The following is a 144179-nucleotide window of genomic DNA, read 5'->3' as shown; positions in this document are numbered from 1 at the left end:
ATGTTCCTTTATTTGAGCTATTTCTGCCTCATCTGACATTTAAAGCTCATAAAATATGGCTTTCTTTCATACATGAAACACATAAGGAGATGTTTTAAAGAATGTTAACACACACACACACACACACACTAGGAATGTCATAAAATGTCTATACATTGATCATTTATCAGCTTATCAGTTATTTTCTCATTACGTTTTTGAGGTATTAATATACTAAGACTAGCTGGCATTTAAATTAGAAGCCTAATTTGTGTGCTTTCCCATTCACTGTCAGTTGGCCTTCTGTAGTCTGGCGTAATAACATTGGAAGACCACAAAGGGGGTGATATAACATTTACTGTACATACAAAGTTATTATCACCTCTGTCACCCCTACATTTGTGCAGCTGGTGTTTCTCATAGTGTTTTGTTGTGTATAATGTTATGTTATGTTATGGTGGATAAACATATTTGAGAGTTTTGGGTAAAGGGCAAAAGAAGCAAAGTTTGGTGTCATTTCAGATTCAAGTTGTTAGAGCTTGCCAATATCCCATATGAAAAGATCTCATGGCGAAGGGCAGGTCTGTGCTGTGAAAGGCAACAAACAGGTACAACTTACAGTTGTGGAAGCTTTGAACCTTAGGAAAAATTATCAATTGATTCGTCACAGGCCAAGAAGCTAACAAATGATGTAGCTAAGTTTATATTCAGAAATATGCAGCCACTTAACATGCAAAAATTCCTTTTTTCTAAAACATGTTAAAGGAAATTAAATCCGAGCCTGCCGCTCACACTTTACTAAAGTTGTGTTGAGAAATATGTATGAAGAGACAAAGACTATTGTGCAATGAGTAGCCCCGTTACATATACAGTATGTGAAAAAAATGCAAATCAAAATCATTGGAAACATTTCCTGATTATCGATGCATGAAAAAGGCATTGATCTCGAACCTAACACACTCATACACACACGTAAATCTGATGTGCAAAAACGTGTTGACATCAGTGGTGCCAAAAGCTATTGGTATGTAATATGACTGATCTTGTTGCGCCATGTTTGAATATGTGAAAGTGCAAATATGATTAGAGAGCTGCGGAGGGGAACATTTTCTGCAAATTATAGCTTACATTTTGGTCTTTTCATCAAATAAAAACCATTTTTGATTGTACTGTTTCTTTGAATAAGCATGGACATGGGTCCATTGAGAGGGACTGGCCTTGTTTCCAGTCCATTTGGGTCTTCCTTGTCAGGTGAGACCTGTTTTCATTGCTTTATTTTGTATTTTTTTCCCATACAGAAAGTGTGTTCACTAGCAGAACAAGAGGTGATAAATGTGTGTATGTGGTCACACCAAGAACAGCACTGAGGAGGTGCCTCTGTTCTGTTATCAAGTCCATCACCCTGCCCTGCATTTAGTGTCTCAAAGCTGTGGAGATAGCCATCATTTTCTGTCACCCAATCCTTCTAGAAACAACATTTCCAGTTTAGACTTGCAAATTCTTACTCCTAATGTCACAACATTTTTATTAGCCGTGGTGTGAGGGAGGGTTATGGCTCCAGCACCTTTTAAAGACCTCTAAGGTCTCTACTAACACAGTCTGGAAGAGCATTTTAATCCCAGTAGTCATTTTTGAAGGCATGTGCCCTGCACAGACAGGCTGCTAATAATAGTGCCCTTGGCCTCTAACATTAGCAACTTTAGAAGTCGGTCTGTGAAACAACACACTGATAATGAAATTCTTAATTGGTGGTAAGAGACACAGCTTCAAACATGACACCCTCTCAATAGAATGTAAAATGACACTCTTTGTGAATAAGTAAACCTGCCCTGCAGATGGGGGAGTGTCCAACTGCAGGTCACGACCTGGACTTGATACCTTCAATTTAGCTTTGTTCTTTACTAATACGAACATAAACTTAAAGGGTATCAGTATCAGACAACATCTGCATCACAAAAAGCTACATCATGCAGTGAAGAGGTAATTGATTTTGTAAGTACACAAGGTTTCAGAAAAATTAAAAGGCCTTGCAGAGCAGCTTTGTTTGAGGAACAAGGAGAAAAGTAACTGTTTATGAAACAATAATTTTACGTTTTACTCGTGATTTGTGTGAAAGAAAATTAAATTAATAGTTGTTGTAGCACCTCTAGAGTTCATTTCACCGGGAAACTGCTGTGATACATACAACGAGGCACTTAAACTAATTACTTTAAAAAATTTATTTATTTACTTTTCTCAACTGCTTCATCAGACAACATTTTTATTTCAACCAACCATCGAAATGTGCTCACACAGGATTGTGTGTAATCTTACACAGTAAGACGTGAAAATGTGCTGTTGTAAAAGTGATATTTCACCAAAAAATGAAAATTCTCTCAATTTACTCACCCTCATGCCATCCCAGATGTGTTTGACTTTCTCCTGCAGAGCACAAATGAAGATTTTTAGAAGAATATTTCAGCTCTGTTGGTCCTCACAATGCAAGTGAATGGTGACCAGAACTTTGAAGCTCCAAAAAGCACACTATGGCAGCATAAAAGTAATCCATAAGACTCTAGTGGTTAGATTAATGTGTTCAGAAGTGATATGATATATGTGGGTGAGAAACAGATCAATATTTAAGTCCTTTTTTCTTTAAATCTACTTTACCATCTCCAGGTCCCACTGCTCAGGTGTGGCTGTGACGTGGCATGGAGCAGGCTGAGGCGTTTTTGTGACGTGGCATGGAGCAGGCTGAGGCGTTGCTGTGACGTGGCATGGAGCAGGCTGAGGCGTTGCTGTGACGTGGCATGGAGCAAAAGATGGTGCTAGCTCAGCAACCATGACTAGAAACTCTGGCTTGGCGGCCATGTCGTGGACCTCTGGCTCGGCGGCGGCCATGGCGTGGAACTCTGGCTCGGCGGCGGCCATGGCGTGGAACTCTGGCTCGGCGGCGGCCATGGCGTGGAACTCTGGCTCGGCATCTGCCTCCCCCACAGTGAACGGGGAACCAATGAACCATAGGTATATAATCGTCGATATATTGAGCCAGGCTGAGGGAACTGCGACCGCCAGGCATCAAAAAAGAAATGGACTCATTCATTCCAAATCGGAAACAGTCCTTGAGTGCAACCTCATTAAAGTCCACCTGGAAGGCCAGATCGCAAAAGTCCTCCACATAGTCCTCCAGGGGACGATTCCCCTGACGTAGGCGCAGAAGCCGAACTGCTGGGTTCATGGTTGGGTCAAGTATTCTGTAACGATGTTGGCTGCTGACAATGATGGCAATGACAAAGATGACGTGAAGATGAAGAACCCAAGTGCAGTTTATTTACAAAAGTGAATGCCCTAACTATACATGTGAACTAAACTAAACATAAACATGAACATGACTTGACTTGACTTGACATAAACATGGCTTGACATAAACATGGCTTGACATAAACATGGCTTGACATAAACATGGCTTGACATAAACATCTACGATCACATTCAATACTTGACAACCAGACAATGAAAACATGAGGGCTTAAATACAAGACATGGGAGAACATAAACCAATGAACAAACAGAACTGATAACAAGATAATTAAAGAATAAACCAATGAAACATGACACATGAACATGGAGGGAAAACAAGACATCACATGACTAGGGAACAGGAACTAAACTTTTCAAAATAAAAGACATGAATCAACAAAATACACCTGACAGATTGTGACACATGACTTTGTCAGAACAATTTTGTCCAAAATAATCATCCCTACGAGATGTTTTAATATGTAAATCTCTTCCTGGGAAGTCATTGGCTGACTGGACACTGAGGCACAAAGCTGCCTTCACTTTCAGATGTAGCCACTGAATTAAGACATGCTTTGATGCCTTCCAACCTCCATAGTGCCTGAGAAGCCAGGAATTTTCAAATTTCAGACACAGCCACTGTCAAAGTCCTGCTTTCACAGGATTAATATTAGCAACAGCAAAGGTAAGGGACCAAATGCCATGAACTTTGAGGAAATGGCTTTATTAGCTGAATAACAGTTCTCCTTTAAGACAATTACTCACCATCTGGCTGCAGTCTCAACAATAACTTTAATGATTAAGTAAGTATTTTTGTGATATTTGCAAGCTATAAAGGAAACTGAAACTGGATCTGAATCGCAATACTTTCACAGCATGACTCGATGAAGAACTTACTGGTACTTCTCAGTCTTTGATGACGTTTGTTCTATTGGAATGCAGGTCTGTAGTGTAAATACATTCCTGAATGTACTACAACCTCCATATTGCCTGTGTATGTGTGTGTGTGTGTGTGTGTGTGTGTGTGTGTGTGTACGTGTGTGTACGTGTGTGTTTCTTTTTTTACATGTATAGACAACAACAACAAAAATGTTTACTCAGGTGTAGTTAAACAAGTACTGTACAATTTAACCATGAGGAACAACTTTCTCACTCAGTAGGTCATCTGGGTATTGTTCGCCTACAGTATAATGAATAGGCTACTGAGTTTACAAACATCCTACTCATTTGACATACGCTGTTTTCATACTGTACGGCAGGGAAGTACACATATTCGGATGCATCAGGGTACGACTGAACTCATGAGATGAGCATCATGCTTTGCACTGTAGTAGATATGCTGTATGCTCTTTCCCTTTTGACCTGTTCCCCTCTTACATTCCTGTCTCTTCTCGGAATGACACAAGCATGATGAAGTGGTTTTTGGGAGGAAATTCAGAGGCAGGCGTCTTTTGGGGAAATTCAGATGCTTGGGATCCACATATTGATTTAAAGTAGTCAGGAGAGCCTATGAAATGGCTTGTTTGCAGGTGCACCGTTCCTGCACAGGTCTGACAACACTAAAAGATCCATTGATGCTGGAACGTGATTAACATTTGACTCCAGACTAATAAAAAGAAATGACAGCACTGGGGTTAGAAGGTCAAGATCAAGGCTCAGAGGATCTCCTCTCAATTCCCAGCCATCGAGATTAATGGGGCCCCTGTGATAAGAGCAAAGAGTGGCTATTTTTCAGTATCACTTACTCAGTGAGGCCTCTGAACCCTTAGGCATTTCTGCACTGCCCACCTGTTGCCCCATTAACTACTAATGGACAGCAAAACAGAGAGTTGAACAGAGAGCACTTTTTGGAGGCAGTTTTTTAGTTTGAATCTATTGGGGGTTTAAAAAGCTTTGTATGGCAAGTTTATTTGAATAGCATATTTCATACCCAGTGATCATGTAAGTGCTTTACAAAGTTATAATATTGAAAAACAGAAATAATAACATATAAAAGTCAATTTTTAAATAATTTAAGGAGATAAAATGTATAAGGAGAGTCCTATGTATCAACCGATATTGTTTTTTAATGACTGATACGATACTGATTATTTTTGTGTTCAAGTGTCTGATAACTGGCATGCTTAACCGATTTGTATTTTTAGTTTTATTTCTGCTGTTATGCACATTAACAATGTAATCATTTAGTACTAACCTCTGGTGAACTGCTTTACAAAGCTAATATTGTGCACAGTTTACAAATAATTAATTTTCCTAGTTTGAGTTTCAATATACTCTTATTTAAAGCCCCTCACTTAATTAATAGTTAAAGTGGAAAGACTTTTGTGTCCAACTTTATTGGTAAACTCGAATTTAAAGAACTGATAACTGAAAAGTGTCAATTAAAAATATTGGTCAAACCGATTATAGTCAGTCTCAAGATGATATATCTATGGACTCATATTCAAAATCAAAATTAACATGTAAATTAATGTATAAGAAAAAGTGTATATTTTAGGTAATGAAACTGGTCACAGTTTCTTTTGATTTTTTTCACCATTTTAATTCACCTTTTAGCTTTTTGCAGTTCACTTAAATGGGCCTGCAGTGTGACTTTTTTTTTACAGTACGGATATGCCATGTAGTATCACAGTAATATAAAATCAAGAAGCTGTATGTAAAATAATTACACAAGAATAAGAAAGAAAAAAAAAGTTATAGAATGTATAAACTATAAAAGGTCACACTGCTGGTACTGCATTGTTTTTCATGTCAATAACCCATATACATTTTTGGGGCTTTTTTATGCTTTTGCATGTTAGGTCAGTTGAAGGGATAGTGCACCCAAGAAAAAAAAAATTACTCCCCCTCGTGCCATCAGATGTGTATGACTTTCTTTCTTCTGCAGAACACAAATTAAGATTTTTAGAAGAATATCTCAGTTCAGTAGGTACATGGATGGATTTGATCCCCTGAAAATTCTTATGTTCACGGCAAATGAAAAGCATACGTATGAATGCTTTTGCTTATGCTTCAATGTGCCAGTGTGCACTGACTTGTTTTTTTGATGACTTTTAGTGATGCAACTACAAATTAGTTAGTGACTGACTGAGTGAATGAATCAATAGAGTGACAACGTTCACATGTGCAAGATTTTAAGATGATTTGTTTTTTATAAAGTGTGGTGCTTTTAGGAAAATATTTGTGTGCGCATGAATCGTTCATAGGAACATTTAGGAAATAATTGTTCACTCACATTTGCGATCATTCATTGTATGTCTTTATAAATGAGGCTTCTGGTACAATAACCACAACATTTTAGTAGTTCCTTTTTTAATAAAGCATGTGCACATGATTCTGGGTGGTATTAGTGCTGTAGTTAAAGTTCAGGTATGGTTCGAACCCACTGGTGTGCCCCATGAACTGAAGAGTTACTGGGAAACCCATATCATCATTGTGCCCTTGAGCAAGTCACTTAAAGGTACCATGAAATCAAAAAGTGGTGTCTTGGGGCCTTTAATCCATTATCTTTGAGATTACCAACATTACAGGCTAGTATACCCATAAAATGTAACAAATAAACTTTTAACAGACATACACATTTACTACAGTCTTTCTCTTCTGTGTAAACTGACCCCAAATGTTTAAGACGCATCTTCATGCATAGTGGCCTACATAGAGCCGGTCCTAGCCTTTTGGGGGCCCTAAGTACAAACTTGTGTGGGGGCCCCCGTCAGTATGTTCGTAACACTACTTATAATGCCTATGACAGTGTGGGGGTAGGGGTGTGCAGCAAAGCCATTATCTGTATTTGTATCTGTATCTGTTCATATGACAAAATAATAATAAATAATATTAATAATATTAATAATAATAATAATAATAAGTCTTGTTGCACTCTGTCTTGGATGGTATTTTTCTTATGCAACTGAAACTTTGTAATGCAGCACTTTTCGTACTACTCTCTCCTTTAGATGACTCACTTTGAGTCGCTTATGTTGTATTATTCCTCTTGTGTAAGTTGCTTTGGATAAAAGCATCTGCCAAATTAATAAATGTAAGTGATGAGAGAATTTTCATTTTTGTACATTATGAATATTGACAACATAGCAACAATCAAGCTGTTAACAGTACTGTTGGAATGACAAATACAATTTGATGACACAATTTATCCCTGATAGCACACATGTACTGCACATCACCCAGATGTCTATTTGATTTGTGTGTTTATATCTGAAGTTATTTTTTATTTTATTTTTTTCAGGTTGTGTGCTTATCTGCAATGTCTATACATCTGTAATAATATAATATAATATAATAATGTCGTCTACGTCTATAAGTGTTTCCTCGTGGATGTCAATTGAAAAAATAGCATCCTGAGAGCGTTCCAAAGACCCACTGAATGAACCTTCTTAAAGCTACGTGGTTAAGCATGGGGAAAATTGACGGCAAGGAGGCCCTGCCCACTCGTGGGGGAAAGCAAAGCGCTGTTACCATAGTTACTCATACTATGAGGAAAATGGGGAGAAATATCCGATAGATTTGGCTATTTAAACAACGAAAAACACGACGAAAAGTTGTTGTGTAGTTTTGTTTTTTTTTTGCACTTTTAACAATGCCAAAAAACCCGAAACTGTTTTATTTTTTTTTATTTCTTTTTTATTGTCTGCCAACTGACAGAAATATAAGCCCAAAGAAGAGCACTGTGGATGCAAGCTGTTGAGCCATAACGTAGTTAATATTTTGTCAATCGACTGGTATATTAAAACATTTTTATTTATACCTTTTAATGTGATTGATGATTAATGAAATGACTGTACACATAAAATAGCTCAAATTTCACATTTCACAGCAACTTTTCCAGAAACCCCATTTACTAAACACTTTGCCAAACCAAACTTATAGAGAAATACATCCCCTTAGAAATGTTTGACTAAAGTATGAAAAACAATAAGCAGAGCTCCACTCCGATCATGTCAAGTTTTTTCATATATCCTGTCTTGTTTTCTGGTGTTAACTCATCTTTATGCCTCTGCTGGAACCGCTGTTGTGATGATATGATAATCGATTTAGTCTTGAATCCACTCGGTTGTTTCCCAAATACATTAAAGCACATATCCCGCCATATGGTCTACTGCAGCCACAGTGCTCTTTTTAAAGCTTCTATTTCTGTCATATGGTGGCAAAAAAAATAATTTTTTGGCATTGTTTGGAGTGCAAAAAAACTACACAACAGCTTTTCGTCATATTGTTTGTTGTTAAAATAGCCAGATTTGTCAGATATTTCTCCCTTTTTTCCTCATAGGAATGTATGTGTAACTATGGTTCCCTATTGATTCAGTTCACTCGACATTCCCGTCTTCGTCTTGGAACCCTTTCTGCTTCGACATCGATATACACTTACAGCGGACGGAACTCCTCAGCGAGATGCGGACAGGACTCGTCGCCTGTGCTCAGCACCTGCACAGATAGGCTTTCCGCTCCCCTGTGTGTTCCGGTCAAGACTTCTCCACATCGCCGTCGAAAACGCTCTCGGTGAACAGGTTCTTTGCTTCAGACACTCGACATTTATCAATGCAGCGCTTCAGCGGAGACTTCTACCTGATTCCCACAGTACTCTGGCTGGAGTTACTGTATCCTTGTATATATATATATATATATATATATATATATATATATATATATATATATATATATACAATATTGACTAAAAGAGCCGCTTGCGTAATACGTGTCTTTCTAAAGATGTCATTCAGCAAGTGATTTTTATGCGAACCGCACATCCCACCACCTGATGAGCACGAGAGCTGTGTTCGCTGTCTGGGCCATACCCACACTGCCCTCACTGCAAGGACATGAATCTCCGGACGTTGAGCTCTAGGATCGACCTCATTCTGAGGGAAAGTCCAGCCTCCCGTGCCCTCCCACCCTCCTCTTCTGTGTTAAGTCCAGAGGGACCACACGAGGAGGCACGTGGTTGAGCTGGAAGTCTTAGAGGAGGATCTCGTGCCGGCACAAGCCCTGCGAGCCTCCCAAAGTTCAGATCTAACGTGCTTGCCTGTGCAATATGCGTGTAATGACCTCCGACCCTCTATTATAGCGTACGGCCTCATTATGGTTGCCGGCTCTGATGATGGGGATGATGCTGTGTCACTCGCAGCTTCGGGCGAGTGGTTCACGAAGGATGTTGCCGCCTCTTTCCCCATCGAGGGTGAAGAGCATGCACACACTACAGAAAAGGAGCTTCTTCGCGTCCTCGTGAGAGCAGTTGAAGAGCTCGGTCTTGAGTGATCCCCTCCAGAAGAGCCAGAAAAGTCTCGCCTGGATGAATGGTTTTTGAAAATCGGCCATTGTCAACAGACCACGGTCCGGAGGAGCACACCATTTTTCCCTGAGGTTCATGCAGAGCTAAAAAAAAACCTGGCATGTGCCTTACTCTTCACGCATTCAGGTAAGAGGTGCTGCCGTCCTCACTAATGTGGACCACGCCGATGAAAAAGGCTATTCCAAACTTCCCCCTGTAGAACAGGCGGTTGCAGCTCACCTCTGCCATAATACTGCCATAGGATGGAAACACACCCACCCTTCCAAGCCATGCTGACTGACATCCACACTGGCTGGAAGAGCTTGTACAGCATGGTGATGAAAAAAACTCTGGCCGGGCAACAGAAATGCTACTGACATGCCCAGCCCTGTGAAGAGGAGCCCAAAGCTCGCTGTTATTCACAGCCCAGAGCCAAAGAAGGCACGATTAGAGGCACACAGTGTTTCTCCCCTCTTCCACATTACTGTTCATCGGGAACAGGACATTGTTCAAAATGTTGCTTCTGTGTGTATTACTCAAACAGAGATTGTTCTCGCAAAAGAGAAAAAGTGCCCATTGTACAAATACAGGACATTCACCCATTCTCAGAAAAAGGGCCATTTTCTCTTCACATATGTTATGTCCTCCAGGCATGTCTTGTGGTATTTTCTTGTGTGTGTGTGTGTTCTCTGCTACAGGTGCCACCATCCCATTGGTTCAACTGAGTGTACCGGCTTCAGCCAATCACAGGCAGGCTCTTGACCACTGAGATCTTCCAACCCTTTATAAAGACCCAAGATGGCAGAAGATAGTAGCTTGTTTGGCTGGCTGGATTGTTTGTGCATGTGTTTTTGAATTGGGAACAGGTAAGTGGCCCAGCACATTTTGCACCACGTAGTGCTTCATGTTAGAAACATCAGGTAAGGAGTGTTTGCCACCTATTGTAGTTTTTGTTTTAGTCAGAGTAGGTAGACTTTATTTTGTTGTGTTTTTGTTTAATAGGGTAGACTTCCCTGATTTCAGCTAGTTGGCTTATGGTTTTTGTTTGGTTCTTTGCTTTGGCAACACTCTTGTACCCTTCCGTCTTTGCTATGTTTTTTTTTTTTTCGTCTTTTTTGTAATGATTGTTTTGTTGGATCATGTTTGATCCCATTGTAAATATGTACATAATCTTCAAGCACTAGTAACACTTTGGTGATTGCTCTTCAAGCCTTTGTTTCGTGGTCTTCCTGAGTTTATTTAGTAGGAGGTTGCTCTAGCTAATCTGCTCTTGTTTATGTTTATGCCTCTTCACCCCTAGACTAATGGGGGCATAACAACATATCGCGTACCCCACACGTTATGCTCAACCACCTCCCTATGGTTAGCGGCATTTTATCACCTATAGCAAGTGAATCAATAGGCCCACTGTCCCACTGCATGGACACGTGGCGAGCCCTCACAGGCGTGTCAGACTGGGTGCTAAAAACAATCAAGCACGGTTATAGGATTCAGTTAGTATGCCAGCCACCTCACTTCACCGGTGTTCTGCAATCTGTGGTCCGACCACAGGTGTTGCATACAGAGATTCACAGTCTCCTCGCAAAAAACATGATAATGACTGTCCCACACTGTGACACACAAAGCAGGGTTTACAGCCGTTATTTTCTCGTTCAGAAGAAAGACGCGGGCTTTGGCCCATTCTAGGTCTGAGTCGCTTGAATTGCATGCTCGCGAAGCGCCCATTCAAAATGTTAACTCAGAAACAGATCTTATCACACACACACGTCCTCAGAACTGGTTTGCATTAATAGATCTGAAGGACATGTATTTTCATGTACCAATTGCACCGCATAATTTGAGATCCGCGTTCGAGGGAACTGCATATCAATTCAAAGTCCTTCCTTTTGGTCTGTCTTTGGCTCCCCGCACGTTCATGAAATGTATCGATGTGGTGCTCGCCCCACTGAAAATGAATGGTCTGTGTGTGTTTTGAATTACCTTGACGATTGGTTATTACTAGCCCAATCAGAGGCAATACTGAGTGAACACAGAGATTGCTGCTTTGCCATCTGAAAAATCTGGGTCTGAATGTCAACTGGGCGAAAAACACACTTTCCCCCAGCCAGCAAATCTCCTTTTTAGGGGGTCGACTCCGTGACAATGCATGCGCACCTCACGAATGAGCGCATACAGACCATTCTTCGGTGTCTGTCTCAGTTCAAACTGGGGAATTCATTGCCTCTGAAGTCATTTCAGAGAATGCTGAGTTTTATGGCAGCAGCATCCGCTCTCATACCGTTAGGTCTGTTACACATTAGACTTCTCCAGTAATGGCTCAAGCGGCACATGCGCATCGTGGTGTCTTGCCGCTGTCTGGCTGCGCTAGCACCATGGACAGTGCCGGCCTTCTACCAACAGGATGTTATGCTAGGTCAAATTTTTAGAAGAAAAGTGGTGACCACAGATGCATCCAACACAGGTTGGGGTGCGGTGTGCGATGGACGCCCAACTTTCGTCACCTGGAAAGGTGTGAAACGGGCATGGCACCTCAATCGCCTAGAACTACTGGCCTAGTCTTTCTAGCTTTGAGAGCTTTTCATTCCGCCACTCTGAATCACCACGTGCTGATTCATTCGAATAACACAACAGTAGTGGCATACATAAATCGCCAGGGTGGTCTCCGATTGCCACAATTAATGAGCATGACACAACATCTCCTCCAATGGAGCGGTTGTCATCTCTTCTCATTGCATAAAACACATGTCCCGGGCCGTCTGAATTTCAGAGCGGATCTGTGGTCATGCCAGGGAGCATTACCAGGGGAATGGAGACTTCATCCTCAGACAGTGATGAGAATTTTGGAAATATTCGGCAAAGCGGAAGTCGACCTATTCGCCTCCGTGGAGAACGGCCACATGTCCCAAGCCCTGCTGGGCGTGGATGCGCTGGCTCAGAATAATACCAATTGACATTTTAAAAACACATCCATGCACGAAAGCCAGAACTTGAAACAACACTTAATGCTCAAGCAAGCCTAATTTTAACTGCAGCATGACTGTTTTGTGAAATTAACATCTCCCGAACAGACATTCAAAAATCATAATTTTTCATATTAATCTACCAAGGAGGTCTATAATACCTGGAAAAATCTATCTAATAATATTTGCGATTTAAATGTTGCTTGCAATAAATTTCGTTTCATCAGGGTATTCGGTTATGCTGCGCTCCATTCAAGTTGGACGAGGGATATTCCTATTTGATATCTCCGACCATAAATGCATTCCATTCCTGATATTCGGAACTGCAACGCTCCCGTTAGCTTAACAGGGGTTTGACTCTCATTAGAGCTGTCTCCTAGCAACCCAACTGATAAACAATGTTGCTGGGTTAGCATTTGTGCTTCAGGAGTACGATTATCAAAAGAGATTATAACGTTTTATACACCTGTTTCTGCAGGCATTTGTTAAACAAGCTTTAATATCATGTAATGTGGAAACAAACTCATTTATCGATATTACTTAATAAAGTGAATGTTTATCACTTACTTTGTATATCTCCTTGAGTGTCGACATGTTTGTGTGACATCATGCCCCTGCATCTCGGTGAAATCGGAGTTGAGAATTTCTGCACAAGCCTACAAGTTGTAATTCTGACTTCAAGATGCATTCCATTGCACTTTTCCATTGCACTTTCCGAGTTGAATACTTTTCAAAACTTGATCCAACACTGAATGCTCAAGCAGCCTAATTTACACTTAGAAACCTCCTGATGCTGCTATAACAATGCAAAAAGCACTTACCAATTTACTTGAAGTGAAAATCAGTCCTCCTTTCCTGTTTAATTAATCAGTCACACAATCATGCAGAACATCTCATTTTTTAAATCCATAAGGATCTCTTTCTCAATGGTGATGACAGCCGACTCATCAGCAAGATCTTGCGCTCTTTACTTTCAAATTACGTACATCACTTAAAGCGTGATTGCGTCACTCAAGGCCAGCTAGAAGGCCTCGACCGGGACATATCCTAAAAATCACACCCACCAAGGACAAATAATCAATCTGATTGACTGATGAATCTGACAATCTGACTTTATTTACTCATTAATTTGCACTGTTGAGGGATTCTGTGGAAATTCTGAAGGCCTGACGGGGTGGAGCTCAGACTCACGTGCTGCTTCGGCTAAGGAGCTCGGCTTCCGGCATGCGATTTGTGGAACAGCTGTCACACTTTGCTTGTAAGCATAAAGGAATAAATTCTGACTGGATAAACTTTTCGTTTTTCTCTATTTGTTTGTAGATTAATTAAGAGTGGAAAGCGATTAAAAATACATAGGCAAAAAGGTGATTGAGAATGAAAGGATGAAAAATATTTATTTATTTGGCATGTTACGCCAGCAGAGAAGGCTTTGCTGGCCTTGAGAATTCACCACTGGTTTCAACAAGGTTGTGTATGGACAATCCCCATAGTGCTTACAGCAATATCTCGTTCCTTTCATCTCAGGGAACCAAGATTACATGTGTAACCGGAGACGTAACAAGGCTTCGTTTTCCCACACGCTAAACCACACCCCCGGGTATGACGTGCTGCCAACTGTTTCTACTCACCGTTACCATAGTTACTCATGCATTGCTATGAGAAAAATGGGGAGAAATATCCGAAAAGCTGTTGTATAATTTTTTGCACTTTAAACAAAGCCAAAAACCCAGAACTGATTTTTTTTTATCAATGACGTGCTTCCTGACTCTTCCTCTACGTGACGCGTGACCTTACCAACGAGCTTACGTCGTCCCTCTCATGAGTGCAGGTCACAGAGATGTATTGAAGTGAATATTTGTAGTTAAAAAGTATTGTTTTGTTTCTAAAAATAATCAATCGTTTGGGTTCAGAAGACCTTTATTTGTCAACTGGAGTCGTGTGGATTATTTTGATGCACCCTAAATATGCATTTTGGGCCGTCAAAAAATGGAGGATATTCTCTTGCATTGTTTAGAGGAGGAGGCCTGAAATGAAATCCTAAAAGTCTTAAATTCTTGGATGGCCTGAGGGTGAGTAAATTATCAGCAAATTTACATTTTTGGGTGAACTATTCCTTTAAATGTATAACTGTAACAATGACACCTTAAAATAAAGAGTAACCAAACTTAATATGCAAATATTTTTCATTTCAAAAGTTGAACTGCAGAATGGAAGCTTTTTTCAATGTAAAATCCATTCTCAGTGTTTGTGAGGCTTTGGAGGCTTTTAATGTGGAGGCTTTAAGTTTCACGCTTGTGTACTGTAGGTGTTATGTGCTCAGAGCCTTCTGGCAGCACTGAACATACGTCATTACATCAGCTTAAACATCTATATGAAGAAACAATAAGCAAAACAAACTGGAGTGGAGGGGGACTATAAGCTGAATTTTGAAAATATGTCAAGTTTACAAGGATTGAGGGTTTGGCCCTTTCACCCTCTCTTTTTTTTATGGCATCCTCACCTACTACCCCATGTATTACCCCATGCCTACCCCATAACATCCATATGTGCTACTTTTCCCCAAGTAAAAATGACACCATGAAAATGAGAAATATGAGAATTTATTTGAACCCTAACATTAACATACAGCTTTATATGAACTAGCAAAAACTGGCATGAACAAATGCAAAACAAAAAAACTAGAAAACTTCAGGACCCTCCTCAAGTAAGTGTACCCCAAAAGAGAGACAAATTGACAGAGAGAGATAAGAGGGGACACAGACAATGACACATATGGTTAGTTAGTCAGATAGACCTCAGAAATCTCAGACTGAAGACATGAATGGTAACTCTGGTAAATGGTAACAACATTTGGAACATACCTTAGAAAGAATTTGCTTGCTTTAGGGCCCGCTCTCTTCTTCCCCCATCTCTGTCAGATGAAAGCTGCAGCCATCTTTTTTTGAACTTTTCAATGTCTCCGTCCAACACACTGGCAGTACTTGCATTTCTTCGCACAGATTCTTAAAAAAAAAAAAGAAAAAGAATTTATCAATCAGGTGAATATGGCACAAGTTTGCCTGTTCAAACATGAAGCTGGTTATCCTAACTTAGCATAAAGACTGGAAAACATGGGAAAAAACTAGCACTTTACAGGGTTATATAGTCATTTGAGAAAGTATTCAGACCCCTTCACTTTTTGCAGACTTTATTGTGTTGTAGATTTAATTTTAAATGAATAAAATTGACATATTTTATAGTTTCAAAATGACAAAAAAGAAAAAGGCCCATAACAAAAGTTTGCGCACCCTGCATGGTCAGTACTTTGGTAAGAATCACAGCCTGTAAATGGGTACAGCTTACAGCTATTTTAATAATCAAGTACTCTACCGATTATTATATTGATTAACCAAGTAATCTGATAAGAAATACTTTTACTTTATTAAAGAGCTGTGTATATTGTTAGAATTTTATCTTTATTTAATTGATATGCCTTATACGGTTCTTTATTGATACTCTTATTGATTCTTTTTCATTATTAATTGTTTTTATTATTATTATTTAAAAATGTATTCTTATTTTACGCTGCACTAAGTTCTATCTCCTGGTTTCAGCTTCATATCTAGCATATAGACATAACAGTGTTATCAATCTTCTCATCTAACTCTTGGCAAGAAAGCGTAAATGTGTTTCCTATAACGATGAAAATGAATTAACACTATGATACACCAATAAAACTTACTGAGGACAACATCTTTAATGGCAAGTGGTTCAAAGCCATACTTCCCATTCACTCCACGCCAGTTAATTTGCTTCGCCAGTTGGTTTGTCATTAGTTTTGACACTATTCTCCAGACAGTCATTCAGTCAGTCAGACCCAATGCCTATAAATGATAAAGTATTCATCTTCCTAAGAAGTTTTCATGTTTTACAGCACAGAATCAAAGTAGATTAAATGTGTTTTTTATGACAATAATTAACAGAAAAATCCCTTAATATCAAAGTGAAAACAGATGTCTACAAAGTTATCTAAATTAATTACATATATAAAATACTAAATCAGAGCTCCAGACTGACTTGGATCTTTGAATCTCGTTAAGCAGAATGAAGGAATGTTTATTTAAGTCATTTCATTCATTTGAGCAGAGTTAAATTGGAATGTTAAATTTTGAATAGCCGAATTCCCCCAATACGTCTAGATAGGAGATTCCAACCGGCTCTACCTTTAGAGAAAGCGTAACGGTCAAGCTGGATGACGTCATGTAAACCAAAACCGTCAGTGGACGTCCTTCAGAGTTTTAATTTGATCAAAAACATTAATTTTTACATTTTCTTTACACAATATACAAAATGTATTATTAAATTGTAATGCTACACATTTGTTGATATAGGCTGGTGGTAATTTCAAAAATGAGTCCTGTCGCAACATTCTCTACACTGCCTTGTCTTATTAAACAGCATTTTTATCGTAGCAAACTCTACATATAGTTCACTACAAAAGTATACTGTTTAGTGTAAAAAATGTTGATGATTAGCAGACAGGCTGTCGATTCATTAAGTGATAAGCTTTTAAATTGGCTCCCATAATTCTCAAGAGTATATCTAGCGCTATATCAGCCAACACACGATTTTAGCTTCCTTATAAATAAACATTATGTCGGTATTATATGTGTAGAACGGTTTATTAAAACGATGTTATATGTTAGATTATCAAAGATATACAGCGGTAGCAAGCTAGATGTTCTTCTGCTGTTCTGGCGGTTAATCTAGCAGCTCCAAAAGACCGCCAAGTGTCGTCACTAGATGTTGCAGCTAGTGCGCATGTCTTTTTTTTATTCAAAACCACAGTTCCCTTAACCACTTTAAGCTTGTTTGATTATATGAATTAAATCATTAATTACCAAATTTAGTTATAATTAAAGAAACAAACAACCTCCATGATGAAATCACCAAAGAAGAACAAAAGAGAATGTGGGGAAAAAAGCTAAAAAAATAAATGAATAATAGGAATTAAAATAATAATGAAATACAATAAATAACATAAAGTTGACAGGGAAAGGGCTTTACAACTGATCTTCCAAAGTATATTTTTTAAAAAGATAAGGGTTAGGGTTAGGCCTAGTTAATTGTGTGTGTGTGTGTGTGTGTGTGTGTGTGTATGTTAAAAGATATTACATTTAAGTTTAGGGGTCACTGCTACATAATTTTATGACAAAGTCAGACCAGTTTGCAACATTGTTAAAAGGTGAACCACTTGAAAAGGCATCTCTACCCTACCCCGTGCCCCAGTCCCTGATCTGTCCACCCCCAGCACTCAACCTAAACTGGTCCAGGTCTGTATGGCCATATCTCACCCAAAATGAGGCCAGCACTTATGGTCCATAGTCGGGCCGAATGTGGCTAAATGTGCCATGTCTCAGCCCAAATCGGGCCAAATCCGCACATCCAAAGCCTAGCCAAATCTGGCTCACTTTTGGTGAGCCGCTGCCAGAACCGAGTGAGCCAACACTCAGCCGCAATTGGCCCGATTGCGCTGGTTACCTGGGAACTGACTCGATTACGTCATTCACAGTGCGTCATGGGAGCGTGTGGTCCCTCCGAGCCATGTTTTGTGGGTTTTGTTGGATGCAGTTCTCTGGTTAGTCGATCTTTCTCTTCTGTACCATGGGTAGTGTAGTTGTTTACCATGAATTCTGCTATCAAACATAATTTTTAAACAAATAAATCTGGAAGATAAAACAAATAAATTGATGGGAATTTTACTTTCGGAACCAGACTGTTGTGCTCTTTTGCACCACGGTAGGAAAGCTCTGCGAAAGCGCTTGAGGGGTGACATGATGTTCTGGGTACATGCACGAATATGCTGTTGTCAATGCTCTTAGAGCGGTTCACGTTAGAGGACCCCGTTACATAAAAACCCTACAGGAATCCGGCAGGAATTTTCTGCAGTTTTCCTACAGGATTTTTGGCTCATTTTCCTGTAGCAATCCTGCAGGAATATTATGAAGGAATGGAAAGAATTTTCTGCAGGAATTCTATCCTGCAGGAATTGTCTTACAGGTCATTAAAACACCTTTATTCCCTGCAGGAATATTGTGCAGTGTAGATTTCAAACCCTGCAAAACATAGCAAGTGTTAAAACGCACACATTGTGCAGGAGCTTTCTACAGGAACTATTTGGGTGGTATCCTGCAGGATTTGATTTCCTCCTAGAAAATCAAACGCACAACTAGTCAATTTTTACATATGAATCATTTTTATGGTAATGTTGTCATAATGGATTACAATCTGTTAAGTTCCCAAGCAGTCAAGTCAGTCACACCTAGGAAACAGAAAATTAAACAAGCAAAGAAACAGGGCAATATTGCGGACAACTGTGAAAAATAGATCAAAACAATGGTGTGAGATAAGATCCTAACAGTGTAAAATATATGTGTAACAAGTTCAAAGGAATGAGGAAGTGGGAGACGGCGATTCCAACTCAGGAATGTCACTTTTATTGAAACAATTATAAGTTCGCTTCAATGCGCAACGATATAGCTTCATATAAATGAAATCTTCAAAAACGGCATCGGCCAACACACACAAACAGCTTGTCAGCTGGGCTCTCTCTCACACACACTTTGAGAACTGGCCCTTTTATTTCCCCGTCTCTCATTGTGAACACAGAAACAAGCAATTACAAGCAATTCATCTCAGGTGAGAACCTTACCGCTTACTCTCTTTCCAGATGAATGTTCGACCATGCCCTCGCCTCCACAATATGCTTTTAGGTGGTAATAGGTTTCAATGGCCTGCACAGAAATGGTGCGGCAGGGGCGCTTTCGAGAAAATACTTGTTTTCCCACTTTCATTTGGATCATGCTTTCAAGGGGTGTCCCCTTCCCGCAGCAGTGCCCTTCAAGGGAGCAAAAATGCAGTTTGGAATTTTCTCCGGAACATCGAAGTGCTGTTGCCTCAGAAGAGTAACAGGTCAGATAAAAAGTCCATGTATTGTAGTGTACATTCATCAAAAGAATAAAACTCGACTGGTTTTCCGACATTGCATAAAACTCTAATTTACGACATTCCTTAGTATTAATGCCAGAATATTTGTAAAATAACATTATGTTAATATGAAAGGAAATGAAGAGAAGAGAAAGTGTCAGTTGGATAAAGAGGATGATGAGGTCAGAGAGGAAGCAGCAAGATGACAGGACGAAGTGAAAGAGCAGAGATGAAAGTTTAGAGAAGAGTGATGAGACAAGAAAAAGATTTGAAGACTTTGAAGCAATGTGGTGTTACCAGGGTAATACCATGTTACAGAATGATTACTATATTAATATTTCATGATATTGTAATGGTACTCCAAGGTACTTAAAAAAATCAATAAATACCAAGGTTGTCTAAAAAACATTGTAACACCATGGTGCTTTTTTTTTTTTTTTTTTTTTGATAAATATAACAGAATAGGTTTTTATTTTCTGATAAAGGAAACCATGCAAAATTAGGATGTGTACTGTATATAATAAAGCAAAGAAATTAGCATAGTAAATAAGTACTATTCATTAGTGTGTGTATATGTGTGTGTGTGTGTGTGTGTGTGTGATATATATATATATATATAATGTATAAAATCAGTGCCCTTTTTTATCCTTCCACCCCGTCCCTGCTGAGGTCTGTGCACACCACTGATAGGTTTTTATATTCACAAAGGTGTATGCTTTAGATCATTCTAATCAAACATATTATATGTTATCAACTTTATATTGGATAAGTACAATCCTGGGTCTCAATGAAACAGGTTTGCAACTGAAAAGCAAAAGAACAGCACATGCTACTGAGAAAGGTTGTTAAACTAACAGCTTTTATTTACTCTAGCGCCATCCTTGATTTTGAATGGGAATGACAACTAGGCTGTGAGAGAGAGACTTACAGTCTCTTCAGTGGGCTGTACTGCAGTTTAAAGCGTTTTTGGATCGTTCCGTGGACAAAACATTTATAAAATATCTGTCCAAGAACATTCAGTATATAAAGAACTCCAGACAACATGAGTTGTGGAAAATCAGATGTGATCTAGGAGATTTATACCGTTCGTGCCATTGAAGAGACTGAAAGTCTATCCCTCACATCCTCTTGTCATTCCCATTAAAAATCAAAGATGGTGTTAGTGTGAATAAGGTCTAGTTGAACAACTTCTGAGAACGAGCTATGACAGATGCAGGTAATCACATATGCCAATATAATTGTGCAGAGCAGATAATTGACATTTATATACAGTTAGATAACTAGCTAGCTGAAAAAAAAACAAAAAAAAAAACACGTCAATTTGAGGCAGCATCTAAGCCTTTCAAAGGCCTAGAAACTGAAAATAGGCAAATTAAGTATTTTATGCAGTCTGGTAACTTCATTCAGCCAGTAGAGGAGACTTCCCCAGGCATTCCCTATGTTTGCACACAGATTCCAACAGTGGTACAGTTAAGCAAATTTCAGTGCGTGACACATTTCAGCACATTCCACTTAGACCTCTCCTAAAAAAGATACTCGAACTACCTGGCATCATGTCTAAGGTTGTTGCATGGCAGAAGCAAGACAGTGGTGTTCTGCAAGACTTGTGATGGTGAGCTCTGCAAAAACCATGCCCCGTTCTCCCGTGAAGTCTCTATTCTTCTTCTTCTTTACACTGATGATGTAGAGACTGTGAATCCGCTTGGCTTAGAAATATGGTGAAACGTGAGTATAGATACGTTGTATTTGCAAGCATTTTCACCCAAATCAAGACAGAATGAGACTATCTATTTTGAAAAATACAAATAAAAATCAGACTATCAACAGAGACCAAAAAGGCAATGGCCATGTCTCTAGTAGAGACATTTCCCTGTCTCCGTGACCCTGAAGGCAATGGCCTACTATGTGAGCCTACTATTAGTGGTGATTTGTGCACATTGGTGATTTAAGAGTGCAAATGATACTATGTAGATTTTGAAACATTATATAACAACAACAACAACAACAAACAGGAGTGAAAACACAGGCCTTCCACCAGATTTCTTGAGGAGCACCTTCGCGATATAAGAAAGAGAACGTGGGTCAGAGCTGTAGCCTAGTGGGCTGCGCTCATGACATTTGGTGCTAATGCATTGCGGGTGACCCGAGTACGAGTCCTGGCTCGTGAGGTCCTTTCCCAATCCCATTCTTCTCCCCTGTCATTTCCTGTCTCCTCTCCGCTAACTCTGTCATCAAGAGGCCAATAAATAAATAAAATTAAAAGAAGAAAGAGGATGCAGAGATTAAGAACACAGCCTTCTGTAGTGCCTGTCTGTGAGGAGAAGTTGACTTTTATTCCTGGTAAGACCTTTGCTTATAAAGAGCTGCAGCACCCTTGGTAAATATAAGGAAATCAAGCTGTGGAAACATGTCTTTCCTGTCTATATTAATTGGTCTTTCATTTAAATATTTAAAATATAACCTTTAATTAAGGAATAATTGATAATGATCCATTGAATTATTGAAAAATAATATACAACCAGAGGTGGTAGACCACAAAAAAGTTTTTTGTTTTTTTTAATTATTATTAGATTTTTATTTTTTATAATTTTTTGTTATTGTTTCAAGTAAACATTTCTAAACATTCTTATAACAACATAAATTTACTTGACAAGAAAAATGCCATAAGATATTATGTCTTGTTATGAGAGAGAAAATCTAAATTTAGTAAGATTTGTTAAAACAATAAAAAACTATTTGCCAAAAATAGTTTAAATTCATTGGGAAAACAAGTTTATTTTTCATACCACATTGGCAAATTATTTTTCTTATAAGAATAAAGTCAGATTTCTTTGAAAACTAGACTTAAAATCTTATTCATTGACAAGAAAATTAGTTTTGTTTTAAGAATGTTTAGATATTTTTACAGTAAAACAGGGCAAAAATGCATGCCTCCATTTATGCTGCACTAAATGCAGGTATTTTGTATCCATGTATGTATCTATTTTTATTTATTTATTTGGAGTATTGTGAATTGATTTGCTACAATTTAATAATTCATGTACATTTTAAAGCACTGCCTTGTTCAGAAAATGTAAGTAAAAGTTTGAATTATTTTCTGCTGGACTAAATAAATGTTAAATAAAAATATTGATAGTATTTATTTAAATTTGCTATTATTTTGTCATCCAAATACATAATTTTTTACATTTTCTGCCTGGTTCAGGATAAAAATATCATTTTTGATGGCCATTTACTAATTAAATAAAATGCTTTCATGTTGTACTTGTATACTGTTTTGTTTATTTGGAATTTTGTGGATTTTTTTTTAAATAAGAGTAGTAGTAGTAGTAGTAGTAGTAGTAGTAGTAATAGTAGTAGTAGATCTAAAGAACTTTTAAAAAGTAGTCCTTTTAACCCAGCATTGTGTCAAGAAACAACCCAGCACACTGGTTAAATAACCCAGCGTGTGTTCTGTCCACTATTTACCAGCACTGGGTTATCAAATAACCCAGCATTGTTTTATGCTGCCTACGATGCTTACATAAAATACAGCCTTTTGCAACATGGTAAACAATACACTGCAGCGTCAGAATCTAAGCTCCAGGTGAAAGTAAATAAGACAGGAATATATTACAATACAACAAATCATTAAAGTAATAGGCCTAAAAATAATACTGTATCATATTATAATGACAAACTGGGCAACAAAAATGATTGTTGGGTTATAATAATAATACATAACAACTGAATTCCAAAATGTTAGTGAGTGAAGGAGTAGGTTTTGCACACCCTGTTCATAAAAAAAAAAAAGATTTTGTAAAAAAATACATGTAGGTAAATATTGCTTTTTTTTTTATCACTGTATTGTCAAAAAAACCTGGAAAACATGCATTAATTATCTTGATAGCATTAATATTTTATTTCATTAAACATTTTTGAATGTAGCCTATTTTGCTACAACGGCTGATAGGATGAATTTAAAATTAAGATTTAAAATCAATTGTATGTCTTTTTTTTTTTTTTTTTAAGCAAAATTTTCAAAATGGAGCCCTGGGTTGGTCAGTTGCTTGGGGCCTCAGGAATCGTTAAACCCGCTCCTGGGCACGTACTGCAGTTTAATGTGTTTTTGGACCTTTCTGCTGACAAATCATAGAGAAGAAGAAAAAAAAATTATTTCCAAGAACATTCAGTAGACATAAAAACTCTAGACAACATGAGCTGAGTTGTGGAAAATCAGATGGGATACTGGAGCTTTATACAGTTATATACTTTATACTTTGAAGAGATGGAAAGTCTAAGAAAGATTAGACTATATTAATGCAGCCACATGATGGCAGTGTTATCTTTATAAAGATCCAGGGTTCTGCTCACGTGCTGATCCCAAAGCAAATAACATTCCTAGAAATATACAGTTCCGTGTTCATGTTTTGTAAACCGTATTTTAGAAATGTATTTTTGTGATCCATCCATATAAGTTTGAAATAATTATGAGATATCTGCTACATGAAACCAACTGCCATGGCAACCATAATTTCCGTAAAACACCATAGTTAATTAGCCACCATTGTAATTTAGAGTCATAATAAATAAATAAATCTGGAAGGTTTTGGAATCTTCTTACGCTGTTTGGAGATGCCATTATGATTTTACTGTTATAACAATACATTAATGTAGTAGGCTAACTGTGGTGTTCATGGTAATTGTTATTTAGTGATGGTTTCGAATGACTTATTACAGTGAATTGTCTCCCTACAGAGTACTATTATCTGCCCAGTTGCCCTGCAGACCGGGTGAAACGAAATTTCGCAGCTCAAAACACGCTTGGAACACGAGTCGTATAAAACTACATTTCCCATCAAGCACCGCGCTCGTGTCGTTCCGCCGCTGCTGTCACATTGTCGATTGGCGAATCGCCCAGCAGCAGCAGTAGCATCACTTTTACAGAGAGCGGTCGAGCGCAGCGTTGAAGTGGGACATTTCCATCCTTTTTCTGTTTGCCATGAGGGCGTGTGACGGGAATAATGTGGATGTTCGCACCGGAATACAGGCCTTTATTTTGAGAGAAATGTGGATTGTTTTGCGCTTGTGGTGTTAAGCCAGACTAATATACAAAAATGAAGAAGCAATTCAATCGGATGCGACAGCTCGCCAACCAGACTGTTGGCAGGTGAGCGCTATGATCTTGTAATGTAATCATTTGTCGGCGTGACAAAGTTTATTTTGTATTTATGTATTTATATATTAAGAAAACAGTGAACGTTTGAATGGGAAACTATCCCTATCTTTAGTGGGTTCATATTCAGTTACAGAGTTCAAGTTTATTTTTCCCATTCAAAGTTTCACTGGTTTGTATACATATATAAATGCATATGTTTTTACGCGAGTGTTGGTCTGAGCCATCAAAGATCGCGTCATCTGATTGCGCACTGGATCTTAAAATAGCGTTACGCATTATCATATTCATGCAATATTAAGCATGATTATAAATCCATGCATGCATTTCCCATCCGCGTCTAATGCGTAAATGGTTCACTGCAGAGGTAGTTCTTCCAGCGCAATGCCCCTCAGAGGTTCCTCATGGCACTGATATCAGGACTGAAGCTACACCCCCCTGCACAAGCGTCGCACGGGTGTATTTCCATCAAATGCAGCTTTATGCCTCCCTGCTGTATCAGATCACAGGTTTGAATGAGAGGTGTGAGTGTGACATGTGTCAGCCGATGCGGATGAGGCGAAAATGAGAAAGGCGCAATGTTTTTATCACGCACTGATCTCTGGAATAAGGAGGAGTTGGGTGTAGTACATCAGCAAGATCTGTCACTGAAGTGGTAGAAGGTCATCACTGCTTCAGACAGCATTACTTCAGATTTCCATGCATGCAGAATATGAAAAATGCATGCAATATGTTGTGGATTGCAAAGAGTTTTCAAATCAAGAGTTCATTCTAACATGTAAAGCTGTTTCTGAATAATAATAATTTGGTAATACAACATTAATGTTCCCTTTGTTAAAGGTTTATAAAGGAGTTCATTAATGACTAATAGTGAATTTACAAAAGCATTATAAATCACTGATATGTGTTTATAGCAACGTGCATAAAAAGGGTAACTTTCATGCAATATTTGCCAAATAGTGAGCTTTTTTACGTCACGTTATAAATGCTTAATAACACCAATATGTGTAATGGACCCATATGAAGCATTTATAAAGGAGTTCCCAACATTAGAAACCTATGCACTGTACTTAAAGTTCAGTATGGTTTAATGGTTATTGTGCTTCATTATCATGATAATGTTGTGAATCAGCATGAAGACCTGAAAAGTGTTTTTGTAGAGGACTTTACTAGTACAAAGTAAGTTTGGATACCACACGCAGTACCAACATTCTTCACTATCAACGTGACAAGGAAAGTGCCAACACAAGTGTATCAAGACATCACAGTTATCAATATAAACACAAGGTGGACTGACACTATCCCTCCTTTTAATTTTACTGTAATAGTCTATTTTTGCTGCATGGTGACATAAAGCATGAATTAGGGCATTTTACATTTTTGATTAATAAAAGTATGAATAAGTGTATTTATTGAGCATTTATAACATTTGAGATAAAATGGCCCACCATTTGGAAAGTATTACATGAAAGTAGCTCTTACTATTCATGTTTTTATAACAACATATTAATGACACATGTAAATTAATTACTCCTCATTAATAAACCCCTTTATAAACCCTTAACAAAAGGAACATTAATGTGAAATGTTAGTAATAAATTAATTCTTTATTTATGGTCACTCATGCTTTAAATTTCCATAAGTGGAGAATGCATTAAATGAGGATTATGCAAAAAAGTTTTAAAAACAAAAAGTAGCAACATCATTTAGAGATTTAGAGTTGTTTCTGGGAAGAAAAAAAAAAATCTTCATATTTGGTAAGTTGTACATCAAGGTTGCGCCAACATAGTCGCCACATTTATCTTGTTTATGCTGGAGTGGGTGTGCAACACTTGACCTTTCTCATGCTTAGTTTGTTTGTTACATTCTTCGCCCGACCCACCTCTCTCCCCACCTGGCAATGAGAACAGTGTATCATACATGAGGCGTTGCGTAGGGTCAGAAGGTGCGCTTTGCTATCGGGCAGCTCCTGGGAGATTATGCTACAGTGTTGTGGGTCATCATTTCAAATACATGATGTTCAGAAGTCAGGTTTCCTTTTGTTGCCTCTGGCTGGCATTTCCAACCCAGCTACAGCTTTGCTCAGGGCATCACATTTTGTGTGTGTTTGTGTGCGTTGGTACGAAAGCCCAGCATTAGTATTCCCCACCTTTCCTCTGCAATGTCCAGGGAACAGTGGTAGTGGCCCGCTGTGGCATTCTGTTGGTAATGAGAAACAACATGTTTCCTAAACAGCACAGTGTCTTGACTCATTAATAATATGTTCCAGGGCCAGGAAGGGGGCACGCCAGACTGATGTTTGCTTTGGAAAATAGATTTGTATGTTCCTGTCATGTACTATCACAAGTACAGTGTCACATCACCCAATACCAGCTGAGAGTCGCACTGTGTGCACTTATATACTATATGTTCATGACCTTGATTGACTTATGCAGAGGTAATGCAGTGTTAGAGATGGTCAGTGGCTCTTGTTGCGTCACTGACTTTTGTTATCCATTATCACCAGCTTTAAACTGTTTAAGGAGGCTATGTAATGGAGAAAGAAATACCCTCTTAAAATAGTGAAATGATGGTATAAGGGTGAGTAAATGATGATAGATTTAAATTTTTAGGTGAACTATTCCTTTAAGACTGCATGAGATAACAACGCAGTCTAAAAGTCATGTGGTTTACATCACAAAGGTGATTTTAACTCACTTTAAGTGCTAACTGACAAGGCAATATTGGTGTTTACTAGGGGTGGACAGAATGACAAACATCTATTACAGAATGAGTAATTTTATATCACATTAATGTTTTATATCACAATATAGTTATTTTTGCTGTAAACGCATCGAAAAATGGCTTATTCTGGATATTACATAATCACATGGTAATGCCTAATTTAGGATAATACAGTGAATTAAATATTTTTTTCAAATGAAAAGTACTTTATATAATTTGATTATTTTACTTGATGGACACAAACCATAATATAAGGTTATCCATAAAAAAATAAGTTATAAGTTTGATATTGCTAAAACAGTGACACATTTTGTCTAAAACGAACTTTATAAAACAGACAGTTTTGACAGTGACCGCACATGATTTGAATTCTGTGTTAATGTACCAAGTTGTGATGTTGTTCGGCAACCGTAAACTACCGCTTTGTGCTACGCTCCTTAATAGTATATTCTTCCTAATTAGGGCAGTCTCATGAGTCTTTTTGCCTGCATCATCAAATTGTAATGGTTATGTTGTTCTCACCTTAATCCGGACGATTCCGTCTCAGGCTCGGCCCTCTTTGGATTTATCGTGTGTGTTTAATATACTTTTAGTTACATTATAAACCCCCTAATCATAACCACAAATATAACAAGAATACATCCAACCAACAATATACACTCAAAAAATAATTATTTGGCTAAACTTGATTCAGTCATGGACAGTGGTTCCACATGTTTGAAATGAGAATTCTTAAATTGAAATTACCATGTAATTTCAATTTATGTACTTTAAGTAGAGGAAACCTAACTGAATCAGGTTCAGCCCAACAAAATGTATGTCAGATTAACTCAGATGAAACTCTTTGAGTGATATGCTAGCTAGTGTTTAATGTTGTCCCAACACAAATGGATGAAATAAAGCTGACAAGACTTTTTTAGTTTAATTAACTTGGTTAATTTAAGTCCCCTTGGTTTTAGTAACATAAACATGGGATGATTGAGTAAAATGATAGTTTTAATGATAGATTTGACGATAGTGAAAGTACATTTTCCTGAGAGTAACAGATATAACAAGCAGATACATTGACAAACAATAGAAGATGTCACCATAGCAATCAGTTACACGCAAGAGCCAATGACATTTGAGTGATGAGTTGAATATACGGCATGAAAGTGACATTTTAGTAGTGCAGACAAAAAGTCCCCCCAGTGACATTTGGTCATGAGAGTGTGCAGTCCTAGTCTTGACTTGTTTGGAACATGTCCCGCTTTGTATTTTCACAATACTCCATATTTCTTTTTTTGCTCTCTAACGTGAAGCAGTCCTACCCACTGATGGCTACGCAACTATATCGATCGTGGTATAAACTGCAAAGCCATGTCTCTACCAGAATCTTGACACAATTCTGCCATTTAACTATATAAACAATCAGGCTTATTGTAGGTATACATTTGTATTTATGCATTTGACCTTTACCAACAATGGTTTTATAGCTTTGCCACCCAACCTCCCCACTGTTTTAATTACTCATCTGTAACTGAATCACAATTCCTCTTGCCCACTTTGGTGAAAATAACTACACACACACTGTTCCATGTATATGTGTTTGTCTAGCTCACGGGCAGTATTTGTGCCCTTACACACTGTGTTCTCATTGGGACTTTATTTATAGTCCTCTCATTCATGTTTTTGTGGCAGTGAGTGTTTGTGAAGGTTTTTGGTGGGGTTGTGAAATGCCTCTAGTGTTTTCTCTCTCAGGAAGTGTGGCAGCCTCCCCTCCCTTCAGATTTGTTTTTCTTTTTCTTTTTTTACAGGGTGTAGTACATAAGTACTGATAGAGTTGTGTTTTTTTCACCATCAGCAGAGAGATAGGGAACAGGGTATATGTTGATTTATGTCCCAGCGTAATAAACATGCTCACACAACAGGGAGTGCCCACACATTGCAGGGGAATCCTTCCAGAGAGCAGTCGTCCATGAGTGGTTTATATCTGTTATTTATGGAGTCCTTATCATGCCTGTACTGACTGCTGCTTGTTTAAAGATGGGTTAGTGATGTATTTTAAAGGAATAGCTCACCCAAAATTGAAATTGTGTCATCATACACTCATGAGAGTGAATGGGGACTCAGGCTTTGCCTTTTTGGGGTTTGTTGGGGTCTGGGACATATACCTGGGGCACAGTTCATGTGAACTCCAGTAGAGTTAGCAATTATTATTAAAGCAATCCTGTTTAGCTTGTGGAAGTAAATTGCTATTGATTAGGTACAATTTGGAGAAGAAAAATTATATTTTTATTGTTGCTTGTCAAGGAGCTTTCGTTTTTCGTTTCTCATGCAATGCATGTATGGCAGACAGATGCAAGTGCGTGACGCAACCAATGTTTTCCATTTTGTGAGTTGTATCTAGTTAGAGTGGTAAACAGCTGCCGCTACTCACGGAGGTGCTTGCGTTGAAAATGCAAACATACTGTGTTTAGAGCCAAATATTGCTATGGTTGAGGAATCAAACTTAGGTTTGGATCAAGCCAGAGATGGCGACTCGAGTTAGAGACTCAGACTCGAGTCGCATTTTAATAGTCTTCAGACTCGACTCAGATTCGACCTAAAATGATTTCAGACTTGACTGGATCCGAAAAAAAGGACTCGTAAATATTTCAAAAATGACTTGTCTTTTAACCTTAATTATTAATATCTTAAATGAAGAATTAGTGTTTTATTAGGGCTGTTCCGTGGTGGTTAACGGCCAATCACCGCAGGTGAATGGTATTATACGGTATTTGAAGGGCAGGGTAGGGAGTGCACGCAATTTAACTGATTATTGAACATCGAACTTTAAAAAGTATGTCATTGAACACGAAATAAAAGTAAAGCTCTTTATTTTTCAAGAGATGAACGCGCTGATCCCAGGTGAAGAGCTTTTATAATCACCTATTTTCAAATGTATCATATATATATATATATGTGTGTGAGATAAACAAGCCATCAACATAATAAATATAACATCACAACTTGCATCTGCAGTGAAACAAATGCACAACGGAGCTTGAACAGCTGAACTTGTAGAGAGAGTTTTGAAGATTGCCCGTGTGTGAGCCCCGGTAAACTGAAGAGTTTTTTAATAAAGTATTTTCAAACATGTCATAGCCTATATATGAGCTTAACCATCTATATCAACAACAACATTAATATAAAATTATAACTTAAATCTGTGAATCAATGAAGGCAGTGAATTCTAGATCTTGAGTTCTAGATAGCGCGCATAAACGGGCGCGAGCCACTGATTTATAATATAGAACTGGATTGCTCATGACGCCGCCATATTGCTATGCCCAAACATTCCAGTATGCCTATTGATTTAATAGAAAGTCATCTCATTCCAGCGAGTAAATATTAGTAATTCAATCACTGATTGTATATCTGAAATCTGCATGAACATCCCTACAACACAAACGTCCTACACATGTAATTATTTATTTATTTAAAGCCGGGAATTTTTCCTGTTTCTTGAAAGCCAGAGCGAGTTATGTATATATATACTGTATATCAAACAGTATCCACCTCTAACAAACTTCATCGTCGAACAGATCAGCTGAATGTAAACAAGTTCACTGAAACTGAGGTAAGATACAAACAGACAGTATCAGACATATTTATTGCGAACATTCAAGTGTTTGTTCAGAGTTATTTGTTTTATGTTTTCATAAAAAGTGCCTTTTTCTCACGGCCACTTGAATAAGAGCGCGCTCTCTCTCTCTCTCCCTCAATCACACATGCACAGTGGGTGCGCAGAGAGGGACACACACAAAGCAAAGCTGGTTAAAATTAAACTGATACGCAAAGTTTAAATGGCAAATGGACACATAATTTATGACGTGTCCATGTATGACTACAGTGAGTGCTTCAATATGAAAACAGGCAAATCCTGGGCATTTTAGACAAATTAAAAATCCCGGTTTGAATTTTTAAGGATCCTCCGGGGGAAAGGACGTGTTGTCACTCCAAAACAAGCAAATATTACAGCTTTTCCTACTTACATTACAACTTGTGGACAGTTTTTCCGCTTCCTTTGGTGATTGTTGTGCTGCACTGATAGGATGAACACCGGGGCAGGTGGATGCTCTGACATCGCGATCCGCTTATATCCTCTCCCTCGTAATGAATATTATCCATGACACGCAAATTTAACATTAAAAATGATTGTTAATAGTGGCCGAAATGCGACTGTCATATCTGCAGGTCGGAGACAGTGAAACAGACATTGACATAGGACATTGATGCCCTATGAGAGTTTGGGCATACCAAGATGGCCGCTCGAACACTTCCAGTGCTCCTCCTGCTGGCAGTTTACCATTGCGTCAGCGATCCACACACCGCTACAAGAACAATGTGCTCTGTAGCGTAAAATCAAGAAGTCTCTAAAAAACTGAAAATTAACAGTTACAAAAGATCTAATACTTTATTATACTCATTAAATGACATTATTTCAGAAATGTATTTCTAGTTTTCGTAAGGTCTTTTATGTAAGTTGATATATTTACGTCACATGCATAACCGCCGGTGACACTGTCCCACTGCGATGGGGCAGTTGTCACGATGATGCTACCAGCCCTAGTTTTCAGCACGTGTACTGTTTGTTGTGGACTTAAAACAGCTGGCAAGTCTTTGTCAAATTTATATAAAAATGATATCACATTACATTGCATTGCATATGTCATATTGCATTATTGAACTGACCGTGAGAAAAACTGCGGCACTTTTATTACAAAAAAACAGTACAGAATAAGTTAAGTCTGTGAAATCATAAAATAAATAATTTAAAATAAAATACAATTTGACAAGTTCAGGTAGAATTCTATTAGTATCCCAGATTTTTCAAAGATCATATAGATATATATATATATATATATATATATATATATATATATATATATATATATATATATATATATATATATATATTCTTTTAAAAAACAAAAAAACATAAAAGATGTAACATTTAGTGACTTGAGACTTGACTCTGACTCATGACGAAAGACTCATAAACATCTCTGGATCAAGCAATTGAAGCAGTGTCCCCCTGCAGTGCACAGAAACGCAAACCAGGTTGATGTTTATGCTCAGATTGGATGACGTGTCAAATCTCATTCTATCTATACAGTATATTGCCATGTTAAGAGATTGAAACCCATTAGTCATATACTAAAAATGTTGTCTTGTATGATGTGTTTGTTAGCTTACTGATATAAGGTATTGATATTGATATTATTGATATTTCTTCAGCAGTGAAGCTACAAGGAACCAGAGGGTTTTCCAGTGAAGCTAAATACAGTACTTAAGTCATGTTAGCATGCTGTAATTGTACTTCATTTAAAATCTATTATATGAGTCTGAATTTATGTGGTTAAATGGTAATTATTTGTAGGTTATGCCTGATAACTGATATGATGGCAAATATTGTAAATCAATACTGTTTTGTGTATGTTTAAAAAAAAAGTATTTTATTCAAAGTTAAGTTCCAATCGAGAATTTTACAGGCTTTAAGTGAAATCAAGCATCAAAATATTGAAATGTTCATTAGATACAATGGCTAACTGTTTAATATGTTTGTAGTTCGGCATAGAAAATAGCATTTTTTTTTAAATAATCAACATTTTGACGGCATAAAAATTTCATTAAATGTTCAAATTAGAAATTAAAATTTTAATTGCAAAAAATAAACCTTGATATTATAGCACTGCCTACCAAAACGGCATTTCAAGCCACATAAGCTGTTCTAAAATTTGGCAGCATAATTAAGACAGCGTTGCATGTTTTCTTCATGAATATGTTAATGCATAGTGAGAAGCATTGTGAAAAATAAATAAATAAATAATTGAAGATAGTGGCGAGAGTTGAGAAAAATGCTATTTTAAAATACATTACAATTTTTTAAAAAAATTATTAAAAAAAAAAGTAATTCAAATTAATTAAACTGGACTATTTCACCCAATATTTGTTTGTATAAATATGTAAAAAAATAAATAAAAAAAAATGTAACACAAAACAGCCCAATGTGTATAACTGATATCAAGAATAAGAAAAAAACAACTATTTCAATAAATCAAATGTGTTGGGAATGCCCACTAATTGTTATGTCACTGTAATGTCACTGTAATTTTAACAATAGGTTATTATATAATAGGTTAAATAGTATTGTCTTGTTAAACATAATATAGATTTACAGTTAACTATAAGGTAATATATTTTTATATAATATTTTACTGTACAATTACATAAATTGTCTTGTTTAATAAAATATATATTTTTAACATATACATTGTAAGGTGCCATACAGGTGATACCAGTTTTTTACTGTAGCATTTTTACATTTTTTTTTTTTTTTTTTTTTTTTTTTAAATCACACAAAATTCTTACAGTGCACTTTATTCCATTTTGGTTAAGATGCTGTTTAAAAGGTAACTCTCTGTTGGCAGTAGACAGCAAGGCAGCTCACAGGGTTTGAAACAGAGCCATTATCTTCTTCTAAAATTAGCCAATTCAAATAAAAAAAAAAAAAAAAAGAAATCCTAATTTTTGTAGATACTGATATGGTCACCAATCTATTTTGCATCACTGTATAATGTCTGAGTTTCAGGTTGTTGCTCTTTCGTGATCCCCATTCTCCATTCTCAGTAAATACTCTTTAAAGTTTTGCCAGTTCTAAAACTTTTCCGATCACACAGGCAGGGTCAGTGTGTGCCAGCATGGGCACAGAAGCTGCAACTTAGCCCTTCTACTGTATCTCTATCATTAGCCTACCCTATATTTGATTTAAGTCACAGGGACAGTGTCTTTTTTCAGCCATCATAGCGTCTCTTCGTCTCTCTGCAGTGGCCTAGTTTTTAATTAGATGGGAAATGCTTATATAAAGAGGCTCTCCTTCCTTCTCTTCTCTTCTCCTGTTTCCACTCCTGTGTCTCCTGGGGCGTGCAGGTGTGCAGTGTCAGCAGTATGGAGACTGAACTCATGCGAATGCTGCTGGTGTGCTGGTGATCAGTCACTGCAGTGGGTTCACTCAAAGAAAAGGGTTACTGGTCCACCCGTTAGAACAAGGTGTCATTATAATTAGTGGTGAAGACATAAGAAAGCATCTTCACTCCCTACTCTTGTTCCTCAACCCGGCCTTTTGAAATAATACTCATTGCTGTGCAGTAATGGATGTCTGCAAAGCAATTAAGGGCCGCCGGCCTCTCTCTAATGCAGGGTCCAATTACCAGAACGAATACACAGTTTGGAGTGGGCATTGTGGTCTCCTCTCACACTCTTTGTCTCTGTCAATCTGTCTCCCCCTTCCGCTTGGCTCAGAAGACATGCATGCTCCTGCTGGAATACAATACAGATGAGCTGGCACAAGGGCTCCTCATGACGTCCCTCTGACCACAGGCAAGCTTTTGCATCACAAATTTAACCCAATTTGTGTAGGTTTACCAGGCTGAGAGTGGAAATTGGAAGTGTATTTGTTTGCGTGTGTTTTCACATGAGGATGTGTTAAAGAGTATTCACACTTGAGCTTTTGTTGCAGTTCCGAGGCTGTTTGACTTCAGAGTTTGGTTCATTTGATTGATTTGAAAGCATTTTTCCAAACTCTGTGCGCACAAGTGGATCACCCAAGGTTCATGTGAACTCCAGTAGAGTTTGCTATTGTATAAAAGCTATCTGGCATAGCTCACAGGATTCAGCCACTATAGATTATGTATAATTTGGATCTTTACATGCTCCCAGTTGCAGTAAAGCACAACAGTCTCGTTCCGGAAGTGAAAATCCAATTCCTTTTTTCCATAGATGAATTGATTTTTAACGATAATTCATAAACCTTTAAGGACAGACCTACTGTGTGCACAGAGGTTGTTAATAGATGGTACAGAATTCTCCTGTCGTGAGGAGAGTGAGGTCCGAGAACCAAGTCTGGGTGGGGCAGTAGGGTGCTACTAGGACGACCTGCTCCTCGTCCTCCCTGACCTTGCACAGGGTCTGTGCAAGTAGGCCCACTGGGGGAACGCATACTTGCGTAGCCCCGGGGGCAAGATCTGTGCCAGTGCGTCTGTACCGAGGGGAGCCTCGGTCAGGGCGTACCATAGCGAGCAGTGGGAGGATTCCCAGGAAGCAAACAGGTCTACCTTTTCTTGCCCGAATCGACTCCAAATCAGCTGGACCACCTGGGGGTGGAGTCGCCCAGGATGTGAGTGGCTCACAATGACCTGAGACGCTGCTGACTTCAGAGGCGGAAATACAACCGCTCGTCTCCTAAGAGAAAATCTGAATGAGTGGTTGCGAGCCAGCTCCTTGTATACCCGTATGTCTGGGGGAGTGGCATGCAAATTCCACTCGCCAATTCCCATTGGCCTTTTCTCAAAGATCAGAGGTGTTTGGGGCTCCCAAGAATGTCGACACAACGTCGAGTGAGTGACAGATAGGGAACTACACTACCCCAGGATCCTGTAGAAAAAAGATCCATGTATTAGAGAATCGCCTCCAACAAAGTGCGGCATAAGAGCTCTGCAGCGACGTCCTCTCCCAAGAAGCACTGCGAATAGCATAATCAAGTCGATCTCCCTACACTCTCAAACTAATATATTTGCAAATATGGAAATTTCCAGAAGGAAATGTGACATGAAAAGCAAATTTTCTGATGCAACCATGTAATTTCGTGTCGCTTCTATGAAACTTTCATGTCACGTGTCAACTCAAGTGATTGGCTGGGTTTGAGCCTCGATCTCCCAAGTCCAAAGTCCAATACTTTATCAGGTGAGCTACCACAGAAGCTGATCATGTTTAAATAAGTGTGTAAATGTAGGTGGGTTTGTAATACAAGCGGTAAAATGTGTAATTTTTCAAATGATGTGTTATAGTAAGTCTCGATATCATAGCAGTGTGTGAGTAATAGAGTTTAAAAAAAAAAAAAAAAAAAAAAAAAAAAATTATAAAGCCATAATCAACCTTTGTACTCTTGAGTTGTGTGAATGTGACTACAACAACAGTTGTTGTTGCACCTCTATTGTTAATTTCACCAAGAAACTGTGGTGAAAGGTGGAACGGTAACATAAAAGTCAGTTTGCAAACATATAGTAACGTTTATTTAATGAGACTAGGTTGTGTATATATGTCTTTTCATTTTATTTTCAAATAGTTTGCTTTAAATCAAACCATGTAATTTTGAGATTAACCTCGTAGATGGTTATTCTTTAATGAAGAATTTTTTGAAATCCCTATGGAAAATAATTAATGGGAAAAATACTTCCGGAACCAAGATAGCTGAAAAAGTGGTTGGGCACTGTTGCGCTCTGTTAGCAAAGTAATGCATTTGTCTACTATTTGTCCTTCGAGTGAAGTTTGCATTTTTCACATGTCTTGCAGTGCATATGTTGCAGAAAAAAAATGACTGGAAGAATCAAAGAAACACTCAATATGGCGGCTGTAGGAAAGGAAGTTGCGCCTTTCAGTTATGCCTGAAGTATTCCACATCTAAAATACTAAACATATTAAAATGTGCCAGCAGAGATGGCTCTGATGCTGCTTTTGTTAACTGTAAATTAAATGGCACATCAGAGCCATCTAAAACTTTGCTGTCTGTGCACTTGACAAAACTTTTGAGCATGTGATTCATTGTTTCCGGAGTGGAGCTGTCATTCCGAAACAGCATATGTGATATCACCAGGACAGTTCTTGAGACTTAACAAGGCTGCCTCAGTCAGGAGCTTGTGTGATTGGATGTTTGGTGCTCAGTTGAATCAGGTACTCAAGACTCTGCTAGACTTTCCTTACCTACAGTTTTCAGCTGTTATTTTTAATTTGACTCTTTATTATAGACAATTTCCTTCCATTCATTTTGTCCACTTACCGAACATATAATTTGGATAACTGCAAAATTGCATTCCTGGTAGGAACTAACTATTCTTGATGATGGCCTCAGGTTCACTCAGGGCAATCAGAGGGACTTTTGTTGGTGAATGAGCAATGATGTAATAGTTCAGAAGATTCCAGACCTAGAACCTTATGCATACAACAGTGTGTAGTTTCTCAGGGCTGGAAATTACCTTTTTTACTTGGTAGCACTGGTGCTCCCAACATCAAAAAGTTAGGAGCACCAAAACTACAATTTATATAATACTAAATAGGCTATGTATTTAAAAAAAATAACATCCTCATCATCAGCATTGGCGTGTTCCACCTCAACATGTCTGACGAGGATGTTTGTGTTAATGATGGGTCGTTCATGAACGATTCATTCATTTTGAAGGAACCTTTTATGTGACTCAGAAGAACGAGTAGTCTCAGAGAGTGATTCGTTCATTTTGTGTTGACCGCGCATGTGCATTGCGCAACCTTCGTTTGTTTGTTACGTGAAAACCGCAAACGAACGAAGGAAACACAAATAATTAGTCCACCTCTCGAGTCTTCCGGTCCGAGTCGTTTATTCTTTTGTCACGTGACAGAAGAACAAACGACTCGGACAAGAAGATTCTATCCAGAGGTGAACTAATCATTTGTTTCTCGTAATTTGTCCTTGGCTGTATTATAATTTTTTCCTTATTGGGACTATAATCAAAGTTTGCGTAAGTAGACGTGTTGGGGAATTTGGCTATTGAAATTGTAACATATTTAATTCTGCTCAAATGAATGACATGAACTAAATGACTTGATTCGTTCATTTTGCTGAACAAGACTCAAAGATTCAAGTTAGTAAAATGATCCAATCTTCCCATCACTAGTTTGTGGGCTGTCCATCAAGCAGGATGCGGACATACACTATCACACACTCCTTGACAGACAGGTCGGTGTCTCCATCAATGATGAATGAGATGTATTGTGCTGACGATACTTTAACTGCGGTGTTCTCGAAGATGGTATCTGCTATCACGCCGATGATGTTGGCACATTACTTGTCATTTGCATACGTCATGTTGATCTCAACGGCATTCATTTTCATGAGCTGCAACATGGGTTTAAATTTAGTGAAGGCGAGCTCTCCTTTGGCGATGGTGTAGGCGGTGTTAAATTTCATGTTCAGCTCTGCCAATTGAACGCAATGTCCGGCAGCACCCTGACGATTAAAAGCTTCAACAATCGAACCTGATCCTGAATTCTTTGCCACACACTTGTCCCGGCATTTCTTGTGCTTGGCGCGCTCCCCGTGTTTAATCAAGCTCTCGTGTTTAAAATGTGTGGATTCAGTGGCGAATGCAGTGTTACCTGCAACTTCTGTCCCACAGGCTTTACAGTGAAAGCAGTGCATTAAGCCATTTTCATAGCGGAGCCACTTGAAGTCTTTCAGCCACTCTCTCCGAAAACTGTTAGCCTTCTTTTCCGCTGGTGGATCCACATTCACCACATGATCGCCATCACCAACTCCAGGAGTTACATTATCTGTAACTTTAGGCGGCTTACAAAAGAAATCTCTCAGTGTTCTTTTCATCTTCTCTCTTCAGCTCTTTACATTTCGCGCGCTAGTTAGCTCCCTGTCACGTGACAACGGAGCACGGTGAAAGGAAGTGATTGACGGCTAATATTAACCAATCTAAAATCTGCATTAAAGTTAAGAATGTAAAGATGAAGTTTAATTGGTTATGTAACGTTGAATAGAACGGTGGACCGGTCACTTTATCAGCTCACAGCAGGCACATGGTGCAGTAATTAGCGAACGTTTTGTAGAGAAATGAAAACAGGTCACACCACAACAATTATTTGCACTTGCACAAATGCTCCCAAATATATTTTGAGGTCACACAGATTAAATTTCGGGAGTATATGCGACCAAAATGGTTGCAGTTTCAAGCCTTGTTTCTAAACTAAATGTTTGAATACTTACAAATGCAGAAATGCATACAGATTTTTTTCTTGCATTGCACTGAAATAAAAAAAAAAAATAAAAAATAAAAGATTTTAAAAGCAAATGCACATCATGTTCAGTGCACATTATTATTTTTTTATATCTGAACATGCTTTTGGTAACACTTTGGCTCCCTGAAGTGACCATACATTTTTCTTAAAATGCCTTCTTTAAATTATTTAAGTTCTTATATGCATAAAACATGGGCTCAATGAGTTCATTTATAGAAATAATGGAGGAACAAAGAAGAGAGGTGAAAAAAGAGACTGCACATACTGCATAATCGAGGCTTTAGCCTTGTCCTGGAAGGAAAGGTTTGATAAAAGTATACGTTTTGCTGGTGTCTGCAGGAGTTTCTAATAAAAGATAGACTGCTGACTGGTAGAACATGACATCTGTGGTCATTTTAGCTACTTAAGAACACTGTGCAGTTACAAAAAGTTTAATCAAACATTTATTGAACTGTTTTGGGAGTGTCAACTGCTAAATTTCAGCTCAATTATTTAAGTAAATTATTCACTCTCAAATCAAGTCATTGATTAACTCCAGGTTACCACGGCCAAATCAAATATTGCTTCTACGGCTCAGGCTTGAAATCATGACTTCATGACGCACCAGTTCTAAAGCATGAAAAATTTGGCAAAAGAAAAGAAAGAAAAGAAAACTCCCATCAGGCTTGCAATATGCATCTTTACTTCTTAAATTATTGGTCCACATATTACATATTTGACATCAGTATCATCTTATTAAATATTTTAACTTAACTAAAAACAACTAAATAACAGGGAAGCTATTTACTGCATTCAAAAATGTATGTAAAGACATATTTTAAAAGTATCCCATTATTTGTTTTGCATGTTCTTTCACAAACAGTATGTGCTCTAGAGTAGCGTTTCTCAAACTGGGGTACGTGGACCCCCGGGGGTCCTTTTCAAATAGCCAGGGGGTCCGTGGGAAATCCCTGAATTGTGAACATTATGTTGCAATATTGTAAGCAAATAGGCAATAAAAAAACACTTGATAAAAAGCTATTGACTACTGTAAAAATACAACATAACAGAAGTTTTGAACAATATAATCAAACAGCCTATAGGCAATAAGTTTTAGATTCGGGACCACAAATTTAAGTGTGGGGAAATCCGCCTATTTCCATGGTGACAGCAACTTCTCTTATTGGTGAATGAATATTGCTTTACATGCGTTATTTACAAAAGTTTCTGCGGATGACATTGGACAATATCCATCTGACATTGAGACATGGAGCTGGGGTTAGAAGAAGGGGTTTAACAACATGTATTTTAAGTTATCAACCACAATGATGGTGGATATTCACAAGCCATAGACCAGCACTGGCTTAGCAAGGTCCCTATTTCTGACTGCATATACTTATTTTGGTTAATCTTGCTAGATAAAGTATGCTACTGTCATATTGTAAGTTAGTATAATATGACAATTAACGATCCAGCTTCACGTCAAACGTGATCATATACACTATCGGTCAAAAGTTTTGAAACACTTGACCAAAATGTTTCTCATGATCTTAAAAATCTTTTGATCTGAAGGCGTATGCTTAAATGTTTGAAATTAGTTTTGTAGACAAAAATATAATTGTGCCAACATATTAATTTATTTCATTATAAAACTAAAATTTAATTAAAAAACAAAAGTTTTTGAAATGGATGACTTGGGGCGAATAATTAAGAAAAGCAGCCAATAAGTGCCCAACATAGATGGGAACTCCTTCAATACTGTTTAAAAAGCATCCCAGGGTGATACCTCAAGAAGTTGGTTGAGAAAATGTCAAGAGTACATGTCTGAAAATTCTAGGCAAAGGGTGACTACTTTGAAGATGCTAAAATATAACACAGTTTTGATTTATTTTGGATTTTGTTTAGTCACAACATAATTCCCATAGTTCCATTTATGTTATTCCATAGTTTTGATGACTTTACTATTATTCTAAATGTGAAAAAAAATTATAATAAAGAATAAGTGTTTCAAAACTTTTGACTGGTAGTGTATTTCCTCACACAGTGTCCCTTATTTTAACCATACCATCTGTCTAATAGTGGTCAATATTAGGCAATTTCATTGTATTTATGCAGTATAAATATTTTTTTTCACTTCAGTGTAACTGTCATTTATGTGAATATAAATCGCGCCCTGTCCGCTGCCGAAAGATAGAGAACTGTTATAATAATTTAATAGCAATAAGCCTACTTATGAAAACTTTTTATTCTCCCTTCCTTCCTTTTATTTTCAGAAAAGCAAAACATGACAGTTAACAATGACATAATTTGAAACATTAAATAATGATTAAATTGTGTTGTTGTATTATTACTGTTGTTTAATTATCAACAATAATGTGATATTATAGTAACAAATAAAAATGAATTAATCAGTCCTCAACTGTTTATTTTTCTTTATAAGAATATGGTGCTTTACTCATGTTTAAACTCATGCTTTGACTATAGGGGGAAATCATAATAATTTATGACAAAATCAGTAGGCTTCTGTTTGAGCTTTGTGGTGTTCTCCGTTATGTTTTATCCTGCGGACACAAAAGGACAACAGTGCCTGGCTGTTCTTATTGGAACTCACTGAGATCATCTTTATACTTCTAGTAAATAATATAATATTTGTTGTGATGGTGGTGGGGTGGGGGTCCATGAAGAATTTGGGGTTATGAAAGGGGTCCTTGGTTCATAAAAGTTTGAGAAACCCTGCTCTAGAGGATGATAGATCACATATCGATCACAGTGATTAAACTTTGGAAATGAAAACAGCCATTTGCGATCGGAGTTTGTGCGTTTTTTGTTGTTGTTGTTGTTGTTGTTTTGGAAATTTTCCGATCTACCCACGGCAGCAGCGGGGCAAATCAGTCTTCACGGAGCAGACGTGATAATAATGACGTGATTTGTGAAATATAATTTATGTTAAATACTGAGTTTGTCCTGATCCACTGATTCTGATGGAAATTTAAAGAAGCCCAAATATTCATTAAACCTTTGAAACCTTTGATCAACTCCATAGACAGTACTTTTTTGGGTGCTTTTCGTTCAGTTTGAAAGAAGCACCCACTAACAGCAGTTCATTTCGGGACTGCCAAGAGAACCCGGAAGTGCTGCCACCAGCTTGCATGCTCTTCAGGACTTGTACCCCGGTCCTTTGCTTTGCAAGTGAAACGCTTCATCAATTCAGCTATGGCACAAGTTGATTGCACTCAAACAAGCTTGTGAATGTAGTTGATTATGTAAAGCATGCGTTAAAATCTGTAGTAAGTGTTTTGATGTTGTAAGATAGCTTTGTGTGAAGAAAAGGGCAAAAGGTGTATGAACTGATAATGTGATGTTTTGTGATTTGTAAAAATGGGAAATTGCCGCAATACATACAACAAGCCACGTAAAAATCATTTTGCAAAACTGTGGATATAGTCACTTGTTTCTATGAGTTTCTATGAAATGTACTTGTACATTTTTTTGAACATTTAGGCAGCTCTCAAGATATTGAGGTGTGCTGCAACGTTAAATGGCAGAGCTGCATTTTGCCGGAAATAGAGGTTTATCTATTGCATAAATTACCAATAAATTATTCTGCTTTTTCTGCAGCCAAATTTGTTTCCTTCTGGTTTGATAAACGATACAGATCTGGCTGATATTTAAAATGATGCTTTCTTCATGCCTCCATTTTGTTTGTCCCTCAGGCCAAATTTACCCTCTAGATCTGTTTTCATCTCCCTGTCACTGTCCATTTTTTCTGAACTTTGTGTTGGCTGTTAATTATATAGGAATCTCACATTTGGTTGCCTAGTAACCATGCATCTGGCTTTTTCAAGTAATATCCTGCTTATATGTAGCTTGCTGCCTACTTGATATTGATAATTACATCCTGTTATTCCAGGAAGGTGAAAAGACAATTTACAAGCGAAAGCCATTTGGTATTAACTTCAGAGGTCCCGCTGCATCACACAGAAATGTGTTAATTAATTCACCACATTAGGAAAGTTAATATGTAGCGTAGAATATAAAAGGTTTTTTTTGTTTTTTGTTTTTGTTTTGGATAACTCATCAAAGAGAAAACAAATAAGACCTATATGTCAATTGTTTCTGCAATGAGGATATGGACAATGAGGATATGGCGATCAAATGGAGACTTCAGACATTTGCTGTAGTCTCTGTCACTCTATACTCTTACTGTATGCCAGGAATTGTCTTTTGTACCATATCACTGTGCTAAATAAGACTAAGCAGTGTTCATTTGATGTGTTTGACATGTTGCACCTTTAGCTCAAATATCTTGGCATGTGTGCTGTGCTCTAGGGACACTCAGGTTCAATGCTATTTTTGTAAAAACAGATTTTACACTCGCTGCTTGAGTGATGTTTCGGAATCTTTGTGTGTGTGTGTGTGTGTGTGTGTGTGTTCCTTGCAGTTATTCTTGCATTTTTAACAAAGTGGTGACCTAGTTCACTGCATTGCCCCAGTAAGTGGGTTTCTCTGTTTGAGTAGTCTTGTGTCATTCCTTGTCCTTCATTTTTGTCATTTCAGTGCCATGTTTATGTCTCAGGCTGCATTTTGATGCAGAATTTCTGCAAAATATACTCTGTATAGAGCTGTTCTAAAAGCAGGTCTTGCATGAAAATGCCTCTCAGTCCAACGCCAACGCTCCAGGCCTCAATGTTTCTCTCCCTTCTCCTCCCTCTCTCTCACACTCTCTGTGTGTGTGTGTGTGTGTGTGTGAGAGAGAGAGAGAGAGAGAGAGGAGAGGGAGTGGGTGGGTGGGTGGCAGAGTGTGATAGGAGTGTATAGTCTCTCCAGATCAGATATTCTCATAGGTCCAGAGTGAGGAGGAGATGGAGGAAGAGGAGGAGGTGGAAGAGTTTGAGCAGTCAGTTCGCACTGCACAATTATATACTATTGCAATTGCTAGTTTATTCAGTTTTTATTACATAAACTTGAATTATTCATGGCTTCATAACTGCACTATGCTGGAAGGTAAAGTGTCAGGCTGGTCAAATATGAACAAATGGGATATTAAACCTAGAACTGTATAAACTACCAGTTTTCAGCTGGTTTTGCTTTTTTTTATTTAACCCAGATTTTGCATTCGCAAGTGGCGACCCAACACAGTATAAGATTTATTATTGTATAAAATAAAATAGAATTGTCCTTACAATCAAAACATTGAAATCTATTAATAATATTAAATAGAAATAATAATAAAAATAAGTATGCCCCGATACTGATTATTTAGCTATCCTTACTATGCACAATTATATGGTTTGTTGCATTTTGTTATTTGCATTTGCATTTAAAAAAAAGTTCCACTCTCCACAGTCCTATTTGATCAGACCTGTGGCCCATTTAAAGGCCGTAACCCACTAGTTGAGAATCACAGGTATAAAATTAGCATGTAAGAAGTGAACTATATTGTTAATAGAGAATATCTTTGCTTTCAGTAAACCATTGGAATATTCAGCTGGATCTCATAAAATAATATTTTACTGTGGCAACAGTTTTGCAGAATGATATTTGTGGTTCCTTACATGTACCTACCTCATTACCTTAAACCTAAATCTAACTGATAGTGTCATTATAAGTAAAAGGGAAATAAAAAACACATGAGGTTTTTAACCTGTTGAGACACACCCCATTTTGTAGCACATACTATGAAAATTGCTTACCCCAACTAAATGGGTTGCAGTTGCTGAACCCTTTGGGCTACAGGCATAATGTTGGTATCCTCTGAAAGAAGGCACTTGGGGCTTTAATAACCACATTTTTAAAGTAATATAACTAAAAAGGCAAAAAAGCAAAAAATTCTAAATGTATATGAACTGAATTGTTTAGCGCAGAACATTTATTTATCAAATCGATGGCATATTGAATTTTAAATCAACACAACCAACCTACCATAAACTGTCAGGAAATGGAAGTGATGACCCAAACATGGGATGAAAATCAAAGGGCTTTATTTCACAAAAAAACAAAACAGAAACTAAAACACTCACGATGGAGTAAATGACAGAAACAAATATAACTAAAATAAGTAACCGAGGCAATACAGGAACCGACTGAAAAAACCACACTAAACAAATAAAAGGTGACACAAATTAAAATGACAAGGACTCAACAAGGAATAGATGAATGGGTCGATGGCCGCAAACCAATCCTGATGTCGTACTGATGCCAGGATGTGCTTCTGTGTTAACATCCTGAACGGAAGCCTGTGTAAAACCTTGTTCAGGGCACGCAGGTCCAAGATTGGGCGCGACCCTCCCCCTCTCTTGGGCACGATAAAATACGCAACATGGCTATGGGGGACGGGCTCTGTTGCTCCCTTCGCCAGAAGGGTGGCAACTTCCGCCTGAAGAACGGAGGCACCCTCGCCCTGCACCATAGTGGAGAGGACGCTACTGAACTGGGGCGGGCGTCTGGCGAACTGGATCGCATAGCCGAGGCGAATCATCCTGATGAGCCACCCTGAGGGGCTGGAGAGTTTTAACCAGGCCTTCAGTCTCTGTGACAGCAGCACCAGGGGGACGACTGGGCTTACCGTGCCTGGGCAGGGTGGTTCGCGGCAAGGCAGAGCACGCGCCCCACCTGGAAGACAGCCCAGGGGGGACATGCTGCTCCGCAAGCCTGCAACGGTGGCCGGTGACTGGGGCGGGCGATCGGCCCCAGAGACCATCACACTTACCTGTGCTGGCTGTCTTTTGACAGTGAACGAGGGAACGGGAAGTACTCGCGTTCGCCTGATTGACCAGAAAGACTTCCAGCGCCTGGCCGTTGCAAGTGCGCTGGCCCAGGGAATGAGGAAACTGCTTTTTTATTGACCATGTGGGTGCTGAGGCCCAGAGGGCACTCGGCGATGTCATACTCAGTACACACTGGCCCAGGGGCGATGGTGGGGCTGGAGAGATGTCCCGGGCCAGGCCGTGAGTCGTTCTCCGAGCCCAGAAACCAATCATCCAGCCGCAAACGCTCAGGGCAGGGTGGAGGGTTCCACTTCAGCCCGATGTTCGCAGCCGCCCGGGCAAGCACGGCTTTCATCTCAGCATCCGCCTCATCCTGTGCTCTACCATCCGTGAGCGGGACTTCAGAAGATTCGTCCACTTCCGATAGCAGAAGCCCACCCTCCGATGCCGCAACCAAAAGCTCATCCTCGTCGCGAGCCGAGAACGACACATTAAACCCGCCCTGAGGCAGACCGTCTCCATCGCTAGACAGCTCGTCCGGACAGAACGAGCGTGCTGGGGGATGGGAGGTCCGCAGGGGCTGAGCCGGCAGAAACGCTCCCATGTCTACATCCAGATCGCCCGCAGTGCTTGCCGACCCGGCTGGCTGAGCGTCAGCCCAGGACGGACTGGGTTAGGGAGCAGCCGCTGTGGCTCCTTGCTTCATGAAGAAGGAAGTGAGCCGTGACCGCAACGTTCTCATGGGCATGTTCTCGCAATGAGAACATAAACCTTCCACGAAAGCCGCCTCGGTGTACTGGCGCCCCAGACACTCGAGGCAGATTTCATGGGTATCCGGAGGGGAGAGATAACAGCCACATCCAGTAGCGCAAACGCGGAAGGACATCTTTAAAAAGACGCCAAGCATTTGCGCGAGCTCTTTTAGAAGGAAATATACTCTTTCTAATATACTCTTTTAGCACCTGCAGACTCAGGCTGCCGAAGCGCCCAGGGGAAACACAGCACTCAACTGTGTGAGGATGACTGCTGATATGCGCCGTAAGAATCCAGCAGCATAGCAAAGGGTGAGAGGACGAACACACAAGCATTCGGCTCCGAAGAAAAAATCTGAATGAGCGATACACGCCATCTCCTTTTATACCCGTATGTCCGGAGCGGAGAGTGGCATGTAAATTCCACTCACCAGATTTCATTGGCCTTTTCTATTTTAAGAAAAGGTATTTGGGGCTCTCAAGATCGAACCCCTAGTGTCACTACATCGACACAACGTCAAGTGAGTGACAAACAGGGAACAGCTCCTCTGCCCAGTCCACCCAGACCATTAATAGAAAATGAGCTGCAACAATTGTCATAGTATTAACGTGGGCTACAGTGAGTCTGTTTTTCCTGGAGATTTACATTTTAAACCAGTTTCAATCAGTAAACATTTGACCATGACGCAAATGGAAAGGAAGAGATTCAGAAGCAAATGGAGCGCTGCTGATTTGGCAAAGGCTGCTCCTACAGTTTCTTTATACTGCCAAGCTACGACAACTCTGTCATGACAATCAAGCGTATGTCTTCTTTTCTTTCAACATTTGAACATGTTATAGATTGTTTTCTGTTTTCTATGATTTTGATTCCATGCAATTACATTTAGGGCACCTCTGTGTGGAAAGAGCAGTTGAGTGGCAGTTAACATGAAACTTATCTTGTTTCATTGTATTATTACCTATACACCTGGTATTGTTATTAATTTAATGACTATTAAATGTTCTCAGTGCAAGCTTTTGTCATGCAGACCACTGTTGAAGCTAATTTTAATAAGTGCGTGGCCAATATGTACGTTAATTTATCAGTGCTGGCAGGGGTGGACCAATCATAGTTGTTTTTAATTAATGGAAAGGGCATTTTATTTAATAATTTCCTAGAGTTTGAGGGTGGTGGAGGTCCATTTGTATTTCAGGTACTGATCTTTGGAATTAATTGATTTAAACAAGCACAGTTTTCATGTACAAATGTCTCCAGTTTGACAAAAAAACATCCTGAGATTTGAATGCAGCCCAATGGAGGATTCGGCTTTTCGGGCCGATTAATGCCTCCTAGAGGATGACAGATTTGTTTTTCATAAAGAACAGTTGTTATCCAACAGCATTTGCTGCCCAAAGGTGGAAACACACCATATATATTATATACTGCTCAGATGCAGCTTCTATGCAGTGTAAAAAAAACACTATAGATGGGCAAATGTAACCATAATAGAACTGGCTCATAACGTCATGAAGTAGCTTAAGCATACGTCTCATACGCCAGTAATTAAAAGCTCCAAATTTATTTCTGTCGCATTTTAGTATGAATGTTTCAACAAAAACATATGACATTTAATATTATGTAATTACTGATTCAGTTTAGCTACAATGTTTCTCTGACTGCCTTTATGTGACTTCTGCATGCAATTCTTCATGCAACACAATTACTAACACTGACCCCTCTATTTATCCACTTCTAACAAAGTTGATATTAAAGCCAAGTCATATACACAAATCACAAATACTCATTTACATTTATGCATTTGGCAGATGCTTTTATCCAAAGCGACTTACAGTGCACTTATTACAGGGACAATCCCCCTGGAGCAACCTGGAGTTATGTGCCTTGCTCAAGGACACAATGGTGATAACTGCGGGAATTGAACCAGCAACCTTCTGATTACCAGTTATGTGCTTTAGCCCACTACGCAACCACCACTCCTATACTCACACACAATTATACATCCTCTATCTTCACGCCCACATCCTGTCCATGTTTTGTAGTCAATAAGACCACTGTGTTTGTGTTTATTTCCTGATTATTCACAAAGCAAAGTATGCAATTGGCTTTCGGCACTTGACTTGATAGGTAGAAAGAGTGCTTGTCAGATATCAAAGGAGGAAACTCCTCCCCTCTGAAAGTAAACAGTCACAACCCCAGTCTGACTCTTTAAAGATCCATTCTGATACTGACTCTTTGTTTTGATGTTGGTTCTGGGAACAATCCCCTCCTGCCCCGTTTGTTACGCCTTGCCGCAGTAGCATAGCGGCTGTGGGAGACAGTCAAGTGTCCTCTTTATCTAATGCTGCAATCATCTTGCTTTTTCTCTGGGGCTCATCTCCTGTACCGAGGCCTGGCAGCAGGGAATGACTACCTCTCGGTCTCATATGACTTTTTTAAGCAGAGTTGGTGGACAGGTTTAATCGCCCTGCAAGTAGGAGGCCTTCAGTGGAGCAAATGTGACTGCTAGAGGTTTGTTGCTTTGGGGGTGTACAGCAAGTGTGGTTGTCTTCAGTCAGAGATCTGATCTCACTGGAAATTTGGTGACAGTTGTTGGAAAGCTCTTCAGCTGAAATCAGTCTGTGCTTACCAAAATTCAAACCACTGCCCCTAATTTTTTCAGAATACCCAAAGCATATTTACAGTGTCGATCAACACTTTTACTATCCCAGTTACAGCCTAGCTATTGGTGCACTGAGGAAAATTAATCTGACTATTTGACTTTTGTCTTTGACCAAAATTTTTATTGCAGAGGATACTTGTTATCAGTGGTGTAAATTAATTAAGTACAATTACTTTGTTACTACTTGAGTAGATTTTTTTCTGCATTTTTACTTATTTAAATTTGCCAAATAAATACTTTTTGCTCTGTCACACGTTATCTTGATTAAAAAAAGTTTCTTTCATTATTTGCAAAAAGAGGACAGAGAGCAACTTATAAACAGAGCACAGTGTGTTTGACTGACATCAGCACGACTACAGACACTCCTTGCATGTTAATGGAGTCTGCGTCAGTGTAGCACACTTTTATGAAAAACTAGCAAAGGTCTGAATCTAAATAAGCTTTAAATAAGCTTTCAAATGCACAGATAAGATGCAATTTACCCTAGCTGTGTACTGTATGTATTGATCACTGTATATAAGCCACAGAATATGAGGAAAAAGAGGAACACAGGAACCATGGAGGACTCTTCTAAGATGTTGTGGAATAATAACAGTAGCTGTTTTTACCACCTGATTTTGCTTCATTCATGAATGATAAATGATGATGAATAGAAAACTGGGTGCCGCATTCTTGTGGTTCTTTCTACAGGACTGGTAGCACAGAGTATTGACTCAATTTGGTACTCGCGCACTGTTTGACTTACAGTTGGCTTCTTTCAAACTCTTACAAGTATGCCTATGTCTGCGTGTGCTGTAAAGAGCGCTCGTGTCCAGGATTTCCCGGGATCGTCCCAGTTTTTGGACGCCTGTCCCTGAAAAATAAAATTCCATTCGCAAAACGTCTCGGAATTTAAACATTTTCCTGACACATTCACTCATATAAGCACTTGTTTATGTGCACATATTCAAGAATAAGACACTGATCAAACATGATCTCATTAACCACTCTCTCATATGAACCTTTAGAAAGTCTGATTCATTTTAGTGAATCAGTTCATTTGGAAAATTCATGTATATGAAGCTCTCCTAAACCATCCTCTCCCTCTCATATGAGGCAATGGGAAGTTTGATTCACTGTAGTGAATCCGTTTGTTCTGTTGATTCAAAGAACTGATAACTGATTGAATGTAGTTGTAAAAAAAACTTCTGTTTAGTTAGCTGAACTTAAATTGGATGTAGTTATGAAAATGTATTAATATGTACAGTAGTGTTCAGTGAATCTGACTTTGTCAAGTAAACTCTGCAATCTCATTGTATTCAACTTCCATTTTGTCAGACAAACGTTTTTAAAAGTTGTTTGATCAAATGTAGAAAAAGTTTAAATTACTTAAAAAACAAAACAAAAAAACAGTACAGTTTAATCAACTTAAACTTTTAAACAGCAAGAGCATACAATGTAAATTTGGTCTTTACGGTAGAATTTACTGGCTTTTGTGCATGCTCAGTTTGATCACTGAGGAAGCCATTTGTGGCAGTAATAATAGTGTGCAATCACAGCCAGTTTGGCTTAATACTTTGAGAAGGAATATTTTCTTATGTATTTATGAAATGTAATAAGTAATATTTTCATCAGGATGTTGGATTGACAACATAATGCACAATAACTGCACAGGATTGTCCATTCAGTGGATTTTTGTGGAAACATTGTGAACGTCTATGAAGTGCTAACATCAAGTTTACTGTGGAAAGTCTATTAAGGCTAGAGCTCCCACGGACATGGAAATATCAGGAAATTAAACTTTTGATTTTCACTCTTTAAGATATTGTCCATTAGTCATGAACATCCATTAAAGTAATATACAGGTCCTGACATATGTGGGAACCCTGTTAGGCTAAGCACTATGAAGTCAGCCCAACTAATTGTTATTTTGGTAGGGCTGACCCATAATCTTTAGTGGAAATGGAAGTCTGCTTAACAAAGAATATATTGTTCCATTCGCTTTCCAAACACCAGGAAAACACTATATTTATTCTCAGCTAAACTGCAAAATGCATGAACTTGATTATACTTGTAGATATAATCACTGTTATTTCTGAGTTTGTTGGACTTTAACAGAATTTTCTCAACTTCTGATTTTTTTTTTTTTTTTTAACAGTGATTGCTGGGCAGTCTCTTTTTAAAAAGCAAAGTCAAGATGTGTAATAACTTGATTAGGAGGCACATAGATGTCAACACTTGACACTCAAACCTCAGTAATAGTGACACTCAATAAACATCATTAAGTAAAAGATATGCTCTTAACATCACCACACAACCAATAACTAACAGTGATGAAACACTGTGGGCCCTATTTTAAGAGCGCTAGCGTTAAGCACAGCACTTTGCCAGACGTCATAAGCACAAAGACAGTGGGCATGACCATGAAATTTTGGTGCAAGCATGAGCTAAGTCTAGGTGCAAGTAGGTTTGGCGATATTGCGTGCTCAAAGCACAAATGGGCAGGATTAAGTGCAATTTAATTCTGAGGTTTTCTCTGGTTATAATTCAACCATCTGTGTCCTGTTATATACAGTACTTCATTCCCTCAAGCACCAGCAATATAAACAAAGACAGCACATTCATAAGAAGTTGGTAATGTAAATGGACTGTGTGCAGTGAGTTAGAAGAATTGAAAATCACGTTCTTTTGTGCATTAAAATGCATCCTGGATGATTGTCAGGCATATTTTTATGACAGTGACACACTCCTTTTATATGCATGGAAAATGTGATTCTCGTCAGAATTTGGATGTAGACTCTGTTAAATTATAGACGATGTTAGTATTATTAAACATTTTCATCTACAGACACACAAATCATGGCTAGTATTAACAGTGATTGTATCGGCATGCACTTCACTTCTACTGGTAAATTTTGATAAATTAAATGAATTGATTGAAACACGATAAAAATAAACTAAAATATTTCTAAATTGAAATTACTCTTCAAACTAAACGAAAATATAATCAAAATAACAAAGTGGTCAAAAAATCAAACAAAATCCAAACATTTTACTCTCTCCAACTTCTTCCCTCGTCCCATTTTGCAGTGACTTAAAAATCACTCTACGACAACAGGTGGAAAATTACCTTTAGATTTAAAAATTAGACCATAAAAACAATTGTAAATTTAAACATTATAATAATAATAATTGAAAAATAAACCATGACCTATAGATAGTTTAACACAAATCTCATACATTTATTTATTTATTTATTTTTTCATATAAGACTCATGTAAAACTCTGATCATCAGGGACCACAATATTTTCAGAGTTTGGACATGAACTTTATTACCATCTGATGGAAGAATTTCCAAACTGCAAATGCAGAACTGAGTTTCACTTTCACTTCATTACCGCACAATACACTCACAGTTTGCACTCACACACCCACAATAGTGCAAACACTCCCACCTACGCCCACTTGCGTTTTTTGCTGGCACGAAAATTGCGATTAGAATTAGCACTCTAATGAAAATTGGATAAGATGTTGCACACGGTCATTGTGCGTAGCGCTGTGCGATGCTGGTAGCTCTTAAACCACCAGCATTGTTAAAAAAAAAAAAAAACATAAACACCAACAAAATTTTTTTGTTCAGACAACATTGTTTAGATAGTTGGGACAGCACTTGTGATATTGTTGGTATAACGTATTTTTATGTAGAGTTATGTGTGATAAATAAGGCGGAGTAACCTTACACAGAATGCAGTTGATTTGAGATATGTTTTTGAGTTGAGATTGCAGATTCGCTTGTCAGCTTAACTTAAAGTTAATACAATGACAACTTAACATTCGGTCTTTAAAAGTGACACTAAGGAAGACAAATATGTTAGTACAAAGACACTTTAAAATATTTTAAACAACATAACCATTTTCACCACAAATGGCAGGTATTATTTTCCCTATATTTTGTCTAATGCTTGGCTTAATTATTACCAAAACAAAGAACAAGTTCAAGAAAAACCTAAATATCTTATACTGTGCATCAAAGATTTCCATCCGTAATTCATGTCATTTTAACTGTACATCTTCAGTCATTTTTACACATTCATAAATTGGGATCATGTTTTGTGTATACCTACTGTATAAACTTGTCTTAAGTGCATTTCACCCATCTCTCCTTATTGAACACGATTGACTCACATGTCGAACTGAACAACAAACGACAACATGCAGCTCTCGTTCTCTCGTTCAGTCGTTCAGCAGATCTTCGTTCACAAATCATTCACGAACGAGTTTACCATTCAGTTTGTTCACGAACGACGTCTCAAGTCGTTCAGACTCAAATGACCGACTAGTTCAGTGAGGGGGCGTATTCATTCAGCGGGTGAAACCAATGATGTTCTCCTTAACAGCCCGCACTCGAATGATATTGGCTCAAGCCAATAGTCAGTCTTTAAAGGCATGAAAAGCAGTAGAGCTCATTGGCTTTGAAAGGGAGAGACATCAGTGAACAAAAAATATGAGTCAGTGTATGGAGGTGAATGAGAACGATTCGTTCACTTAAAAGATTAGTTCAAAAAGACTGATTCGTTCACAAACGAATCATCACTATTGAGAACAACAACCATTTTAAATGTAGTTTGAGTAAAAATTAGATCAGGCTCAACTTGTGCAGTTGTTGGCTGTCATTACAACTCAAAGTAGTTAATGATATCAACGTATAACTAATCTCAGGCCATTGCTTCATGTCATTGATGCACTGGTGAGGCACTGTCAAAAGACGGTTCCCTATCTGTCACTCACTCGACGTTGGTGTCGATGTAGTGACACTAGGGGTCACTCTTGGGAGCCCGAGACACCTCTGGTCTTTGATAAAAGGCCAATGAAAATTGGCGAGTGGTATTTGCATGCCACTCCCCCGGACATACGGGTATAAAAGGAGCTGGTATGCAACCACTCATTCAGATTTTCTCTTCGGAGCCGAACGGTCATGCTCATTGAGCTGAATACTACTGTTCATTCACCTCTGCTGGATCTGATGGCGCATTTCAGCGGCTTCTCCCCCTTCTGCACTGGTGCACTGCAGAGAACGCCCCATGGCGCTTCGGCAGAAAAACTAGAGAGTATATTTTCTGAAAGAGCATTTTTCCCCTCTAAAAGAGTATATATTTCTCAAAAAGAGCGCACACACGAAACGTCTTTTTAAAGACGTGTCTTTTTAAAGATGCTTTTCCAATTGTGTGTTATTCCTGGTTGTGCTCTTTATCTCTCGCCTTCTAATGGTCACGATCACTGTCTTTCGTGTCTGGGCACTGCTCACGCGGAAACAGCGTTCGTGGATGGTCATGTTCTCATTGCGAGAATATGTCCATTGCAACGTTGCTGTCGCAGCTTGCCTTCGTAAGAAATGCTAGCCGGCATATGCTGCCCCGGCGCGGCTCAAGATCCCGCACCCCGTCTACTCATCGCCAAGGGCGTCCCCCTGCGGTGACTGCACCGGTTCCGCCGCAGCCCGCCCCTTCGGCCCAGCCCCGGCGTGGAGCCCACCGCAGGAAGCAGCCGCCACCCGTCTCGCGGCCGCCCAGAACCCGTGAAAGGCTTCAAAGCGCCCTTGAGACAGGCGACCCAGGGACAACGAAACCCGCTGCTCTGGAGCTGGTGAGCAGATCTTCATCTTTTTGTTACCTTTTGTATTTAATTGCGCTGCATGCCCAAGTGGCTGCAGTACTCATGAGCTCAGCAAGAGCGGTTTCCTTATTCCCTGGGTCACGTATCCGGTGTGTACGGCCGTCATCATGACCACCGTCCACCACTCCATTTGGCGGCGGTCTCCTGCCCCTGAGCGCCCAGCTGTGGCACAAATCCACCCCCGATGTGACAGTCTCCACGAGTCATGAGGACAGGCCTCTTCCTCCCTCGTCCCAGGCTGTTCAGGGGGTGGTCACAAGGAGCCAGGTAAGTGCTTCGATGTCCTTAGACCCGCGAGGCCCCACCTGCCGGTACATCCGATGACGTTGTCCCTGTGGTCCCCCTTGCACGGAACTTGGACGCATGGCTTGCGCTTTCCAATCCATCTCGAGGGCTGGTCCGGACCGTCCGACTCGGCTGCACGATTCACTTCGCCGGGCATCCACCCAGGTTCAGCGGTGTCCACTTCACCTTGGTGAAAGACGAAAACGCTGCTACCTTGCGCGGAGATTGCTACCCTCCTACGGAAGGGCGCGATAGAACCTGTCCCTCCAGCTGAGATGAAGAAGCGTTTTTTTTTTCAGCCCCTACTTAATCGTACCGAAAAAAGGCGGTGGGTTGAGGCCAATCTTGGACCTGTGAGTCCTGAACTAGGCTTTACACAGACTCCCGTTCAAGATGCTGACGCGAAAACGCATTCTAGTGAGCGCCCGGCATCAAGATTGGTTTGCGGCGGTATACCTGAAGGATGCGTACTTCCATGCCTCGATCCTTCCTCGACACAGACCCTTCCTGCGGTTCGCATTCGAGGGTCAGGCGTATCAGAACAAAGTCCTCCCTTTCAGCCTGTCCCTGTCTCCTCACGTTTTTACGAAGGTCGCCGAGGCTGCCCTTGCCCCGTTAAGGTAGTTGGGCATTCGCGTTCTCAACTATCTCGATGACTGGCTAATCCTAGCTCACTCTCGAGACGTGTTGTGCGCACACAGGGACCTGGTGCTCTCACACCTCAGCCGACTAGGGCTTCGGGTCAACTGGGAAAAGAGCAAGCTCCTCCCGGTTCAGAGCATCCCTTTTCTTGGTTTGGAGTTGGACTCGGTCTCCTTGACGGCGCGCCTTACGAACGAGTGTGCCCAGTCGGTGCTGGCCTGTTTGAAGGCATTCAAACAGGGAACAGTGGTTCCACTGAAACTCCCTCAGAGGCTCCTGGGGCATATGGCATCCTCGGGTTGATGCATATGAGGCCGCTTCAGCACTGGCTCCAGACTCGAGTCCCGAGATGGCCATGGCGCCACGGGACACACCGTGTGGCCATCACATTGGTCTGTCACCATCTTTTCAGCCCTTGGACCGACCTCTCGTTCCTACAGGCAGGTGTTCCTCTAGAACTGGTCCCCAGGCACGTCGTGGTCACGACAGACGCCTCCAAAATGGGCTGGGGCGCCGTTTGCAATGGGCACGCAGCCGCCGGCCTCTGGACGGGTCCGCGACTGCATTGGCACATCAACTGCCTCGAGTTGTTGGCAATTCTGCTTTCCCTGCGGAGGTTTCGGCCATTGATCCAGGGTAAGCACGTGTTAGTTCAGACAGACAACACGACAACGGTAGCATATGTCAACCGCCAAGGTGGTTTGCGCTCTCGTTGTATGTCACAACTCACCCACTGTCTCCTCCTCTGGAGTCAGCTGCACCTCAAGTCGCTGCAAGCCACTCACATCCCAGGCAACCTCAACACTACGGCGGACGCGCCGTCACAACAGGTTACCCTCAGAGGAGAGTGGAGACTCCACCTTCAGGTGGTCCAGCTGATTTGGAGTCGATTCGACAGGCACAGGTGCACCTGTTCACCTCCCAAGAATCCTCCCCACTGCCCGCTCTGGTACGCCCTGACCGAGGCCTCCCTCGGCATAGACGCGCTGGCACACAACTGGCCCCCTGGCATTCGCAAATATGCGTTTCCCCCAGTGAGCCTGCTTGCACAGACCCTGTGCAAGGTCAGGGAGGACGAGGAGCAGGTCATCCTGGTAGAACCCTACTGGCCCGCCCAGACGTGGTGCTCGGACCTCACGCTTCTTGCGACAGCTCCCCCCTGGCAAATTCCCCTGAGGAAGGACCTTCTTTCTCAGGGAAGGGGCACCATCCGGCACCCGCGCCCAGACCTCTGGAATCTCCATGTCTGGCCCCTGGACGGGATGCGGAGGACCTAAGCTGTCTCCCACCTGCGATGGTAGACACATTCACTCAGGCTAGGGCTCCCTCTACGAGACGCCTGTATGCCTTTAAGTGGCGTCTGTTCACTAAGAGGTGTTCTTCCTGACGCGAAGACCCCCAGAGATGCGCAGTCAGATCAGTGCTTTCCTTCCTGCAAGAGAGGTTTGAAGGGCAGCTGTCCCCTTCCACCATGAAGGTGTACGTTGCTGCCATAGCAGCACACCATGACGCAGTCGACGGTAAGTCCTTAGGGAAGCACAACCTGATCATCAGGTTCCTAAGAGGCGCCAGGAGGCTGAATCCCTCCAGGCCATGCCTCATTCCCTCATCGGACCTCTGTAGTTCTTCAGGGTCTACAGAGAGCCCCCTCTGAGCCTTTGCAGTCAGCCGAGCTTAAGGCACTCTCCTTGAAGGCTGCCCTCCTGACTGCACTCACTTCCATCAAGAGGGTAGGTGACCTGCAAGCGTTCTCTGTCAGGGAAACGTGCCTGGAGTTCGTCCAGGTTACTCTCACGTGATCCTGAGACCCTGACAGGGCTATGTGCCCAAGGTTCCCACCACCCCTTTAGGGACTTGGTGGTGAACCTGCAAGTGCTTCCCCAGGAGGAGGCAGACCCAGCCCTGTCGTTGCTGTGTCCGGTGCGTGCTTTACGCATCTATTTGGATCACACGCAGAGCTTTAGAATCTCTGAGCAGCTCTTTGTCTGCTTTTGGTGCACAGCGGAAAGGATCGCCCACTGGCTCGTAGACACCATAACTATGGCATATCTCGCCCAAAACATGCCGCCCCTGGTAGGGCTACAAGCCCATTCTACCCGTGGTGTAGCGGCTTCTTGGGCCTTGGCCAGAGGTGACTCTCTAACAGACATTTGCAGAGCAGCGTGCTGGGCAACACCCAACACCTTTGCAAGGTTCTGCAACCTCCGGGTGGAACCGGTTTCATCCCAGGTAGTGGCACGCAACACAAGCGGATAAGCCCGGGATAGCCGGTCGGGTGTATCGCTTGCACATAGCACCTTCCACCTCCTTTTGAGCTGAAGACGCGCGCCGTTAATTCACAGTAGTGTTCACAAGTTTTTTTCCCTGGTTGACTTCCTCCGAGCCCTGTGGCATTCGAGTTTTCAGAGAGACTCGCTGCCGGCCCAGTACACGCGCTAACTAAGAGCCCGGTTCTGGGGTAGGTGCTCCGCACGTGGCGGTTCCCTGTAAGGCTAACCCCACGCGATCTATATCTTCCGCTAATTCGTTTCCCTGCTGGCAAACTGCGTCTTCCTTGGGCAGAGCCCCTCTGCCCCAGTCTCCATGTTTATAGAAAGTTTATACTGGGTATAAACGAGAACTCATTCTGCAATACGAATAGTTTGAGTCGTCAAGCACAGCATTCAATGTGAGGGCGTATGGTAGGCTATGTTTGAATGAAATTGATTGGTGCAGAGGTGCGGACTTATGGTGAAATGTTTAGGGAAGTCCTGAAACAGCCTGATTGTGTCGATCACTGGGTGGGTAATGGTTCGTTTTGTATGAGTGGGCCATGGATGCTTAGATGCATGGCTTGAAAGACGTGCCGCGGTTGTGGCCTGTGAACAACGCATTGCGCTGTTTTGCAGTGTAGTAGGAGTTTGTCACATGGCCCAAAGACACCACAATTGCGGTGCTTGGACAGCGCATTGTGCTGTTTGTGGTGTAATGGGATTTGATGCATGGCCCAAAAGAAGCCACAGTTACTGTGTTTGCACTTTTTGCAATGTAGTGGGAGGTTGCGCAGTTGCGGCACCTGGATGGCACGTTTGTGCTGCTTAGGGATGTATTGAGCCAAAAGTAAACATGGTAACATGGTAAACATAGCGTCTGCGGATGCCTGAACACAACTGTTTGCTAGTTTAAATGTTGGGAACATATGTAAAGCAATGTCAGGAAACATGCTTGCGTGTGCATACATACAACGTCATTTAAGGTTAGTTTACCGTGAAATTAGAAGGCACCTAAAATAACGTATCCAGATAAATACCTTAGTCTGATGTTTATTCAACTTCAGCGTATGGTTTGGTGCATTGTAGATTGTTTTCCAACATGAGGCAAGTAATTTCACTTGAAATTTAAAAACACTGTATTATTGGCACAGGGTGACTCGTCTCGTTTGATGAGGAAGTGTGAAATCTTTTGGAGTTTGTGCCTGGGAGTTGGATTTAAAAGATACAATATGGCACCATTTTCAGTAGTGAGATGAATAAAATGTCTTGTTTATATTGATGACCTGTAATAAATTCTGCAGAAAAACTGAAATATTGTGAGTATGAAGCAAAGTGCAAAGCCAAATCATCCAGCATAGATTTAAACCAGTTATTTTTCAATTTGGGTGGAGCATAAGATTGACAGATTGTTGAACGCTTTTAAAGTCATGCAGCAATTACGTTCTGTGGTCGAACTTGTTAAGGGTTTATAATCCAATGATTCGAGCAAAAGTAGAGAAGACTTGTCTGTAAGTATACAAATAATTAATTGGATTTACATGCGTGAAGCGTTTATCCAAGGCGGTAGGAAAGTTGTGTTATAGTCTAAAGATGAGTAGAAGATTGTCGAATCGCTTGCTTCATGGTTATCAGGCTACATGGCGAGGCGAACTGCGGCAACGTGCTTGCGCTAAAAGGTCTGCGAAAATTTTGATTGGAAAAGATGTTGTAATTAGAGAAGCGGTCGTTTGGGAGGAAGTTCACTTGTTGCATGATTGCCCCTGTGTTCCGAATGGAATAAATCACACTCCGAAGGGCACTTTGAAGGGAGAACAATCGTGATAGTCATGTTGAAAGAAACGAAATCGCTGAATAGCGCACGCCCTAAACGAGCTGCGCAGCGAGGTAATGAGGCTGACAGGAATCACCTGTGCAGTAGAACCAGATTAAAAGGCTGAGGGTGTTGAAATGGTGGTTGAATTTAATAGTAAATCTTTGTTTCTCTCCCTTTCGAATAAAGCTGTAATAGAGCTCGAATGGCATGAAGCCGGAACTGTGCCCATTCGCAGAGGCAGCTCACAAGATAGACCACTCCGGGAGGAAAGTTTAGATAAGAGAACATATGAGCAGTCATTGGGAGCTGTTTCACATGTATACAGCGCCGAAGCAGCCAGTTTGCGGAAGCAGCTTCATGCAATAATCTGCTTTGGCGAATAGAGATTAGGAAGAAAGACAGAGTAAAAATAACACTTAAAGTGGTAGCCATCAATGCTGTAAAACAAATTAGCTGCTGTGGCAGCTTCTGTTAAAAAACTAGATGATTTAGAGCTGTTCTGATGAAGGCAAATGTTTTGCAGCAAAATTGCATCCGATGATCCGAGTCACTTGCATGGGTCTATTTCGGGCCGAATGCCGGAAGACTCGATGCCATGTAGAGGTAAGCGGCTGTTGATATATGCTTACTTTGGTGATGTGATTGTTCAGATTAAATGACCATGCTCCTCCTGAACCTAGTTTGTAAAACTCCATAAAAAAAGAGAGCAGTATGTCAGAAAACAGGAATTTTTGTTTGTGTTGGTAGTGTTGTGTGCACACCTGTTATTAACAGTTTCCGCTATTTTGGTCCTCTGCCATGCAAATAATTGCTCACATTCTCTCCATCTCACTATGGCTGCATGTAGAGCATGCTTAAGAAAGAGGTGGTCCACTTCTGTGTGTGATGTCCCAGTTAACTGGGGCTGTGTCCTCATATCCCACTATAAGATACCTTTGGAGACTGCTTGGATGCAATATTCAGTTAAACACACAAATGATGTGCAAAACTACATATTTTCAACTTAACCGCTCTTAAACGGACAGTTCACCCAAGTTGTTCTACTCTTTTCAGCAGGAGTAACCTTTCTGTCTTGCCTAAATGCATTATTAGCATATTATCTCTTAGCTGCTCTTTAAAATGATGCCTGAAGCTTCAGAATAACTGTTTTAGGCCTGCAAAATGCTCTAAATAAGATGGAGGAAGTAGTAGAGCCAAGGAACAGATGGCAGAAAAACAATCCCTCTACCACAGAGCTGTTGGCATCAGATAAGAGTCCTGAAAGCAACTCTATTCTTCACTGTAGTGGTACAGTCTGATGCTGTCTTTAAATAAAAGCAGAAGAATGACTATTATGCAGATTAGCCCGGCAGCGTTGTGGCTCTATTCGAGTCACAGTAGCAGGAAGTGCTTTTGCAGACAGGACGGCAAGCGGGAAGGAGAAAGTGAGTCTGTGTGGCTGCTGTCTTGACTGTTCTGAGTTCAGTGATTTGGGTTGTCCGTACACACACATTGTTCCTGCGGTTTGCTCAGTGTTAGACAAAGGTCCCATGCACACAGGAAGTGTTAGGACTGTTTGGAATTCTGGAAGTGGAGAGTGCGTATAATAATTAGTGATAGATATATGATATCGGCTGTTATTCACCCATTTTTTTTATTAATTTTTTTATCTCCTTTTCTCCCTAGTATGGAATTCCCAGATGCTGTCCAATGACATTAAAGGAATAGTTCACCCAAAAATAGAAATTATGTCATAATTTACTCTCATTCCAAACCAGTTTCATTTTCTTTCTTATGCAGAGATAAGATAATTATTTTATTTTTTTTCCTTTTTCTCCCCAATTTGGAATGCCAATTCTCAATGCATTCTAAGTCCTCACGGTGGCGTAGTGACTCGCCTCAATCTGGGTGGCAGAGGACGAGAGTTTCCTCCGCATCTGAGACCGTCAGTCCGTGCATCTTATCACGTGGCTCGTTGAGCACGTTACTGCAGAGACATAGCGCATGTGGAGGCTTCGCGCCATCCACCGCGGCATCCACGCACAACTCACCACGTGCCCCACCGAGAGTGAACCACATAGCGACCATGAGGAGGTTACCCCATGTGACTCTACCCACCCTAGCAACCGGGCCAATTTGGTTGCTTAGGAGACCTGGCTGGAGTCACTCAGGACGCCCTGGATTTGAACTTGTGACTCCAGGGGTGGTAGTCAGTGTCAATACTCGCTGAGCTAACCAGGCCCCCGTTATTCACCCATTTTAAGAATATTGGTTTCGGGTGGTAACCAGGGCTTGACGTTAACTTTTTGGATCACCGGCCACGGTAGACTCAGCATTTTCACTAGCCAAAATCCACTGCCCTACAAAAAGTGATAAAGGTAAATGGAGATTGTAACTGGATGCATTTGTTTGGAGATTTTATTTTGAACAAGAATGATATGAGTTCAGCAGGACCAGTTAGAACAGGAGTAGGACAGAACAGGAGGAAAACTTTATCAATAATTTATCCATGGAAGTCCAGCTTTTAACCCCATTTAATCCCTTTAATCATTCTAAATTGTGCTTGCCGTCAAGAAAGTTTACCACTGTTAATTTATTTTTATTTTTTTTACTGTGGCATTTGTAGTAATAAGGCTATATTCACAGGTTAGACCGTGGATGGTTCTACATTACTGTGGTTAGGACAATGTAGATAGTCTTTCTAAAAAAATAAACTATAGTATTTGTACTGAAAAACTAATAGCCTAAACACATTTAGAAACCTTTAACTACAACTTCCACAGTTAATAATTCCATGGAGTACAAAAGAAGATTAAACTCACCCAACATTCACTTTCAATGCCCCTTTTTCTTAAATGGAAAAATACATTAATCTTTTTTTCCTTTCATGGAAGAAAGTCAGTCCTGTGGGTTTGGATCAAGATAATGGTGAGTGAATGATGACAGAATAATTATTAACGATAAAATAAGTCTTAAACATTTGCCCTAATCGATTTAATATGCATCTTTACCGGTTACTAGTTAGGGTAATGTTGATGCACAGCAGACTGTTGTCTCTTTGCCTCGTCAGCACTGTTTATAATGTCAGGGCTGTCTAGCAGTTTAAAAGGTTAGACTTTCTCAGTTTAGCACTTTAATGTAAAAGATTCTCAATAGAATTCGAATGGGTCATCTAAGTTTTGTGGTTTCTGCCGGCCACTGCAATATGGAATGAAGCCCGACTGAATCAAGCAAGTTTCACTTTGTGCTGTCCCAGAGCTCTGGCGATCTTATCTGATGCTGATGTACGCTGCAGCTGTTCGCGCTAAACCTTGCTTCATTCGCCCCGCGAAGATGCACGTATCAGATACAAGAAGCATATTTACTGCTTATAAAGCACTGAACGCGAGATGAATATAATTAATTTGCTTCGTCTGCGGCCACCAGCCAAAGTGGCTAGTAAGGGTGATGGAGTCACCCACCACTGCCGATTTCTACCCGCATTTGGCGGGTATGCGGGTGTTACTGTCAAGCCCTGATGGTAACTACTGTATATGTATGCTGATACACAGAGGTGGTCATTCCGCCAAGTGTCAGTACCAAAACCTACTCACTTCGGATTTTGCAGAATTTCTATTTTTTTATGTTTGAAGTGAATTTTGAATAAATATTGTGTAAAATAAGTATGACATTTATTTTCAGCTATTTTTTGTACATCTTATTGCGATTTACGATCTTTTTTTTTTTTTTAAATATGGGACGACCAATTTTAAGGCCATTTCCACCTACGAGGACCATTGCAATGAGTTGGATGTCTGCTGTGTTACTGCCAAATCTTGGGTCATTGAAAATTTCTGTATTATTTTCTTTTAGGGCTGGTAAATTTAACGCGTTAATATCTGAGATATTTTTTGTTTAACTGGTTTAAAAAACTTTTTTTCTGAAGAGTCATGCAATAGGATAAAGGTGTCCCAAGTTGTTCCTGGCAGGCTTCTCAGCTTTACAGGCTCCGATTAGGGTGGGGGCAGGGTTAGGGCATCTGCTGCCTGGCAGGAACAAACCCACTTTTGTACAATGGGCCAAACTTCACTAATGTTTTTCCCCACTTTCTGTGGCTAAAATTGGCATATATAAATTTGCAGGAGGTACACACTGACTCGACTGCACAGAAACTGATGGTGTGGAGCAGTGCACGCTTATTCATTACGTGCAGCGCATGTCCCAGGCATCATAAACACGGGCAGCTGTATCTCTTCGCATCACCCGAAAACGCTCACTCACTTTCATCTGAACCACTGTCAAAAGCGAACCACCCAAGTAAGACCCAGTATGTGCGTGATAGATACTGAGAAGGACTCATTCAGCAAGCTGCAGTCAGGTATACTTGTAGAGACTGAATGGCAGCCAGAGAAAATATTAGTTTTGAGATTTAAACTTCAGCAAATTAAACTTCAGCATTCAATATGTTTTATACTGTATCTGTATGTATAGTGTCTAATAATGCATTGCAATGTACACTTTAGCTTCTCTTGCCAATAAAGTTTGATATTAATTGAATCTGCCCATTTGATCCTGTTATTTAAAAAAGTCCACTGGAAAACAGCAGATGATTTTGCCCAAATTGTTATTAAAACATGTGGACTGTTTTTTTTGGCATGTATATATAATACCTGTAAAATGTGTCTAATTGACTCTAAAAACGAAACATTTTAACATGAATATATTTAAATAATTAAAATAAATCATGACTAACCAATTATTTGCATGTTCTTTGAGACCAAGTAAAACATAAATATATTTATGATGATTTTTTTAATGTTTGTTGTAATGTGTCATGTACCATAATTTAATTGCAATTGGTTCACTGGTTGTAGTAGGGCAGAAACAGTCATAAAACCTAACTCAGGCCCCTACATTAAAAGTCATAAATCTTACTGATAAAAAACACGCCAAAATCAAACAAAGGGAGTCCAAAACAGACTACAAATCCCATGAAGCCTTGCTCACTAAAGGATCGAACTCTCAACTCCTATTGGATGAGGCACACAACAGAACGTCCCTAAACCATGACATCATCAGGAGTAGAAATACCTCTGAAATGCTTCCGGGATTTGCTTTCAGCAACTTTGCTCGCCGTGGATAGACGCAGCTCATCGCTGCTCTCAGGTGCAGTCTCGTGGCACAAGGAAGTAACGTCCGACTTGAAACTGTGGCCAAACAATCTCCATCTCACTGGACGAGTTGAGATTACTTTGTGTTCAACCGAACACTCTAACGGATCCGAAGGAGACCGCCGAGCAATCCGCATCTTCATCCGTTTGCCTGCAGAAGTGAAGAGATTAAAGATTTCTCTTCCATCTTCAATCAAGTCGACATTTCTGATTTCTACGCCAGCCCGCCGAGAATCAACAGCCATGCCCGCCAACAGAGTGAGGAAACGGCCTCCCGTCATCACATGAACCTCCAGGAACCGAGTCTGAGTTAAAGGACGGATGAACACACATTCTGCATCCTCATGCGATTCAAGTAAGAGGTTTACGTCTGGGCAGAGATAGAATATTATAGTGTGTTATTCTTGTGTTTCAAAGTTTTTGCTTGTACAGTTTATGGACCGCCATGTCCGCTCATTATTAATACTCAGGGTATTAATTATCACGAATTTGATTTGCTGTATTGTGGTCCAACCACATTGGACTTTTGTGCATTTTTGCCATCGCAGGTGAGACCGGCAAACTGAGTTTATCCATTAGAGAATCAAAGAACGCGGGACTGTTTACGAACCGTCCACCGCATCTCTGAGTGATAAACTAACAGCTGCTTTCTCTCCCACGATCGCGAAATCTGCTTTGGAGCCGTCACTTAATTCTCTCTCTCTCACTCTCTCGTACCAACCACACACACACGCGACACCTCACAAACATTCTGACACACATTTTTGGCTAGTAGATAGCTTCGTGATAAAGCTCAGTTTTGTCCCTAAGCTACCATTTACTGGTTTTTCTCCACCCACATTCGCGGTCATATTCCCTGGCCGGAAGTCTTGCGCGTCCCTCCTTACACTTCACACACACACACACACACACACACACACACACACACACACACTCACACACTCACACACACACCCTCATGTGTTATAGGATTATTTTGATTTCCATATCTAACCATATCACTGTTTAGTTTGTAGTTGTAAGTCGGAAGTTTATTGACTGCATTGTATTAATTATTAATTGATATTACTGCATAAATAAACTTTGTTTATATTACAAAGAGAAGTGTTTTGGTTTGTTTTGCATACACCTGTGTCATGCTAACGGGATGTCAGTCCTCAGATTCAAGCCTTCATTCATTGTCGATTTTCCTAAGAAAACAATCTAATATTGAGACTGTTTTACTATCTGGTTATTAGTCCCTGATTCCAGGGTGGTGCCCCGTCAATGTTAATCCTTATTAATATTCTGTTGATTTTTGATAATTGATAATTATCTTTGATGATTGTTGAATTTGAATGATCAATAAGCTAGTGTTAATTTTAATTAATGTTTCATCGATGTTAACAATTAACAATTATCTTTGATAATTAGATTAGGATTAGAAAAGCTAACATTGATTCTCATCAATGTTCTATTGATTTTAATAATTAATCATTATCTTTGATAATGATTAATTATTGCTAATAACCAAACTTGCTCCTAAACATAGTGCACTACATTTACTGGAGCCCCATATGAGGTTTTAATGAGTTAGATTCAATTAATTAATTTAAATATTAATTAATAACTAAAGAAATAATTATTAATTATTTCTGATAATAACACTGATCTAAACAACCAGTAAAGCCCTACACAAACACACAACAGTAATTCTGTGTCAATGTCAAGTGATGGAGAAAAGACTTCTTAACTGTAATTTTTTGTGGGATTTGTGACAGACATAAAGTTCTTTGTGTCCTTTGTAAGCCTGGCTAAAAAGACCAGCTTAACCAGCATGCAGCTGACACTTCGCTAAGCTCCGCCCCCCTTTGGTTACGGTTGCTCGCTCTGACAAGCTCTGCAGAACTCCCCATAGGAATGAATGGGATATTGCCGTGAATGGCGTGGTATTTGGCAATTTTTATTTAAAGATTTTTTTTAAAAGAAAGAAAAAACACTGTGTGTATCCTCTCTAGGCACCTCGTTTCACTATTACAAGTGACCCAGCCAGAAAGTTTAACAATTTTTTTTTTTATGATTTCGATAAAATCCCTCTTAAAAATACTCAAACACACATTACTCCCGTAGGCTCTCATTGTAAAAAAGCCAAATGCTTGTCACAGTATTGGCAGCGGGGCAATAGTTTCTAAGGCAGGATTGGTCAGAAACGGCTTAGCGAAGGGTCAATTCCCATGCTGGTCTATACTGGTTTGTGAAAAAATTATTCGAAAAAAGTATAGTTATAATATTTTTGGCCATATCGCCCATCCCTAGCTGAGTTAGAGCCTTTTCATTCAAAAGAGAAAAGGCAGTCTGCAAGGTTTTAATAAAACGGGGAATATAACGTGTCAAGGCGATGTAGAGGAATTCATTAGTGTGTAATATAATGATATACACCCACTGATATACAGCTGTAATTTAGTTTGATAAAAAAAGACTTTAAATACGGGATTCAAACCCAGACTCCTTGCATTCGAAGCAAAAACTTTACTGGTCAACCAACAGGTCACTGTTTGGAAATATTGTCCCCAACACCTTTTAAAACAAAGTAACGACCATGCATTTGCGTGAAGTGTTTTGTATTGTAATGGTAGTGTTTTATACAGTACAGTTTTAGTTGAATTGTACAGTATTTCTTATCATATTGACTTAAATTGCCCATCCAACATATCCAAATGCCCACCCCAGGATGTCAGGATGTTTTAGACCAATGAGATCACATTGGGTGGGGCTATCAGGGCCAGCGAGTATTTAAGCGAACTAGGCAGCTGCCTTGGGTGGTAGCTCAGCGAGGGTGGCAATAACGTATAGTTTGGGTAGCAACCAGGAGAAAAGCTCAAGAGGCGAACGAGGCGAAACCTTCAAGAGGGAAGTTTAATACTTTGGGTTAGGGATTTAGAAAACACCCTAAGCAGAATGTTTGTGGAATATCAATACAGTGCTGCCTTACAAGCACTGTAATAAAAACTACATTTCTACAAGATGTTTGCAAACTAATTGCCACCTCTGGGAGTTCTCCTGCTGCCCATGGGTCGTAAAGTAGAGCTTTTCGTGAGCCTCTTGACTGGGGTAGTGCATATGTGTGTGTGTGATCTGAGTGAAGTCCCCGGTCAGTGCCCCAGCAGGCTCTGCTCTCAGCACTAGGTCATTCACATGCATCATCTGCTCTCTGCTGCCAGCCTGCTTGTTTGTTTTTGTCTTTGCTTTGGGAAATGTTTGGCATAGGAGAGCTGTTCAACTTGAAGTATCTGTTGCAGGCAGCTTGCGTGTTGGTTATTTTTTAATCTATTGATTTGGAGGAGGAGACTGCAGCTCGAAAGCAGGATGGAGAGTTTAAGAACACTTATGCAAACTCTGATTTTATCAGACACATGCTTACGTCTTATTTTCAGGGTTCGTACAGATTTTGTAAGAGTGAAATTCAAGGCCTTTCAAAGTAACTAAATTAGGGCCGGCACAACACAAACATGCCCCACAAATGACTTTATTAAAAATGGAAAACATGGACAAACTTAATAAAATAATACAGAATTTTGAATGGTTCTTAATGGATGCCCTCCTTGGGAAAATCAGCAAAAAAGACAAATTCAGAATAAGTGGAAAAAGTTTTGTTTAAAAATGTAGATTAAATATTGTGAAAAAAATTTTTTCCCCCATTTAGAAGAATGTGCACTCATGAAACATGCACAAGAAGACCTGGACATTTATTAAGAAAGCAAACTTACATGTTGTCTTCAAAGCAGCAGTTGTGATTCACCAACAGAAGGAAAACCAGCATACTGATTTTGGTAATGGCAAAAATGCCTCATATTTATGTCTATAATATTCCTAAAGAAATAATATTTTAAAATAATACCGTTCTTATTATTCATTGCAAATTAAAAATGCCTTAATAATTTTTTCAGACTTTCCCTAAAATGGGTCACTGAGCACTAGATTTCCTGGGTGTCTTTTCAATGTCAGATTTCCAATGTGATTAATGATTGCTTTCTTTATACATTTAGCCATTTTCTCCTTCATCTCTCAGGTACTATCACACGCACTCACGCACCAACTGACCAATCTAACAAAATCATGGTCTTGGACATTCTGAGTGTTTTGGGATTTAATTCTGTCCTCAGGCAAAATTCTTGCTTCATTCTTTAAATGCGCACTGCTGTTCTGTTACACTCTAACAAGTCACTGTGATCGTGGATGGGAAGATGTTCTGGTGTCTATTTTCATTCGCTGGCATTTGCTGCCATGGCAACGTGCTCTTCTGTATGTGAGTGAGTGCCATATGGGTCATGACTCAGTAGGAAGAGAGTGAAAGAGAGAACCTGTATGCTTGCAGTGGGCTCAGACTTGCTGTTATCATTATAAATTTCTAATAGCCAGAGTTCATTCCGTAACATTCAGAGGGCCTCATGAAAGTTATTTTTATTGATTTTCGTGACTCATGGATGTATCTGACCTGGAGGAAGTTGAGGACTGATTTGACCTTCCACTCATTTCTAAAAAGTGTATTGCTTCACTAGGGCTGTGCAGTATGGCTAATATATGTATCTATCTATATATACAGTTGTGCTCAAAAGTTTGCATACCCTGGCAGAAATTGTGAAATTTTGGCATTGTTTTTGAAAATATAACTGATCATGCAAAATATATTTTATTTAAGGATAGTGATCATATGAAGCCATTTATTATCACATAGTTGTTTGGCTTCTTTTTAAATCATAATGATAACATAAATCACCCAAATGGCCCTGATCAAAAGTTTACATACCCTTGAATGTTTGGCCTTGTTACAGTCACACAAGGTGACACACACAGGTTTAAATGGCAATTAAAGGTTCATTTCCCACACCTGTGGCTTTTTAAATTGCAATTAGTGCCTGTGTATAAATAGTCAATGAGTTTGCTAGCTCTCACGTGGATGTACTGAGCAGGCTAGATACTGAGCCATGGGGAGCAGAAAAGAACTGTCAAAAGACCTGCGTAACAAGGTAATGGAAATTTATAAAGATGGAAAAGGAAATGAAAATGCCAGTCAGTACTGTTCAATCACTTATTAAGAAGTGGAAAATTCAGGGATATCTTGACACCAAGCCAAGGTCAGGTAGACCAAGAAAGATTTCAGCCACAACTGCCAGAAGAATTGTTCGGGATACAAAGAAAAACCCACAGGTAACCTCAGGAGAAATATAGGCTGCTCTGGAAAAAGACGGTGTGGTTGTTTCAAGGAGCACAATACGACGATACTTGAACAAAAATGAGCTGCATGGTCGAGTTGCCAGAAAGAAGTCTTTACTGCACCAATGCCACAAAAAAGCCCAGTTACAATATGCCCAACAACACCTTGACACACCTCACAGCTTCTGGCACACTGTAATTTGGAGTGACGAGACCAAAATAGAGCTTTATGGTCACAACCATAAGCGCTATGTCAACATGGCCTATAGTGAAATGAATACCATCCCCACTGTGAAGCATGGTGGTAGCTCACTGATGTTTTGGGGGTGTGTGAGCTCTAAAGGCATGGGGAATCTTGTGAAAATTGATGGCAAGATGAATGCAGCATGTTATCAGAAAATACTGGCAGACGATTTGCATTCTTCTGCACGAAAGCTGCGCATGGGACACTCTTGGACTTTCCAGCATGACAATGACCCTAAGCACAAGGCCAAGTTGACCCTCCAGAGGTTACAGCAGAAAAAGGTGAAGGTTCTGGAGTGGCCATCACAGTCTCCTGGCCTCAATATCATCGAGCCACTCTGGGGAGATCTCAAACGTGCGGTTCATGCAAGACGACCAAAGACTTTGCATGACCTGGAGGCATTTTGCCAAGATGAATGGGCAGCTATACCACCTGCAAGCATTTGGGGTCTCATAGACAACTATTACAAAAGACTGCATGCTGTCATTGATGCTAAAGGGGGCAATACACAGTATTAAGAACTAAGGGTATGCAGACTTTTGAACATGGGTCATTTCATTTTTTTCTTTGTTGCCATGTTTTGTTTTATGATTGTGTCATTCTGTTATAACCTACAGCTGAATATGAATCCCATAAGACATAAAAGAAATGTGTTTTGCCTGCTCACTCATGTTTTCTTTAAAAATGGTACATATATTACCAATTCTCCAAGGGTATGAAAACTTTTGAGCACAACTGTACAGTACTGTGCAAATGTTTTAGGCACTGGTGAAAAATGTCTTCAAAAATAATGCCATAAATAGTTTTCATTTATCAATTAATGTCATGCAAAGTCCAGTAAACATAAAAAAGCTAAATCAATATTTGATGTGACCACCTTTGCCTTCAAAACAGCACCAATTCTCCTAGGTACACCTGGACACAATTTTTCTTGGTTGTTGGCAGATAGGATGTTCCAAGCTTCTTGGAGAATTCAGCACAGTTCTTCTATCTGTTTAGGCTGTTTCAATTGCTCCTATCTCTTCATTTAATCTGACTCGATGTTCAGTAGGGAGTTTGTGGGGGCATGCTATCTGTTCTAGGGCTCCCTGTTCTTCTATTCTAATCTATTCTATTGCAAAAGGAATGTTTGGGAGTCTAACATTTATATTTCCTATTGACACACTAAAGCTGAAGATATACATAACTGTCTTAAATGTTTTTGTGAAACATCTTATGTGCCTAAGACTTTTGCACAGTACTGTATATCTATATATTAAGCCTTTATGTATCTCAATATGTATATATTTGCTCTGAAATGGCTTAAAAGGTTGTTGTTGTTGTTAGGTTTGTTTTTTGTTTTTGTTTATATTAGAGGAACCATCATTTTGACCAAACAGTCATTGTTGCCAAATTTTTAATGCAAGAAGTAGAAAATGGTCAATATTTCTCTAAAATAATCAAGGCATGTTTCACTGTTTTTCACTAAATGAACAATGATGATGAAGAATGATTGTCATTTATATGCACAAATACAACTATAGGCCAGAGTCCACTGTCTCTGGAGAAAATTGTGTTGGATAGTGGTGGTTTTAATTCCCTGAGGAAATGTTTTTATTGTTTAGAGTTTTTATCAAAAATTGATTTTTTAAAACGTTACTTACCTATACTGTTGTTATGTATACCACTTTACCTTTTATTGTATTATACATGTATATACAGTATGTATGAATATACTCACTGAGCACTTTATTAAGAACACTATATTATAGGCCTCCCTATGCTCTCATAACAGCCTCAATTCTTCACATTCCTTTGAGATTCTGGTCCATGTCGACATGATTGCATCATGCAATTTCTGCAGATTTGTCAGCTGCACCTTCTTGCTGTGAATCTCCCATTCTACCATGTTCCAAAGGTGTTCTATTGGATTCAGATCCAGTGACTGGGAAGGCCACTGAAGAACAGAGAACTCTTTGTCATGTTCAGGAAACCAGTTTGAGCCAACTTTTGCTTTGTGACATGCTGTATTATCATGCTGGAATTACCGGTAACAATTAGAACAGGGGTTCTCAACGGGGGCAGTACTGCCCCCCAGGGGGCGTTCAAAGGATGCCAGGGTGCGCTGAGAGCAAATTAGTAGAGAGGCGGGCGTTAGGTTACAAATGGGGGGCATTTATCAGTCATAATAATCAAATCTATCATCAAGTTCCTCTTTGCATTAAAACATTTATTTAGACTTGGAGTATATCAGTTGGTTCTCAATTATATGGGTTGGTACGCATTTGTAAAACGGTTAATCTAATTTTGAAGTGTAGCGACGCATCTGAAGTATCTAGTTTAGCAGCGTCAAATAAACAGGGAGGCATAACCTCGGCTAATGCACCTGTATGATTCTGTAGATCAGTGGTTCTCAACCTTTTTTTGATGAACGCCTTTGCATGCACGCTGCTCTGTCCATTGAGCTGTATCCATAGAGGAACTCCCGTTGATGTAGCTAAATTATTCAGTGTCTTGCTGCTGGTGCACCCCCTCAATTACTGTTTTCTTCCACATTACAGGGCAGAAAAAACAGAGGTACTGAGTGAAGACCTGCTACAGGTGAGACATCGATCCATCCATCCATCCATCATAGAAGTGTTCACACTGTGTGTGTGTGTGCATCTGTTAGCTGGTCTTTAGATGTGTTTGTGTTTTGTATCCAGGTAGAGAAGCGTCTGGACCTGGTGAAGCAAGTCTCTCACAGCACACATAAGAAGCTGACCGCCTGTCTGCAGGGACAACAAGGCACCGATTTAGAGAAGAAATCAATCAAATCACCCTCTGTACGTTAGCACTTGTATGTCACATACCTCAGTTTTCAACATTACACTTTCATACACTCATAACTTTTTTATTTTAATGTTTTCCTGAACAGAAAAGGTTGCCCCTGACAACACTTGCTCAGTGTATGGTGGAGGGAGCTGCTGTGTTAGGAGACGACTCTCTTCTCGGGTGAGAACTCACACAGTACATGTTTGCCTCTGAGCATTGTGCTAGCAACATCAAGGCCATGTGTTTGATTCCCAGGGAACACACATACAGAACTGACAAAATGTTTTATACCTTGTCCTTGAATGCACTGTTAGTCGCTCTTGAAAAGCATCTGTTAAATGCGTGAATGTAAAAGTAAATCTTTTACTCCTGGGCTGCATCCCATTTTAACACACTATCTGTTTTACATAGCATGCCAGATTAGCATGCTAATGGATTAGCGCATCCCAATTAATAGTATGTTTAAAAAGGAGCATCTGTGTGTGCTTTTTTGATTTAATTAAATGCAGTTTCATTGAGCATAACTGATTTGATTGACTGCTGGTCTTTTCCTTCAGTAAGATGCTGAAACTCTGTGGAGATACAGAGGAGAAGTTGGCCCAAGAGCTGCTTGTCTTTGAGCTTCAGATTGAAAGAGATGTGGTTGAACCTCTGTATGTGCTGGCTGAGGTAATGTAGATTTCCTGTAGGAATCCACATCTCACACACACCCTCATGAATCCTGAAAGCTTTAATACTCTTATGAATATCATCTTCATCTAAAAGTGAAGTGTGTCATATTTTCAATAAAAACATAAAAATGCTTTCTCTACATCAAAAGGTTTGTTAGTTTTCATGCAAGACAGATTTATTGTTTAGTGATTCTCCCGTGTGCCCTGCCTTTTAGGTGGAAATTCCGAACATTCAGAAACAGAGAAAACACTTAGCCAAACTCGTCCTGGACATGGATTCTGCAAGAACACGGTTCAGAATATCAGTGATGTTCCTGTTGGAAATTTGTTACTTCTGCATTACATTTTCTGCTCTAACTGTGTTGTTTTATTCTCCTGGCCTGTAGGTGGCAACAGTCATCCAAGTCTTCGAGTCACCCCAGTAATGTGCAGCAGGGCGGAGCCAAGACTGATTCCCTGAGAGAGGAGATGGAGGAGACAGCCAACCGGATGGAGATTTGCAGGGTGGCGATTTCTCTCACTCTTTCCTCTGCATTTAATCAGTTGCCATTTACTGTATATGTATGGCAGAAATAGTAAGAAGAATATGGTAGTATGTAATTCCAAACTCAACCCATGATTGCAACATCTTACTACAATACTAATCTTACTATTTCTGAAGTATTTCATATATATATTGAACACAGTATGCAGGTTTCTGTATGCATAGAATAACCGGATAATCTACTACATTGGCCAAAATAGACCACAGAGTATTATAAGGCTGCCGAATGACATTTGTTCACAAAATTTGATTAAAAATACAAAAGTTTTTGTGATGAGGTCATTTGACAACAATTCTACTGTTATTTAAAACAGTTGCACACTGCGCTCTGCTTCACTTAATATATAAAAATGTGCTAAATCCTGCGCAGTATTCAGCAAAAACAGAGGCCAAGTCCACTAGGGATGCCAGGGTGTGAGTTCCTGATGATTAGAATACCGTCTAAGTAAAAGATTGTGGTTAACCGGTGTGCGAATTTTCTTATTTTGCAATCACACTGAAGCAAAAAAAGTCATATCATATCACAGTTGAATGAGTTAGTATATGCGTTTCTGTATATGGATACAAAGTGCAGCCCTACAATAGCAAAACTGTTAAATACACAATAAATAAATACAAGGTATATAATAAGAGATGCTCCAGCTTAGGGCACAACACCACTTGTGTGCATCCTCTGCGCAGAATGATGCGCTTCAATGTAACCAGTCGCTGGGTAATCTTCGCTGGGATTAAAGGGTTAGTTCACCCAAAAATGAAACTTCTCTCATCATTTACTCACCCTCATGCCATCCCAGATGTGTATGACTTTCTTTCTTCTGCAGAACACAAACAAAACATTTTATATGAATATCTCAGCTCTGTAGGTCCATAGAATGCAAGTGAATGGTGCACCAGCTATACGTATGTTACAACTTAGCCTAGTTGTAGCGTAAATGGGCACTAAGTCACAATTTACGCACTACTAAATATTTGAGTGTTGCACCATTAAACTTAGGTAGGATGTAACCCTACGTATAAACTAAATATTTACGGGAGCCTCTGACCAGGAGTAACGGTTGGAATAAAAAAGCAGACTGATATTTTATGACATCAATGAGCTCATGTTTTGGTTGACAGACTTCAGTCCTTTCAACATATATGATGATGTTGACATTTACACTCGTTTACATTTACAAGAGTGAAAAAAAACGTACTTTTAAGTGGCTCTTCAGCATGAAACCGATCTAACGGTGCAGTTTTCAGGATGCATCGCCCGGAGTCAAGTTTCAACATATCCGAAATATTAACAAGATATTAACATGAATAAATGTCTATTTTTCCAGCCTGATGTATTAGTATTTACTTATCACCCCTTATTCATTTTAGATACAGATATTGAATATTGTTATTTACATTAAATCTTGTTTTATTACGTATTGTATTTTAGTGGGGATATAATTTATTACAGCTGACAGTTACATGAGCAAACAAGGTTTGAACATCAACCGTAACAAGATCAAACTGAAATGCACAGCTTTTTAATACTTCTGTGTACAAATTTGAAGGCTGCTCATTGGATCAGTACAAGTAAATCTCATATTATGCGTCTACGCATTACTTTACGGAGAGCTTACAACCCGCTAGTTAAGTCTTACCTTAAGAACAACCTTGATGCAACCAAATTAAGCACTGACTTAGTTACAAACTAACTAGTAGTTACTAAGCCCTTTGTGTGAACTTTACGTCCTAACTTACGCACAGTTGGTGCAACCCTACCCTGATCTCAATTTTTCCCTTTAAAAGCAACACAGCTAATAATATACTAGTTGGTTGTTGGGTGACAAGTGGAATACCCTGTTCCATTGTGGGATGTGTACCTTTATACAACGTCTGTCTGCATGTTTTACATCCGCTGTCTTCAGTCAGTCATTCAAATGCTCCCAAATAGCCGATTTAAGAAGCTTTTTTCCACTGGAAAATGGCAGAAGATTTTGCCCAACTTTTAATTACAGCATGTCCACTGACTTACTGACTAACATATATTTGTTTCAAAGATTTATACCTGTAAAAATGTGTCTAATTAATTATATCCATGAAAATCTGAACATTTTAATGTAAAAAATCTTAATTCACAACCCTAATATTTATGATATAGACAGTATGTACTGATATATATATATATATATATATATATATATATATATATATATATATATATATATATATATATATATATATATATATATATATATTTTTTGCCATGTGTAAATAAATCATTGCACAGTTTTTAATTGTTGAGTCTAAATTCTTACGGATAAATTAACCGTGACATTTTTAATCAAGGTTAATAGTGAAATCACAACATCCCTAACATCCACACTAATACATTTTAATTTGATTATGCATTGATTTTGTTACATTTATCCTTCTCATCCACACTGGAACTGTGTGTTCCTCCACCACGAATGGAGACTTTCAAAAGCGCTCTCCATAACCGCATTCTTTGGAAAATTATTACATGAGGAACCTTAAAACCTGAAGAGATTTCATATGAATATGAATTAGTGTGGTCATGGAAAAGTCACTATATGACCATCACCATCTCAGAATGTTTTTATTTTATTAGAAATGAGAAATATAAAAATCTCTCCCTCTGCAGGACCAGTTATCAGCCGATATGTACAACTTTGTGGCCAAAGAAATAGACTATGCAAACTACTTTCAAATGGCAAGTACTTCTACACACTGTTAAAGGTGAATTGTGTAATTTCTCTACCACTAGCGGCACCAAACAGAATTGCAAAAATGATAATTGTTTTCAAACACTCCCTTCGTCTGCCATTGCTCACAGCCAATCAGTTTCTTTTTAACCTGAGCTATAAATGCCATGCGACTAATCACTCTGGTGCCACAGGAAAATGACACCTCACATACTGATTGGCTGATGGCACCACAAGAAAGTGCACAGTTCCAAACCCAAAAATTTATTTTGTCAAAATACACAGTTAATTTTGAATGGCCATCAATGGAGAAAGATGCTTTTTGCCTGGATAATGGTGTAGTTACAAGTCGACATCTTCTAACAGAAGTTAACCAGCCAAACCATAACCCTCTGGATTGCAATTCCATTTGTTGCTGCTGTTAGTGGTGCAGAAATTACACTCTATACCTTTACAACCATTTTTAAAACAGCGTGCAATGCTACATGACCAATTAAACCGATGATATGATTTTGTAATGAAATGCTATGAGAACCCTGACATTGTGTGTGTCCTCTTATCCCTCTTCCTGTAGCTCATAGAGGTTCAAGCGGAGTACCACAGAAAGTCTCTGGAGATTCTGCAGAGTGTGCTGCCACAGATCAAAGCTCACCAGGGTGAGGCTCTCCACCTCCACAAGTTGGGTACAGTGGTGTCTTTCATGTGTGGGTCTGTCAGTAGACCTGTTTCTGTGGCTTTGAATTTAGTTTGAACAGCCTCAAAAAAGATGCTTTTGAATGTGCTTGTGTGATTAATGTTAGTCATGATGTGTTCCAGAGGCCTGGATAGAGAAGCCATCGTATGGAAAGCCTTTAGAGGAACATCTGGCCCTCAGTGGCAGGGAAATCGCCTTCCCCATCGAAGCATGCGTCACCATGCTGCTAGAATGTGGCATGCAGGAAGAGGTGCGAGACATGCCATATTTCTACTTTAGTCATTTAGCATTTATACCTTATATCTGATTTGTTTTTACAGACTGTGGGAATGGTCGAAATTATTCCCTGATGTAATCAGCAGAATATCACAGATGCTGTCCATTGACATTAAAGGAATAGTACACCCAAAAATAGAAATTATGTCATAATTTACTCTCATTCCAAACCAGTTTCATTTTCTTTCTTATACAGAGATAAGATAATAATGTATTTTTTTTTTCCTTTTTCTCCCCAATTTGGAATGCCCAATTCCCAATGCATTCTAAGTCCTCATGGTGGCATAGTGACTCGCCTTAATCCGGGTGGTAGAGGACGAGAGTTACCTCTGGGTCTGAGACCGTCATCTTATCACGTGGCTCGTTGAGCACATTACTGCGGAGACATAGCGCGTGTGGAGGCTTCACGCCATCCACCGCGGCATCCACGCACAACTCACCACGTGCCCCACCGAGAGCAAACCACATTATAGTGACCACGAGGAGGTTACCCCATGTGACTCTACCCAACCTAGCAACCAGGCCAATTTGGTTGCTTAGGAGACCTGGCTGGAGTCACTCAGCACGCCTTGGATTCAAACTCACGACTCCAGGGGTGGTAGTCAGCATCCTTACTCACTGAGCTACCCAGGCCCCGATAAGGAGAATTTTTAAAGAATATCCCGGTCCATCTTTTCAATACAATAGCAGTTGATAGTGACTCACTTTAAAGCCTAAAAAGAACACAAAATTATCATAAAAGTAGTCCATGCAGATTGTGCATCATTTTCCGTGTCTTCTGAAGGGATATGTTCACACTAGAACTTGTATTGTTTAGAGCTAAAAACAATGCCCGGACCTGTTTATTCAGAAGACTTGGAAAATAATGCGAGAAATTGCTTTCATATGAGTTCACGCGAGAAGTTGCATTGTTTGTAGTGCTAAACAATGCAATTTCTCGCATGAACATGGAAGCTAATGTAAAACCACGAGCTTCTCTTATTGTGCTCATGAACACTGAAAAAAAGCCTTTCAGAATACTTGAACTATATCACAGAATTCACATGGGCAATTTGTGGGTCATTCTTGAAGCTTAAAAGGGTTAGTTCACCCAAAACTGAATTATCTCATTATTTTATGATGTCTCAAACTCGCATGACTTTCTTTCTTCTGCAGAACACAAATCGAAGACATTTTGAAGAATGTAGCATGTGTTTTTGTCCATATAATATAAGTCAGTGGGGTCCAAAACTTTCAAGCTGTAAAAAGCACATAAAGGCAGAATACAAGTAATCCATACGACTCGAGTGGTGTAATCCATGTCTTATGAAGTGATACAATCGCTTTGGGTGAGAAACTGACAAAAATGTAAGCCCTTATTCACTGGAAATCTTGACATCAGGCCCTATTGGAACACAGTGCAAGCTTCAAGAGGGTTATACAGTACTTTGACTCTGCACACGATTGCCAGGTACTCAATCCCGGAATAATTATGCATCAATAAGACCTAGAAAATTATGAGAGAATTTCATTTTTGGGTAAAGTGAGTCAATTTCAGCTACCATTGTACAAAAAAGACAGAGCGGGGCCTGGCCGCACCGCAGGAAGCAGATGCCACCTGTCTCATGGCTGGCCGCCAAGAACCCGCGAAAGGCTTCAAAGTGCCCCTGAGACAGGCAACCAAGGGATGACTAAACCCGCTGCTCTGGAGCTGGTAAGCAGACCACTACATCCCCCAGTGGAGGGCCGGGAGGAAAATCTTTTGTTGCCTTTTCATTAAATTTCGCCGCATACCCAAGTGGCTGCGGTACCCAAGAGTTCAGCAAAAGAGTGGTTTCCTTGTTCCCTGGGTCACATACCCGGTGCGCACGGCCGTCATCACGACCACCATCCACCATTCCATTTTGACAGGTTTGGCGCTCCAGCGGCGGTCACCCCGCCCCTGCGTGCCCAGCTGTGGCGCAAATCCGCCCGCGATGTGACGGTCTCCACGGGTTTTAAGGACAGGCCTTTTCCTCCCCCATCCCAGGCTGTTCTGGGGGTGGTCACGAGGAGCCAGGTAAATGCTTTGATGTCCCTGAACTCAGCACGGCCACGCCACGAGGCCCCACCCGCCGGTACATCCGATGAGATTGTCCCCTTGGTCCACCTCACCCGGAGCTTGGACGTGTGGCTTGCGCTTTCCAACCCGTCACGATGGCTGGTCCAGACCGTCCGACTCGGCTACGCGATTCAGTTCACCCGGCGTCCGCCCAGGTTCAGCGCCGTCCACTTCACCCCGGTGAAGGGCGAGAACGCCGCTACCTTGCGCGTGGAAATCGCTACCCTCCTACGGAAGGGTGCGATAGAGCCTGTCCCTCCGGCAGAGATGAAGAAGGGGTTTTACAGCCCCTACTTCATTGTACCGAAGAAAGACGGTGGGTTGCGGCCAATCTTGGACCTGCGAGTACTGAACCGGGCTTTACACAGACTCCCGTTCAAGATGCTGACGCAAAAACGCATTCTAGCGAGCGTCTGGCATCAAGATTGGTTCGCGGCGGTAGACCTGAAGGACGTGTACTTCCACGTCTCGATTCTACCTCGACACAGACCCTTCTTGCGGTTTGCATTCGAGGGTCGGGCGTATCAGTACAAGGTCCTCCCTTTCGGCCTGTCCTTGTCCCCTCGCGTCTTCACGAAGGTCACAGAGGCAGCCTTTGCCCCGTTAAGGGAAGTGGGCATTCTCATCCTCAACTATCTCGACGATTGGCTAATCCTAGCTCACCCTCAGGATGTGTTGTGTGCACACAGGGACCTGGTGCTCTCGCACCTCAGCCTACTAGGGCTTCGGGTCAACTGGGGAAAGAGCAAGCTCCTCCCGGTTCAGAGTGCCCAAGGTTCCCACGACCCCTTTTAGGGATCAGGTGGTGAACCTGCAAGCACTGCCCCAGGAGGAGGCAGACCCAGCTCTGACGTTGCTGTGTCCGGTGCGTGCTTTATGCATCTATTTGGATCGCACGCAGAGCGTTAGAGTCTCTGAGCAACTCTTTGTCTGCTTTGGTGGACAGTGGAAAGGAAGCGCTGTCTCCAAGCAGAGGATCGCCCACTGGGTAATTGACGCCATAACAATGGCATATCACGCCCAGGATGTGCCGCCTCCGGCAGGGCTACGAGCCCATTCTACCAGGAGTGTGGCGGCCTCCTGGGCCTTGAACAGTGGCACTTCTCTAACAGACATTTGCAGAGCAGCGGGCTGGGCAACACCCAACACCTTTGCGAGGTTCTACAATCTCCAGGTGGAACCAGTTTCGTCCCGTGTAGTGGCAGTCACAAGAAGGTAAGTCCGGGACAGCTGACCGGGTGTATCACTTGTGCATAGTGCCTTTCACCTCCCCTGAGCTGAAGACGTGTGCTGTTGATTCCCAGTAGTGTTCACAAACTGTGTTCCCTGGATGATTTCCTCCGAGCCCTGTGGCAGATGATTTTGCGGAGAAACTCGCTGCCGGCTCAGTACATGTGCTAACTAAGCCCTGTACTGGGGTATGTGCTCCGCATGTGTTGGTTCCCCCATAGGTAACCCCATGCGACGTATATCTTCCGCTTATTTGTTTCCCTGTTGGTGAACTGCATCTTCCTTGGGCAGAGGCCCCTCTGCCCCATTCACCATGTTTGTAGAAACTCCTCCCATGTACCATGGGACTTCTCCACATGACATACTTCCGACAAATCTCAGCAAGACCATGTGACGTATTTCCACTCAAATACCCCCCCCCTCCCCCCGGCGGAGTGTGGTCTCCGCGGTGTCTTGCCCTTGGGAGGGACACCCCCAGTCGGTTAACTCTTTTTTTTTTGGGGAGAGAAAAAAAAGAGAGGATAAGAGGCCACGACTGGGCTAGCCTGTCTCTATCTTTTGGGCAGTCGACTTGTCCCCGAAGGGCCGTTTGACACTCATAACAGCGTTGGGGATGGTTACATGTCGGCCTGGTCCGCTGGCTACGAGGCACACAGTGGTCTGCCCGTCACACACCTCCAGTTCACGTAACACAGTTCAGCCAGTTGTGGCGTTTCGTATAGGGACCCCTAGAGTCACTGCATCGACACAACGTTGAGTGAGTGACATATAGGGAACGTCCTGGTTACTTGCGTAACCTCCGTTCCCTGATGGAGGGAATGAGACGTTGTGTCCCTCCTGACACAACGCTGGACTACCCGCTGAAATGGCCGGGACCTTGTCTCGGCTCCTCAGCACAAAACCTGAATGAGTGGTTGCATACCAGCTCCTTTTATACCCGTATGTTCGGGGGACTGTTATGCAAATACCACTCGCCAATTTTCATTGGCCTTTTATCAAAGACCAGAGGTGTGTCTTATCAAAGACTCCTATTGTCACTACATCAACACAACGTCTCGTTCCCTCCATCAGGGAACGGAGGTTACGCAAGTAACCAGGACGTTAATATTACACTTTACAAGCTCCAGGAGCTTGAATTAATTCACAACTTCCAGGAGTTTGGGTACACAGGTTTTAACCAGTTTGCCTGGTAAATATAAGAAATATTCACTGTATTTGCCAATGTTTTTCAGGTCTTTGAAAATGGGCCATTCTTGGCCAAAATAAGTTGCAAAGTGAACCAGACTGTAGGCCTACAGCATTAGTCACAAGTCTGGCTACGCTAGATTTTTTTGATCTTTTATGGCATTTTATTACTTTCTTACGGTTTATTATTTATTACACTTTCTGTCACTCTTAGGGTTTATTCCGGGTGGCACCTTCAGCCTCAAAGCTGAAGAAGCTGAAAGCATCACTGGACTGCGGGGTTCTTGATGTGCAGGAATACTCAGCCGACCCACATGCCATTGCAGGTGAGCATCTGTGCATCCATTCTCTCTCTCTTCTTAGCTTGTAAAAGTGTGCACTGTTTTACCCACAGTGTCCTTTTAGCAGCTACAAAGGCTCAGACCACATGGCAGTTCCCATTAAATTCTGTCCCAGGTTAATTTGATCTCATTGTAGCGTGACCCAGTGCCGCCTGGTAAGGGGGCCACAGCCGATAGGCGGCACATGTTGATTGTGGCTTTGACAGCTCATTTATCTGTCAGGCTTCCCTTTTCTCTATCACATTACAATGTAAGATTCCAGCACAGAATACCAAACCTCCACTCACTAGCGTGACCAGATTTTTAAAGGGATAGCTCACCCAAAAATATAACTTCATCATTTGCACACCTTCATGTTGTTTCAATCCCATATGACTTTCTTTTGTTTCCTCAGGCGCATTGAAGTCTTATCTTCGTGAACTTCCCGAACCTCTAATGACCTTTGAACTCTATGATGAGTGGATTCAGGCCTCAAAGTGAGTAGGAATGGCCTACCCTAACACATATTCCATTGCCCTCATTTTGATATGAGACTCTGTTCCAAAACCCAGTGAGGTGCCTACCTACACAGAATTTTAAAGAGATGAAAAAAAAAACTAATATTTTGTCATCATTTACTTACCCTCATGTCATTGCGTGAAACAAAAAAGAAGTTAGGCAGAATGTTAGTGTTACACACGCCTGGATCTTGGCGGGCAACATGAAGAAAAGGCAATACTCCAATTAGCATAAAGAAATACATTTATTGAAAGGAAAGAAAAGAAGGTTTTTAAAGCATCCAAATAATAGTCAAATGAGACCCCAAGAAGTACTGGAAGCAAGGGGAGAGAGCTAGCATTGGCAGGAACAGATCTTTTATCCTCGCACCCATCAGCAGAGCAATCAAGGAAAGCTCCCACACCTGCTGCCACTCTGCAGAGGAGAAATAGAACACAGAGCAAACAGTAGACAGGGCCATCACACACCCTCCCTTAAGACAGAGGCCTGTTTTAAAGGTCTCTGTAACTACATTTCCTGCAAAAAAAAAAAAAGAGTAATACATTTTTTTTTACATTCCCCCCAAGGCCAATCATACAGCCACTCCCCAAATGAAATTTCAAAATATAAATCAAAAACCATCTAAGTTATTGTATCCAGCTCTGCCTCATCCATCCAGCTCCACATCCTAAGTTCCAACAATTCCTGGCACCTGGAAAAGCAACATTTAAGGAAAATAGGGACATGGAGAATGGAGAAGAGGAGAGCAAGCATAGATACATTACTCCAACTCCGCCCCTGCAAACAAATAAAATGTTCCGGAACTAACTAAACAACACCAGTGCGAGCCAACTAAATGAATGGCCTCAGTAACTACTTTAAACTATGCTCATCCAGCAATCAATCATGGTGCAGCTATTTGTGTTGCATTATGCGAAGCGAGAAAGATCTTATCAAAGGAGCTTCCCCGCATCTAACTAATCAAAAAAAATGATCTAACTAATCTTTACCCTAGTCTTCAGTGTGCCCACATCATGGTTTGACTGCAAACAGTCGCCCTGCGACTGACACACCAAAAACAAACAGAATTAAACGCTCTTCACCTGCGGCAGAGTGTCACATGGCTCCAATAATCCATATTTCTCCCCCACTTGCACTCAGCACCACCCACACTTACCAATGGACGTCCGCGTTGAATTCGTTCCCCCAAAACACAGAGACGACCAATGCTACTCCTCATTCCCAGCACTTCAAACTCAAAATCCCGGATGAGCCCCCTTATGTTACACACGTCTGGCTCTTGGTGGACAACATGAAGAAAAGGCAAAACTCCAATTAGCATAAAGAAATAAATGTATTTAAAGGAAAGAAAAAAAGGTTTTTAAAGCATCTAAATAATAGTCAAATGAGCCCCAAAGAAGTACTGGAAGCAAGGGGAGAGAGCTAGCACTGACTGGAACAGATCTTTTATCCTTGCACCCATCAGCAGAGCAATCAAGGAAAGCCCCCACACTTGCTGCCACTCGGCAGAGGAGAAATAGAACACCAGACAGGGCCATCACAGTTAGCCTCATTCATATTTCACAATCACTTTCATTGTTTTCACATATAATGGAAGTGAATAGTGACTGAGGCTAAAATTCTGCCAAAAATGTTTTGTGTTCCACTGAAGGAAAGAAAGTAATACAAGTTTGGAACGACATTAGGGTGAGTAAATGATGACATAATTTTGTGAACGATCTACCAAAACATATGCGGCAACATTAAGATGCCTTTTAAGATACCTCATTTTGGCCAAATTCTAAGGCAGTATCACATGTATGTGTAATGGTGGCCAGCTGATAGATAGCTGTACAATGTTATAAACCTCACTTTCCTGGCCTCAAGAGGTGCACTAGCGACTGACACTAGGGGCTGTAGCCTTTAGCCTCCTTGTTAACGCGCCCACCTCCCATGCCTCCCATGCCTGTTCGAGTCCCGTACGGAGCGGGTAGAACAGGAGCATCACAATGGTGCCGTGACCCGGATGGGAGTGAGGTTTAGTGGGGTGAGTGTAACGGTGGCCAGCTGATAGATAGCTGTACAATGTGTATAAACCTCACTCTCCTGACCTCAAGAGGTGCACTAGCGACTGACGTTAGAGGCTGTAGCCTTTAGCCTGCTTGTTAGCGCACCCGCCTCCCATGCCGGAGACGCTGGTTTAAGTCCCGTACGGAGCGGGTAGAACAGGAGCATCACATATGCATTGTGGATATAGCCAACCCAGAATTCAGTGCAACAAGCTCAGTAAAAAAAATGGCAGATGAGTCAAAAGAAATGCAGATTAGAAATTGATATTCATTCAATATTGAAAAGTAATGAAAAAAATAGTTGATGCAATTAAAAATTCTGTGCAATGTATTTTTTGCTTATTTTCACTTATTATTTGCCACGCAAATACAGGGGGTTGGAGCATTTTGCTGCTTCAGTATGGGACACGACACCTTCAATGTCGGCCGTTTTTATCATTTTGAGCTCTTAAAGGTTTTGTCTTTATTAAAAAAGTTTTACTCATTAAGAAATTAATTGCAATTTTGAAACATTTGTATAAAATGAGGAGCACTCACATGAGATGAAGATTGAAGTCATAACAGTAACATTATAAAAGCTGTTTTATTCTACATGGAGAGGGTCCCCTTATGTGGGCTGCCATGTTAGAATCACTTGACCAGCCAAATGCTACTAATGCTCAGTAACCACCTTGCTATTGGATACTTTCACTCATGGATTAAATTAATCATGGCTGACTGTCAATAGTGATTTTCTACAATAGCATCTTTAACTGAAATTTGAATGATGCTGCATCCAAGACAACTTGAACAAAAACTTACTGAGATCACCTTTTAATAATATACAAAATGCAGGGTGTAATTTTGGGCAAAATACGAGATGTTACGGCTAATAGTTGGGAACCCTTATCACATTGTTAGCTTAGCAACATGCTAACGACAAAGTCTATTGAAATTAAATGTGTGGCGTACATGAGCGACTGTTAACGGACCTGTTTGCAGCATTCCAAATCATTTGAGGTTGCTTTGTTCAGTGGTGAGTTTCCATTTCAGTTAGGATGCTAACAGTTCAGACTGACACTCGAAACTCGACACTCCTGCATGCGACACTGAAAAACAGCGAGACTCTGTGCATCAAAGACATCTGTCTAGTGCATGTTTACATTGAAAACAAAATGGAACTCATATCAACTCATCTTAATTTATATAGCACATTTAAAACAACAGAGTTGACCAAAGTGCTTCACAACTATAACATTTTAAACACAGCAACTTTGTAAAAATTACCACAAACACGCAAACCCCTAAAACACAAAATCTAAAACACAAAATACACACACTTAAAAAAAAACACACACATGAACACAGTGAAGACGGAGGCAAAAATGTGTTCAATGAGAACAGCCCCTTTGAATGTAGCAGCATATTCATACAGTAGAATGCAAGCTTTGGAACAGAGAAGTTATCTACATAAAAATACTGTAAATTCATATACCATAATGTGTCTCTCTCTGTATCCATCTGTAGTGTTCAAGATATGGATAAAAGGCTCCAAGCCCTGTTGACTACATGTGAGAAACTACCAACAGACAATTTGAACAACTTCAGGTATGTGTGCCTGTTAGTCACTGGACGCTCACTGTCTAATGAGAGTTTTTTTTTAATCAGTCAACTTCTCATTAGCAGAGAGGTGTGTCAGATGTGGCAGTACCTTCTCACCAGAGCCGGTCCTAGCCTTTTAGGGGCCCTAAACAAAAACTTGTTTGGGGACCCCGTCAGTATGTTTGTAACACTACTTATAATGTCTTTGACAGTGTTGGGGCCCCCTGGCGGATCAGGGGCCCTAAGTAACTTGCTTAGTTTGCCTATAGGGAGGACCAGCACTGCTTCTAAGGTTGCCATCCATCCAGGATTTTCCAGGATTGTCCGGGTTTTGGCCATCTGTCCTGGAAAAATTAAGTTCCATTCCGGGATGCAAAATATACTGGAATTCTAATGTTTTCCCGAAGCGTTCACACATATGAACTCTTGTTTATAAGCACACTATGCAAGGAGGAGAATCAAACGCATTCTAATATGAATTATAAGAAAGTCAGATTAATTTTTGCGAACTGGTTTGTTCAGAAGATTGAGATTGAGATTTTTCACTTTAGTGTGAACAGTCTTTTAAAACTTTATTCTACTTACTATAATGCTCCAAAAGAGGAACTCTGATGCCCATTTCACACATGATCCGTATGCAATACGTATGCAGTTTGAATTTTTTCAGTGTCCATGTTAACAGATTAGAGCATTCAGACCGCACACAGGTGCAGCACGGCAATGCGTTGCAGGAGCGGTGCAGAAGCAGCAGTGCAGTAGGGCTGCAACTAATGATTATTTTGATAATCAATTAATCTAACGATTATTAGAATGATTATTCAACTATTCAGCGATTATTGCAACAATTAATCATTAGCTCTTAACCGATTGTTCAGCTTGTGCCCTGACTTAAAAGGTTGTATTAAATGTGCTTACTAACAATAAAGAGGACAAAATCATCTTTTAGAAAATACCTCTAAGTGACATTCACTGAATTAAAGGAAAATAAATACTTTTTATTAAGTTTAATTCAGTAAAGAAATTCACTGCAAAAAAATCCTGTTGTCATCAAGTGTTTTCCATTTAAAATTGTCTAAAAATCCTTAAAACAAGATACATGTACTTGAGAAGCATCATCCTGGATGTGTTGACTTTCTTCTGCAGAACACAAATTAAGAGTTTTAGAAGAATATTTCAGCTCTGTTGGTCCATACAATGTAAGTAAACAGGGTCCAAAACTTTGAAGTTTAAGAAAGCACATAAATGCAGCATAAAAGTGATCCATATGACTCCAGTGGTTTAATCCATGTCGCTTGAAGCAATATGATAGGTGAGGGTGAGAAACAGATCAATAATTAAGTCCTTTTTTACCATAAATTCTCTTCACTACCCTGTAGGTGGCGATATGCTCGAAGATTGTGAATCGCCAAAAATACAAGAAGAAGAATGTGGAAAGTAAAGTGGAAATTTATAGTAAAAAAGGGACTTAAACATTGTTCTGTTTCTCACCCACCCCTATCATATCACTTCAGAAGATATGGATTTAAACACGGAGTCGTATGGATTACTTTTATGCTGCCTTTATGTGCTTTTGGGAATGTCAAAATTCTGGCCACCATTTACAGCTTGCATTGTATGGACCTACAGATCTAAGATTCTACAGATTCAGAGATTCTTCTAAAATTCTTCATTTGTGATCAGCAGAAGAAAGAAAGTCATACACATCTGGGATGGCATGAGGGTGAGTGTGTGATGAAAGAATTTAAAATTTTAGGTGAACTATCCCTTTAACTCTGGGTCTATATGGGCACCTGCCTCAGTCGCTTCAGTCAAGCCCACTGAAATATTGATAATATACAGCGATAGGAATAGCACATGTAACAGTGAATGTCACAGCTGAAACTCTTTTGTCAAAGCTGAGATTGAAACAGAAGATATTTTTTTTCTTTTTCTTTTCTGAACAGATATTTAATCAAATTCTTGGCCAAACTTACAGAGCATCAGGACGCCAATAAAATGACACCAGGTAACATTGCAATAGTTCTTGGACCCAACCTGCTGTGGACACATTCAGAAGGGTGAGTACATGCCCTCCCTTTGCCTTAATGCTCTGATTTTTATGGGCAATATTTGCCCCCTGGAACTAATTTTTTAGGGGCATTTTTATCCTTATGAAACCAGTTTTATCCATATCAACGCATACGATGAGTCATACATGTCAAATACTTCTATTGTATTTCAAATAATTGAAATACATTTTAAATCTGAATAATTAAGGCTGTAAGCAACATATGAAGTCAAATCAATATCAAGTGCAAAAGTAACTGTAAATAATGAACAAGATATACAGTAACACAATAAACATTGTGAAACAATACATTTTAAATAATTGGTCAGCCTCTACTGTATATTGTCTATTTAATCAAAATCATGACATTGCATCATCTTACACTACTCCTAAAACCATTTGTCCTCAGACCACAACAATACAGATATTTACTTTGGGGGCATTCCCAAAGTATAAAAAAATAAATATTTTTTTAAATATATGGAGCGTTTTTTCTCTCCCGAGTCCTGAATATTTTTGACCCCAGTACTCTGTAAAACAAAATGGAACTGTGTAGATGTTTCCGAAGGAGTTATTTCTACCTGACCTGACCATGAAAATTGCTTTGTTTTGTTTTTATAACCTAATATAGTCAGGTAGATTTAGTCATATTACTTGAAGAAAACCATTTAATTTAGATGTTACGGCAAAGCACATTTTTTAGGTTACCTGACAATTTTTTATAGTGTAGTATTGAATTCTACCAGCATCTTAATGGATCTTTGTGTGATCTTGTAGTTTTTATGATGAAATATGTAGATTAAATGTGTAATTAATCTCCACAGGAACGTGACGGAAATGATGACCACCATGTCTCTGCAAATTGTTGGCATCATTGAGCCGATTATTCAACATGCTGACTGGTTCTTCCCTGGAGGTTAGATAAAAAGATTTGTGAAAACATTCTTACAAATACACTGGCAGCCAAAAGTTTGGAAGAATGTACAGATTTTGCTCTTATGGAAAGAAATTGGTACTTTTATTCACCAAAGTGGCATTCAACTGATCACAATGTATAGTCAGGACAATAATAATGTGAAAAATTACTATTACAATTTGAAAAACATGTTCAGAACTTCTTAAACTACTTCAAAGAGTTCTCATCAAAAAATCCTCCACGTGCAGCAATGACAGCTTTGCAGATCCTTGACATTCTAGCTGTCACTTTGTCCAGATACTCAGGTGACATTTCACCCCACACTTCCTGTAGCACTTGCCATAGATGTGGCTGTCTTGTCGGGCACTTCTTACGCACCGTACAGTCTAGCTGATCCCACAAAAGCTCAAAGGGGTTAAGATCCATAACACTCTTTTCCAATTATCTGTTGTCCAATGTCTGTGTTTCTTTGCCCAGTCTAACCTTTTCTTTTTGTTTTTCTGTTTCAAAAGTGGCTTTTTCATTGCAATTCTTCCCATAAGTCCTGCACCCCTGAGTCTTCTCTTTACTGTTGTACATGAAACTGGTGTTGAGCGGGTAGAATTAAATGAAGCTGTCAGCTGAGGACATGCGAGGCGTCTGTTTCTCAAACTAGAGACCCTGATGTACTTATCCTCTTGTTTAGTTGTACATCTGGCCTTCCACATCTCTTTCTGTCCTTGTTAGAGCCAGTTGTCCTTTGTCTTTGAAGACTTTAGTGTACACCTTTGTATGAAATCTTCAGTTTTTTAGCAATTTCAAGCATTGTAAAGCCTTCATTCCTCAAAACAATGATTAACTGAAACGTTTCTAGAGAAAGCTGTTTCATTTTTGCCATTTTTGACCTAATATTGACCTTAAGTCATGCCAGTCTTTTGCATACTGTGGCAACTCAAAAACAAACACAAAGACAATGTTAAGCTTCATTTAACGAACCAAATAGCTTTCAGCTGTGTTTGATATAATGGCAAGTGGTTTTCTAGTACCAAATTGGCAGTTTAGCATGATTACTCAAGGATAAGGTGTTGGAGTGATGGCTTCTGGAAACGGGGCCTGTCTAGATTTGGTAAAAAATGACTTTCAAATAGAGATGGTGCTGTTTTGTTTTACATCAGTAATGTCCTGACTCTACTTTGTAATCAGTTGAATGCCACTTTGGTGAATTAAAGTACCAATTTCTCTTGGCTGTTCTTAGATATTGAGTTCAACCTGACAGGGAGCTACGGAAGCCCCGTCCACACCAACCACAACTCCAACTACAGCTCCATGCCCTCGCCAGACATGGACCAATCAGATCGCAAGCAGCAGCACGACCAGGGCCGACGGCCACTCAGCGTTGCTACTGACAACATGATGCTGGAATTCTACAAGAAGGATGGGTGTGTTGTTCTTCCATTCCCTACTACACCATCCTTTTTTTAAAGGAACAGTTCACACAAAAATTTTAACATTTCTGTCATCATTTACTCCACCTCATGTTGTTTCAGACCCCTAGGACTGTTTCTTTTTTTTGTTCTGTGGAACACATAAGGTGAATTTTTGAAGAACATCCAAGTTGTTCTTATACATATAATGAAAGTGAATGGTGACTGTGACTTTCAAGCTTGAAAATTATAACAAAGGATCATAAAAGTATTGTGACAGTGGTCCATTCAGCTTGTGTACTATATTTCAAGTCTTCTGAAGCCATATGATAATTTTGTATGAGGAACAGACTGAAATTTAAGTAATTTTTCACTGAAAAATGTCCCCTCTGCTGCAGCTCTCAAATAAAAAATGGCCTATTTTGATACCTCTGTCAGGTTTGACGTCGTCATGAAACATGCACTTGATGGCAGTGACTTCAACGCAGGGCCGGATGTTGGCATGGGCAGGGGTGGGCTGAGCCCACCTAAAACGTGAGTCTTGCAGACACAATCACACATTTGGCCAACACGGTATTAAATAGAACATATCACAATTTGTGCATTGGTTAAAATCAATTTGGGGCTGGGCTGTGTGTTGGATACAGTGTTTTGTGGGATGTGTGCTTCTGTTTCTGTTCTTGAAATTTCTGTGTCGCTGACGAGAGAGATGCTGTCTTCACTTCGCCTCTTACATATCATTTATTTATATCTATCTTTTTACAGTGCTGTGATAGTTTGTTGTTTATCTTTGTTGTTTGTCATTGCACTTTAAACTATTGTATTTTTGCCATGAAAATAACGTTTGATGCTGAAATGAGATTACTTACATCTATCCATCCATCTAAATTCATGGATATTTACCTAAATCTACCTAAACCTTTCGATTTTGTAGTTACTGCATTTTCACATCAAATTTTCTCAGAATACCAAATGAAAAAAACTCATCTGTAACAGATCATAGTCTAAGACCTGATTTCAGTCATAACTAAATTTTGCATTTTGCCTTTGTAGGACAGTATAATTGCTAATTGGCAGCGGCTATTTGCAATAAATGCAAATAGTGATAGATGCTATTTTAAATAGCTACAAAAAGCATCTTCTTTGCACGAAGTGAAAATAGTGTTATATACTATTTGCACCCCACTGCAAATAATGGCAGATACTGTTTGCCCTCCTAATTAAATACTAACATAATGTATATGGGCTTCACTGCAGTGTGTTTATTGTGTTTATTTAGAGTCCCAAAGACACACTACACCAACCCCTACCCCTAAAATTAACCCTAACCTTCCCTTACAAAAATAAACCAATGACTTTACTACAGTAACCATAGTATCACCATGGTGTTTTGTAGTAAAATCATAGTAACCACAAAACTAAACATGGTTACTACTGTATATTAACACAATATTACTGTAGTAACACCATGGTTAATTGTATTAAAACTATGGCTTCTACCAAAAAAACATGGTTACTACAGTAGTACTAAAGTAAAACCATGGTTAATTTTACCCAAATCAAACCTTTCTCTAAACTCCCCGACCTTCACCGTGACCAAACCACTGCGAGGCAATCAAACTTTAAAGGTACTGTAAGCTATTTTTTTCATGGAGAAGTATGCAAAAAATGTCCTACTCCTTTAAAGATATTAATGAAATAAGTGTCCTGAGATAACTCACCAGTCTCTGTGACAGCTGTAGACTTTGTAAACAGCAAACAAAAATGTGTCCGTGGACATTGACGCTTTTTACCTGTCAGTCGTTTTGCTTGTTCTCATAGTGTTGTATTTGAAGTGGACCATTGAGGCTATGATTCATAATGTTTGTCAGTTGAGGGTGCTATTGTGCCACTTAGGGCTGTCACGATTATGAAATTTGGCTGACGATTAATTGTCAAACAAATAATTGCGATTATGACGATTAATTGTCTTTTTAGGGCTTTCATGATTAATTGTTGTATAAATTGTCATATTTATTAAGGTGCACCTTAAGAAGTCCTTTTTACGTATTTAACTTCAAATATATAAATCAAATAATAAAATAGGGATATATGATTTCCTTTTAAGGCTTTAAAACTTATTAAATGACTGTAACAAGTTGTGTTCTCTTGGGCAATGGAGCAGTCAGGAGGCAACGAAGCAATGCAGGCAAGACTTTTATTTCTCAGTCTCAGGTTCTGAACACAGTCTATTCTCGTAGATTCAAACACTCAGTCAGTTCATGGAAACATTTAGTAAGTGTCGAGTTCGTGCTCTCTCTCTCTCTCCCTCTCCACTGGTGAGCTGGTGCGGCTTTTGAGTCTCCTTCCATCATCACTATAACGAGACAGGTGTTAGAGATAATTACAACCCAGGTGATGAGCCTTACCGCTCTCTCTCTCCTGCAGACAAACACATGACCACACCCCCATCCCCACATATCCCCACCGCCCGACTCAGGCCAGGGCAACATCGGGCCTGCCAACTCCCCCCCCATTTCTGGAGAGGAAGTCAGCCACAGCCATCTGCGCCCCTGGTCTGTGGATCACCTCGAATTTGAATGGCTGAAGTGCCAGGTACCAATGGGTGATCCGCGTGTTGGTATCTTTAATGCAGTGAAGCCATTGGAGTGGGGTGTGATCTGAACAGAGGGTGAAGGTCCGCCCCAGCAGGTAGTAGCGGAGAGTGAGAATGGCCTACTTGATCGCCAGACACTCCTTCTCCACGGTGCTGTACTTAGTCTCTCTCAGCGAAAGCTTACGACTAATGTACAGCACAGGTCCTCCACCTCCTGTGAGAGCACTGCCCCCAGTCCCCTGTCCGATGCATCTGTTTGCAAAATAAAGGGGAGAAAGAAATTAGGAGCATATAAAAGCGCCCCCCCACAAAGCGTGGACTTTATCTTTAGAAAAGCCTTTTGGCACGACTCTGTCAACTGGACCAAATCGGGGGCCCCCCCTTCTAGTAAGATCAGTCAGCAGGCTGGTGATATCAGAGTAACTAGGCACAAACTTTCGGTAGTAGCCAAACAGCCCCAGAAACTGTCTCACTTCCTTTTTGGTCTTGGGCCTCAGACAGGCCGCGATCGCTGCGGTTTTGTCAACCTGGGGACGCACCTGCCTGTGGCCCAAGTGGAACCCCAGATACCAAACTTCCACCCATCCAATTGCGCATTTCCTCAGGTTGGACGTGAGCCCCGCCCGTCGCAGCGATCTCAGGACAGCACTCAGATGTTGCATATGCCGCTGCCAGTCATTAATATATATTAAAAATATCATCTAAATATGCAGTGGCATATGCTGTATGGGGTCTGAAGATTTTGTCCATGAGACACTGAAATGTGGCTGGAGCCCCGAACAAACCGAACGGAAGGGTCACGAATTGGTGTAAGCTGAACGGTGTGGAAAAAGCAATTTTTTCTCGGGAGATTGGAGTTAAAGGGATCTGCCAATAACCCTTTGTTAAGTCCAGTGTCGAATAAAATTGAGCCGCGCCCAACCGATCGAACAATTAATCAATCCGAGGCATTGGATGTGTGTCAAATTTGGACACCGCGTTCACTTTGCAATAGTCTACACAGAACGGGACTGACCCGTCACTCTTAGGCACCAGAACCACCGGGCAGACCCAATCACTGTGCAACTCTTCTATTATGCCCATATTAAGCATAGCCTCTAATTCTTCCTTAACAACCTTTTTTTGTGTTCAGGAAGGTGATGGGGTGGCTACAAATCACCACCCCCAGGGTGGTCTCGATATGGTGTTCTATGTGGTTCGTGCGACCGGGGAGAGGTGAGAACATGTTCGCAAATTCCGTTTGCAACTTGGCCACGTCTGTGAGCTGCAACAGCAAGAGGTGGTCTCCACAAGGGGTGAATGAATTTGGTTTGAGAGTCACCTCTGGCCGAGCTCCACCCTCTCGGGGACTACGGTTGCTAGAGCCACAGGGACCACCTCCCTCCATGCTTTTAAAAGGTTGTAAACTTGACGTGCCCTGCACCTATCCTTTCGCTTAACCTCATAATCGAGATGTGACCTCAAAGGGCCCGTGCCACTTGGCGAGTAATTTAGACCTTGAGTTGGGCTGTAATACAAGCACTTTATCTCCTGGTGCGAATTCCCATAGTCGAGTGCCCCAGTCATACAGCCGGCTTTGGCATTCCTGAGCTCGGAGCAAATTCTCCTGTGTTAAGCGACTCAAGGTGTGGAGTTTTGCTCTAAGATCAAGAACGTACTGAATTACATTTTTACTGTTTAAAGGTCCTTCCTCCCAAGCTTCCCATATGATGTCGAGCATGCCTTATGGCCGATGCCCATACAGTAGCTCGAATGGGGAAAACCCTGTGGAGGCTTGCAGGACCTCTCACACTGCAAATAACGGGATCAAGCCACTTATCCCAGTTTCTAGCATCCTTGTGTACAAACGTAAGAATCATATTTTTTAAGGTTTTTTTAAATCATTCCACCAACCCATCTGTTTGTGGGTGGTAAAAGCTGGTGCAAATTGATTTAATACCTAACAATTTGTATAGTTCGCATAGTGTTCGTGACATAAAGGTAGTGCCTTGATCAGTGAGGATTTCTTTTGGAATCCCCACTTGGGAGATTATTCTGAAGAGTGCCTCCGCAACACTACGTGCTGAGATGTTGCGCAGGGGTACTGCTTCTGGATATCGCATTGCGTAGTCCACCAGAACTAATACAAAGTGATGCCTGCGTGCGGTCCATTCTAATGGCCCGACGAGGTTCATGCTTATTCTTTCGAAGGGGACCTCGATTAGCGGTAGAGGGCGCAATGACGCTTTTGGGGTGGCTGGTGGGTTCACCAACTGACATTCACGGCATGCCGTACACCACTTGCGAACGTCCCCGTGAATGCCTGGACAAAATAAATGGGCCATTATTCGGTTAAGTGTTCTCTTGTGCCTTAGATGGCCAGCCATTGGATTATGGTGAGCCACCTGGAAAAGGGTTTCCTGATGGCTCTTCAGTACTAACAGTTGGGTTGTATTTTTTTTTTTTCGTTTGAGTGTCCTGCGTCACTCAATACAACCTATCTTTGATAATGGAAAAATACAGGTATGTGAGTGTGACGTCAGGCCAGAGTTGTTGACCATCGATTACTCTCACTTGGTCAAGCGCTTGCTTGAGAGACTCATCACATGACTGCTCTAGAGGGAAATCCTCCTCAGGGAATCCCCTGAGGATGGGAACTCTCTCCCCTGCGTCATCATGCGAAGCAGATGTTTGAGATGTAGGAGAGAAGAGAGAGAAAAATAAACTGTTTCGCTGCCTCCCGGAAACACCGCCCTATAATCCTCTGCCAGCATGACGGCCTCTTCCAGCGACGCCGGAAGCTGGGCAATGAAATGTTCCAGCACCACCAGGTCGACAATGTCCACGGCGCTGCAGGTCCCCTCAGCCAGCAACCATTTCCGGCAAGCATCCCAGAGCTGTTGGGCAAAGGTAAATGGGCGGCCATATCTTCCGAACCTCAGGGATCAGAACTGCTGGTGATTTTGCTCTGGACTACGACCGACCCACTGCAGGATGTTTTTCTTGAGATCGGGGTAATTGAGGAGGCTGGCAGTGGAAAGTTGTTGGGCTGCTAGCTGCGCCTCCCCGGAGAGTAACAGCAACAGCAACTTCCACACCTCAGCGGTCTTTTCAAACAAGTCGAGGTAGGCCTTTGGATCATCGTCTGGCCTTAACTTCATGAGAGTCACTGGGGAAGTGGGCTCCGGGGGGGTTTGGGAGTCGCAGCGCCAGCCCCCTCTCTGTCAGTTAGGCTCCGGAACACCTGCCGGTCCTCCGCTTGGGCCTCCTGCTCCAGGCATAACTCTATGAGGGCTTGATGCGGGGTTTGCTGGATGCTGGTGAGGGATTTGATGACTTTGCCCAGCAGTGAAGATTCCATAACAGCGTCGTCTTCCAAAGTCCAGGGTTTTGGCACCAGTGTAAAGTTCTGTTCTCTTGGGCAATGGAGGAGTCAGGAGGCAATGAAGCAGTGCAGGCAAGACTTTTTATTCTCAGCCTCAGGTTCTGAACACAGTCTGTGCATGTAGATTCAAACACTCAATCAGATAACAAAAGAAAAGTTTTTTTAAACACTCAGTCAGTTCATGGAAGCGTCGAGTTTGTGCTCTCTCTCTCTCTCTCTCTCAACTGGTGAGCTGGTGCAGCTTTTGAGTCTCCCTCCATCATCACTATAACAAGAGACAGGTGTTAGAGATAATGACAACCCAGATGACAAGCCTTACCACTCTCTCTCCCGCAGACAGACACACGGCCATGCCCCCATCCCCACAATGACATGAAAAAGATATGTTTTAAATATCAAAATACAGTATTTCTTAATACTTAAAATATGCCTCTCTTTTTGGCAAACTTTAGATTTTGTCAATTTTCCATTTGCACTGTTGTTTTTGGAACTCATCTATTTTATATATAGATTATATTTCCTTCTAAAAGAGCTCGCGCAAACGCTTGGTGTCTTTTTAAAGATGTCCTTCCGCATTTGCGCTACTGGATGTGACCGTTATCTCTCCCCTCCGGACAGCCATGAAATCTGTCTCGAGTGCTTGGGGCGCCAGCATGCCGAGGCAGCTTTCGTGGAAGGGTTATGTTCTCATTGCAAGAACATGCCCATCAGAACGTTGCGGTCATGGCTCACTTCCTTCTTCATGAAGCAAGGAGCCACCGCGGCTACTCCCCAACCCGCTCCGTCCTGGGCTGATGCTCAGCCGGCCGGGTTGGCAAGCACCGCAGGCGATCTGGATGTGGATATGGGAGCGTTTTCGCCGGCTCAACCCCTGTGGACCTTCCATCCCCCAGCACGCTCGTTCTATCCGGAAGAACTGCCGAGCGATACAGGCGGTCTGCCTCAGGGCGGATTTAATGTGTTGTTTGCGGCTTGCGACGAGGATGAGCTTTCGGTCACAGCATCGGAGGGTGGGCTTCTGCTGTTGGAAGTAGATGAATCTTCTGAGCTCCCGCCCACGGGCGGTAGAGCACAGGATGAGGCAGACGCTGAGATGGCAGCCGTGCTTGCCCAGGAGGCTGCGATCATCGGGCTGAAGTGGAACCCTCCACCCTGCCCTGAGCGTTCACGGCTGGATGACTGGTTTCTGGGCTCGGAGTGCGACTCATGGCCACGCCCCGCACCAGTGCCTTTCTTCCCGGAAGTGCACGAGGAGCTAACGAAGTCGTGGGAGGCACCTTTCTCTGCCCGTACATGCTTCGCGGGCTCATCCATCCTAACTAAGGGATGTGACAAGCTACCCCAGGTAGAGCGCGCTGTAGCGGTGCATTTATGCCCGCAGGGTGCAGCCATCTGACGCGACCAACCAAGGCTCCCTTCCAAGGCCTGTAAGTTCTCTTCCTCATTAATGACGAAGGCTTACAAGGCTGCGGGTCAAGCCACTTCCATCCTGCATGCCATGGCCATCCAGGCACGAGGGTAGAACCGACCCAGGGCTGATGCGGGAACTGCGTACTGCAACCGACCTCGCCTTATGGGTGACGAAAGTCACGGCGCACGCCTTGGCCAGACGATGTCCACTCTTGTGGTCCAAGAGTGGCACCTGTGGCTCAACCTTGCAGAGATGCGTGATGCTGAGAAAGTTCACTTTCTCGATGCACCCATCTCCCAAGGGGGGCTTTTTGGCGACACCATCGAGGATTTTGCCCTCAGTTCTCGACGGTGAGGAAGCAGACCGAGGTGATTAAGCAAATCTTGCCGCAGCGCGACTCGGCCGCCTTCAGGCCTCCGAAGTCCTGTGCCCCGTCTGCTTCTTGCCAGAGCCATTCCCCTGCAGTGCCGGCCCCGGCTCCATCGGAGCCATCCGATCCCGGAGCCATCCGAGCCATCGGAGCCTCCGTATGCCGGCCTCAGAGAAGAAGATCCTCCCATGGGAAGTCGGCTCCACCTGCCCGTCAGCTGGCCCCCAAGAACCCCGGACAGGCTTTGAGGTGGCCCTGGCACGGGCAACCCGGGGATGAGGTGACTGACTCTGACCGGTAAGTATTATATCGCCAGGTGCCCTCTGGGCCTCGGCGCCCACATGGTTGGTAAAACAGCATTTTCCTCATTCCCTGGGTCAGCGCACTCGCGACGGCCAGGCGCTGGAAGTCTTTCCGGTCAATCAGGCAAACACGAGTACCTCCCATTCCCAAATTCCCCATCGAAAGACAGCCAGCGAACAGGTAAGTGTGCCGGTCTCTGGGGTTGCTCACCCGCCCCAGTCACCGGCCACCATTGCGGGCTTGCGTAGCAACACGTCCCCCCTGGGCTGTCTTCCAGATGGGGCACCTGCTCTGCCTTGCCGTGAACCACACTGCCCAGGCACGGTAAGTTCAGTCATCCCCTAGGTGCCGCTGGTGCGGAATCTGGAGGCCTGGTTAGCGCTCTCCAGCCCCTCGCTGTGGCTGATCAGGATGATTCACCTCGGCTACGTGATCCAATTTGCCAGACACCCGCCCAGGTTCAGTGGCATCCTCTCCACTATGGTGTGGGGCGAGGGTGTCTCCGTCCTCTGGGCGGAGGTTGACACCCTTCTGGCGAATAGAGCCTGTCCCCGTAGCCGAGTTGCACAGGACTTTTACAACCCTTATTTTATCGTGCCCAAGAGAGGGGGAGGGTCGCACCCAATCTTGGATCTGCGTGCTTTGAACAAAGCCTTACAAAGGCTTTCGTTCAAGATGTTAATGTAGAAGCGCATCCTGGTGACATCAGGAGTACGACATCAGGATTGGTTCGCGGCCATCGACTTGAAGGATGTGTACTTTCACGTATCGATCCTTCCTCGACACAGACCCTTTCTTTGGTTTGCCTTTGAGAGATAAGCATACCAGTACAAGGTCCTCCCCTTTGGTTGCGTCTTTACCAAGGTCGCAGAGACTGCCCTGGCCCCGCTGAGGGAGAAGGGCATTCGCATTCTCAATTATCTCGACGACTGGCTAATCCTAGCTCACTCGTGAGATCTATTGTGTGCGCACAGGGACTTTGTGCTTCAGCACCTCGACCGACTCAGGCTTCAGGTCAACTGGGAGAAGAGCAAGCTCTCCCCTGTGCAGAGCATCTCTTTTCTCAGTATGGAGTTGGACTCGGTCATTCTCAAGGCACGTCTTATGACCAAACAGTGCTGACCTGTCTGAAGACCTTCAGTGAAACAATTTCAGAGGCTCCTGGGACATATTCCATCCTCGGCGGCAGTTCTCCCCCTCAGGTTGATGCATATTAAACCGCTTCAGCACTGGCTACAGACTCGAGTCCCGAGGTGCGCATGGCGCCACGGCACCCGGCATGTGACCATCATGCCACAGTGCCATCAGACTATCAGTCCTTGGTCGGACCTGGCATTTCTACGGGCAGGTGTTCCCCTAGAGCAGGTCTCAAGGCACGTCATGGTCATGACAGACACCTCGAACTCGGGCTGGGGTCCCGTGTGCAACGGGCAGGCAATCTTGGGGCTCTGGACAGGGCCCCGACTCCTTTGGAAGGGAGTTTCTGGCAGTATTGCTGGCCCTGCGGAGGCTTCGGCCATTGATTCAGGGCAAGCATGTGTTGGTCCGGAACGACAACACAGCGACCGTACAAGGCAGCGTACACTCTCCTCCAGTGAGCCTCATTGCACAGATTCTGTGCAAAGTCAGGGAGGACGAGCAGCAAGTCCTGTTCGTTGCACCGTACTGGCCCAACCAGACTTGGTTCTCGGATCTGATGCTCCTGGTAGTAGCACCTCCCTGGCGCATTCCCTTGAGGCAGGACCTTCTCACTCATGGGCACCCGCAGCTGGACCTCTGGAATCTCCACGTCTGGCTCCTGGATGGGACACGGAAGACCTACCGGGTCTTCCGCCAGCAGTGGTAAGCACAGTCACTCAGGCCAGAGCCCCCGCTACGAGGCGGCTGTATGCCTTGAAGTGCCGTCTCTTCGTGAACTAGTGTTCTGCCAGTGGGGAAGACCCACAGAGATCTACCATTGGGTCTGTGCTGTCTTTCCTTCAGGAAGGGCTGGAGAGAAGGCTGTCTCCCTCTACCCTGAAAGTGTACGTGGCTGCCATAGCAGCTTACCATGACACACTGGACGGGAGGCCCTCACGACAGCGCGACCTGATCAACAGGTTCCTCAAGGGTGCGAGGAGGTTGAATCCTCCTAGACTGTGCCTGATTCCCTCTTGGGATCTCTCTGTGGTCCTACCTGCCCTACAGAGAGCCCCCTTTGAGCCCCTGGAGCAGGCCGAGCTCAGTACTTTGTCTCTGAAGATGGCCCCCGGTGGTGCTCACATCCATCAAGAGGGTGGGGGACCTGCAGGTGCTCTCTGTTACCAGCGAATGCCTGGAGTTTGGGCCGGTACACTCTCACGTGATCTTGAGACCCCGGCCCGGTTACATGCCCAAAGTTCCCACAACTCTTTTTCAGGACCAGGTTGTGAACCTGCAAGTGCTCCCTTCAGAGGAGGAAGACCCGGCCTTGTCGTTGCTGTGTCCAGTTTGTGCCCTGCAATTCTATCTGGACCACATGCAGAGCTTTAGACGCTCGGAGCAGCTCTTTGTCTGTTTTGGAGGACAACAGAAGGAGAAAGCAGTCTCCAAGCAGAGACTAGCCCATTGGATTGTGGATGCCATTTCTCTTGCATACCAATCTCAGGACTTGCCGTGCCCCTTGGGAGTCCGGGCGCACTCCACTAATCTTCCTGGGCACTGGCAAGGGGGACCTCTCTAGCAGACATATGCAGAGCTGCGGGTTGGGCTACACCCAATACCTTTGCGAGGTTTTATAACCTACGCATAGACCTGGTTTCAACCCGAGTGTTACGCGGTAACAGCAGGTAGACCGGGCGGCCGGTGGGGTGTACCGCATGCATTGCGCCTTTCTCCTTTTTCAAAGGTGATAATGTGCGCTTTTTTGTCCACAACAGTTCCCCGTATCCGGTGAACCCCGGACGCCTCTTTAATTCTTAAGCACTGTTCGGTGACGAACTCGGCGGAGGAGTAATGACACCAGGCCCAGTATTCGTGGTATGCCCCTTTTCAGGTGAGCCCGTATGCGCGGGTTCAGTGCTCCATGCATGGTGATTCCCCCTTGGTAATCCCATATGATGAGTTTCCACTGTTCGGTTTCCCCTTAGGTGAACCCTGTGTTTCCCCTCACCAGAGCTTTCTCTGCCTCGGCCACTGTGGCTGCGTACCCTCTCTGTAGATAGGGTCCTCCGGTGGTATCATTCTATATGTTAACTTCCCCGTTGGTAAGTCCATATGAGGTATTCTCCACATGTTAACCTCCCTCCGGTAGGATGTGCTCTCTGTAGTGCTCTCCTTCCTGGAGAGGGAAGAGCACTTCCCAACACTATTCTAGAAAGCGCTCAGTGGGAAATTGCTTAACAACAAATCAGGAAAGGCACCACTGGTAGCCTAATTGGGTAAGTGCCTCCTCCCCCTTATCGGGACTAGGGAGATGCCTTACCTAACTCGATGGAAGGTCACGACGTGGTTGAGCGCTCGCTGTGAGGCACGCAGCAGCTTGCCCGTGTCCACTCTTCCGTACCTCGTGACACGCGCTGAACCGGCCGCTGACATGGCCGGGACTCTCTATAGGCTCCTCAGCATAAATCTGAATGAGTGGTGCACGCCATCTCCTTTTATACCCATATGTCCGGGGGCGGAGAGTGGCATGCAAATTCCACTCGCCAATTATCATTGGCCTTTTGTATTTTAAGCAAAGGTGATTGGGGCTCTCAAGATCGAACCCCTAGTGTCACTACATCGACACAATGTCTCGTTCCCTCCATCAGGGAACAGAGGTTACATCAGTAACCAAGACGTTATATTATGCAACATTAAAATAATTCTGTACTGATTTCTTCACTTCCACACATTATTTTAATGCTCTTTGATTAAACCTATGAGACCTTATTCTCATGAAGCAAAAACTTTGAGATTTCGTTTCATCATTTTATCACTCCACAGAAATAAATTTAGAGTGCCTCTCGTGCGTGTATGAAAACGCTATGACCAGGAATATTTGTCATTAAACGATCGTTTAAAGTGAACCCTGAGCACTTTGCGCTCACTATCAGAGTTTATATTTCTTCATTTATATTTTTGCAGGAGTTTGGAGTAATCCTCTGCTGACGATGCACACATCAGAGCACTTGAGAAGAGCTTTGTGTGCTCTTCCGGACTGGATCTGGGCTGCGTTTACCAAAAGCATCATAAGCCTAAGTAGATTGTAGAAATCATTGGTGCCAATGGTCTCTATGATAAACTTAAGCTTGCTAAGCTTTTGGGAAAAACAGCACAGGGGTTGACATCCGCATTGTGGCTCAGTGACGCTTGGAGTTCAACTGAAAGACACACGAGCACTTAATAGCCACACTGTGTGGGCAAGTGCTATTACAACTGGTGCAAATTGTCACTCCGTTGCTAAGTTCATTTCCATTTGACCAATTAACCTGAAAAGTCAAAGAAAGAATCATCATCATTTAATATTAAATCATTTTGTAGTCCATACAACTTTTTATTTCAGAGCCATATGAGAAGATTATCACTGAATAATGACTTGAATTTCTGTTTTTTCCTCGCACAAAGCTATCACATGTCTTCAGAAGACTTGGAATACAGCAAACAGTATGAGTCATATGGACAAATTTCATTGCACTTTATTGGTGCCTTTTTTTTTGTCATTTTGTAACTTTACAGACCCAGTCTCCATTCACTTTTATTTTATGGTAAAGAGTGACCAGATACGTTTAAAAAAGTAGAATCTAATCTGGGTTTTGAATGACATGATGGTGAGGAAAGGATAATAGAATTTTATTCCTTTAATCGAAACGCCACTGTTATTATTGTACTAACTGCCAATTACCGGCAGAGCTCGACAGGGCTGCTTAAATCAATTAGAGGTGGTGGATGAGACAGTGGCAGATAGCTAATATGTTGGTGAGTAATTCACTTAGACTCAATCACATCCTTATCCAATGACCTTCGAGTGTCATTCACTCTCAATAATAGTTGAGCTCTAGGAACATGTCAGCCGACTCCCACAACCTGCTGTCATTTAAATATAGCTAGTCTCAGGCTGATGGGCTCATTGGGCTGCCACCTTCTCTATAGCAACATGGATGGATTGTTGAAGGATGAATTGTTATCATTCACTGAGGGGGCATGATTTCTGCCACCATCGGCAGAGATACGTGGCAGATGTGCCAGGCTCTGACTCATGCCACCTGCAATGCTCCAGCAGGTGGGAAAATGCCGCAAACTGAGGAGGAATCTGGAGATCCAGATTTCTGTTAGTCAAAATCCTAACTCCAGACTTCCTTACAAAAATACAGTACTTATGAGGATTTATTTCTAGCAGAGACATACAAATAGGAAAGAAAAATCACAAATTTGATATTTTTAACATCTTAGTTGTTTCTCCAGGACAGCAGTTAGAATGGAGAGCAAATGGAGACTTGACGATTTTAAGTGCAAAAAAACTTTATACGATTATACCTTGAATAGTTTTCGCAATGTTTTAGGCTTAATTATTAAAATTTGTATAACAAAAACAGACTTATTTTAAGGCTTTCAAATAGTATTCCATATAAAATAAAAAATAATTTAAAGCTGATGCTAAACATTTTGTATCATTAATAAGCCTATTATTTTTGCCCTCATTTCAAATGCATAGACAACTTTTCTTTTTATAAATAAAGCAATTAAAGGAATATTCCATGTTCAATACAAGTTAAGCTCAGTTGACTGCATTTGTGGCATAATATTGATAACCACAAAAATTAATTTTGACTTGTTCCTCCTTTTCTTTAAAAAAAAGCTAAATCTGTGCAACAGTGAGTCATTTACAATGGAAGTGAATGGGGCCAATTTTTGGAGGGTTTAAAGGCAGAAATGTGAAGCTTATAATTTTATAAAAGCACTATATTATAAAAACATTAATTCTTCTGTTAAAACTTGTGTATTATTTGAGATGTAAAGTTGTTTAAATCGTCATTTTTACAGTTATTTTAAGATTTAGGGTTTGTTGACATTACATCGTCATGGCAACAAAGTTGGAAATTGCCTATAACTTTACACAGAAAAGGTTAGTAAGTGATTTAATCACACTAAAATCATGTTAACACGCATATAGTTTATGTCTTATGGCTATCCACCTATTTCCTGGGGGTCTTACTGGGGAAACTAATGTGGGTGGGACTTCCATCGGAAGTTGTTCTACAGCATTCCCTAGCTCTGGCTGCAGTCATTTTAAGATTCTGTTTACAGCTGGTAATAAGACGCGTTTCAGATTATCGCAAAGGGGTACAAAATGTTTTGTGATTGGATCACAAAAAACACATACAGAGGTAGTCAAAAACCACATCGCATTTGAGGTTTAAAACGGCATCCTGATGCGTCCCAGACAGCACCAAAGCACCACCTCTCACCAGTCAATCACCTGCCGAACAAATGTTTAAACTTTCGTGCGGATTTAAAAGGAAATAACCGTCCGATCGGAAAACTTGAAAAAGCGATTACATACCCAAGGGCGAGAACTTCACGGCTCTTCCTCAGTGTGTCTGTCTGATTTGAACATGCAGCGTGAAATGATGACAAGCACACACATTTGAAGCTGAACTAACACAGGTACTCCACTAAAACGACCAATAATTTTGCTCGAAATGTTGCGTTTGTGCTTAGATTAAATCTCAACTGCATCTGGGAGAAACAACACACTGGTTTTGTTCACGCTTTCTTTGTCTTTATGACTTTTTTGCAGTTTATTATCGTTCAAAAAGACACTGATATAGTGATTGATGTATGTCATCACAAAATCAAACATGCTGTCCTCAAAATCCCAACACCACAATGAAAGAATGAATGGACGTACGCCGCAACAACAGCTGTGTTTACTTGACAACGGAAGTAACGCCCACATTTCTTGCTAAGCATCACAGGACGTAGGAAAAAGTTGGATACTTCTGAAACAGTGAATATTTTAACATTTACAGATTTAAAGATTGGTCCTATTGACTTCATTGTAAGTGCCTCACTGTAACCCAGATTTTTGCTTTTATTAAAGAAAAGGAGGGACGAGTTGAAATTAATATTTTGTGGTAATCAGTATTATACCACAAATGTTGTAAATTGTTTAACTTTTTCAATTTAAAAAATACTTTCTCCTATCTGAGCTTAATATGCTTAATTAACTACTGTATAGGTAAGCTGTTCGTAGATGTGAGGCCACGTCTGCACTAATCTGGTTTTGTTGGGGAAAATACTGTTTTTAGTGTCAGATGATCAAATCAATGCATATATTAACAAAAACAAATTAGTGTGGGGGTGGCCTGATTTGCCCCAAATCTTTTGATGGTGTTTCTGTTTGTCAGTATTTTTGCAGTTACATTTTGTGGCAGTAGTAGCACCGAAACTACACACTTCAGCTTCAGAGTCTCTGGAGAACTGTATTTTAGGGCTGATCTGTTGTGTTCAAGGGGAGGCAAAGTATTTAATTGCTTATGTCCACAGCACTCTGGGTAAAATCAATTAGAGTAAATGAGGTTTAATAGTTTCACAGCAGGAACGAGTGCCAGCTGCTCATTTAGGCTTACATGATCTCACCTCTGAACCGCCCTGATCCCCCAAACCCTGTCAAACTACACATGTCCCCCACTGCACTCTGCACACTTCTCATTCAACTGCCCTCCTCTGTTTTTATTACATTTACTCTTTTTCAGCTTACTCAACTCACTGTTCTGTTACATGTAAATGCACTTTGTTTCCTCTAAACTCTTTGTTTTTATCTTCACTTAAAGCAGCATTAGGAAAATTCAAAGGTACTGTCAAATTCCTTTTCTGGAATACATTGACCTTTTTTTGTGTGTGTGTGTGTTTGTTTGTTTGTTTGTTTCTGATTTTAGAGAAAAAGTTAATCAGTCAAACACAGCATGCAAGGAGTGCTACTTGGGTGTATAATAATTCCCACTGATGCTCGTTGGATAAGGGATATTTGTTCAGATGCTCTAGTGGTCCAAGGCACTCAGAGTAGGGTTTACATTTTTAAAAAGCCTTTATTAAGTCATGGCTATTGGATTAAATCATACCACAAACCGATGCATTGCGACTCACAAAGCCTTCATCAGGGTGTGGAAAATTACCTGGTTTGAGGTTTTTATAAGGTGGGACTAACTGGTGTCACGTGACAATGTCACATGGTCTAACAAAAATATTTTTTAAAAGGTAAAGACAATGCAAGATATATACATTCACACAGGCATATACAAAAACAAACTCTTAACAAATATCCATATGCATATAAATACACACAACTATATATAGAGATTCTTAAAAGAGCAAAGACCATCTCCAATATTCTAACAACAAAAAAGTGTATGTATATACACTCATATACACTGGCGGCTAAAAGTTTGGAATAATGTACAGATTTTGATGTTTTGGAAGGAAATTGGTACTTTAATTCAAGTGGCATTCAACTGATCACAACGTATAGTTAGGACATTACTGATGTAAAAAACAGCACCATCACTATTTGAAAAAAGTCATTTTTGATCAAATCTAGACAGGCCCCATTTTCAGCAGCCATCACTCCAACACCTTATCCTTGAGTAATCATGCTAAATTGATAATTTGGTACTAGAAAATCACTTGCCATTATATCAAACACAGTTGAAAGCTATTTGGTTCATTAAATGAAGCTTAACATTGTCTTTGTTTGTTTTTGAGTTGCCACAGTATGCAATAGACTGGCATGTCTTAAGGTCAATATTAGGTCAAAAATGGCAAAAAAAGAAACAGCTTTCTCTAGAAACTCATCAGTCAATCATTGTTTTGAGGAATGAAGGCTATACAATGCTTGAAATTACCAAAACAAAAACTGAAGATTTCATACAAAGGTGTACACTACAGTCTTCAAAGACAAAGGACAACTGGCTCTAACAAGGACAGAAAGAGATGTGGAAGGCCAGATGTACAACTAAACAAGAGGATAAGTACATCAGAGTCTCTAGTTTGAGAAATAGACACCTCACATGTCCTCAGCTGACAGCTTCATTTAATTCTACCCGCTCAACACCAGTTTCATGTACAACAGTAAAGAGAAGACTCAGGGGTTCAGGCCTTATGGGAAGAATTGCAAAGAAAAAGCCACTTTTGAACAGAAAACAAAAAGAAAAGGTTCGAGTGGGCAAAGAAACACAAACATTGGACAACAGATAATTGGAAAAGAGTGTTATGGATCTTAACTCCATTGAGTTTTTGTGGGATCAGCTAGACTGTAAGGTGTGTGAGAAGTGCCAGACAAGACAGCCACATCTATGGCAAGTGCTACAGGAAGCGTGGGGTGAAATGCCACCTGAGTATCTGGACAAACTGACAGCTAGAATGTCAAGGATCCGCAAAGCTGTCAAAGCTGCACGTGGAGGATTTTTTGATGAGAACTCTTTGAAGTAGTTTAAGAAGTTCTGAACATTTTTTTCAAATTGTAATTGTAATTGTTCACATTACTAATGTCCTGACTATACATTGTGATCAATTGAATGCCACTTTGGTGAATTAAAGTACCAATTACTTTCCATAAGAGCAAAATCTGTACATTATTCCAAACTTTTGGCCACCAGTGTACATACTGTATATACATACAGCAAAATTAAGAGACCACTGCAAAATTATCAGTTTCTCTGGATTTACTATTTACAGTATATGTTTTTGAGTTAAATACATTTTTTTTTACAAAAAAGACAAGGGTATTGTAAATGTGTTAAGCTTTAAATTGTAAATATAAAAATCTCTTCAATAAGTGCATAAAGCCTAAAACATTTACAAATATAGTGAAAAATCTAATTCTCCATTTAAGCCTGGAAATTGAATGGCTTTTAATGTGTAAATCCAAAAAAGATTCCCTCTGTAAAAGTTTTTTTAGCCTGTCTCCGCCTCTTATTGAGCTTGGTATATTTATAATACCAAATATTTTCAACATATCTATGCTTCTATGATCAGCATCTCTATAATGCTAGGCCATAGGGTATTGAGGGTTACCGGTACGAATGGCATTTTTATGTTCTGCTAGTCTAGTTTTCAATTTTATCTGTGTCCTCCCAATATAAAAACAACCACATGGGCATTCCAGCCTATACTTAACAAATGTAGTATTACATAAGTAGTAAACTTATGACCTGATGTATGTATATATCTTGCATTGTCTTTGCCTATTAAAAAATATTTTTGTTAGACCATGTGACATTGTCATGTCCAACCAGGTAATTTTCCACACCCTGATGAAGGCTTTGAAAGCTGCAATGTGTCAGTTTGTGGTATGTTTTAATCCAATAGCCATGACTTAATAAAGGCTTTTTAAAAAATGTAAACCCTACTCTGAGTGCCTTGGACCACTAGAGCATCTGAAGTTAAGTCTTGGACTTGCTAACACGATAAGTTAGCTAGCACTCAGTAAACTTTACATAAAAATAAATAAAATAAATGAAATGAAGTGTAAAGTAGTAGTAGTAGTAATAGTAGTAGTATTTAAAACGTTTTTATATTATTTTATTTTAATATCTATTTACTTTATATTATTTATAAATACAGTGTATGTATGTATTACTATTATTATTATAGAGGGGAACTTAAAAGTCTGGGTAGTGGACAATTCTTGCAAATCTATCCTTTCAATCTTTTTCTTAAAAATTAGGAAAAAGCTATTAAAAAGGCACAATATAAAAAGTTTAAAGCTATTGTAATCTAGCCTTTAAAACTAAAATGACTAAAGAAAAAAAAATGTAAGCGTCTCAGATGGCACATGTACAAATTGTTTATATTACACACAAAAATGGCAAGAGATGTTTGAAATTTTATTTTGCTAGTACATTGCCGGTTTATTATTGTGTATATTATTGTAAATTTGTCAGATTTGCTCTCCACTAAACATCAAGTAAAAAAAATAAAATAATAAAAAACATGTTGATCAGATGACTTCTTGTCTACGTGGACAGACTTTATGCCGCTATGCGAGACTAAGCATTACATAATGTAATGTTTGTTAATGTTATAAATAAAGGTTATTAAAAAGTGTTTACTTCCTGTAAAGTATATCTAGATGGTTTTTTTTTTCCTGTTCAGCTCATGGTTAATATCTGACTGAGTTGTGTTCTTTATGTGGGCAGTGTGGGTGTCAGAGTGATGGACACATCTTGGGTGAAGGGCAAAGGCTCCTCTACACTGGCACGTAAAGCCTCATCCACTCCTCCCAGCGCACAGCCACCCGGCTCTCCTGCTGACACCCTGATCACAGAGCAGTTCTGCGAGCTGGCCACATCTCCAACCCCCACACCCCCTCCTGCAGATAGGGGCAGGTAAACACACACACTATCCCTGTCATACTGTATCTATATTCCATGATAATTTCAATATACAATATATACACGTCACAACTAGTTAAATGAATTAGTAAAAATTAAAACTAATGTTTGACACCATTGTTTTCCATTCAGCAATTAACTGTTTCATCTCTCGCTTTCCATGGATTTGCATATTAATGACATTTTTTTTTTTTTTTTTTTTTGCTCTTTCATGCTTTACTTGTGTCACTTTAATTATTATTATTATCTATGCAGTATATTTTTATGTCCAGATCACTTTGGATCAAATTAAAGTTTTAGGAAAATCAGGTGATAGAAATTTGATGAAAGTGATGGAAAAATGGTGAATGTTAATTATTTTCACTTCTTTGGTTCAAGCAGATATTGTCAGGGTCTGCCAGACCAAGAGATGAGGACCCAGACGCAGGATGGCAGTAAATGTGCTTTTAGAATACTTGAAAATAAGACAAAAAAAGCTGTGGAGATAAGAGAAAAAAAAAAAAACACTAGACCAACAAGATACAAACCTACTGTCCAAGAGAATAAAGCAGATGAACTGGTGCAAGACAGAGCACACAGGGAGATTAAATAGAGAAGAGAACTAAAGAGGGTAACAAGTGAAGCAGGAAGGGAAAATCAACTAATAATTAGACAGATAACCAGGCAAACAAGGGGGCAGGGAAATTAAAAAAAGACACAAGTGCACATGGCCATGAAAAACCAAACACAGCCAAGTGCACTAACACAACAAGTGACAAGGCACAACAGAAAACTAAACAATACAGAGATGAGACTGTCAGGATCCGGGAGGTGGCTTCAAGAAGGGAGTGTAGTCCGGCGGCCAGGGAGAAGGTTCCAGAAAGGGGACGTGGTCCGGCAGCTTGGGAGGAGGCTCCAGGAAAGGGGTGGGTTTATGCTGGTCCAGAGACAGGATGAGGTCAGGCAGCCTCAGGACAGGAACACCTCAGGCTGGGTGCCGGCCGCTGGGGAGAGGTTAGGGTCAGCGGCGACCGCAAGGGAGAGCACGGAGACATAAGCAGCCCAAACACACAGGAGCGCAGTAGCCAGGTATGAAATGGTAAGATCCACTGACATACCAACCTCCTTGGCAAGAGAACGGCCGGAGAGCTCCTGGCAAGAGAACGGCCTCCATGGCAGGGAGTACTGGTGGTGGCAGGGGAACGACCTCCATAGCCGGGAGCACTGGCAGCAGTAGGGGAATGGCCTCCGTGGCCAGGAGGGCTGGCGGCAGCAGGGGAACGAGCTCCGTGGCCGGTATCACAGGTGGCGACAGGAGAACGACCTCCGGGAGCGCTGGCAGTGGCAGGAGAACAGCCTCCATGACCAGGAGCACTGGTGGCGGCAGGAGAATGGCCTCCATGGCCAGGAGTGCTGGCGGCAGGACAGGGATAAGACAAGGCTGGGCGACGACTGCTGGCGAGGGACTAGGCTGGGCAGCAGCCACTGGCAAGGGACAAGGCTGGTCGCCAGCTACTGGCAAGGGACCAGGCTTGGCGGCGGCATTGGCTGAGGATCGTTTTTCCTCCTCCTCTTGAGTGTGAATGAAATGACAACAGTGGGCTTGGCCGCCTCCTGGTGGTCCACAGCCGACTTGGCCACCTCCTGGCAGACAGCAGCAGGCTCAGCTGAATCCTGGCAGTCAGCAGCGGAATCAGCTTCCTCCTAGGGAACTGCTGGGCAGAAAGAGGCAGTGCCGTCCTTCCTCCTCCTCCTCTGCATACAGATCATCGGAGGACTGGGGATTTGGCAGATTGGGAGAGCGGAGCTGTCAAAGGAGGTATGCTGCGCTTGCGATGATGCACATAGCTCACAAACTCCCAAAATGAAAGAATCACCAGCCTTCCCATCTCCCAGGGGCCTAGGGGGTCCTTAAGGCAAGTGTTGAAAATGTCCTTAAGCTCAGCTTCGTTGAAATCTAGCCCATCAGCTGCAATGAGGATGTCACAGGTGAAATCCCTGACATCACCTTCCCCTTCACGGAGTGAGTAGAGCTGTTTGAGCTGGATCCTGGATGCTGGATGCTGGCTGCTGGAGCTTTGCTGCCTGGGAGATGGAAAGAGGAAGATGCCCATTATGCCTCCACTGGGTCCAGTACTGGCTAGTTCGTACTGTCAGGGTTTGCCAGACCAAGAGATGAGGACCCAGACGCAGGATGGCAGTAAATGGGCTTTTACAATATTTGAAAATAAGACAAAAATCAGAAAACAAAGCTCTCACGATGGAGATAAACAGAAAAAAAACAAGAACAAAACCAACTAGACTAGAAACAGAAAAAAACTCTCACTAGGGTGAGAAACAAATAAAAAAAAAAAAATCAACAAAACAAACTAGATCAACAAGATACAAACATGACCGACTGTCTAAGAGAATAAAGATGACAAACTGGCACAAGACAGAGCACATAGGGAGATTAAATAGGGAAGGAACTAAAGAGGGTAATGAGGTAAGCAGGTGGGGACAATCAACTAATAATCAGACAGATAACTGGGCAAACGAGAGGGCAGGGTAATCACAAAAGACACATGGCCATTAAAAAACAAAACACAGCCAAGTGCACTCACACAAGAGACAAGGCACAACAGAAAACTAAACAATACAGAGACGAGACTGTCAGGATCCTGCCACAACAGTAAAAACAAAACTACATAGAGACAGCAGGAAACTGACAGATATTGCCTTATTTGTCATGTCCCCAGGTACTGGCGAATATTAAGAAATATTCCAGGTGTCTATATTAATCTCTTTTTCTAATTGAAATGTGTAAAACATAACATGTTCTTTTGGGAATTGTGTTTAATTGGTTAACAATGTCTGCAGTGAAAAAAAATTGTTTTGTGGTGAGTAAATATAGCTGAAAAGATTAAGTACTCCCTACATTGAATAAGTTAGAGTGTGAACTTGAAAATATTAAGTAAATTCTACATTTGTACTCAATTCAAATATGTAAAAATTAAGGCAGATTCAATTTGCACTTAGTGTAAATAGCAACAAAAAGCATCTTCTTTACACGAAGTAGCACTTCTAATTAAATACTAACATACAGCATAGGGGCATCACAACAGTGTGTTTATTGTGTTTATAGAGTCCCACAGACACCCTAAACCTAACCCTTACCTTCCCTTACAAAAATTAAGCTTGGTTTTACAACAGTAACCATAGTATCACCATGGTATTTTGTAGTAAAATCATAGTAACCACAAAATTAAAAGATGGTTACTATTTTAACACCACATTACTGTAGTAACACCATGGTTAAGTGCATTAAAACTATGGCTTCTGCCAAAAAACATGGTTACTACAACATTACTACAGTAAAAACATGGTTCATTTTTACCCATATCAAACCTTTCTGTCAGCTCCCCGACCGTAACAGTTACCAAATCACTGGGAGGATATCACCCTTTATATACATTTTTATTTATTATTATAAGTAGTCTTAAAGGAAATATTAAGAATGGAGACAGGATACAGGATGGGGAAAAACTGTGGGGCAAAATAATTTCTACTTAAAGAATAGCTCACCCAAAAATAAAAATTCTCATCATTTACTCACCCTCATGTCATCCCAAATGTGTGAGACTTTTTCTCTTCTGCAGAACACAAAAAAAGATTTTTAGAAGAATATTTCAGCTCTGTAGGTCCATACAATGCAAGTGAATGGTGACCAGAACTCTGAATCTCCAAAAAGCAGATAAAGGTAATCCATACCACTATTGGTTTAATCCATGTCTTCCGAAGTGGTCCAGTTGGTTTTGGGTGAGAACAGACCAAAATGTAACTCCTTTTTCACTGTACATCTTGATAGCCAGTCTCCCTGGCTATCATGATTTCAGGTTCAATTACCTTTTCTAGCCATCAAGCGCTCTGTGCATGCATCAAGCACTAGGAAGTGTAATCGAGCTTGATATCATGATTGTGCCTAGAGACTGCAATGGTAAGATGAACAGTGAAAAAGGAGTTATATTTTGGTCTGTTCTCACCCAAAACCAACTGGATCGCTTCAGAAGGCATAGATTACCTATATGCTGACTTTACCTCCTTTTTTGAGCTTCAAAGGCCTGGCCACCCTTTACTTGCATTGTATGGGCCTAAAGAGCTGAAATATATGTTTTTGTTCTGCTGAAGAAAGAAATTCATACACATCTGGGATGGCATGAGGGTAACTGAGTAACTGATGAGAAAATATTACATGTGGGGTGAACTATCCCTTTTAAGCCACCAAAAAGTGTGTGTAGCCTTTACTTGAAAATATGGTCTGTTAAATGTACTAGCAATTTCTGCGTGAGAATTGTTCCCTAGCTTTTTTAAGTAAACCCCACTTCAGAATTTTTTCCAGTGTGTGTATGCATCTTGTTAGACTTGTTTAACTTAACATAAGCCGGTTCTTTTATGACATCAGGAAGTTTTGGTGGGAAAACAACAGCTCTAAAATCAATAACTATTAGCCATGGATTTAATGAGTTCTGTGATAATTTGTGATAGTAGTTGGTTTATCTCAATCCAAAACCTTCTATTGTGATTAAAAATGTCAAAAGATGGCCTATTAATCACTCTCAATAACTTAAACTTTCCATCCTTGTAGGTATCCAAATTAAGTAATTAAGTTGTAATTAATAAAGTTTAAGAACCTGAGTTTGACCAAGGCATATTTCTGAAAGTCTTGTAACGTGAGCATATTCATCTTTTAAAATAGTTCTGAAGGTACTACATAACAGGAATGACCCCTCAATGAATTTGTATCTCTAAATAAAAATTATTTCTTCTGTCTTTACATGAATGTAGGTATTACACAATTCATTGTATGTATAGTCATTTAGTGAGATTAAACTGTCACAGTTTTGTTGGATTGGTCTCATCAAATGAATGTAAGAATTCATACCATTCATGAAATTTCACTAATCAAATACATAAGCCCATACTATGTAAATCATTCATAAATGACTTGGCATAGTTCAGTCATTGCAGTATGGGTTTGTGATGGCTGATGATTTGACTGGTTTAACTTCTCCCCTCTTTGACTCTTTCAGCCAATTAAAGGGTTTTTGTGTCTGTGTTTAACTGCTCTGGGTTTTGGAGACCTTGCTTTCAGTGCTCGCTCTGGATAGGTTATTGTACGCAGTAAGAAAAAGACATTCCTCTCTGATGTTCAGATCAGAGGTTGGGCTTTTACTAGAATTTTATCTTGACTTGGGGCAGTGCACAGACACAAGGTCATTTTCAGTGTATTTTTCTTTCTTGTTTTAATGCATCGCTGTGCTTTCTTTTTCCCCAATGGAATTTGAAGTCTTTCCTTGCACCTCTTTTTTGTTGCTAAGCTTGCAGTTTGTTAAACCTTTTGCTCATTGCCGCGTGCTAAACTGGCTAAATGCTTATATCAACTTGAGACAAAAATGCAAAGTTGCAGAAAAAAAGGATCCTGATGGAATTTTTATGATAAATATTGTATAACATTAGAGAGCCACAGCTGGAGCTGAAAATCCACTTTCCTGTTACGCTTTCATGCGTGTGCAGTTGACCAGAGCTCTCTCTCCTGTGTTTGCTCTTTATTGTTTTCAATATCTGCAGCTCAGACGACGTGTCGCCCAATCGGCCGGATTCCTCAAATGTCTATGCGTCCCACGTGGAGGAGCGGCCACCCCCTCCTTACCCTTCTTCATCCTCTTCCTCCTACCCCGCCCCTCACCACTTCTACCCCAAACCCCCTCCTTGTGCTCGGCCTGTCGCCCCCGGACCTGAATCCCAGCCTCCCACCTCCCCGCCTCCACCCCTGCGCTGGTCCGGCTTCAGCCCCCCCCAGCTCCAGCCCCAGCCACCCCCTTCCTCCTCTTCCTCTTCTTCCTCTTCCTCACTCGATATAAACTCCAACCCCAAACCGAGCTGCCTGCACTTTCCTAAACATGGCCCCTGTGATGCGCCACATGCCACTCTGCCTGACACCAATGCCTCACCCCTTTACTTTAAAACACCTCTCATGCTGACCCGCCACGACATGTCCCTCGGAAATCCCCCAAGCCTCCTCTCCTCCGCCCCTCCGCCGTGGGCTGCCTGTCCATGTGCCCGCGAGAGAGGACCCCCCTGGTTGACTAGGTAAATTCCACCTGCCTGCAGCCATCAGAGCTTCCCACACTGTTCGAGCAGTCACCTTATAGACCTCCATGCTAGCTCCCGCTTTTGATTTTGTTTTTTAAGATTTCTTTCTGACATTATTGTTTTTTCAATCTCATACCTCATATTCTGTAACATTGAGGTTGCCTAGCAACTGAGTATGTTACTGGCCTTTAGTGAAAGTGGATTCTTGAAGTTAAAATAAATACATGAATGGAGCTGCATATGGTTACATGGATGCTTATGAACTAGGTCAAACGCTGCATCATGAGTTCTATTCCTGCATTGGAATAGTCACATTTGATGTGCACATACAGTATATAGACACTAGCTCTGTTCCAAAGCCTAATACCATGCTGTGTTTCCAGTGTCAAGTAATTCACTGTCCACACTGAAAGTGTAAATGTTGTGCAATGCATCACTAGCGCAGTAGCCAGTCAGAAGATATTTTATGTGGTGTGAGAATTTGGACCAATGAGATTTCTCTGTAAAAGAGGCTCCCCAGCATGACACCACAGAAATGTGCACGTACATAGACACTAGCTGCGTTCCAAAGCCTGACACCATGCACAAATGTGACACAAAGGCTTGGGAATACTTAGTTTTTCCATGTGCCGTTACACCTAATTTATGGTCGTGTGCTCTAACTTTTCGAAAACAACACTGGAAGTCGTCTTGGTGTTTCCGAGAGTTCCGGTACCCTTAGTTTGGCCACAATATGCCAACTCACTGACATGCGGTATCTCCTATCAGAAATGTTTGCATCGACTCCATCATGTTTACTTTCCCTTGTTCTGTGACTGGAAGCACATTGCTTTAGCAGTGTGGGATGCCCGGGTTCGGATCCCACGTTAAAACCAGGAAGTAATTATGTTTGCATAATCAGTGACGAGCGCAATTCTGAGGTTTCATTTTTCCCTCTAACATTACATTTTTACTCCACTGATGGTTAGGTTTGGGGGTTCAGTTTATAAAATATGCATTCCTCCTCACTGTATAGCTGAAAACTCGCATTTGGTGCCCCTCTGTGGACATTACACCCAGAAAATTGAGCTCTCACTTGCCCGTACGCCTAACAACACTTACCGCTTTGACCACTGGTGTCAGTGTTTCGCATTTCGATAAACACAGACCGATTATAGCTAAAGAAAAGTCAACCTACCATTTCTGATTTCACTGTGAGATCAATGTGTCAAAATATACTGTTCTGACCACAAACCTGTACACATTTGCTGCCTACGCACTATGACTGCTTTGTGATGCTCTTTAGTACAGTCAACAGCAGGTGTATATGCAGACAAAGCGCACAGATGCGGACTGCCCATGCTTCTGGAAAAACCGAGCTGCATGCGGACAGTACGCACAAATTGTGCTGATGATTACATTTGCTTCACACTCATTGGCCATGAGACATAGTGGCATGCGGAAAACTTTACGTTGACTTTAAGTTTTCAGTGTCAAGTAATTTGTCTGTCCACAATGAAAGCGAAAATGTTGTTGTAATGAGTTGCTCATTACCAGGATAGCAACGCGAAGACTTTTCCAAACAATAAGAAAGCAAAATGAATCTGCTTTTTAAGATTCTTATGGCCAAAATCTAAGGCTGCATTGCATTTATCCTTCATGAAAAAATCCAAGAGTCGAGGGAAATGTCAATTATAAATATATGCATATTTTACTCATTACTGAAAACTAACCTTAAAAAAAAAAAACACAAAAAAAAATTCACTATTTCACCCATTATTCATGTGTACTATGTATTTTTGTGCTTATTAGAGTGTCAAGTTGTTAGCCTAGCAACATGCTAATTTTAGGCACTATATCCACTGTTAGCATCAGTTGAGTCTCTTGTGCACTTTAGGTGATGAGCGCTAGTTGTGTAATGCACATGAATGGCATATTTCCTATTGAAACTAAAAGTTTGGTACATATTGAAGGGCTTTTCAACCGCACAACCATGATTTGCTAATTGCTATTGTAAATCGTTGGCAAGTGGTATTGGGGGAAGGGGCCTTCTCATTCTAAAGAGTTTTCTATTGGGCAAAAATGTATATGATATGTTTTCAAGTGCAAGAATATTATAAGAAGATTTTTTTGGTCTGCTAACACAGAGAGTTTTAAATCTCATTTATGAGGTTACATTTCCGTTAGGATTCTGCCTTAGTAGGTACATTAGCTGCCTATGCAGAACGTAGACAGCAAGACAGCTCACTAGGTTTTGGAACAGAGCAATAGACATAGATTCACACTGTAAGTAAAAATGGCCACGTAAAATGTAATCATTTTAGCACAAGGTTAAAATCTTCCCTATTCAATAACCATCATAATTTGTGTACTTTGAAGCCAAATGTAACGGGGAAGTATTTTAATTGTCATAAGGCTATAACAACGTTTACCAAATCAAATTATAATTTCTAATAAGACATATAATAAGTCATTTCACATCCTTACGGCCCTTGTAATGTAGGCCAAAAATTTAATTGAAGTGGGAATTGTGCATAAGAGTGCTCTGTTTTTGTATCATCAGTCTCCCCATTTGTTCGAAAGGTTGCAGGAATGTCAGTAGAATTATATTAATTCCCAATGCTTGCTGCACACATGCAGACACCATTGATGTAATAAAGATCAATATGAGATCTTTATTAGGAGTGCTAAGCATCAGCAGGGACAGTAAAAGCCAGTGGTTCTCAACTGGTGTTGTGACCCAAAAATGATTTGCATTGATATGTTCTGATCAACGTGATCAGGAAATCGACATGCTGCTTCCGAATGTTCATGTATGCTGAAATTGACCCCATTCTGCCAAATTAATGACAAGCACCATCTCCCATCAGACATTTTTGCATCAATTTACATGTGTTTAGAGGTAGACTGATATATTGGTTTTACCGAGTAATTGGTGCTAATACTTGCTATTTGGAACTATCGGTTATTTGCAAAAATGTATACAGATAGTTGCAGATATTTTTTCCCCATTCTACAGCATAACAGCGGCCCCTAGAGGTGAAATATAAACAGTCAGTAGCCTAGTTTCCATCCACTTTTCATGCTATTTTGTTATTGACAAAGTGAAAATGCATAAAAAATGTTTGGAAAATTGCCGTCTTCTGCCTGTTTCCATTCAAATGGCCTTTTATCGATAAAAATGGTGTGTGATGACATCATGCCTAAAAAAACACTTTGTTACATAAGTTTTGGTTTATCGCTAAAGAAATCTGCCCTTAAGCCGTTTCCATACAGCAATGTGTGTTTATCGTTAATTGTGCACCTTTCAACTCCCAGATGTCCCTAAGTTATTTCCTCCGAAGTTTTGGTAAAATGGGGAGAGTATTGAGACAATTCATTGAAATTAGACAGCTTACTGTCATTTTAATTTCACAAATAAAAGCAATCAGAAGAGGAGGAATTGCAATCAAAAGGGAGCTGTTGCCGTTCTGATAGGACTGTAATATTGGTCCTGATGTTGCCACAGTTCTGACCCAAAAGCGAATTGTCATGGCCCTGTTCAAGCTGGCAACTTGCACCAAGTAGTGGGGGAAACTTTCGGTCTTAGTATAAGGACCATCCATCGATATTTGTCTGCTGTGTGCACAGCTATTAAAGAAAAACTGATGCGGTGTAATATCAGGTTTACAGATGATACATTCCTGATATTCAATAGGCTATTTTGAACAATCATCTAATCTAAAGCATCGCCATCACAACTACATTATGTCCCGCATATTTGTCTAGCAACTTTTAATGACCAACTGAACTTGACTGACATCTAAAATTAATTTTAGCGTCATAATGTAATTTACATTTTCTGAAGAAGCTCAGCAAATGCGATCCGAAGTAAAGATTTAAAATATTTAAAAGTTTTAAAATGTTCAAAAGCTCGTTTTTATACAATTAGTTGTATAAAAAATAGTTCTGATAGTTTATATTCTTGAAAAAAGTGTAGAACATTCTGAGAATATCATTCAGCTGACTTTTTTCATCTACAGAACAGGGTACGGCTAATTTAAGTAGGTGTAAAGAAAAGGCAATTATATAGGCCTAACAATATTATTTTTTTCCTTTGGTAATTAATTTAATTTAATACAGGGAATTTTGCCAGCATTTTTTCAAAAGTAAGCTAAACAATAATTTTATATAATTGGGCTATACGTTAGTGTTCCAAAAACTGAAGCTTTTCTCCTAGTATTGTGTATTTATTTTTAATTTAAAACATCTTTATGCACAGAAATTATATGTTTTTTGTACTGTGGGCTAATTCCATGACTGCCGTCTATTATTTTGAATGATGTGGAAAATCAACTTTAATAAATAAACGGATGTCTACCATGATTAAATTAATCACAAAGAGTGACCATTAATTTGTTCTCTGTGCACTTGTCGATGTGCATGATACGAGATATTTGTGTTGGCACTCCTGGAAGTGTCATGATTGCAGCATTGGATCTATATGCCGTTAAGATCAATCCATAATAACGTACAATAAATTGGCTTTCAAGGATGTATACCTTGTCGTCATGATTAACACAGGCTAACGATTGGGGTAAATTCTGTCATGTGTAACTACATTTTTGCGTTAATGCCAATTTTCTTGACAAAAAGTGTTTCCAAACCAGGTTTTCGCGACATTTGAAGTATCAACATAGAGTTTATGCGCTAGAGTTAAACGGAAAAATATTATGTCAACACTTGTGAAATTTTAGCGATAGATTGCGTTTCCATCAGTTTTATTTTGATGCGCTAAAACTTTTTTTGGAAAATATCCTTGGATGGAAACGTAGTGACACTTTGTGGGAATTTGTTATATCTGTCTCCAACTTCATATTTTGTGAATTATAATAAAAAAGCTTAATCTGGTGAAATACAGTATATACAGAACACCTCATCTGGTGAAATATAAAGGCTATTAAAAAGCTTAATTTGGTAAATACCTTAATATAGAATATTGTAACGGAGTCAAGTCTCTATCATTTAAAAATAACAGTCACTGGTGTGTTTTGGGCTTATTTATAGTTGTGCACCAAACCATAATTCTTTATAATTATTTTTTTATTCAATTTTGTATTATTTTGGTTAAACAATTAAACTGCATCTGGGATTGTCTTCTTTTTGGACTCTTGTAGCCTCTGCCCAACAGAGTAAGGAAAGACTAAGAAATGTTTTTAACATTCCATAAATATATTTAAAAAAAACTATCGGTTAATTAATTGGTTACCAGCCTTTTCCACCACCTTAGTTATCGTTATCGGCAAAATCCACTATCGGTCGACCCCTACACGGGTTCACCCGTGGCACTACCGAAAGCATTCACTCTTTAAGACACATGTTCGGTTTCCGTGGAAACCAGGGAGTAATCACGTTCACCCTGAGACTCGGGTTCGGGTCACGAGGAAACCAGGGAGTAATCATGTTCACATAAACAGAAGTAAACGTGATTAGGAGGTTGCATTTTCGCTCCAAAATGGTCACCTTTAGGGTTTGGATTAGGGAGTTGGGTTAATAAAATATGCATTCCTGTTGACTGTATTACATGATTTATAACTAAAAATACAACTCGCTTTTGGCGCACCTCTTTTGACTCATTTCACCTCAACAACACTTACTGCTTCGGCCACTAGGGGCAGTGGTTTCGAACTTCAGTACACACAAACCGATTTCAGCAACAGAGCTTTCGACCTCCTGTCGTCGAATTCACAGCATGATCAGTCTGTTCTGATCATAGACAGCCAGGAAAATATGCTAACTGCAAAAAATAAAATACATCTAGCCATATAATTGGGTAGTAGAATAAATAGGCTTATCAACTTTAATCTTTGATATTGACGTCATAGATAGGCTGTGCATTCAGTCAGACTTTTTGGTATTTTGGCGCAAATGCCTCTGGTAGAAGATGGCCAATTTAGGAAAAACTATTTAGATTCCTCTCATCCTTTGAAACCATGAATAAATCTATGCTAGGGGGAAAAAACTACATTAAATATGTGTTTACTTGCAGCAAAGATATACATGGTTGGGCATACACTGCAAAAAAATATTTTTCCTACTGAGAAACTTTGTCTTACTTTCTGGTTAAAATATCTAAACATCCTTAAAACAAGGGGGAAAAATATACTCGAGAACTAGAATGACTTAAGATTGATAGTCTTGTTTTCAGAGAAATCTAACATAATTCAGTCGGATTTATGCTTTAAACAATGGGGTACTTGCCAATGGGGTAAGAAAAAAAAATGGATCAAGTTTATTTATTGATTTATTTATTTACTCCATTGGCAAATATTTTTTATTTTTTATTTTTTTTATTTTTTTTGTTATAATCATAAATGTTACTAAATCTGGTTAGATTTGTCTGAAAACAAAACAAGGAAATATCTCGTAATTTTGCTTCAAATGTATCTTGTTTTAAGAATGTTTAGATATTTTTATCAGAACACAAAAACAACACTCAATAAGAAAATGATATGTTGGTGTTGTATGCAGTTAATGGTAATATCAAAGGGGTCATGAAATGCAAATTTATTTATTTATTTTTTGAGGTCCACTGATAATGTCAGTTAAGTTTTTTGCTCCAAAACTGTTTAATAATAAATGATAATTTTCCAGCCTGTTTCTGGCCTACTGACTGCTCCTTTAAATTACAATGTAAATGCCCGCTGTTCTGATTAGCAAACATCCTGCAGCCCCTCAAATTCAGCCATATTTGAAACTCAATCGGAAGAGAATAAACAAGCTCTCCACAACATTATAAAACTAAATTTCAGGGTTTACACATAACACACATCCAACATTTACATTTAAGCATTTGGCAGATGCTTTTATCCAAAGCGACTTACAGTGCCCTGATTACAAGGGACAATCCCCCTGGAGCAACTTGGAGTTAAGTGCCTTGCTCAAGGACACAATGGTGGTGGCTGTGGGGATTGAACCAACAGCCTTCCACTTACCAGTTCAGTGCTTTAGTCCACTACACCACCACCACTCCTCACAACACAATGCATCCAAATATTTTAAGCTGTTCATTCAAGCACATCAGCACCATAACTATCAAACAGTCATGACATTTGAAATATTCATGAATGAAACTGTTTACTCACGGTTTTGCTGACAAGTCCAAGTGTTTTTTACTGCCCCATTCTTCAATAACAGTTCCTTTGCAAAGCTTGAATCGTATTATGACTGGTTCACAAACAGTCTATACTGGTATTAGCCACACAAACAGTCCACTGCACAGTGAGCTGAGGCGCAGATCGCCAGAAACGCATCCATACGGTCAAAGATGTCCAGCTAGTGCTTGTTTACATACACCAACAATTAAAAATAGCACAGAAGGGTGCAACAACAGCAAGACGCAGAGCAGCTGAATGAAGCAGAATGGAGTCTCCTTTTCTGAGTTGTAACTGACACCGCGTCTTTTAAAAGTGGTCAAAGACATCTGTGTAATGCATGTTATATGCACAAAAAACTTCAAGAAAGTCCAGATGGGTTACCTTTGGTGTTCAGGGACTGTTGGTCACACTAGGCCTGTCTCTCCCTCTCTGTTTACGACACAAACTGAGAACCAGTGGGCGGGGCCAAGGGTGTGTTGACATGTTCTGGGGTGTGTAAATACAATGTTTTGTGACGTCACGAACACACAGTTTTTAAAACGAGACTTTTCAAACAGGTGGGAACTATAAATGCTCTTTTTAGACTGGGGAGGAATTTTTGAGTTCTGAAATGTACAGTAAGTTTTTTATAGTACAGTTACCTCTTACATGTCTAAATATCAAGGAAAATTGGATTTTCCATTTCATGACCCCTTTAATTAATGTAAATGTTTTATTTTAAGGATATTTTACTTTTTTGTACAACAAAAAATGTTGGTACTGTTGGATTGCAACATAAGTCAAATGTAAAATTTGGTTCCTGAAGCAAAACCAGTTGAGAACCACTAGGCCATACTAATTCTGTTGACTGTGTCTCAAAAGCAAGACTATTTGATAGAGATTCCCCACCCCCATCTACACTCATATGCCTTCATTCAAAAGTCCTCAATGCAGGGAACTGCAGCGATTGAGTCATAGATTTGGCGGATACGTTCCAAATATAGCCATATTGATGTTGATATTGCAGACTCATTCTCTGTGTGTCTACATAGCTATAGATGTAGTGGACTCATATGTCCATGTGTGCACATAGAAACAGATTTATCTTCCCCAGAGTTGACAGAAAGGTGCCTCAATAAAGCTCCACATGCTCAGTTATATTAAAGATACATGCTGCGTGTGTATGTGTTTGCTGTGCAAGGGCACTCAATCCCCCTCCTGCTGACGTGGATGAGAAACACACTCGGTGTAAATCCACTTTCACATGTCTCTGAAAAAAAAAAAAAACTTCACACCCACACAAGAGCAAATGGAGAATTGATTTTGAATGATGATGGTGACGGTGAATGTTGAAAAATTCCCTTGTGTTATCTGAGCATCAAAAACAACATCTATTTTGTGTAATCAAGTTCTTTTGGTCCCTGTTGCTCATCTGGTGGAGTATTGCCAATGTCATGAATTAGATTCTCAGGGAACACACGTGCTAATAAAATATGTTGCAGGAATGTACTGTAAGTCACTTTGGATAAATGTATAATTGTAAATGAAAAAAAAAATATTGCAGCTAATGAAGGAAAAAACAGCTTAAACCATGGTTTACTGGTCTTTAACTGGCCAAGATGGTTTCCAAGCCTGACCAAGCTGGTGTTTAGCTGGACTGCAAGCATGACCAGCTGACTAGTGCCAAAAGCCCTCTAAAATCAGCAAAACAAACCGGATAGACCAGGCTGGGAGACCAGCAAACCACCTTAGGCCGGTTTAAGCTGGTCTTTTTTCATCAGGGGCATCAGAAGTTCAGCTAGCATACCATAAATTTAGAGAACATCAAAACCAGCAGCACATCCATGTAGTACTAAAACCGCTATCCTAATGTTTCATTGGTAACAATGGGGAAGTGTGAGGAGTCCTTGTACACTGTTTGTCATAATGAGATGGTGGGCGCAGACTGATGGCAGGCAGTCATGTTTGTCTCTCTTTCCAGCACTCTGAAGAGCAAGGAGCTCTCTCCTGTGATTGGCCACAAGGCTATGCAGGCGTCAGGAGCAACAGTGCCCACTGTCTGCGGTCAGCAGAGCAACAGCCAGTCTCCACACTCGGCCGAGCAAAGCCCCCACACCTTACGCAAAGGTTCGTCCCACTGGGGTTCCTGTTTAATGATTTTAATAATTTTATTTATCCTGAAGTGTAAGGATAAAATCCTTTCAGGCCCTGTTTACACCTGGTATTATTGCAATTATCATATCAGGTGATCCAGTTACAGTTAACAGTTTTAAACATTAATTTGAATTGATTTATTTTGTTATTTTGTACTTGTAGCGTTCACATCCTGTGAGGATGATGATGTCATTATTTATGACAGAGTTTTTTTTTAAAATTTTAATTTATGGAATTGCACATTGTTTTAATGAGGGGGAGTTATGATGGTAACAGAGTTGACACAAGCTAGATAATAAATACTAAATACAAGCTTTTATTTATTATAAACCTATATACTTATATTTATTAAACATGTTTTTAAATAAAAATGTGCATATTTGCCAGTACCCAAGAATAAGTTGGAAACGCATGTCTAGGGACAGGTCAAAAGGCATCATCATAAAGAAATACAAGTCTGTATCTTTGTCAATATCAACACACATAAGAGAACAATAGCAATCTAATGTAGAACTGTCTTTTTACACAAAATAAATATAGCCCAAAACTGAAAAAGAGCATAATGTCTGTTTTTCCTTTTTTATTTTTTTTATTTTTTTTTTTTATCCTCCAATTCAATGAGGGCAAAATTTGCCTTGCTTATCCTGCACACATTCATTTGCACACAGGAGCCAGATATTTGTGCAGATAATAATCATTAGAAACGGTGAACAAACTGTTTTGATGATGTTCAGGATTGTGGACAATGTAGAACCAAACACTGTCAGGATATATGCATAGGCAAGTTCAGTGACAATTCCCATAATCTTTTTACGAGCACTACAGAATAGAATGGAGAATAAAAGCACATTTTCCTATGTATTTTCTTTAAAGGTTCGGTTTTCATCATCATTTTGCCTCTTTTGAAAAAAAGTTTTGTGCATGTGAGCTGACATCACTTCTATAACAGCTTTTTTTTTTTTTTTAAGTCTGTAGTTTAAACTGCACCCAGCAGCTCAGCAGTTTGCGTAAATACATTTGAGTGAATAAGACGCGATAAAATGTGCTCACCCAAAAGTTGCTGGTTCGTATTTGGAGAAGAGTGAAACTGTCCAGACAAGCTTAAACACACGCGTTCCTCCGGAACTGGACCACGGATCGTTTGACGGCAACAGATGCTGTTGCACGTGTTGAGTGTTGTTAAACTCATCGCTGAGTTTTGCGCAGAGAGTGCTCGGATGTTTACCGCGATTTTATCAAAATCATTTGGAAGGTCAGATAAAAGTGGTTGAGGGGCCAGATCAAATCTCTGACTTACATTAAATAAAGACATTACATCATACCGGGAGACTCTGAGAAGTGGTGGTACGCAAGAAAAACTGCCGGTACTCTGTAGAGTAAATTATATAAGTGCAGGTACTGCGTACCACTGCGTATCGCCCCACTTCAAGCATTGATTTTAAAGCTTAAAAAAGCATCCAAAAGTGTCATAAAAGCAGTCCAAGTTGTGGTACTTCCGTGTCTTGTGACCAAAAGTCTTGGCGTCATGATTTGATGTTACTGACGTTTCGCCATATTGGATTTATGCTGATCACATCAATTTATTAATGATTTGGTTTGATTTGAGAGTGAAAAACAACTTAAATTTAAGTCTGTTTATCGTACAAAATGATTGTATGCCTTCAGAAGACTTGGAATATGAGTCTCATGGACTATTTGGGAGCTTTTTAAGCTTTAAAGTGAGTCACGATCAAATGCTATTGTATTGAAATCAGTGATTGCAACATTCTTTAAAAGATATCCTTGTGAATTCCATGTAAGAATGAAAGTCATACGGGTTTGGAACAATATGAGGGTCAATAAGCAATTTTTGGGTGGACTGTCGCTTTAAGAGTGTAGGTAAGTCATTGTTCATTGTGTTTTTAGTTCTGTAGAGGTCAGTGAGGCTTAGAGACCAAAACAACAACAACAATAAAATCACTAAACATATACAAATATGGAATAAAAAATTTATTTAAAAAAATGTATAGGATTTTTACCTAACACCCTGAATACTTTTCCAAAATACACTGCAAAAACATTTGTTTGTTGGCTTTAAAGGCTTGTTTTCCTTTAAAAATACTATGCATTCTTAAAACAAGATACATTTACTTTACAAGGAAATTAAATATTAAATATTTTGTCTTGTTTTCAGAGAAATCTAACTAAATGCAGTGACTCTAGTGAGGTTTATGCTTAAAACAAGAAACAATTCAAAGGGAAAACAATTTTATTTCTCTTACCCAATTGGCAGATTTTTTTTCCCCCTTGTTTTAAGCAAAGTTTACTCATTTTTGTCAGATTATGCAATTTTGCTGATCAAGTAAATATTTCTTGTTTTAAAAACAAGACAAAATACTAATTAAGAAAATATTTGTTTTGCTACATGTACATCTCATGCAAATAAATTGTGTTTTGCTATTGTTGTTGTTACTGCAGCAAACTATCTGTAGTAGGTCTTATGTTTTATTGTGTTCTGGTTGAGGGATCATTTATGTCCCTGACTCCAATTTCACCTTTACTGTATTTCTATCCACTTGCGAACACCCAAGACGGATGTTAACACCATGTGTAAACAGGGTTGTAGAGTCATTAAGGGTTACATGCATGCAAATTTGATTTTGTCTTCTCTCTCTCCCTATAGCCTCAAAGAAACTTGCCCCTGTGCCGCCCAAGGTTCCCTACTGCCAGTCGGGGGTGATGTCAGACCAATCCACAGGTCAGCCGTCTCCGGTCAGCCTGTCCCCCACTCCTCCAAGTACCCCCTCCCCTTACGGTCTGGGCTGTCCTCCTGGACACGTGTCCGCTTCTTCCCCTGGCCAGACCCCGTTAGGGGGACCCCATTCATTGTCCTCTCCGCCCTTTCTGACTGGTACACTCACAAAGTCCCGGCCCACCCCAAAGCCCAGGCAGAGACCCAGTCTGCCCCCTCCCCAGCCCCCCACCGTCCCCCCTCCAGCCCCCCAACCCCTGGAGCAGGGTCTACTTGACGGATTGTCCCCCGGGGAGAGCATGTCCACAGGTAAACATGCCTCAGTGGCAACATCACGAGTGGGGGTCCAGCATCCCTCTCTCAAACTGTCTGTCTCTCCGTCCTACGCAGGCGATGGACTATAAGGATGCGGTCCCCTATGATAATTCGGTTTAACCTTTATGTCTCATAATATGGGGTGCCTATAGATTCAGTTACCTTTAAGATGTACAGTACAGTATACTATTATTTTATAATTACTGAATGTTGCATCCTAAATATGATATTCTAGTTCTACAACTTTAACAAATTTATGAAACAAAGGGAATTCACTCCAAGCTCAGGGGCGTACTATACGTTTGACTGAAATGTGAAGTGTGTAATTTTTGCGCCACTAGCAGCACCAAAAGGATTTGCAAAAATAATGCCTTTTTTCAAATAAGTTTCCCAAAAACTCTCCCTTCTCTCATTGTTTGGACAAATAGGTGTTCACCACTGGTTTAGCCAAAAGTTGACATGTTACCAAAAGTAACGTTTTGAACATGCAACAGAGCCACAGTGTTCAGGAAAGTCAGCATACAAGTAGTCTAAAAGCCTCAGACGGCGTGCCCGCGTACCTCTACAATCTGTTCACTGACAATGTAATGCATATTTAGTACACCAAAAAATGGCAAGCACTAGCTGCCAGTTCCTATCTGAATGGATGGCTTAACACAATTTCTAGGAGTTAGTGGCATGAAGTCTTTGAAATATACTCAGTTTTGTTTGAGGCACTTAGTAGCAAGTTATCAAGATATCTACAAGCAGAACTATAAATACCACTTTTTTTCTTACTTTTGTCTGTTATTTAATCCGTAGCTGTGATGGACTTTTTGATGGAAACAATCTACACATTATCTGCTATTATTTCTGTGCGGTCTGTACAACCATTTACGGAGAGTGCCGTGCCATAATTTGAACACATATTTTTCCATGGAACTTTATTATTGTGGTATAATCCTTTTCAGATAAATCAGCCTGTAACATTTAAAAACAAAACAATTTGTGACTGGTCGCTTTATTTGTCAGACAATTTCTTTCTGTTTAAGTGAGTGGTTCTTGGGAAGAATAACCAGCAATAGAGCGCAACAGTGCCCGTCCACTTTTTCAGCCGTCTTGGTTCCGGCTGTATTTTTCCCATTCATTTTAACCATAGGGATTTTAATAAAATCCTTCTTAAAAGAGTTCTAAGAAATGAACCAAATCAACAAGCTCTGCTGTGAATCACAACATTAAACTTTGGTTTGAGGAAAAATTTATTTCTAAATCGGACAAAAAGACAAAGGAACAAGACGTCTTTCATGAGGGCATGAACTACAATCCCATAAAGCATTGCGAATGATGTACTCAAATTAAAAATGCTGGACGAATATAAAACTATTTATTTAAAGTTGATTATTAGTATAAAAACAATATATTTTCACTTGCTGCAGTGCTTGTTTAGCCACCTTTGGAGGTTTTAAAGGTTTATAAGTTACTGTTCAAAATTAATTTGCCTGTGGAAAAAATAAATGGGATTTTTACTTCCAGAACCCGACTGTTGCACTCGTTATGGACCACACTCTATTCTGAAATCTGCATACATGAGATTAACCTACACTGGAATTTTTTGTTTTTTAAATGTTAACGTAAAAATGTGCTTCATGTTGTAACATCTAAATTAACTTTCTTTTCTTTTTTTTCTTTTTTTATTTAGTCAAAAATATTATTTAACGTCTGAATCAACCTGACAACATTAGAAGTAGCTCCTTTTTCTAACACTTTTTTAGTGCACAAATGGCCTATTTATAGTTGTTTATCCACATTAAACAGGGATAGAATGAAGTATGTAGCATAAAAAATATTACACACTTTACCTTTAAAGGGATAGTTCACTCAAAAATGTAGATTATCTTATTTACTCACCCTCATGACATCCCAGACGTGTATGACTTTCTTTCTTCTGCAGACCACAAATGAAGATTTTTAGAAGAGTATCTCAGCTCTGTAGGTCCATACATGTGAATGGTGTCCAAAACTTCGAAGCTTAAAAAGCATACTGTATAAAGGAAACATAGAAGTAATTCATAAGACTCCAGTGGTTAAATCAGTGTCTTCAGCAGCGATATGATAGGTGTGGGTGAGAAACAGATCAATATTTAAGTCCTTTTTTTACTATAAAACTACACTTTCACTTCCACATTCTTCTTCTTTTGTTTTTTTGGTGATTCGCTTTCTTAATGCATATCGCCACCTTCTGGCCAGGGCTGGTCAAAGGTGGAGATTTATAGTAAAAAAAAAAGGACTTAAATATTGATCTGTTTCTCACCCACACCTATCATAATGCTATTGAAGATATACATTTAACCACTGGAGTCATATGGATTACTTTTATGCTTACTTTATATGCTTTTTGAAGTTTCAAATTTCTGGCAACAATTCACTTGCATTGAATGGACCTACAGAACTGAGATATTCTTCTAAAAATCTTCATTTTTGTACTGCAAAAGAAAGAAAGTCATACACATCTGGGATGGCACGAGGGTGAGTAAATCATAAGAGAATTTTCTTTCTTAGATGAACTATCCCTTTAAAGTTCAGTACCAGCCCTGGTTATAGTCTTAATGTCAGTGTGAGGCTGTTTCCTCTCAAGTTAGGTTCTTTGGTGTTTGTTTCATTGTCTCATGTGAGGCGTGTCTGTCAGTCATTCTCCTGAGCACTGATTGATGTGACTCTTTTATCCCCTGTCATCGTTGTGCACCTTGCAGCTGTGTGAGGCCAGGGACTGAGTGTGGGCTGAATGTGAGGGGGACATTTAGGGTAAGCCAGACCCTGCAGTGCCCGTGTCATAGCCTCATCTCACACCGTCTGGCCTGGTGCTGTGGCTGAATATGGGGCCTTCTGCAACCTTGCTCTCTTTCTCATATCGTAACACTCTCATTTCTTTCCAAGTCGTGGGGCTGTCCTTGGCTTCATCTTCCTGTCAGTGTAGTCTGTGCATGGTGTGAGACTGGTTTGTGCATGGCTTACACTCTTACTATCAATAGCAACATCACATATTTGCTAACGTCGTCGCTTCTGAAGTTCATCTCAACGCCTCGGGCCCTGACCTCACATCCTCCATGCCTACTCATGCCCCCTCCCAAAAGCCCCACCACCGCAAACTCTCTCCAAATCGAATCCATCGCAGAGCGCCAATGAAGCTCTATGCCATCCGCGTCGATCTCATTCTTACACAGGGGAGGTCATCAAAATCAGAATACAGTCCACCAATCTGCATAGTCCACTGACAAGGTTCTTACTGTTACCACGTGTTCACTTTGCAACCACCTCGTTGTCTCTGTGTGGAGTTTTTTTTGGTCATTGTGATCAGTGTTGGGGATTATATTCACACCGAATGTGTTCTTGCACTGAACAAAGCTAGACGCAGAGCCACCAATAGAGCAGAACGCAGGTGTCTTGAGAGGTGCTTTTAACAGTTAAAGTTCTTTTTAGACATGGCATCTAAAAAAAACGCAGCTCTCTTGGGTAAGATGCTGAAAAAGCAGCGAAACGTGGCACAGTGGTCAAAGACATCCATCTAGCAAATGTTTACATGGGAAAACTATTGACTACGGATGGACGCAATAACGCGTTCAATGTGGACAGCCCTAAATGCATAATTTTTTTAATTTATGGCATAATACTAGAGTTACTTTTTCAAATAATTAATGCACATTGCTATTTTTTTATGGACTATTACAATTGGAAACCTCTCCTTTTCCCATATTGTAACTGCAACTATTGTAAGTTTTTTCTTACCCAATTGGCAAATAGATTTGTCTTGTTTTAAGCATAAAGTGCGCCAAATTTAGTTAGATTAAGTTTTAAAACAAGCAGAAAGAAACAATTTATGCTGCTTAGGTTTTGTGTAAAGAGCCTTCAACTTTGCTGTTGTCATGAAAATCAGCATATATCTTGTATTAAGACCACAACTGGCAACTTTTTGTCAGAATTGTTACATTCGATTATGCAATGCATTGTTTCCCGCAATTTTGGTTCCTCCTGTGTTTACATTTACAGTATGTCGCCTCTCTGCCCCCCATTAAAATGCCCATTTTCATGGTATATTTGTCCTTGTATCAGTTAAGTTTTCAAAACACCTGCTAGCCAAGTGTGGTGCGGCCATTCTGGAATTGAGAGGCTCTCAGCCAGTTGACGGTGGGAAAAAAAGTAACGCAAAAGCTAAAACATTACTCTTTGTAAGAAGTAACAATGTAACCGACTGATCATGCTGTGAATTCGGCGACAGGAGGTCGAAAATCCTGTTGCTGAATTTGGTCTGTTTACCGAAATTCGAGTAAGTGCCCCCAGTGGCTGAAGCTGGAAGTGTTGTTGAGGTGAAACGTCCACAGAGGTGCCCCAAAAGCGAGTTATATTTTCAGTTGTAAATGATGTAATATAGTCAACAAAAATACATATTTCATGAACCCTACTCCCTAACCCTTAACTAAAGTAAAAAAATATATATTTTAGAGTAACAAAGCACCCGCCAAATCACGCTGACCATTTTTCATGTGAACGTTACTAGTTCCTGGTTTCCATAGGACTAGAACCCGAAGATTGCACGTGTAACTTGTTACCAGCAACGCCAGAGGGAGGATAAACACATTTTAATTGACGCAAAAAAGTTCTGTTTGGGGATTGCACGTCAGTAATTCGGCAGTATATGGGCACAATTTCCGGGTACATGGACATCCGGAAGTAGCATGTCGATTTCCTTAGATCATGTTGTATATAACCTGATTAATGTGTTTAGGAGTAACGTGTGTTTCTTATAAAAGTTGCGTTCCCCAACACTGATTGTGGTGTGTATGAACTGTTATTGTTTCTGTTATTTTACTTTCTACAAAAAAAAAAAAAAAAAACGACAAAAATCTTTATGTATTACTTTCTATTTTATATTACCCTAATAATGATTTTGCACTGAGGCAGGAGAAGAGAGCACTAGTGGCTTCAAATGAAACAGATAACTCCCTTTTCTCCCCAATGACTCAATGTGACAGAATCCCTGTGTAGAATGCCCGGAAACGATCTTATGTGCCCCTCTCCTGCTACAACACACATTAAACACCCTTCGCTGACTATGCCTCTAACAATGGCCTGGGAACTGAATCTACTTTTGCTTTCTCTCTCCTTTTGTCTTTTTCAACATCCTCATCATCGCCACTTCCATCGTGTCTCTCTATGTTTTAATGTAAACCTGTCTTTGTCACATCTCTCTGGCCATAATTTTCCATGATACTCTAGCAGATCTCTTCAGCTTGGAAATCCCCTCCATCAATGTCAATCTAGACAGCCTGCTGGACGAGTTCAGGGTGGTCCCATGTCGGAGCTCCTTGGGCGCGGTCAGCTCTCCGGACAGGGACTCCGTGTCTGAGGAGGAAGGCCAGAGCACCACGCTTTGACCCCTGAGCCCACCCAGCAGCTTGCCAGCAGCTTGCCAGCCTCGTCCGGAGCTCACCCGATCCTGCTGTGGCTCCGCCTGGAACCCCACCCAACACAAACCCTGGAGTCCCACCTCACCGGCACCACAGGAGAGGAGATACAAGATGCCAACCACACAAAAGGTGCCATAATAAAAGCAACAGAATGGATTTTGTTCAAATTGCTAGTGGAGGAACCTGGAGTTTTGTCTTATAATCCCTGTTTCTCTTTGAACAATTCTGTCTGTTTTGTTTCATTGTTGTGGTTGATTTATTGGGATGTTTTTATTTCTGCCTTATCGCAGCTGCAATTACAATACAATGCACATAGGAAGCAGTTTGCTGACTTTAAAGGAACCTCATGCACTTTCTTGTGCTGGAGGTATGGAACTAAGACCCACACTAATGGTGAAGAGTGGGCCTTCTATGTTTTACCTACAGGGTCCAAGGATATGCCATGCCATACTCTTTGTAGATGACTTGGTGGCATATAGCATGCAGGTTTATTTAATTCTAATTTTGCAATTTGTCTCATCCTCTCTTTCTCGCTTTCTTTCACACAACCCCTCTAACCTAAACACTAAAGGCAGTACATCCAATTATTCTGATTAATAGTTAAACTGGTGTGCTTTTATCTGTCTTTGTGCAGGAAGGGAACACTCTGAAAAGTTCACATTACAGTTAACACACAAAATAAATTCTGAAATTAAGTGTACTGTAGTTTACCCAAAAATTTTATTTCTGACATCATTTACTCGCCCTCATATTGATCCAAAAAAAAATTCTTATTGAATCTGGTCCGAGGCCTTTTATGTTTGCAATTACACATGCACATGCTCCTGAACACTCAGTGTTTCTCTTATTTTTGATCTCTCCCATTCATTTTCAATGGCCGGTCATTTTTGACCGGGAACACCACAAGTGTGACTTTGTGCCATTTTGTACAAAATTAAAGCATTTCAAAACAAACTTCCTGGTTAAACATTAAAGCACACAAGTGTGATAAATAGTACAGAATGTTTTCATATTTTATTTAATATTGCCAAAATGATCCACAAATAATGCTTTTTTCACTCAAAAACGGTCAATGAGGCCTACGATCAATAAGCTCCAAAAAGAATGACAGAACCTGTGCTAATTAAAAGACATCAAGTTGGCAAAAAGATCTAATTTCAATATTTGGTGATAATATAGCATAATGAATGATTTATAAGCAATTTTTATAGGCCGGTCATATTTGACCAGGAACACCAAAAGTGTAAAAAGGTGGAAACCAACTTTTTTTTTTTGGGGGGGGGGGGGGGGATGTGGTACCTTGTGTGAGCAAAGTCAGTAAGTTTTAGTCCAATAAACACAATTTAAACATCTGTTATACACATAATTACACTCAACAATATACAAATAATAACATACACTGTACAGTATATATATATATATATATATATATATATATATATATATATATATATATATATATATATATATATATATATATATAGAATGTACAGTATTGTACTGTATTGACATTCAGGCTGTCAGTTGATAGTCAGTTGTTAAGAGAGAACATAATATAATAATAATATAATTTATGACAGTGAGATATAAGAGTAAGGGTAATAAAGTGCAGTGCTGATGTATTTTGATCGTGGGAGATCAAGAGTTCAGAAGTCTGATTGCTTGGGGGAAGAAGCTATCATGGAGTCGGCTGGTGCGGGTGCTGATGCTGCGATACCACCTGCCTGATGGTAGCAGTGAGAACAGCCCATGGCTCGGGTGGCTGGAGTCTCTGATGATCCTCCGAGCTTTTTTCACACACCGCCTTGTATATATTTCCTGGAGGGAGGGAAGCTCACCTCCGATGATGTGTCTGGCAGTTCGCACAACCCTTTGCAGTGCTTTGCGGTTGTGGGCGGTGCTACTGCCGTACCAGGCGGAGATACAGCCAGTCAGGATGCTCTCCACAGTGCAGGTGTAGAACCGTGTGAGGATGTGGCGGTTCATTCCAAACTTCCTCAGTCATCTCAGGAAGAAGAGGCGCTGATGAGCCTTCTTCACAACAACTTCAGTGTGGACGGACCATGTGAGTTCCTCAGTGATGTGGACACCCAGGAACTTGAAGCTGCTGACTCTCTCCACTGGGGCTCCATTGATGGTGATGGGACTGTGTTCTCTGTCTTTTCTTCTGAAGTCCACCACAAGCTCCTTTGTCTTACTGACGTTGAGGGAGAGGTTGTGCTCCTGACACCAGTGTGTCAGAGTGTGCATCTCCTCTCTGTAAGCTGTTTCATCATTGTCAGTGATCAGACCTACCACCGTCGTGTCATCAGCAAACTTAATGATGGCATTGGAGCTATGTGTTGCCACACAGTCGTGTGTGTACAAGGAATACAGTAGTGGGCTGAGAACACAGCCCTGTGGGGCTCCAGTGTTGAGGGTAAGTGATGAGGAGATGTTGCTGCCTATTCTAACCACCTGGCGTCTGCTTGACAGGAAGTCCAGGATCCAGCTGCACAGCGAGCTGTTTAAGCCCAGAGCCCGGAGTTTCTCATCTAGCTTGGAGGGCACTATGGTGTTGAATGCTGAGCTGTAGTCTACAAACAGCATTCTCACATAAGTGTTCTTTTTTTCCAGGTGGGAGAGAGCAGTGTGTATTGTAGATGCAATGGCATCATCAGTGGAGCGGTTGTTGCGGTAAGCAAACTGCAGCGGGTCAAGATTGAGTGGCAATACAGAGCAGATGTAATCTCTGATTAGTCTCTCAAAACATTTGCTGATGATGGGGGTCAGAGCAACAGGACGCCAGTCATTTAATCAAGTTATTTTGTATTGTTTTGGTACAGGCACAATGGTGGATGTTTTAAAGCATGTGGGGACTACAGACAAAGAGAGGGAAAGGTTGAAAATGTCCGTAAAAACACCAGCCAGCTGGTTCGCGCACGCTCTGATGACGCGGCCCGGAATGCCATCTGGGCCCGCGGCTTTGCGGATATTCACCCGTCGGAAGGATCGGGTTACATCCGCTACAGAGACGGAGAGTGAACTAACCTCTGTAGCTTCAGCCGCGAGAGCTCTCTCCGCGAGGGCGGTGTTATTTCCCTTGAAACGAGCATAAAAAGTATTTAGCTCATCCGGTAGAGAGGCAGCGGTGTTCATGGCGGAGTTTTTATTCCCTTTAAAAGTCCGTGATGATGTTAATTCCCTGCCACATGCTTCTAGAGTTGGTGGTGTTAAACTGTCCTTCATTGCTCCTGTACTGGCGTTTTGCTGTTTTGATAGTTTTTCGGAGGGCATAACTGGCTTGTTTATGCTCCTCCGCGTTCCCGGAATTAAAAGCGGAGGTCCGCACATTAAGTGCCGCGCGAACATCGCTATTGATCCATGGCTTCTGATTCGGATAGATTCGTACAGTTCTGGTCGGAATCACTTCCTCTGCGCACGTTCTGATGAAACACATTACGCTATCAGCGTAGAGCTCGATGTCATCATCAGAGGCGGACCGGAACATCTCCCAGTCCGTGTGATCAAAACAGTCTTGTAGCATAGAGTCTGATTGGTCCGACCAGCACTGGATCGTTCTGAGGGTGGGTGCTTCCTGTTTCAATTTCTGCCTGTAAGCGGGCAGAAGCAGAATGGAAGAGTGGTCCGATTTGCCAAATGGTGGGCGGGGGAGGGATTTGTAGCCATCCCGGAACGGAGAGTAGCAGTGGTCCAAAACCCGGTCCCCTCATGTGTTGAAACTAATGTGCTGGTGATATTTTGGTGCGACTGATTTTAAACTGGCTTTATTAAAGTCCCCAGTCACAATGAACGTGGCCTCAGGGTGCACGGTTTCCTGCTCACTTATACTCCCATACAGTTCCTTGAGTGTCCGGTCTGTGTCGGCTTGTGGGGGAATGTACAGAGCTGTGATAATGACCGCTGTGAATTCCCTCGGTAGCCAGAATGGTCGACACAGAAGCATAAGAAATTCCAGATCAGGAGAACAGAAAGACTTGATGGAATGTACGTTCCTCTGATCACACCAGGATTTGTTGATCATAAAACATACACCACCTCCTCTAGTTTTACCTGAGAGGTATTTCGCTCTGTCTGCTCGGTGCACGGAGAACCCCGTGGGTTCAATGGCTGAGTCTGGAATCTCCGCAGACATCCAAGTTTCCGTTAGGCAGATAATGCAGTAGTCCCTCGTCTCTCGTTGGAAAGAGATCCGCGCTTTCAGCTCGCAGAGCTTGTTATCCAGAGACTGAACATTTGCCAGTAGAATAGTGGGTAGCGGGGGTCGATTTGCGCGGCGTCTTACTCTGATGAGAACGCCGGCTCTGTTTCCCCTTTTCCTCCTGCGTTTCCGCGGCCGTGCTGCCCAGACAAAGGGCTCTGCTTGCGTGTTTGTAAACAGCGGGTCGGCATTGGGGAATATGAAGTCCGGTTTTCGGTGTGAGATCGCTGAACCAATGTCCAAAAGTGTTTGTCGTAGACAATAAGGCAGACAACATCCAAGACAAAAAACATAAGAATTGTGAACAAAACAAACAAAACATTGCTATGTTGTGTCAGAGCTTGCAACGCAGCAGCCATACTCGGCGCCAACTAGCATTTTCAGGAAAAAGAATGTCCTCTTCATGTCAAAATGACCGGAACACAACATGAGGGTTAATAGTAAAATGACTTAAATATTTATCTGTTTCTCACCAACACTTATCATATTACTTCAGAAGACATGGATTTAACCACTGGAGTCTTACAGATTACTTTAATGCTGCCTTTATGTGTTTTTTTGAACCTCAAAATGTTGGTCACCATTCACTTGCAGAGCTGAAATATTCTTCTAAAAATCTTTCAACCACATCTGGGTTGGAATGGAAATATATATATATATATATATATATATATATATATATATATATATATATATATATATATATATATATATGTTTTTTTTTTTTTTTTTTTTTTTGGTTGAACTTTTCTATGAACTTTTTATTTTAATGGTGCTTTTTTTTTTTTTTTTTTGTCATTTTGAGGCTTGACAGCACCTGTTTTCCATTCAACTTATTGATCATAGGCCTCATTAACCTGAGCTTATGCACCTCAGTTTTTGAGTGAAAACATTTGTAACAGGGTTAGGATGGGCAAGGAGGAGGTGGAAACCAGCTGAACAATCAAAATAATGTTTAATGAAAACTTAAAAGACACAAACATAAACACACGGCAGCTGCGTGTGGCACTCTCTCTCTCTAACTGCCGCATCCGGCTCGGCTTTATCCCTCTCCTCGGCTGATTAGCCCGATTGGGGGCTGGCCGTGCACACTCATGGCCCGGCCCCACACTCCTCCTCATCACAGCATCATTTGTGGATCATTTTGGCAATATTAAATAAAATATGAAAACATTCTGTACTATTTATCACACTTGTGTGCTTTAATGTTTAACCAGGAAGTTTGTTTTGAAATGCTTTTATTTTGTACAAAATGGCACAAAATCACACTTGTGGTTTTCCCGGTCAAAAATGACTGGCTATTGAAAAAGAATGGGGAGATCAAAAATAAGAGAAACATTGAGTGTTCAGGAGCATGTGCATCATGTTCATGTTCACAGAAAATAAGGGTGAGTAAGTGATGACAGAATTTCTGTTTTAGGGTAAACTGTTCATTTAAAAAGCCAATGAAATACAATGCAGTCCCTGAAGTCAAGGTAGGCCATTGGTAGGAAATCCAGGGTTCCCAAGATCATGGAAAACCTGGAAATATCAGGGAATTTTAAGTGTGATTTCCAGGGTTGGAAAAGTCATGGAAATAGTACAATCTTACACAGACATTGAAATAGCTATAATGAACATAAATATTTCTAGTTAAGTTAATCGACTAGAAATTACACCATAATCACAAATGACAGGGAAATCATGGAAATGTCATTAGAAGGGAACCCATGGGGAACCCTGGAAATCTTCAATCTTTCACACTTTACCCCCAAAAAAGAAAGCTTGTGTTTGGGACAGACCATTACAAATAGGAGTCTACACTCCAGATTTTTTCATAAGTAAAGCTTTACTTTTGGTAACACTTTACATTAAGGTTGTTCTTGTTAACATTTGTTAACAACATTAGTTAACATGAACTTACAATAAACAATACTTTTACAGAATTTATTAATCTTGGTTAATGTTAATTTCAACATATACTAATACATTTTTTTAATCAAAAGTTGTATTTGTTAACATTAATTAATGCACTATGAACTAACAATGAACAATTCTATTTTTATTAACTAACATTAGATGCTGTAAAAAAATATATTGTTCATTGTTTGTTCATGATACCTAATGCATTAACTAATGTTAACAAATGGAAGCTTATTGTAAAGGGTTACTGAGACATTTGGCAGCCACTAGTACCAAGATCAACCATTGGTTGCACTCTAAATGCGCTGCTTTGCATTTGCTGTTGTCTTTCTGCACACTCTCACTCCCTCCAAAGTGCTTGAAACGCAGTGCCACACTATCCCTTATGTATATACTAAGACTGTATATAAAGTGTCAACGAGAGGACAAATGTAAAGGCAAATGTGAATTATATATTCATAAATGTGACATGCCATATTTATCTTGTATAGAGATAATGTTCTAAGTATTATTTTGTCCCTGAACACTTTCTTTCAGGTTCAGATAGCAAATGAGTTTTTTGCACTTTTGTAAGCCATGAACTATATGTAGAAATATGAGTGCAGATGTGTCAAAGATCTAGGTAGAGCTATTCCTGAGAGAGATTTTATCCCTAAACCGACCTCATCAATAACAGCCTTAATCAAAAGCAGAAGTAAACAACATAAACGGTATAAATAAATACTATTATTATTAGGGAATATGTTAAAAAGTCAACAGATTATATTAAATGTATAAAAAATGTTCAACCTTAGTATTGTATAGCAACTGGTGGATTACACAAATGAAACATAGCCATGCAAATACAGTAACCCTAAAAAAGTTTTGGGATACTTATAAGACACACTTTAAAATGTATGAATTTCATTGCGTTATACTGACAAAAAATCAAACCATGTGGCATTTGCAAGCAAATTATTTTAGACCTTTTCACAAACCTTTTATCTATTGTTTTATCATTTAAAACCCGAAAAAAAAAGGAACGATTTTTGTTAAATGTTTTACCTAAAAAATGTGCTTCTGTTATGTTTCTTCAAAATAAATGCCACTTGGTTTGATATTGTTATCTAATGCCATGAAAATTCTGTGTGTTCCTTAAAGAGGTAGATCACCCAAAAATGAAAATTCTCTCATCATTTCCTCACCATCATGACATCCCAGATGTGTATGACTTACTTCTGCAGAAATAAATGAAGGTTTTTAGAAAAATATCTCAGCTATGTAGGTCTATTCAATACAAGTGAATGGTGACCAAAACTTTGAATCTCACAAAGCACATAAAAGCAGCATAAAAGTAATCCTTACGACTCCAGTGGTTTAACCCATGTCTTCTGAAGCGATATGATAGGTGTGGGTGAGAAATAGATCAATATTTAAGTCCTTTTCTACTTTATAGCTCCACTTTCAACCAGCCCTTATAATCTCTTCTCTCCTAGGGGTTTTTCTTATTTTGTTTTTACAACAAATGTGAAAGTGAAAGTGGAGATTTATAGTAAAAAAGGACTTAAATATTTATCTGTTTCTCACCCACACCTACAGTATCATATCTCTTCAGAAGACATGGATTAAACCACTTTAGTCATATGGATTTATTTGATGTTTCCTTTATGTTCTTTTTTGTGCTTCAAAGTTCTGGTCACCATTCACTTGTATTGTATGGACCTACAGAGCTGAGATATTTTTCTAAAAAATCTTCATTTGTGTCAGAGGATGAGTAATTGATGAGAGAATTTTCATTTTTGGGTGAACTATCCCTTTAAGTGTCCAAATACATTTTGGGCCCACTGTATAGTGTATCTCCCCATAAAATTAATGGAAAAATATAAATGTATAACTTGGCAGGGATATTTTTTTTAAATATCATCTCAAAGATATCAGGCCCTAAAAAGCCTTGGCACAAGTCTGGTTTTCTATTTCAGTAGACAATACTACCGGACTACTCTGCCATGCAAAGGCAAAACCAAGTACCTTTGAAGCATTTTGTCTCAGTTTCAGTGTTGGTGTAGTTACTGCATTTTGACTTTGTATGGTAGTACTGGATGCTGCAGTTTCTAATGTCTGAACTTGCACAAAACCTGCAGGACTTAGTTCAGACTAGCAACAACATTTGTTCACTTCTGTTCTTAACTTGTGGAAGGAGTGAGCGCTACATATTTTTTTGAATACAAGGAACTTGACTTCCAACAGTGGAATAGCCATGGCTTACTTACTCTCTTTCTCTCTTTGTATAAGCATTAGTGTACGTCAGGGACAAGAGAACTTTTTCTGCTGAAATCTGTGATATGCCTCAGTGTGTGTTCTTTGATAAAAATATAGCCTGATGATTATTGGTGACTGAGTACTAGTTGTAGTGATTACACATTGATAATTGCAAGTGCCCTGACATTCAGTATTTATAACACGAAGCTAACGGCGAGTTTTGTGCATACGTGAGGTCGTGTCTGTGCCGGTTCCTGCGGTGTTCTGTGAGGAGGGAGTCGTGACTGTTGGAGTGTGCTGGTTGAATGTGATTTAACCTTTCATGTGCACCAGGGTAAAGGCCTCTTGATACCTTATAGCAGCTGCAATAGACGCATGGTTTATTTTCTTTATTAAGGTGACACTTTCTGTTAGCAGTCATCATGAATGCTTATGTAATTGTAAGTGAAGGCGTGGGGAGGGTTTTATACAGTATGTACTGTACATGTATTCTCATTCCAGTTCAGTTCTGCATCTGTTATCACATGCTTTTGAGTTGAAAAGGCACAGAGTATACAAATGATCCTAATTTCTTTAATCTGTAAATTAAGTCAGTCTTTGTCATTTAATATACGTATTATATATATATCATCAGCTTTATTTCTTAAATGATTGGTCACAATATATTTTTAACATTTATATCTAGTTAATTCAAATAAATGGATGTAATAGCCATGAAAATGCTTAAACAGTACAAAATTTGACCTGTCCAGTTGGCCCACACAGAATCTGCATGGCTGAATCTCACAAAGCCTGTCAAAAACATTTCCAGGTCATGTTTCACCCCCAAACCAAAAGATAAACATATGACATTTTATTTTTCTTTAAGAAATATTCTGTGTTCAATACAAGTTAAACTCAACCGATAGCTTTTGTGGCATAATGTTGATTACCACAAAAATGTATTTCAACTGTATTTCAACATCGAGGTTACAGTGAGACACTTACAATGGAAGTGAATGTGGCCAATTTGTGGAGGGTTTAAAGGCAGAAATGATTAATTTAATTTTCCTGTTAAAACTTGTGTATTATTTGAGCTGTAGAGTTGTTTACATT

General features: G+C 40.5%; 1 protein-coding gene across 1 annotated transcript; it reads left to right on the top strand.

Moving 5' to 3' along the window:
- Nucleotides 1–24408: 24408 nt before the first annotated feature.
- LOC127450639 (rho GTPase-activating protein 44-like) lies at nucleotides 24409–135583 on the top strand. The gene is made up of 22 exons (XM_051714893.1): nucleotides 24409–24616; nucleotides 73055–73094; nucleotides 73199–73318; nucleotides 73411–73487; nucleotides 73865–73976; nucleotides 74194–74270; nucleotides 74365–74482; nucleotides 77161–77229; nucleotides 77796–77877; nucleotides 78038–78165; nucleotides 82901–83012; nucleotides 83422–83503; nucleotides 87080–87160; nucleotides 89098–89211; nucleotides 90026–90117; nucleotides 91352–91535; nucleotides 107343–107360; nucleotides 110703–110891; nucleotides 116484–117005; nucleotides 126084–126229; nucleotides 128919–129296; nucleotides 134553–135583. The coding sequence occupies exons 1-22, from the start codon at nucleotides 24564–24566 to the stop codon at nucleotides 134708–134710; spliced, it is 2952 nt and encodes a 983-aa protein (XP_051570853.1). The 5' UTR covers nucleotides 24409–24563; the 3' UTR covers nucleotides 134711–135583.
- The last annotated feature ends 8596 nt before the right edge of the window (nucleotides 135584–144179 follow it).

The sequence above is a fragment of the Myxocyprinus asiaticus genome, chromosome 13 (assembly GCF_019703515.2).
Source record: "Myxocyprinus asiaticus isolate MX2 ecotype Aquarium Trade chromosome 13, UBuf_Myxa_2, whole genome shotgun sequence".
NCBI classification, from domain to species: domain Eukaryota; kingdom Metazoa; phylum Chordata; class Actinopteri; order Cypriniformes; family Catostomidae; genus Myxocyprinus; species Myxocyprinus asiaticus.
This window is presented reverse-complemented; position numbering and strand designations above follow the sequence as displayed.

Coding starts and splice junctions, on each gene's coding strand:
- LOC127450639 (XM_051714893.1), top strand. CDS start 24,564: ATGAAGAAGCAATTCAATCGGATGCGACAGCTCGCCAACCAGACTGTT. Junction 77,230..77,795: donor ATGCAAACTACTTTCAAATG/GCAAGTACTTCT, acceptor CTCTTCCTGTAG/CTCATAGAGGTTCAAGCGGA. Junction 83,013..83,421: donor CGACCCACATGCCATTGCAG/GTGAGCATCTGT, acceptor TTGTTTCCTCAG/GCGCATTGAAGTCTTATCTT.